Here is a 144,179-nt window from a genome sequence, read left to right as displayed (position 1 = left end):
TTCTGCTTAGCGGCATCTCAGAGATGCGCTGCACAATTTTATCCTTGTTTTGGAAATCATGGAAGAGTGAATTACTCCCAGCCAAAATTGCCTTTTTGATAAAATTTCCATCAGAGAGGGGCTTACCATGTTTTGCCATGCACAGTGAAATTTGAAAGCTGGCAACTGTAAGATGATTAGTTTTTGAAAGATAGTTGCTAAAACTAAGAGACTGGGAGTGATATTTCTTTAATTTTCCTACAAGGAACTCTTTTCTTTGAGCTAAACCAAGTTCAGCAACACTGTTATGGTTGGTCTCAAAGTGACGTTTGACACTTGATGTGCAAAATTTGTATAATAAAAAAAATCTAATGAAGTGCTGTACACAAATCCGTCCCCATAAAAAAATATGTGATTGGGGAATTTTACTAATTGTAGACATCCGTTTTGGTCAAAAAATATACTGTCCGGGTGAAAACCGGACTTGTGCAACCCTAACCTGGACACCTAGACAAATAGCCAGAAAATTGAATAGGTTTTTAAAAAGGAGCCCAGGTAAGTTTATAATTAACATTAGTATTATTGGTCCAATTAAACTTAGGCAGCACAGGTAGGGCAAAGTAGAAGTTTACCTAATAATAAATGATGTAGAATGCAGATTGCGTCTCCTGTTCTCCTCAAGTCTCCCACCAGGGTGGGAGGGCGTGACAGAAGAACGCTTGGTGCTATAGGCGAGTACCTGGGTGGGTTCAGAGGCGGAGGCGGGGAGTGAGACTTTGCTTCTCACAGCCCCGCGGTGGTTCAGGCAGCCGTGAGGAACACATTGCCAGGCAGGGCCGGACTGGGACAAAAAATAGGCCCGGGCATTTTAGGTTGAGCAGCCCAATCACATGACCTCACGCAGGCCCCGCCCATTGAAGTCCAGGGGCAGGGCTAAAATGCAGAAGCACACTTGAGAGGCACGGCCAGCCACTAATAAGTAAGGAGTGCAACAGCCAACACACAAGAAGATGTGACATGGGGGAGGGGAGAGAGAGAAGATGGGACATGGAGGGGGGGGGAGAGAAGATCCATAAAGACTACGACTAAAACATCTCTTCTTAATCCTCTGCTGTCACACAAAACTCCCAAAGGAATGCTGAACACCCAAAGATCCTCCAGAAAACAATGTAATTTAAAGGAAGATGTCACATGTGGAGTCACACTACAGCCTCACTGAGTTCCTGTGACAGACTCAGTGTGAAGCTTCTCTTCCTCCCCCCACTTCCCCCTCACACACTGCCTGGCTCATAGGATACTAAGGGGAAGACAGGCAGGCTAAACATCCACTCACAGGACTGCAGCCAGCACAGGAGGATGGGCCGCGGCCCACCGGGACAATGCCCGGTCCTCCCAATGGCCAGTCCGGCCCTGTTGCCAGGTGAGCTGCAAAGCAGACACCGGCACACTCGCCTCCCGCAGCGCCGCATATCTTAATTGCGGACCTTCCCGCGTGCCAGCTGCAAGGCCTTCGCGTGCCACAGCTGGCACGCGTGCCATAGGTTCGCCATCGCTGATCTAGACTATAAGACCGTAGGATCCCTTTTACTAAAATGAAGTGCTTGTAGTGCTGGAGGGGCTTGGGTGTTTCAATGACTTGAGGGGCCACCCACACCAGACAGGCCTTTGAGAAACCAGATGAAGCGTGTCCCAAACCTGCAGGAATCCAGATGGTGTTTGAAGCAGACTTGTTGCGAGTCAGCTCCTGTGCTGGCGTCTATTTTAATGGATCAAAAAGCGGAGATAGTACAGTTACTTACCTTAACAGGTGTTATCTAGGGACGATAGACAGATATTCTCATATGTAGGTGGCATCATCCACGGAGCCCGGTATGGATAGTGGTAAAAGTGTATTGCCACTTTGTTTTTAGAAACTTTGCGACTGCCCGCACCATGCACGAGCGAGTGTCTTCCTGTCCAACGCCAGCTTGTTTTATTTGAGTTCCGTAAGCAAGCTAAGAAGCCAACCAGGGGAGATGGGAGTGATGTGAGAATATCTGCCTGCTGTCCCCAGATAACACTTGCTATGGTAACTGTGTTTTATTCTAAGACAAGCAGGTAGCATATTCTCATATCCGGGACTCCCTAGTTTACTGTAATGGGTTGGAGGGAGAGTTGGCCATTAACAAGAAAACAAATTCTGTAATACTGCTTGGCCGAAATGACCATCTTGCCTGGAATAGGATTCTAAACAGTAGCAAGATGTGAATGTGTAAATTGAGAACCAAATGGCTGTTTTGCAAATTTACCATCAATGGGAGTGTCTTCCCGCCCAACGCCAGTTCGTTTTACTTCAGTTCTGTAAACAAGCTTGGGGAGACTAGACTCATCCAGGGTAAGCAGAGGATTCCCCCATGTCTTAATAATAGACAATGGACTTTTCTTCCAGGAATTTGTCCAAACCTTTCTTAAAACCAGCTACGCTAACCGCTTTTACCACAATCTCTGGCAACGCGTTCCAGAGCTTAACTATTCTCCGAGTGAAAAAATATTTCCTCTTTTTAGTTTTAAAAGTATTTCCCTACAATTTCATAGTGTACCCTAATCTGTGTAATTTTAGTCAGAGTGATACCCATTCTACTCCACTCAGGATTTTGTAGACTTCAATCATATCTCCCCTCGGTCTTCTCTTTTCCAAGCTGACGAGCCCTAAAATTTTTAATCTTTCCTCATACAAGAGGAGTTCCATCCCCTTTATCATCTTGGTCGCTCTTCTTTGAGCCTTTTCTAGCGCCGCTATATCTTTCTTGAGGTAAGGAGACCAGAATTGAGGTCCAGCATGGAGTGATACAGAGGCATTATAATATCCTTAGTCTTAACCATCCCTTTTCTTTTTTGCCACCACCACACATGGGGCAGGTTTCATCATATTGTCTACGACACCCCGATCCTTTTCTTGGGCGCTAACCCCCAAGGTGGACCCTAGTATCCTTTAACTGTGATTCAGGTTATTCTTCCTAATATGCATCACTTTGCATTTGTCCACATTAAATTTCATCTGCCACTTGGATGCCCAGTCTTCCAATTTCCTAAGGTCTGCCTGCAATGTTTCACAATCCGCATGCATTTTAACATCTTTGAACAGTTTAGTGTCATCTGCAAATTTAATCACCTCACTCATCGTTCCAATTTCCAGATCATTTATAAATAAGTTAAATAGCACTGGTCCCAGTACAGATCCCTATGGCACTCCACTGTTTACTCTCCTCCATTGAGAAAAATGACCATTTATCCCTACCCTGTTTTCTATCCGACAATCAATTCCTAATTCACAACTGAACTTTCCCTCCTATCCCATGACTTTAATTTTCTCAGGAACGTCTCATGAGGAACTTTGTCAAAAGCTTTCTGAAAATCTACATACACTATATCAACCGGCTCATCTTTATCCATATGTGTATTCACAACGTCAAAGAAGTCAAGCAAATTAGTGAGGCAAGATCTCCCTCGGCTGAACCCATCCTGACTCTGTCTCATCAAATCATGTTTGTCTACATGTTCTACAATTTTATTTTTTATAATTGTTTCCACCATTTTGCCCAGTACTGAAGTCAGGCTTACCGTTACTGGTCTGCAATTTCACAGATCTCCCCTGGAACCCTTTAAAAAAAATTAGCGTAACATTGGCCACCCTCCAATCTTCAGGTACTACAAGTTAGATCACTAACAGCAGGTCAGCAATTTTATGTTTGAGTTCCGTTAGTACCCTGGGATGTATACCATCCCGTCCAGGTGATTTATAACTTTTTATCTTGTCAATTTGGCTAAGTACATCTTCCAGATTCACAGATATTTCTTTCAGTTCCTCTGCATCATCACCCTTGAATACCATTTCCAGTTCTGGTAGATCTCATACATTTTCTTACGTAATACAAAATAAGTACCTGTATATAATATGTAAACTGCTTTGATTATAACCATAGAAAGGTAGTATATCCAGTCTCATTCCCTTTAATAGCATGCACTAAGTATCATGTGCCAATTTCAATGATCCACTCGTTTCTTACTCCATAAGAGGTCATGCAGCTTGCATGTGAGTTAGCATGCACACTGTTATGTCAGAGTAGTAATAGTTATCATGCTCTATGTAGAAACTTCACATGCTAATTCACACTTTAAGGGGGATATTCTATAAATAGCACCGAAAGATCAATGCTCAACCAGTGTTCTATAGAATGCACCCAACCTTTATAGAAGAGTGGTATAGAGCACAGATCATGCCTAAATTTGGGTGCAGATATAAGGCCAGCGCCAGTAGTTAGGCGCAGATTAGACACTCTATAACTTATTAACTTTTTTTGTTTCAATAAATTTCTTATTATATTTGGTTAAACAGTAATACAGTCAGAAAGTCAAATTGTGGAAAAGCATAACCCCCCATAACATTGCAAGCCCAGTAACTCTAGTCTAATACACATGGTCTCCTCAATAAATTCCCACCTCTCAAATAAAGTAACAACCAGAACCCAACACACCACCACTCGTACTGTAAGACCATACTCCAAGATCCCCCTCAACAGATATCCCTTTTAGGCAAACCCTCTGTTGTTCCTTCAGAGCCCAATATTACCCCCACTCCACCCCCCTCTCCATCCCCAACCTATAAAAACAATTAAATGAACTGAAAGACTATCAGGTCCGTTCTTGTTCATAACCAAAATGTTTAGCAGCCATACATTCCATCTGGGCCGACTGCACTTGGTCAACCACTCCTCTTTGGTAGGAGCTGTAGCCCGTTTCCAATACTGTGCTATAAGACAGGGGTCCCTAACCCCCGGGCTGTGAGAATATCCATCCCTCCTTCCCATCCCACCTCCGTTCCAAAAAGTGCAGTGGCAGCAGAACTGAACAGGCTGCTTCACTGCCTTCCCCGAGAACTTCCCTCTGCCACCGTGTCACTTATGACATCATTAGTGACACAGTGGCAGAGGGAAGGCCCTGGCAGGGAAGGCAGCGAAGCAGCCTGTTCAGTACTGTCACCACTACGCTTTTCAGAAGAGAGATATGTCGGGGCCTCATGGTTAGAGGGTCATTGGGGTTCTGCTGCATGTGGGGGATGGGAGAGATGGAAAGGTGTGCAGGGGGATGGGTTGTTAGGGTCATCGGGGTTCTGCTGCACATGGGGAATGGGAGAGATGGAAAGGTGCTGTGCAGGGAGATGGGTTGGCAAGGTCATTGGGGTTCTTCTGCATGGGTGGATGAGAGAAAGGGAATGGAAATATAGCCTGACCAGTGGAGGGGGGGGGGGGGGTTTCTGAAAGTGGTGAGCCATGTGGATGTCAAAAGGGAGATGACTAGTGAGAGAACAGTGAATACAGTGGTAGGACTGTGGTAATGGGGAGTAGACAGAAGGAAATAGGAGGCTGGGAAAGGAGCGAGATGGGAAATGGGAGAGCTAGGGACTGAGAGATGGAAAATTGAGAGGTAGCTGAAAATTTAAAAAGAAGGGTGAGAGAGGGCAAGATTTGAGTGGACAGAGGCAAAAAATTAAAGAAAAAAAGTTAAGAAATCTGAAAGGGAAAAATCAATACGTTGGAGACAGGCATAAGGAAGGAATGGAACAGTAGAGGTGAAAAAATGGACAGCAGACACTGGAAAGAGAATTGGCAAAATAGACAAAAAGTAGAAAGAGAAACCAGGATCAAGATGATGGAAAAACAAAATGACCAGACAACAAAAGATAGAAAAAATAATTTTATTTTCTATTTTGTGATTACAATATGTCAGATTTGACATGTGTATCCTGCCAGAGCTGGTGTTAGACAGCAAGCATGAAATAGGACCTAAAAGAGAGAAGAAAAGCCTTTTATTTCGTTAATGTATATTGTGTATAAAACTGCCCTACGAACTTACTCCAAATCCTCCCTCCCCCCCTTTACCAGTCCCTGGAAAAATTTGCTTCAATAAAAGCGGTCCTTAGTTTCAAAAAGGTTGGGGACCACTGCTATAAGACAGTTAGCAGCAGCCAAGCCCATTCAAACCAATTTAGTCTGCCAAGGAAAGCTCCACAAATTATGTGTGCCCAATAAGCAGGCTTGCAACAAGATTTGATCTGGGTCTTGGATCCACTGACTCATAGTTGTAGTCACAGTTAACCAAAAAATCCTTGATAACATGACAGTCTCACCAGATATGAAGGAAAGAGCCCGGACCCCTGCTACATCTCCAGCACACATTGATGACCCAAGGATACATACTATGTAAATGCTCTGGCATCAGGTGCCAGCGCATCAAAATCTTATAAACATTTTCTTGGACCAGAATACGAGATGCTTTCTGTACCGCAGCAAAAATCTGGGACCAAACTTTCGATGTGAACCTGACCTGCATGTCATGTTCCCACCTCTGCCTAAAAGGGAATTGAATTAAGTCTACTCCTCTCAAATACTTATAGAGGATAAAATTGGCCGAGGCACCCTGCCCATTAGACTCCATAAGTTTTCGAAGTGTTCTGCAGCCTGTGGCAGTCCCCCCCAGCTTGCCGAAAGCATGAAATGCACTCTAGCCACCAACTCATCAAAAGTGGGCATTTCCCCCCCCCACAGGAGCACATTTCATAAAGAAAGAATACCCCATTCCTCCCACCCCTCTCCTGCCCTGCTTAGAACTGCGATTCCCCTCGAATAAGAGACAGAGTAGAAAGCCCCCTACATCTCTGATCTCTATGATGTAATTTCCCTCAAAATTTGCACTAAATGACTGAAAAAGAGATTATCCACCCCCTGCAGTCTCTCCGGCTCTGAATAAGAGGCCAGAGCCAATATTTCAATTTGGGGCATAACTTTGTAAAAACAAAAAACACTGTGGAGATAGTGATGTTCAAGATTCAGGCTTTATTATAAATACAATTTAATAATCCACATAAAATATATCTAGGACCCAAAATATGGGAGCTAAGGACAAAATACGGTCCGTGTTTCGACGATGATGTCTTTCTCAGGGGTCCCTAAAGATCCAGATATCAAAGCTCATGGATTAATAACTAAAAACTTTTGTCATCTCTGGTTTTTGCTTTCCTCATCTTCTCTTTCCTCTCGTTTCCATCCAGCTGCCATAAACGTTGCAGCATGGTTGAATCTCAGGTCTCAGCTCTACAGGCTGTTTCAGCCTCAGTAGTATAATGGGTACACCTCATGTCAAACTGATTGACAGGTGAGATAAGATAAGGATCGACCAATCAGCGTTCACTTCCGGGTTAAGCCCCGCCCATTGTCCCGCCTTAGTCTCCGCCCATGGCCCCACCCCCACCCATGGCCCCGCCCTAGTCTCCGCCCATGGCCCCGCCCCTCCCATAGGAATGAATGGTGGTAGCCCCGCCCATGGCCACACACCCCGCCCATGGCCACACCCCACCCTTCACCTAAGCCCCGCCCCTCCCATAGGAATGAATGGTGGTAGCCCCGCCCATGGCCACGCCCCTGCCCATGGCCCCACCCCTCAAGCCACGCCCCCACCCATGACCCCGCCCCTCATGCCCCGCCCCCGGAAATGCACTTTTGATGACATCACCGGAAATGGGGGCGTGTTTAACCCCGAAAATACGCTTTCTGATGACATCACCGGAAATGGGAGTGCCTGCCCCCTACCGGAAATGCGCTTTTCTGATGACATAGGCGGAAATTGGGTAAATGACGCGGCGGAAATGCGCTTTTCTGAACACGTAGGCGGAAGTAGGGTAAATGACGCGGCGGAAATGCGCTTTTCTGAACACGTAGGCGGAAACAGACTCAGTCAAAACCCCCACCCAGAAAAGAAGCGTCTTTATTTTAACAGTTTTTAGTTAAAAGACAGGGTTTAAGAGCTCACAGATAGAGCAGATCACAAAACAAAAGGCATTCACAAAATCTTTCCTGTTTTAAAACAGAGTAGGGGCAGAAACAAACGAGAAAAAAAAAAAAAAAGTTGCATTTGCTTTTAACACCCTTTTCAGTAGGAATTCTGAGCTAATGGTTAATGGGTCAGCTCCCCTATTGTCATGGTAACAGCTGATAAGACCCTTGCAACACCCCTCCCCCTGATAAAACCAAGGGGAGAGATATGGAAGTGTGTTTAAACATGTCTGAACTTGTCCCGGCCCCTACTGTTGTCTTAACAATCTGAAAAAAAAAACAAAAACACAAAAGCAGATGTCACCTAACAGGGCTCTGTTAAAAAGGCAAAAGTCTTTATTGAAGCAAATTTATTATGATCCACACGCGGCAGGAAGCTATGGAGGCATTAACCCTCTACTTCAAGCGGCTAAAAAGAGTGATATAACAGCCCGGAGAAAAGATGTGGTGGATTGGGTCACCGGTCAAAACGCATACAATTTACACAGACCGGGTAGTATCCATTTAAAAAGAAATAAAACAACAGACAGTGGCAAAGTGACTTAGTCAACATGTCAGCCTTTGCACCCCCCTTATAACAACGGTTACAAATACATCTTAACGGTAATAGATAACCTGTCAAAATATGCACGGGTCGTTTCTTTAAAAACAAAAACCGGTCGTGAAGTTACCGAAGCCTTTGAAACAATATTTAATTTTGGGCGTACATCTGAAAAACTTCAAACAGACAAGGGTAAAGAATTTTGTGACCCATAATGATGTTAAAGCAGCTGTAGTGGAAAGATTTAACAGGACTTTAAAATCCATAATACCTTTACTTACCAAGACGTCCTACAGGCTATGGTGTACATCCGTATGGGCACGCGTTTCCGGTTGCCGCGCAGCGGCACACGTACGGCACAAAGGAAACATAAGTTTAACCCCCACCCTGACAGGTAACACCCCCGGAAATACGCTTTCTGGTGACATCACAGGAAAAGGGAGTGCCTGCCCCGACAGGAAATGCGCTTTTCTGATGACATAGGCGGAAATTGGGTAAAGGAAGCGACGGATATGCGCTTTTCTGAACACGTAGGCGGAAACAGGGAAACAGACTCAGTCAAAACCCCCACCCAGAAAAGAAGCGTCTTTATTTTAACAGTTTTTAGTTAAAAGACAGGGTTTAAGAGCTCACAGATAGAGCAGATCACAAAACAAAAGCAGATGTCACCTAACAGGGCTCTGTTAAAAAGGCAAAAGTCTTTATTGAAGCAAATTTATTATGATCCACACGCGGCAGGAAGCTATGGAGGCATTAACCCTCTACTTCAAGCGGCTAAAAAGAGTGATATAACAGTCCGGAGAAAAGATGTGGTGGATTGGGTCACCGGTCAAAACGCATACAATTTACACAGACCGGCTAGAATCCATTTTAAAAGAAATAAAACAATTGTGTCAGAAGTTGACAGACAGTGGCAAAGTGACTTAGTCGACATGTCAGCCTTTGCCCCTTATAACAACGGTTACAAATACATCTTAACGGTAATAGATATCCTGTCAAAATATGCATGGGTCGTTTCTTTAAAAACAAAAACCGGTCGTGAAGTTACCGAAGCCTTTGAAACAATATTTAATTTAGGGCGTACACCTGAAAAACTTCAAACAGACAAGGGTAAAGAATTTTTAAATAAGTCTCTGAAGAATTTATTAAAACAAAAAGGTGTTAGCCATTTTGTGACCCATAATGATGTTAAAGCAGCTGTGGTGGAAAGATTTAACAGGACTTTAAAATCCAAAATGTGGAGATATTTTACAGCCCATAATACCTTTACTTACCAAGACGTCCTACAGGCTATAGTGCACAGCTATAATTATAGTTTTCACAGAACGATACAGGCGAGGCCTGTAGATGTGACACCCTCAAACTCTTTGCAGATTTGGAAAACAGTCTACGGCAGTAACATCAAATGCGATCCCACCAAGGATCTCTTAAAGAAAGGAGACCATGTAAGGCTATCAAAACTTAAAGGAAGATTTCAGAAAGGTTACGAACAAACATGGACGGATGAAATATTTATAATAAAAGATGTTTTAAACAGGGGTCAGAGAACAATATACAAGATACAGGATTACGATAGCGAAGCTATACAAGGTACTTTTTATCCTGAAGAATTACTAAAAGTCAAGCCTCTAGAGGACAGAATATACCATATCGAAAAGGTTCTAAAGGTAAAAGGAGGGGGTAAGAACAAAATTTGTCTCGTGAAATGGAAGGGGTGGCCTGATAAATTTAACAGTTGGGTGAAGGCCTCAGAGATTCAAGACATCTGATTTTGTCTTTTGAAACAGCACAGAGAGAGAAAAAAACAAAATGAATGACGGTGGCTTTTATATCACATTGCCTAGCAATGCTTCGGCAGCTATGTTTCCCCATAATACCAGCTCTAATTTCACCATACAAATAGCTAGGCCTTTGGACTTACAGGGGCCGTGGGAAGCGGGGCTGGTGGAAATACAATACCCACATACTTGGGAAAATATTAAGGAAGACATAAAGTACGTTGTCACCTCTGCAGAAGGAAATGTACGCCAATTTATAATCAAGAGTGGATATTATGCGACCATGGGGAAGTTATTGGAAACCATGAATCATGATATTAGAAGCGCCTATGAGTCTGAGAAACCGCCGAGAATCATATATGACCCCAATACGCGAAGAATTCATGTAAAATCAGAGGATAAGTCTGTTATTTCTACAAGGGGTGATTTGGCAACCATTTTGGGGGTAAAGGCTAATGTTAATACAAGGCTTTCTCATTTCCCAGCAAATATAGAGGCCGGCTTTAATACCCTCTACGTGTACACCGATATTGTAGAGCACCAGTTAGTAGGTGACCATTTTGTACAACTGTTGCGCTGTGTTCCAGTTCTAGGGCCAGTGGATAAGTTTATCACCCTCACGTACGATAAACCGCACTATGTACCTGTGAACAAGCAGCACATCGATACCATCACATTTGAAATAAAGACGGATCAGAACAGGAACGTCTCATTTCGTTACGGGAAGGTGATCCTTAAGCTTCACCTGCGACCCAGGAAGACTGTAGTGTTTTAAAATGTTGGTGTCTAAAGATTACGGAGACCCCAAAGCATACAAAAATTATTACACAGCACAAGCCGGTTATGGACTTTCAGGATATCACGGAACCCCTGTCATGTACGGTGCCGGTGTAGGTGGCGTATTTCGTAGTCTCTTTAGAAAAGCAATACCTCTTTTGAGAAGGGGTTTTGAAATTATTAAACCACATGTGAAAGGAGCCGCAAAAAACATAGCTAAAGATGTCATGGGCCATGTCGCAACAACCGTTCTAAATAAAATAAACCATTCCGCAGAGCAGGCGGGGTCGGGTCTGGCTGTGGTTAGACGGGCTGTTAAAAGAAAGAGGACCCACCCTCAAGAGGTTCTGCAAGGACCTCCAAAACCTTTTAAAAGAAAGAAACCTCAAGGTAACAAATCACAGAAGCTATCCAGCGGATCCAAGAAGAGGAGGACCCGTTCTACGAAACGTGATATATTCTAAAAAACCATGGCTTTTGTACACAACGGCTCTGAAGAATGCGTTAAATCAGAACTAGATCTGTTTGAGCTATCCCCAACCCAAACCAGTATCGAAAAAAGCATCTATGTGGAAATACCACCATTATCAGCTTTATCGGAAACAGCACCTTTGGACTTCTACATAGCGGGGCACGGTGAAGACTACATTGATTTAAACAACACTCTCCTGCATCTGACCTGTAAAATTGTGAAAGAAGATGGTTCAGACATTGACGCAGCCGCCAAAGTAGCCCTGGTAAACTACCCGATTGCATCTATTTTTAGCCAGTTGGATGTTACCCTGGGAGACCAGCTGATTAGTCAGAGTAATAACTGTTACCCCTACAGAGCCCTCATAGAGCTGATCCTCAATTACGGTGAAGGAGCCCTCAAATCACAGTTCACAAGCGGCCTGTTTTATAAGGATACAGCCGGACATCACGATGTTAGAGATATAGGTGCACGTAATGTGGGTTTTACCGAAAGGGCTCACTTTACAGCATCTAGCCACAAGGTGGAACTGTTGGGACATTTACACAGCGATCTATTTTTTCAAGAAAAGCTACTCATCAACGGCGTAGATCTTAAAATAAAACTGTCACGTAACAAAAACTCTTTCTGTTTAATGAGCGGTGATGCTGACCAAAATTATAAACTCCTTATCTTAAACGCTGCCCTCTTTGTAAAGAGAGTTAAAGTGGCCCCTGGAGTACGCTTAGGACATGCTGAAGCTCTACTGAAAGCTAACGCCAAGTATGCGATAGACCGTGTGGGGTTGAAGGTGTTTAGCATACCGGCCGGCTCCCGAGTGACTAATCAGGAAAATCTCTTTTTGGGGCAGTTACCAAAGCTCATCGTGTTGGGTTTTGTGGATAACGACGCTTTCAGTGGTAATTACGCTAAAAACCCTTTCAATTTTAAACATTACGATATTAATTTTGCAGCTCTGTATGTAGATGGTGAACAAGTACCCGGAAAACCTCTACAACCTGACTTTGAAAATGGAAATTGTGTGAGAGAATTTTTGCAGCTTATTCAAGCGACAGGTAAACACCTGAAAGACAACGCCCTCCTGGTTGACCGTCAGGAGTTTTACAAAGGTTATATGCTGCTAGCCTTTGACCTATCGCCGGACCAGGAGTGCGCTGACCACTACTCGCTGATCAAAACCGGTAACCTGCGGGCTGAAATACGTTTTGCCAGAGCTTTACCACACACTGTGAACATGATTGTGTATGGGGTTTTCGACAACGTGATAGAAGTTAATCATAGAAGGAATGTTCTTTTTGACCATTCTTGAACATGAACACCGTGCAGATCTTCCGTGTTTTAAAGAAGGACCCCTGTGTTGCAGAATCTTTTTTAGATGTACTGCCCAGTGACTGGTTAACAGGATTAGAAATACCAAGGAGGCCTGTGGGAATTGTCGTGAACACACACCCACACAACCTACCAGGTGAACACTGGTTGGCCCTCTATGTGACCGGGGACGGTACAGGAGAATTTTTTGATTCTTACGGACAACCACCGGATAGTTTATTCTTTCCTAACAGCATTATGAACTTTTTCAATAAACACTGTAAAGCTGTATTATATCATAATAGACAGTTACAGCACCCGCTGTCTGAGGCCTGTGGCTATCACTGTGTGTTTTTTTTACATCATCGCTGTAAAGGGCAACCTTTTGAAAATATTTTAGAAATGTATTCTGAAGATTTAATGCAAAATGATGAAATGGTACTGAAATTTGTAAAAAATAAAAAACAAGTCATGTGTAGACCTTTTCAAAACCCATTTCATACACCCCAGGGTTGTGTTTCCTACCATGAATGTCATGCTGTTTCTAAATAAAAAAAAGTAAACCTTAAAATCAAAATGTCTGCAGTCTTTTATTTTCATTTTTAAAAAACATTATTTTATTGAAGACATGTTTTTATACACTCAGCCACCGGTAACTGGGTAATAATTTACGTCTTTTATGAGGAAGGAGTTCTTTGGTCTTGGCAGGTTTTGTATATAGTTCAGGAACCTTCATAGCTGGGCTCTCCTTGAGACGTAACAGTACCTCTCTGTTGGCTGCGTTACCTACAACCGAGGAAGGCATATTTAATTGAGCTAAGGTTTGCATGAATTCCCCCCAGCCTAGGGGCTTTCTTTGCCCTGAAAGAGCATGGGTCTGCGTAACACTGCGAACGAGGTCGAGCAGGTTAGAACCACTGATAGGTGTTCCTTGGTATACAAATGTACCATCTCCCACCCAGGATGCAACACTTTTGTTTTTTGACAGTTTGTTAAGCAGGACTTCGGCATTTTTCCTATAGCGCGTATTGATGCTGTTTAACACTTCTTGAACCACAGAGTCGGGTGGTATACTATTTTCTGGAGCGGGGGTTGTTGAAGTATCAACCGGTCCCTGTAGATACACATTTAGCTTTTCTTTTTCCATATCCCTTTGTCTGTTCAACACGAGATAACGTTGTAACACTTCTGAATAACGTTTAACTTTTTCATGGTCGGACATACCAGGGCTCTGCAGTATGTTTTTCATTTCCTCGTCTAACCTAAGTATGGTTGAGGTTCTAATATTTTCTTCCCGGTCTACGGGGTTTCTCAAGCGCTCGAGTTGTTGACTAGGGACCAGGTACATTTTTTCAGCGTGATGCATCAGCGGCTTGTCAGAAGACCCGTTATCAACGGTATAGCAAAACTTAACAAGGGCCCTATAAATCCGCCCGATTGTTTCACCAATTGCTTCTTTTTTTTCTTAAGGGTTAATCTTTTATCACACAGTCTTTTTATGGCGTGACGCTTCCCTTTTAAAACCTTTATCTGGTTTTGTGAAAGCGGTATGTTACCTTTTAGGGTGTTGAGAGCGATTTCAGCTATAGCAGCCACCAAATCATCAGAGGCTGTATTCAGGATGGCTTTTCTGTGCTGCGACGAGGCTTGGACTAAAAGTTTTAAAAGGGGCAGGTTTCTCTTTACACGGCTAGACATGTTACCTGAGACACGCCCCAACGTATATGAAGGGGTCTGGTTATGTATTCATAGCCTTTTACGGGTTGATTGTGGTTTTACACAATACAGTGGTGCCTCGCATAACGGACGCCTCGCACAGCGAACGCTGCGCACAACGAACTTTATGTCTTGATTCGTACAACGAACTTCGTTTCACAGAACGAAGTCGCCCGAGCTGCATCCTTCCGCGCAGGCACTGCGCTTAACTGCCCTCTCTCCGCCTGGCTCCCTCTTGCCCCCCGACTCCCCGACACGATCGGGGCAAGAGGGAGCTCAAGCCCTCTTGCCCCCCCGACTCCCCGACACGATCGGGGCAAGAGGGAGCCCAAGCCCTCTTGCCCCCCCGACTCCCCGACACGATCGGGGCAAGAGGGAGCCCAAGCCCTCTTGCCCCCCCGACTCCCCGACACGATCGGGGCAAGAGGGAGCCCAAGCCCTCTTGCCCCCCCGACTCCCCGACACGATCGGGCCAGGAGGGAGCCCAAGTCCTCCTGGCCACGGCGACCCCCTAACCCCACCCTGCACTACATTACGGGCAGGAGGGATCCCAGGCCCTCCTGCCCTCGACGCAAACCCCCCCTCCCCCCAACGACCGCCCCCCCAAGAACCTCCGACCGCCCCCCAGCCGACCCGCGACCCCCCTGGCCGACCCCCACGACACCCCCAACCCCCTTCCCCGTACCTTTCTGTAGTTGGCCGGACAGACGGGAGCCAAACCCGCCTGTCCGGCAGGCAGCCAACGACGGAATGAGGCCGGATTGGCCCATCCGTCCCAAAGCTCCGCCTACTGGTGGGGCCTAAGGCGCCTGGGCCAATCAGAATAGGCCCGGGAGCCTTAGGTCCCTCCTGGGGGCGGGGCCTGAGGCACATGGGCCCAACCCGACCATGTGCCTCAGGCCCTGCCCCCAGGAGGGACCTAAGGCTCCCGGGCCTATTCTGATTGGCCCAGGCGCCTTAGGCCCCACCAGTAGGCGGAGCTTTGGGACGGATGGGCCAATCCGGCCTCATTCCGTCGTTGGCTGCCTGCCGGACAGGCGGGTTTGGCTCCCGTCTGTCCGGCCAACTACAGAAAGGTACGGGGAAGGGGGTTGGGGGTGTCGTGGGGGTCGGCCAGGGTGGTCGCGGGTCGGCTGGGGGGGCGGTCGGAGGTTCTTGGGGGGGGCGGTCGTTGGGGGGAGGGGGGGGTTTGCGTCGAGGGCAGGAGGGCCTGGGATCCCTCCTGCCCGTAATGTAGTGCAGGGTGGGGTTAGGGGGTCGCCGTGGCCAGGAGGACTTGGGCTCCCTCCTGGCCCGATCGTGTCGGGGAGTCGGGGGGGCAAGAGGGCTTGGGCTCCCTCTTGCCCCGATCGTGTCGGGGAGTCGGGGGGGGGGGCAGGGGGGCTTGGGCTCCCTCTTGCCCCGATCGTGTCGGGGAGTCGGGGGGGCAAGAGGGCTTGGGCTCCCTCTTGCCCCGATCGTGTCGGGGAGTCGGGGGGCAAGAGGGCTTGGGCTCCCTCTTGCCCCGATCGTGTCGGGGAGTCGGGGGGGCAAGAGGGCTTGAGCTCCCTCTTGCCCCGATCGTGTCGGGGGTGCCAGGGACCACACGGAGTCACCCACCGTACCACCCGATTCGGGTAAGCGCAGGTATCGGTGGGTGGCTTATTTGCGGGGGGGTGCCTTATTTTACATTTTTTTCTAAAAAGGGGGGGCTGTCTTATTTGATGGCCCTGCCTTATCATCGGGGAAACACGGTAGAAAAAAAAAAAAAATGAACAGTTAAGTCCCAGTTTTTGCCGCTGAGACTCTGCCCTCTCTCACTGTAAAATTAGACTCTACTTAGTCTGTCTTTAAATTTAAAAAATGTGTGTTGTTTTAAAAAACAATTATGTTTTTAGATGTATCTAAATAAAAATAATAACCAAAAATTTATCTTTTTTTATGTCATCTTAGCATATTTTATGCTGCAGAACGAATTATTTTTTTTTACATGTATTCTTATGGGAAAACGCGTTTCACATAACGAACGTTTCGCATAACAAACTTGCTCCTGGAACCAATTAAGTTCGTTGTGTGAGGCACCACTGTATACCGTTGTCCAGTCTGGCGGGAAAATATCCGTTCTCAATCTGTAAGCCTCAGGCGTTGTGGTATTTAAGTCCACACAGAGATAGCCGTACGGTTTTCTGGTGGCATCCTCGAAGGCTTCTAAAAAGAATTGTGATTTTCCAGGGTACATCTGCCTAGCTAGAATGGTTACCTGTAACTTATCTCTAGGATTCTTAAAGAGAACCATGTATTTAGTGTTTAAAGTTATAGTCCGGCTTGTTTTACCCTGGCAGAAAACATTCTGAACTATATATATGATGCTCAGGTTTCTGTGATGTACGTACTTAGTAAAGGCATTCTCTATTTCGCCGCTTTTACAGGCAGAATCCATTAGATCATCTATAATAACCAAGTTTACTTTATGGGTTGGAAACATTCGGTCATCGTTAAAAGTATCAGGCAAAATGTCCGTAAAAGTAATAAAAGGATATTTATTTAACATTTCTTTATACAAAGGTTGCCAACAACTATAACACCAAACAATATTGTCAGGCATGACAGACAATACACGGCCAGCGTGTTCTAACAGTTTTTTAACAAAGAAGCTCTTGCCTGAATTGGACGGTCCTGCTAATATACAAGAGAAAGGGTGCGACCAGCGGACATCCACCGTTCTAGTATCCGTAGGGTAGTGTGTTGAACCCATCCTCCTCCTTCACTCTTTTGTCATACACAACTTGCTGTGTTTTTTTAATCACGCCGGTCTCTATAGCCCACCTCTTTTTGTTTCTTATAATACCGGTTTGTTGCACCCCTATCTTTTTCTGGGGTAAACCCTCTGCACCCGGTTTGTAGTCAAAAACTAGATCTTTTAAACTAGTAAATTTGATTTTCAGGCTGTTTTCTACATTTAACGTTATCCCTTTCACATTCATACAGGTCTTTCCACTTGTCAGTTTGTAACCGTATGTTTTAGGACCATCTGATACATACTCTGTTATATGATTCTCGGCGGTTTCTCAGACTCATAGGCGCTTCTAATATCATGATTCATGGTTTCCAATAACTTCCCCATGGTCGCATAATATCCACTCTTGATTATAAATTGGCGTACATTTCCTTCTGCAGAGGTGACAACGTACTTTATGTCTTCCTTAATATTTTCCCAAGTATGTGGGTATTGTATTTCCACCAGCCCCGCTTCCCACGGCCCCTGTAAGTCCAAAGGCCTAGCTATTTGTATGGTGAAATTAGAGCTGGTATTACGGGGAAACATAGCTGCCGAAGCATTGCTAGGCAATGTGATATAAAAGCCACCGTCATTCATTTTGTTTTTTTCTCTCTCTGTGCTGTTTCAAAAGACAAAATCAGATGTCTTGAATCTCTGAGGCCTTCACCCAACTGTTAAATTTATCAGGCCACCCCTTCCATTTCACGAGACAAATTTTGTTCTTACCCCCTCCTTTTACCTTTAGAACCTTTTCGATATGGTATATTCTGTCCTCTAGAGGCTTGACTTTTAGTAATTCTTCAGGATAAAAAGAACCTTGTATAGCTTCGCTATCGTAATCCTGTATCTTGTATATTGTTCTCTGACCCCTGTTTAAAACATCTTTTATTATAAATATTTCATCCGTCCATGTTTGTTCGTAACCTTTCTGAAATCTTCCTTTAAGTTTTGATAGCCTTACATGGTCTCCTTTCATTAAGAGATCCTTGGTGGGATCGCATTTGATGTTACTGCCGTAGACTGTTTTCCAAATCTGCAAAGAGTTTGAGGGTGTCACATCTACAGGCCTCGCCTGTATCGTTCTGTGAAAACTATAATTATAGCTGTGCACTATAGCCTGTAGGACGTCTTGGTAAGTAAAGGTATTATGGGCTGTAAAATATCTCCACATTTTGGATTTTAAAGTCCTGTTAAATCTTTCCACCACCGCTGCTTTAACATCATTATGGGTCACAAAATGGCTAACACCTTTTTGTTTTAATAAATTCTTCAGAGACTTATTTAAAAATTCTTTACCCTTGTCTGTTTGAAGTTTTTCAGGTGTACGCCCTAAATTAAATATTGTTTCAAAGGCTTCGGTAACTTCACGACCGGTTTTTGTTTTTAAAGAAACGACCCATGCATATTTTGACAGGATATCTATTACCGTTAAGATGTATTTGTAACCGTTGTTATAAGGGGCAAAGGCTGACATGTCGACTAAGTCACTTTGCCACTGTCTGTCAACTTCTGACACAATTGTTTTATTTCTTTTAAAATGGATTCTAGCCGGTCTGTGTAAATTGTATGCGTTTTGACCGGTGACCCAATCCACCACATCTTTTCTCCGGACTGTTATATCACTCTTTTTAGCCGCTTGAAGTAGAGGGTTAATGCCTCCATAGCTTCCTGCCGCGTGTGGATCATAATAAATTTGCTTCAATAAAGACTTTTGCCTTTTTAACAGAGCCCTGTTAGGTGACATCTGCTTTTGTTTTGTGATCTGCTCTATCTGTGAGCTCTTAAACCCTGTCTTTTAACTAAAAACTGTTAAAATAAAGACGCTTCTTTTCTGGGTGGGGGGTTTTGACTAAGTCTGTTTCCGCCTACGTGTTCAGAAAAGCGCATATCCGTCGCGTCATTTACCCAATTTCCGCCTATGTCATCAGAAAAGCGCATTTCCTGTCGGGGGCAGGCACTCCCTTTTCCTGTGATGTCACCAGAAAGCGTATTTCCGGGGGTGTTACCTGTCAGGGTTGGGGTTAAACTTATGTTTCCTTTGTGCCGTACGTGTGCCGCTGCGCGGCAACCGGAAACGCGTGCCCATACGGATGTACACCATAGCCTGTAGGACGTCTTGGTAAGTAAAGGTATTATGGATTTTAAAGTCCTGTTAAATCTTTCCACTACAGCTGCTTTAACATCATTATGGGTCACAAAATTCTTTACCCTTGTCTGTTTGAAGTTTTTCAGATGTACGCCCAAAATTAAATATTGTTTCAAAGGCTTCGGTAACTTCACGACCGGTTTTTGTTTTTAAAGAAACGACCCGTGCATATTTTGACAGGTTATCTATTACCGTTAAGATGTATTTGTAACCGTTGTTATAAGGGGGGGGCAAAGGCTGACATGTTGACTAAGTCACTTTGCCACTGTCTGTTGTTTTATTTCTTTTTAAATGGATACTACCCGGTCTGTGTAAATTGTATGCGTTTTGACCGGTGACCCAATCCACCATATCTTTTCTCCGGGCTGTTATATCACTCTTTTTAGCCGCTTGAAGTAGAGGGTTAATGCCTCCATAGCTTCCTGCCGCGTGTGGATCATAATAAATTTGCTTCAATAAAGACTTTTGCCTTTTTTAACAGAGCCCTGTTAGGTGACATCTGCTTTTGTGTTTTTTTTTTTTTTTTCAGATTAAGACAACAGTAGGGGGGCCGGGACAAGTTCAGACATGTTTAAACACACTTCCACATCTCTCCCTTGGTTTTATCAGGGGGAGGGGTGTTGCAAGGGTCTTATCAGCTGTTACCATGACAATAGGGGAGCTGACCCATTAACCATTAGCTCAGAATTCCTACTGAAAAGGGTGTTAAAAGCAAATGCAACTTTTTTTTTTTTTTTTCTCGTTTGTTTCTGCCCCTACTCTGCTTTAAAAACAGGAAAGATTTTGTGAATGCCTTTTGTTTTGTACTCTGCTCTATCTGTGAGCTCTTAAACCCTGTCTTTTAACTAAAAACTGTTAAAATAAAGACGCTTCTTTTCTGGGTGGGGGTTTTGACTGAGTCTGTTTCCCTATTTCAGCCTACGTGTTCAGAAAAGCGCATTTCCGCCGCATCATTTACCCTACTTCCGCCTACGTGTTCAGAAAAGTGCATTTCCGCCGCGTCATTTACCCAATTTCCGCCTATGTCATCAGAAAAGCGCATTTCCGGTAGGGGGCAGGCACTCCCATTTCCGGTGATGTCATCAGAAAGCGTATTTTCGGGGTTAAACACGCCCCCATTTCCGGTGATGTCATCAAAAGTGCATTTCCGGGGGCGGGGCATGAGGGGGCGGGGTCATGGGTGGGGGTGTGGTTTGAGGGGTGGGGACAGGGGTGGGGGCGGGGCTTGAGGGGTGGGGCCATGGGTGGGGGTGTGGCCATGGGCGGGGCTACCACCATTCATTCCTATGGGAGGGGCGGGGCTTAGGTGAAGGGTGGGGTGGGGCCATGGGCGGGGTGTGTGGCCATGGGTGGGGCTACCACCATTCATTCCTATGGGAGGGGCGGGGCCATGGGTGGAGACTAGGGCGGGGCCATGGGTGGGGGTGGGGCCATGGGCGGAGACTAAGGCGGGACAATGGGCGGGGCTTAACCCGGAAGTGAACGCTGATTGGTCGATCCTTATCTTATCTCACCTGTCAATCAGTTTGACATGAGGTGTACCCATTATACTACTAGCCTCTTCAAACTTGTCTTTTGATAATAGTAGCAGAAATTCCCATCAATTGCCTGCACCAGCCCCGAAGCTCTCTCTCCACTGTTTTTTTTATTTTTGCTGGACTTGCATTTTCTGTGGCGTTTCAAGGGTCAATTTTTTGCTTGGTCATAACTTTTTTCAATTTGAACCCCCAGTTTAAATTCCACTGTAGCCCAATCTAACACAAGGCGAAGCTGCGCTGCCATATATTACCAATACAGATTTGGTACCAATCTATCCCCCTCCTCCCTCACTGCCCAAAGAACCTGTTGTCCAATCCAGGGATGTTTACCCTGCCAAATAAAAATCCTAAATTCTCTATGTAATGCCTTTAGTATCCCCCTAGGCACCGCTATAGGGAGAGTCTGAAATTGAAATAACAGATGTGGCAAAACATTCATTTTAATCAACGCAATGTGGCCCCACCCAGACAGCCCCTGCCGTTTCTGTAAACCTGTAGAAAAAACACAAAAAGGGCAACTAGTCACATCAAGGTTTGTGTGGGGGACGCTCAAGACGCCAAAATTGGCTCGCAACTAGCAAACCAAAATGGGGTGAATATAATATAGGGTGCTCTCAGTGTGAACCCTCAGTGATAGGAGCGCAGCTCCGACACTTCACTTCTGGGTCGAGGCGGTACCGCTGTAGTCGAGGCGACCCAGAAGTGAAGTGTCGGAGCTGCGCTCCTATCACTGAGGGTTCACACTGAGAGCACCCTATATTATATTCACCCCATTTTGGTTTGCTAGTTGCGAGCCAATTTTGGCGTCTTGAGCGTCCCCCACACAAACCTTGATGTGACTAGGTTGCCTTTTTGTGTTTTTTCTACAGTAGGAATTTTGGCAAATTTGGAGTGTATTGTTGTTGTTGTGGTTTCTGTAAACCTGCCAGCACTGTGCGCACAATCTTAAGAGTAATTACGCTCATACAGTTTAGAAAGATCGCTCGGGAGTTGGATACTCAAGTACCTAATGTGTCCTCTGCCTCTCCTAAAGGGAAAATGATCAATTAACCGCTGCTCCTCACTATCCTCAATGGAAACTACCAAAAATTCAGATTTATCCATATTAATAGTAAACCCAGACAGCTAAAATCCCGAAACACCTCCAATAGAACCGAGATAGTAAGGCTGGGATCGTGAACATAGAGGATGTCGCCAGCAAATATCGCCAGCTAATTTGCTCCCTCCCACCCATGTGAATACCCCTAATATCTTCCCTGTCCCAGATATAACATGCAAGAGGCGCCAAGTAAAGAGCAAAGAGCAGCGGGGACAGAGGAAACCCCTGCCGAGTGCCCCTTTCTGTAGGGAAGAAATTCGTATAAAACCCATTAATTTTAAGACAAGCCCTGGGCCCCCTATAAAAACTCCAGATCTACTGTTTCAATTGAGACTTTTTAAATTCCAAGTTCTCTAAGTGCAACTGATGAAGCTCTATCCTGGCTTTCTTTAACAATTCAAACTGCAAAGACGGAGCATTCTTATGTTGGAGCTCTAAATTCAATAGCCTTTCCCTTAAACCTAAGGAACGTTGTGCCCTTTCCCGTTTTTTTGCACGCCCCCCCCTCCCATTTAACACCCCCGCCCATATAACTGCTTTCAAAGCATCCCAAAGTATCCCATCTCCACATCCCCAGTATTGTTTTCCTGAATATACACAGTGATAGCATCCCAGACCTCTTGCAAAATTTTGGGATCCCCTAGGAGCGATTCATTCAATTGCCAAAACTGTCTTCCGGTCTCCGCCCGGAGCCCAGTACATCCACACTGGGGCATGGTCTGAAATCTGAAGCAGTCCAATATCCACCCGAACAATGCCGCTCCATAAATTCCTATGAGCCCACACTCCATCTATTCTAGTGTACGTTTGAGTGGCATGAGAATAATGCGTATAGTTGTTTTGTGTGCCATAAAGCAGTGATTCCCAACCCTGTCCTGGAGGAACACCAGGCCAATCGGGTTTTCAGGCTAGCCCTAATGAATATGCATGAGAGAGATTTGCATATGATGGAAGTGATAGGCATGCAAATTTGCTTCATGCATATTCATTAGGGCTAGCCTGAAAACCCAATTGGTCTGGTGTTCCTCCAGGACAGGGTTGGGAACCACTGCCATAAAGGAGCCTCCAACAATCAACTAAACCCAAGTGCATGAGCTTCAAAAAGGCTTTACTTTGCCTCCCCACAGTAATCCTCCCACCTCTTGAATGGTCCAGGCCCCAAGTCTGGGCAAACATTAAAGTCTCCCTCCCAAGAATTTAGCTCCTTTAGCAAATTGCTCCAACCCATCATATAACCTAGAGTAATATGCCGCTTGAGAAGAATTAGGCCCATAGACATTAATAACTGAAATCAGGTGCCAATGAATCCCTGAATTGCTAAACACTTCCCCTTCTACATCCCTAAAAACTTGATCCCCCCCAGCCCTTTGCATATTAAGAAAGCTAACCCCCCTATCCTCTGGTGCCCCTGAGCCTGATGAACCCAAAGTTGATCATACTGGGACGAGTGTAATAACCGCTCATCTCTCAGTCGCAGATGGACCTCCTGCAAAAAACAAATATCCTATTTCAACCTGTGCAATTCCTTACATACAATGCTCCTCTTCCCCGGATTATTCAATCCATGAACATTCCATGAGCCATGCAATAAAGAGCCATCCCTCTTCCAACCTCTGATCCCTACTTTGTACCCCCTTGTCCCACCCTCCCCTTCCCACCTGCAGACCCTGACTGTCCCTCCCTCCAATCACTCAGAATGATGAAGTGAAATCCGCCCCAGAAGGCAGCCCAGACCACATTTTACCTTCCCTCTCCCTTTCCCCTCACCTACCCCCATACAATAGCCCCATAGAACCGCACAAGTCAAACATAACTGAGGCAACCAAAACAGTCAGTAACATCCCCCTCCTGTTATAATTCCCAGCAAGGGCATTCAGGTCTGTGAAATACAAATAAGAACATAAGAATTGCCGTTGCTGGGTCAGACCAGTGGTCCATCATGCCCAGCAGTCCGCTCCTGCGGTGGCCCCCAGGTCAAAGACCAGTGCCCTAACCGAGACCAGACCTACCTGCGTACGTTCTAGTTCCACAGGAACTTGTCTAACTTTATCTTGAATCCCTGGAGGGTGTTATCCCCTATGACAGCCTCCGGAAGAGCATTCCAGTTTTCCACAACTCTCTGGGTGAAAAAGAACTTCCTTATGTTTGTACGGAATCTATCCCCTTTTAACTTTAGAGAATGCCCTCTTGTTCTCTCCACCTTGGAGAGGGTGAACAACCTGTCTTTATCTACTAAGTCTATTCCCTTCATTATCTTGAAGGTTTCAATCTCAGTCTCCTCTTTTCAAGGGAGAAGAGGCCCAGTTTCTCTAATCTCTCACTGTATGACAATCCCTCCAGCCCCTTAACCATTTTAGTCACTCTTCTCTGGACCCTTTCGAGTAGTACTGTGTTCTTCTTCAAGTATGGTGACCAGTGCTGGACGCAATATTCCAGCTTTGGAGAAACTCCACAACCTCACTTACTAAAGGACTAACGTCCTAAATGGCCAGAAAAGTCACCAGCAACTGAACTCCAATTGTCCACATGCAGTCCCAGTCAGGTGTTGACCCGCATCTGCTTTTTACCGGACCTTGTCACCATGGTCTAAAGTCTAGTGGGTCTTTTCTCTGCCATCCTAGACACTGGTGCTGTAAACTCTGGCACATTCTTACAGCCCATCTCTTTCATTGCAGACTGGGCTTCCTCAACTTCTTGCACTTTTTTCGATTTACCATTAACCGTAATCCATACTGTGGCGGAGCCGGTACCTGTGTCCTCAGAATCCCGGACTCTGGTCACTTCAACGAGGCCCTCACGTGCTTCCTGTAAGTAGGAAGTCCTGCTGGAACAGCCTTGACAACACTGGAACTGCCACTTAACTCCAGTCCATGCCGCAATCTTCAGGCAGTCCTTCTGTCTGTGTCCAGTCCATGGGTTCAAGTACTGGCTGCTGGCTGGTTCCAAGGTCAGTATCAGCCTCAGTCATTTCAATATCCTGGGGCTGCAGTGCTCCATCAGGTGGGTCCTCTCCTGTAGCTGGCCCAGGAAAGACTGATCTTTTCCTCCTGAGGACAGCCTCTAAATTGCACAACTTCCCACGCCCTGTCCTCAGAGGGGGAGGAGTTAGTTGCACTGCCTTCTTAGGTTTAGCTGCATTCTTGCTTATTACCCTCAGCTGGGGACTAGCAGAGGGAGAGGTGTGTCTCAGAGGCTGTTCCAAGCTGTTCCTCTTAACAACCTCTACTCCCTGCAACTGGATTTTTTTAGACTTAAAGGGGCAGTCAGTATTTTCCTTCTTACTGCTCACTACCCTATCTCTTTCATTAGTGCTCTGTATGTTAGGGGTGACCTTAGTCCTATCACGGCCAGGCACGAGTCCAGCTTTAGGGCTAGGATCGTGACATACTCCTACCCTAAAATTTTGACTGTCCTTTGGTCTATTTCCCCTTCTGAGTTGTCCCGCATTCTGGACAGACTATCTACATTTGTATTCAGCTGACCTGGCCGGTGCAGTACCTTAAACCTAAAGGTCTGAAGTGCTAAATACCATCGAGTAAGACGGGTGTTATTGTTCCTCATGGTATTAAGCCATTTTAGGGCGGCGTGGTCAGTGACTAACGTAAACTCCCGCCCCTGTAGGTAATGCTCCAAGGCCTGCATCGCCCACTTGGCCGCCAAACACTCCAATTCTACAGTCGCATAGCTCCTCTCATTAGGGTACAGTTTGCGACTAAGGTATAGAATGGGATGTTCTACCCCCTGTACTTCCTGACTAAGTATTGCCCCTAACCCTGTACCCGAAGCATCAGTTTGTAAGATAAGGGGCTTAGTCATATCAATCGAACTCAACACAGGATTTGTGCAGAGGGCCTCCTTAAGGTCCTCCACCGCGCGTCTCTCTTTTCCCTCCCACCAAAGAATATCTGAGCGATCTTTCTTTAGCATGTCCGTGAGGGGGGCTGCCCTAGTGGCAAATGCTGGTATGAATCTTCTATAGTAGCCAATCAACCCTAGGAACCCTCGAAGTTGTTTTTTTGTTTTGGGTAAGGGGTACTCCTTCACACACTGTACTTTGTCAATCAATGGTTTGACTTGGCCTTTCCCCACCACATAACCCAGGTATTTCACTTCGCTTTGACCTAAATAACACTTTTTTGGATTAACAGTGAATCCTGCTTTCCTAAGCGCCTTTAGAATCGTGGTGACATGTTCCAGATGCTGGGTCCAACTTGTGGAAAATATGACAATGTCGTCTAAGTAGGCCTCAGCATACTGGTGGTGTCCCCTCAATACCTCCATGACTCCGCGTTGACATGTCGCGGCGGCGCCATGGAGTCCGAATGGCATCCGTTTAAACTGGTATAGACCATACGGTGTACTAAAGGCCGTTTTAGGCCTGGCACTAGCGGACAGGGGAATCTGCCAATATCCCTTAGTGAGGTCTAGAGTGGAGAGATATTGCGCTTGACCTAATCTATCCCATAGGTCATCCACCCTAGGCATGGGGAAGGCATCGAACTCCGAGACTTCGTTTAATTGACGAAAGTCTATGCAAAATCTGGGCGTCCCATCGGCTTTAGGCACAATAACCACGGGACTACACCACGGACTTTGGGATGGTTCAATCACCTCCAAAGTTAACATTTCATTCACCAACTCTTGTACTAATTTCTTCCTCTCCTCAGACAATCTATAGGGCTTTACTCTCACTACCTTCCCAGGTGTGGTGACTATATCATGTACTACCACCTCTGTACGTCCGGGTATTGGGGAGAACACATCTCCGAATCTTTTAACAAGAGCTTCTACTTGCTCTACCTGCCTTTCCGACAGTTCTGTCCCTATATTGACTTTTTCCTCATGGCCTAAATCAGTGACTTGGGGTCCTAGGTCCTCATCCTGCCTCTGCTCCGCCATCAGAGCTAATGTCTCTCTTTCTCTCCATGGCTTTAAGAGATTGATGTGATACGTCTGTACTTTATTTTTCCCATCTTTGACCCTATAGTCAACTTGATTCAATTTCTCCACGATGGTGGCCGGCCCTTTCCATTCCGCAAGGAATTTATGGGGGTCAGAGGGTACTAAGATCACTACCTTATCCCCCACTTTTAGGTGACGGACTTTGGTCTTCCTATCATAATACGCTTTCTGCCTTTTCTGCCCCCATTCCATGTTGTCCTTGCCTATTTTGGCCACCCGAGCCAACCTATCTTTCAACAGGGTTAAGTAGGAAACCACATTCTTCTCTTCTCCCTCATGTGTACCCCAATGTTCCTTTACAATATCTAATATACCCCTGGGAGCCCGGCCATACATCATTTCATACGGACTAACGCCCAGGGAGTCTTGAATTTTCTCCCTTGCTGCAAACAGCACCAGGGGCAACATAAGGTCCCAATCCTTCTTATCCTGTTCAAGGACCTTTTTTAGCATTTGTTTCAGGGTCTGATTGAAACGTTCAACCATCCCATTGGCTTGGGGATGGTAGGCCGAGGTTTTTATGTGCCGAACACCAAACCCTTGCCAAAATCCTTCCATTTCCTTCGAGAGAAAATTAGTTCCTCTATCTGTCAGGACCTCCCTCGGAAAGCCTACGGCGCAGAACAACCCAATTAATTCCCTCATAAGGGCCGCAGAAGAAGTTTTCCGTAATGGAAAGGCCCAAGGATACCTTGTGGCTACATCCATTACTACCAGGATAAAATTATGCCCCCGGGGAGTCCTCTCCAACGGACCCACAATGTCCATGGCTAATCTAGTCAGAGGTTCCTCCACCTTGGGTAAGGGTATGAGCGGCGCACGAGCTGGTTTACTTAGCGTCAACTTCTGACAAACAGGGCAGGACTTACAAAAATTATCTACATCCGTTGAAACCCCTGGCCAAAAGAATCTTTCCAATACCTGGATTGCTGTGGCCCTTGCACCTTTATGCCCAGCCAGGGGATGATCATGCGCGGTTTGTAGAATAATTTTTCTAAATCCTTGTGGAACCATTAGCTGTTCCCGCCTCACCCGTGGCCTCTCCCCTGGGATTTGCCTATACAGTAACCCCTGTTTTATCCTAAACCTCACTAAGCCCTTAGACCCTTCTTGAGCTTGCTGCCAAGCTTCCCGTAGCGAGGCATCCGCCTTCTGTTCGGACGGGAAAGTGGGCAACACCTCTCTTACTTCCCGAGGGACCCAAGGTACTTCTTTATAATTGGTCAACTGTTTAAGGGTTTGACTCCTTCGCTGTTTCTGTTTTTTATTTTGGGACTGAGATTGTCTGTCCGGCCTCTGGGGATATCTATGCAGAACGTCCCCCGTAAAGGGAAAAATTTTTCCTAGCTCTTCCTCCTTTTCTCCCGAGACCGGCCCCTTGGAGCGCGTGCCTACCAAGCCCTGACGGGTCATCAAATATTCTTTCAGTCCTACCCAGTCCCGACCTAATATCAGTGCATAAGGTGCCCTAGGGACTATTGCAAACCTGACCCTAAAGACCTTGTCCCCATACAACATCGTGGTCGGTCTGAGGGGGTATCTTAACTTATCCCCATGGACACACCTAATGGTGACCATATTGCTTTCTTCTCTCCCTGTTTCCCTTGGGAATGTCCGCTTCCAAAATCCTGTGGACATCATTGATTGATCTGCCCCCGTATCCACCAGAGCCCATACTTCCTTCCCTGCTATGGATACTAAAGCTCGATATTCACTGGCTGGGCCCTGTGTTGGTCTTTGCATCCTCCCCAGACCTCTTACCCCTTTATCAAGCAGGTGGACCTGGTCCTCCTTTTCCTCATAAGAAGGGGGTCTCCTCTTGCTTGGTGAGGTTTCTCTGGGATCATCTTCTATGGGTGGTTTGAAGGTCTGTTTAGGAATACTCCTATCATTTACCTCCCAAACCCGTTCCTGTGGCCCTCCTATGTGTGCCCGTACCCCTTCAACTGGGCTTGACCTTGCATTAGGGCCCCCCATCAAGAATGTTCCCTCATCGAGCCACCCCCTAATAGGATTAGCTTCCGTCCTTGTCTGGTCTAACCCCTCTTGGCAGGCCTGACTTGTCATATCCGGGCTCACTGCTGGTAACAGCTGATTTAACAGTCTCGTGTGCTCACCCCTTGCTCTGGTTAGTTCGTCATACTGCTGTCGAGCTTGCTTCTGGCTGTCTTCCCATAAGTCCTGGGTGGCCTTGAGCACAGTTTGTAAGTCCCTGCTTTGTTTTTGCCTCTCGGCGGTCAGGAAAGCGATCAGCTGCTGTTGATCCATGACACCGGACAGCCTAAAAACAAACACAGAGAGACCAACCCAAGTGCGGTAACACAACGGTAGGGTAGCCAATCTCCCTCACCCCCCCTGGTCAAGTCCCTTACCAGAGAGAAAGGTGAGTCTACGCCTTTGGGTTTTGGGCCTCCTTGACCCCCAGTCGTTACTGCGTTTTTGTCCTCTTATATAGGTTCGCAGCCTCCTGGATCTTTCTCCGACTCCTGGCCCACCGCAAGTGTCAGCCGGATCCCTGTGGTCCTGTGCTTCCTCCGCACATCCGGTCGCAGCCGCCTGGAACTCAGCTCCTCACCGACAGGAACCAACACAACAAACTAACAAAATAAGCTAACACAACAAATTAGCTGCAGTCCACGGAAAAAAAAATTTTCCCACTCCATTTTAATTTTTTTTTTTTTCCCAAAAGTTCCACCAGTGTCCAGCAGGAGGCGCTATATCCCACTTCTGACACCAATTGTGGCGGAGCCGGTACCTGTGTCCTCAGAATCCCGGACTCTGCTCACTTCAACGAGGCCCTCACGTGCTTCCTGTAAGTAGGAAGTCCTGCTGGAACAGCCTTGACAACACTGGAACTGCCACTTAACTCCAGTCCATGCCGCAATCTTCAGGCAGTCCTTCTGTCTGTGTCCAGTCCATGGGTTCAAGTACTGGCTGCTGGCTGGTTCCAAGGTCAGTATCAGCCTCAGTCATTTCAATATCCTGGGGCTGCAGTGCTCCATCAGGTGGGTCCTCTCCTGTAGCTGGCCCAGGAAAGACTGATCTTTTCCTCCTGAGGACAGCCTCTAAATTGCACAACTTCCCACGCCCTGTCCTCAGAGGGGGAGGAGTTAGTTGCACTGCCTTCTTAGGTTTAGCTGCATTCTTGCTTATTACCCTCAGCTGGGGACTAGCAGAGGGAGAGGTGTGTCTCAGAGGCTGTTCCAAGCTGTTCCTCTTAACAACCTCTACTCCCTGCAACTGGATTTTTTTAGACTTAAAGGGGCAGTCAGTATTTTCCTTCTTACTGCTCACTACCCTATCTCTTTCATTAGTGCTCTGTATGTTAGGGGTGACCTTAGTCCTATCACGGCCAGGCACGAGTCCAGCTTTAGGGCTAGGATCGTGACAATACCCAAAGGGGAAGAGCCATCCGTATCTGTGTCCTTCCATATGGAGCAATTAGGTCACTTCTTTAAAGTTGCGCTTTTTCTGCAATGTAGCCCATGGCGATGTTTTGCCACCAATATTCATGCTTGCGGCATGCATCCTGCAGCACTTTCTCTTTGATGCTGAAATCGGCAAAGCATGCAGTAACATCTTTGTGCCCTAGACTGCGATGTGCTCGCACTATAGCAATCTGCTCCGGCAGGGAACCTTCCACCGCCAATAACAAGTCTGTACATATTTTGCTCGCACTATAGCAATGTGCTCTAACAAGTCTGTAGATATTTTGCATAGCACAATCTTTGTATCCCTCCACTTCAGGCACTCCTTTAAACCTTAAGTTGTAATGGCGTGAGCGGTTTTCTAAGTCCTCCACCTGGTTTTGTAAAGCCTATAATGTGGAAACAGTTTGGTCCGCAACTGCTCATGCTGCAGCTAGATCTTCCGTGAGCCCAGACACATACTCCTTCCATGGCCGCCACACGGCCACCCAGCTCAACCACCTCCGAACGGAGCTCAGCCATCGTTGTTTTTAAATACTGGCGAACCCTGACCATTTCATCTTTCAAGTCTCGAAACCATGACTGCAGAATCATCCTCAGACTCCAAATGTACTGGCACCATCTTTTTCTTTCCCACTGACGGGCCACTGCTCACTCCCTTCGATTTGTCCCCCGCCGCTGTAGAAAATCAAAATTTTTCTAATTTCTTCTTCGTCGCCATCACTAAAGGATCGAACTGCACAGTTTGCTCAAAAATCCTCTTGTTGGAACGCTGTTTTTCATAATTAACTCTTCAGCCCCAATGTAGCTGTCAGCCTAAGCAGCCATTCCATGGTGTGATGTCACTTCTTCTTCAACTTACTAACTTTTGGGAGTACCTTTGCCCCTTCCATGGCCACACCCCTTTTGACTGTGTGTGAGAAAAGTTGTTATCAAGTTAAAGAATAGCGCACAGGGAAAATCTGCATGCAGCTTCAATTAGGCGCCAATTAAGTGGCTGATTAGTGCCCATTACTTCCTTTAAGTTGTATGCCAGATCCAAGATCCACCCACACAAATTCTGACACCTAACACTCGACGCTATACTTGTGTGTGTATATATTACTGCTTAACACATTTTAGCAAATAAGCCGTTTGGGAATTATTTACAGGTTTACCTGGCTAGCTGCCTTCTATTTCTTTTGGGAGTAAGCAAAACGGAATGGTGTCAGCGGGCTCAGTCTCTGGCAGTGTTCAAGGCCCAGTTAAGCCCAAACTCTTCGAGAGTGCTTTTGACTCCTAACTCCCCTCACCTTGGGTTCTGCATCCCAACCCCCATACTGTCTGTCTGTCCAAGTTAGATTGTAAATTCTTCCGAGAAGGGACAATCTATAAATGTGAAAATGTACAGTGCTGCACATGCCATTCAGTGCTATTTAAGTGATAAGTAGTATAAGTAGTAGTAGCACTTCCATGTGACCTGGACTGATGATGGCTAAACATAAAATGCTGAGCTTGGTGGATTATTCATCAGATCCAGTCTTGGACTTCTCATATCCTCCCCCTTCCCCCACCTCCCCCAAAAAATGCACAACCAAGTTAAAGTTTTTGTTGCTGGAAACGAAGGTAGGAGTTTTCTATCTCCTTTAGCTTCATTATAAAATTAAATACATGTAATAAGTGACTTTACTATTCATGCACCGTCATCACAATCGAATTCTTAGGTGAAAATACATCAACAGACTTGTTCAGCCGCTGTTAATTATTATCTACAACGGAAGTCAGTATTTGCCTAAAAAAATAAAAAGGCTACTTGGATAAAATAAAGGGGTCGAGAAATAGCATTTTTTTGAATTTATTTATTCAGAACTCTGTTCGTTTTATTTGTAATTATTTTGCTTTAATTTGCATGGCAATTCAGGAGGAGAAATTGTCCTTTCGTGCATAACCATATGCATTGTTGCATGGCAACCTTGATGAAGGCTTATTTTATATTAACAGACATTAAGAAAAAAAAGTATACACTTAATTCCTTTGAGGGGAGGAAGGGCAGGAGTTTTTCATTCCTCTACTATGTCCTTTCTGCCAGTCTCCTGTCCTTCAAAAACTGGATACTGGCTCTCCACATCTGCCCATGTTATGTAGCCATTCGTCAGGTCTTGGATTATGGCAGGAAGTACAGAGATCTAAAGTGAAGATTAAAACATGCATATTTAAGAGAAGTTCATAACTTTGTTGCTGCATTAAATCTTTGGCAAAATTAAAATTTTATAGGCTTGAAAAATGAAGTATAGCTAACAGTAGAGACTAAGAACCTGACAGATGCAAAAGGCAAAAAAAACATACATGTGCACAACTTGTCTCATCTGGAAACCCACAATACTATTAATTATATTGAGACAGTATCAATTCAATTTAGAAATCACTTAAAATACTAAAATGTCTATCCAACTCAGGGGATTATCAAAAAACCAAATTATCCAAAGAGGAAGAAGAGAGGTATCAGAACTTTAATGGACTAGTAATCACACTATAACACAGTTATTCCAGGTCCCGATCAAAAAAGTTCCATTCATGTGACTCTCAACCTTCATAAAAGTTGACTATAAAAAACCCCAAATCATTAAATCCCATTGTCTGGACTGTTCATCCTATTTGGCTGGACTTGGATTTATAAGACTGTTTGAAATAAGAAGTTATTTGGATCCGATTTGAAGGTTTTTTGAACTCAATATATATTCAGGATATTAAGTTAAGTGTTCCTATGCCTGAGAGTGACATTTTGTTGAACGGCTGGTGTTTTGCATAGGAGGGGGGGGGTTCCAATTTGGAATTATCATATACACTTGAAAATAAACCAAGATTTATGGGCTCTCAGTTTATATTCGGGTCAATGCTGACCAGACCCCCCTCCCGAATTTGTTGTGGGGCCTGATGGTTTAGCAGTAGACAGAATAGGAGGGATCCCTCCTGCTTTTTGTCCCAGCAGATTCTAAGAATTTATACCTTCCTCCCGTCTCCCCTGCGTGCCATTAGCATCCCCTGGTGATCCAGTGATGAACTGCGGCAGGAGTGACCTTCCTTTGCTCCTGCACCAAGCAGAACCATTAGCCGACTGGCTGCCGCAAGTTCATGGCAGCCAATCAGCTAGCAGCTCTGCGCGGGCAGAAGCAAAGGAAGGTCGCTTCTACCGTGATTCACCGTTGGACCCACCAGGGATACTAAAGGTAAGCGGGGGAGGTGGGAGGGAGGAAAAATTCTTAGAATCGGCTGGGACAGGAGGTGGGAGGGATCCCTCCTGTCCACTGCTGGACCACCAGGTCGAACAGAAGGCCCGGTGAAGGCCTTCAAGTCATCGGGAGGGAGGAGGGACAGGGTAAAGAACGTGGCAGAGAGGAAGTAGGGCTGGGTGCAGAGACTGGCAGGACAGGGGAGGGAATGAGTGAGGGGGCTGGCTGCAGAGCAGCGAGGAAGAGGTAACAGGGTACAGACCCTGGAAGGGCAGGGCAATTTGAATATTAACCCCTCATCCCCCCTCTTTGGTTTATATTCAAGTCAACCTTTTTTCCTCCTTTTTTTTTGGGGGGGGGAAGTTACCTTGGTTTATACTCGGGTCAGTTTATGTTTGAGTACATACGGTAGGAAGTTGGGTTGTTGCAGAACAGTCTTTTCCTACTACAATAGTGTAGAGGGGTGTTTTTTTTACTGTTCTTTTTTTCCTGACTGTTAAAAGCAAGCCAGTGATACAAGCTGGGCTTCCGATTCTAACAGTGGTTTATTTTGAAGCCCGTTTCTTGGTTAACTTGTAATTATTTAGTGCAATTTTGCTGTACGTATTAAGTTTGCTCCCTTATATATTACTAAGTCAAATATGAGCCTACCAAGCCCACAGGCCTGAGGGATAACAACATATTTGCCAACCAATAACTTCATTTGTAGTTTCTTAATTTCTTAAGTAAGCTAAAGAGCTGATCAGGATATATAAAGACCACATATAATGCAACATAAAAATACAGAGAGAAACAAAACACTGATGGGAAGAACTTGTTAGCAAAAAAAACAACCCTACTTGTAGCTGCTCCAAGGGAATTCGGCATAAATGAATGATGCAATTCTACAAATTCCCTTCACCCCTGCTGGAACTTTGAACTGATGGGAGGAAGAGATGCCAGTGCTGCTGTTTGCTAAATGAAGAATGGTGCACCAAAAGCCCGCATGAGATGGGGCTGCTGCTGTCTTCCAGGGTCACACGGCTCTGGGAAAGTTTGCACAGCGCCCAAGTCAACAGTGCTGGACTTTGGGAACTGCCCGGCTTACAAGCCAAGAGCCATATGGTGCAGAAGATGACGGCTGTTTTCAGCTGGTGAGCCAACGGCAGACTGAACGAGAACCAGCTGGTGGAGATCATTAAGAGAAGCAAGCCTCGTTTTGAATACTATTTCATAGGTGGTCTGCTGGTTATTGAGCTCTAGTTCGGGACCAGACAGTTTTTTTTTTTCTCCTCCCCCTTCCCGTGAGCCACCTTTTTGGTCGCTCAGGGGCCACAAGAGTTTGGGCTTCTGGCGTTTTTGTCACCTACAAGGTAGCCATCACTTCTGCTCTCATGGGGGGGTTGTTTTGTTTTGATGGGGCGGGGTGTCGGGAGGGGGGGGGTCTGGGAGGGCTGTAATATGCTGGACCTGTTCTGCCTTGTTGCTTGTTTTGTCTCTGTTTGTTCTAACCTATGTTGTTTGTATTATATCTTTTATTCATAATAAAAACAGATTTGAACATAAGAGGAGCAACGATGACAGAATGTGGTAGTTTGCTGTTGTTGCTGCTGATCACAGCATCACACACTCCTGCTTCTTGTTCGGACCATTTAGGATGAAATCATAACTAGAGTATGAGGGGGAGAAGGATAGTGTCCAGGTGTGTGTGCTGGAGGATTAGCCAGGGAAGAGGAGCAGATTTTGGGGAACAGAGGGGGGACTACTGCAGCAGGGGACAAATTGAGAGAGAGGAGAGAATGTGGGAGCAACAAGGATGAGTGAAAAAAATGTGTTGGAGACAAGCTCAAGAAATGGGGGGGAGTATGTTTAGGAGATGAGTTGCAGGAGGGGGAAAGTAGCGTTATCATTTGTATTTGATATACTGCCAATCAAATATTTAACTCAAGGGTTTTACATGGGACCGCCATGTGCTTTTTTTTCCTGACTCTTGGAAGCTTTGTAATTCATGTGGTGTTAATAGCAAGGTTTATAGGAGTCAACTTCTGAAAATGATTGGGGGGGGCTGAACTCAAAGCTCACAACAAATTCCCCCCTCACCCAGCAAAGAAAACCAAAATGCATTTAATGACCAGCCTTTATCTAAATGTCAAGAGCCAGGGCAAGTAATGTGGACAAATGAAAAGTTAGGGTCCTACCACTCTCTCTTCCCCCTCGCAACTTGTCGGCATCATACTCACTCTCTCCCCTCCATTCAGGCCATCTACAGCACTTTTCTCCAACCAATCCTTCAGCCCATCATCTATACCACACGTTTTTTTCCTATAATTGTTTTTACTTTCCCCCTAATTTCTTTTTCTTCCTTGCTCCTCCCTCCCTACTCCCTCTGCACTTTTTTAATTTTTTTCTCTTTTTGCACAGGTATAATTTGATGTCTTATATTTGGGAGCAGAAAGTATAATAGCTCTCTTTCTGCTCCACTCCCTAAATCTTTTTTAGCCTGTTCTGCTTCTCATTTCCCTTTGACCCATTCTTCTATTTTCTTACACTCCCCAGCAATGCATTCTTCCCTTAACCAGCAGCTGTTTGATACAGGTTTAGCTCACCCATCCCTTCCCTGCTTGCCTTGTTTTGGTAGCATGGAATGTTGCTACTCCTTGGGTTTTGACCAGGTACTAGGACCTGGATTGGCCACTGTGAGAACAGGCTACTGGGCTTGATGGACCATTGGTCTGACTCACTAAGGTGTTTCTCCCTTCTCAAGCTCCTCTACAGGAGAGGCTTCCTTTCCTTAGTAGGTTTAACCCATTTTCCATGTGTGATTCCCTATTGACCACAGACATGGAACATTTAACCTAATCTGCTCTTCCTGTTTTCTGGGATTGCTTCTCCATACCCTTTTGCACTGAAGCACTTCACCTGGTACTCAGATTCCAGGCCGATGATCACTCCCTGTAGGGTCTACATGAGATTCTTTGCCACGTGCTCACCCTGAGCTAAGGAACCCCAACAAGGATCACAGTTTGAAACCTCAGAGATCACATATAGAGTAGGAAAACATATTCCAGCAGCATAGAAGTACTTACTCATACTAAAGCCACTAAGCTTGGCTGCCTACATGAGATTGCTCCAATAGCCAAGGAATAATCATCCAGCTCAGGGAGCAGAGTTGAGATCTGTGAGATGGCTGCAGAGTTTTATTAAGAGCCAAGAACAAGGATTTAGAAATTAAACGTGAGGAATGCCAGGGAGCCAAACCAAGAAACACAGTTTGTGAGACAATATGTCCTTTCTCCTCCTCCTCCAACTTTGCCAATTATCTCCTGCCACCTCTTCCTACTTCCTCTTGCTGCTGCTACTGTTATAGGCTCACATAGCCCTGGGCCTATGTCTACCTCCTTTGGGATATAATGGGGAATAATATTTTTAATATTTGTGAGGAACTGGAACGGTGCTACTCTCCATTCCTCTTCAGATCAATCCCTGACCAGAGCCCCTTCCAATACCAGAGCTGCCAAGAAAGAATAAGTTTTAAAAGGGAGATTTCCGGTTCATGGAGTTCCATGCTTCCACAAACTTGTTCCCTTTCCCCATCCTTCTAATGAAATACCTTATTTATCTTTGTGTCTGCAAGATTGGAAGAAAAGAGCAGATACCCAAAACTGACCCAGCTCAATTAGCAATATAATAGATTCCCACCCAGTGACTCTTGGGCTCGCTCAGTTGTGGGAAGCAGCGGATGGATTTGAACTGCGCCTCCAAAAATCTGATAATTATTTTTTTTCTTTGCTTGTTTTTTTTCACAAGTTTAACCTCTCCTGCCACTTCCATCCCTCCAACCTGATCCTCTCTCTTCTCAGAACCCTTTTCTCAGCCCCCTACTCTTAGAACCCCACAGTTCCTCTCCCTATCTTTATCTGGTTTTCTTTCTTCAGCCCATCCTCACCCATTTATCTTTGTATCATAGTCCATGCCCCCCACCTTGCATTCACTTCAGGTCTGTTCTCCTTTCCATAGTCCATGTGCCTTCCCTCAGCCTCTCTTCCCCTCACAACCCATCTCTTCTAGCTCTCAATGCCTTTGCATCCTGGAGGCGGTGTTAATGTGCCCTCACCCAGGGGACCATGTCTATAGTTGCTACCATTGACCCCATTACCTGCAAGTAATGCCAAGCTGTTGGTGCTGTCTTGTCCCCAAACTCCCTGATCTGATAAAACTCCCTGATCTGATGAATGAGCTTCGCTCTACAGACTTCCAGGAGAAAACCTTTTTCCTTCATGTTGAAATAGATTCCCAGATACTCTAGGAACTGTGTTGGCTCCAGGTGGCTTTTTCAGAAGTTTATAACCTGGCCCAGGCTCTGCAGAAGATGGATCACACGCTCCACTGTTGGATTTGGACTGAGCTCATACCAGCCAATCGTCCAGGTATGGTTGCACTTGTTATCTCCTCTTTACGGAGGTGTGCTTCCACTACAACCATCACCTTGGTGAAGATTCATGGCGCCGTGGCTAGCCCAAACAGAAGGGCTGAGAACTGGAAGTGCTGCTCCGGAATGTGGAACCTCAAGAACTTCCTGAAAAATGGGGATATGCAGATAGACCTCTGTCAAATCCAGGGAGGTGAGAAATTCCCCTGGTGCCACCAAGGCAATGACCAATCTTATCGTTTCCATGCGGAAGTGCGGTATCTTGAGGGCAGCATTGACCGACTTCAGATCCAGAATTGTCCTCCAGTCTTCTGAATCACTTTTTGGGCACAATAAAGTATATGAAATATCTGCTTAATCCCGATTCTTTGTCCAGGACGGTTTCTATGGCGTCTAGATCTAGTAGTCTCTACAGTCGCTTAGACTCAGACTGTTTTTCTGGTTTTCTCGCTGGAGAATCCACAAAGAGATCTAAAAGGAAATGAAAGAACTCGAGCTTGTACCCCTCCTGAATAATTTCCAATACCCAGCAGTCTGAGATGATCCTTGTCCACGCCTCCCAATAAGCCGACAACCTCCCTTCTATCCTTGGAGGTACGGCTTCTGACCTGGCATCATAACTTCTTCTTGGAGGCCGCTGCAGGGCGGGATCCTGATGACTAGGGGTGCTTGGCACTTCCAAATCTCTGTCTTGAGCCCTGAAATGATCTCTGCACTAAAGGTCCTCCTGAGTACTAGCGACACATAGAACCATGAAAATTATCTCAATCTGACCCCCTGGGGCCCTTGGCCTGCTGTCTGGTAAAGATTTTGGTTACAATCCTGCACACTGGCCATTACATTGTCCAGACCCTTACTAAAGAGAAAATTGACCTTTAGAAAGCAATTTGTTCAGAGGATGAATCTCCTGCCTACTGTCTGAGCCAATGGGCGGAAACAGCACATGCACAGACCTTACAGATCATATAGAGCATCTGCCACATAATCCATTCCCGACAAAAGAAGCCGGGGATCTGTGTCAGCATCCACTCCCGGGGCATGACGTAGCCTCAAGTGGAAAGAACATGCAACGTATGACGCTGCTGCTGCTGCCTTAAATTGCAAAATCCAGCCTGCGGTCCTGTGTATCTTTCAACACCACTCTCCCTTCACTGGGGAGGGAGGCATATTTAGTAACCTGCACCACCAGGAAATCTACCTTCTATGGAATAAACAGCCGATTAAAATCAACAGGCATTGGGTAAAGTTTTGTCATGGCCTTAACCACCCAAAGGGGCCCCTCTGGAACCTCCCAGTGGTCAGTAATTATCTTCCAAAGCACTGTGGGTTCAAAACAGCCTGCGCACAGTTGGGTCTTCTTCAAGATCCAGGGCTGCCACTTGGTCAGGACCTGGCCCTCCTCAGCGCGATGCTGAATCTCCTACTATGAGAGGACCCAGACTGGGGAAGTAGAGGCATAGGTACAGAATCCATTTCATCCCAGTCCTCTTCTGACTGAACCCTTGTGTCTTGTCAGAGCTCTGCTGTGGAAAAACTGCAGTCTTATGGGGGGGTGTAGGTAGAGAACCCCTGGCTCTACCATTGCCGTGACCCCCGAAGAGTCAATGAGGCCACTGTAATTCAAGTATACTTTGTAGAACATACTAATACATTTTGGAGCAAAAGCCAGACTAGAACGTCCATAAGGCCCTTGCAGGCATTCCTGTTTTCCAATCTGGGGTTTAACGGCAAATGCACAACTGTACTTCACCGGAGACGTACTTTCACTGTATCCCATCACCACCCAGGATTTTTGACATGAAGCTCAAAGCATCTGGGAACCTATACTCCCAGAAGAATTAGAGGAGGCTAAGCCAGTAGCTACCACCCCTAAAACTGAGGGATTACAGGACAGCCCAGAAGGATGGGAGGCGGAGCAGAAAAATGTAAATGAGGCTCTCTACACAGATCTCTTGATCAGAGGTACACAACCCACAGATTCAAAACTGATGTTCTAAGTCAAATAGATGCTGGCACTGTCATCTCAATATAGGAACAATGGACCATCTGCTCTTCTTTTGTCCCTTGATACTTAACTTTTGGCGATCTATTTGGGGTCAAATTAATAAAATACTGGAAGTTCCATTGGCATTAACATATGATATTGTGCTGTTTGGTACATTATTGAGGGCCAAGAGTCCAATAACTCCATATAACAATAGACTACTTTTTATCATGATAGGAGTTGCCATACAGCTTATTTTGAAAAATTGGGACAGGTTAAACTATAGTTTTTGATGGGAATCCTTGTGCCAAACTTATAAATTTGAATATGTGAATGCAATACAATAGGGACATTATAAGAAATTCAAGGAGGTTTGGGACCCATTGACAAAATTTTGTAAAGATTGATTACTAGTTTTCCCCGTTGATTATACACATCCAGGAAGGGTGGGGTGGGGGGGGGGAATATGTACTTAATTTATATTTCAATTGTAATGAGCTTATCTTGGTCATTTGTATTACTCTTGATTGTCTTTATACTGTATGAAAAGGTGGGTAGGGGGGATGGGATATATACTTATTATATCAATTGATGGAATTAAGTGCTGCTTTATTTTGTAAATTGTTTGATAATATGTTGCACTCGATGTTGGTTTTTAAAATGAATAAAGATTTGGAAAAAAAAAGACTGATGTTCCTATTACAATAGCGTGTGAGTTTCAATTCAGCTATATAGCATAAGAAAGGAGAGGTGCAATTTTCAGACAGTCATATAGTTGCATTGTTATTGTACATGCTTCTGAGTAATTTCCAAAGAGAACATACTAGGATATGGAGTGCGCATTTGTTAACTTGTGGTCAGTTTGTCTGGTATCCTAAAAGTTTTTTTTGTGCACAAGTATACACCTATGAAATTAAGAGAAACCAAAAAAAACTTGTGGAGAATCGATGTCCAAGTTAAGTTAAACTAAACTAAACTAAACCTTAAATTTATATACCGCATCCTCTCCACAGAAGTGGAGCTCGGCACGGTTTACAAGAACTTAAAATATAAGAAGAGAAAGGAAAAGGTTTACATGAGCTTATATAAAGAATGGAAGAGTAAGGGGGAAAATAGAATTACAAGTTGATGGCTTTATTAAGGCAAACAATTAATCCACATAAATACATCTAGGGCTGGAACCTCTAGAAACATATGGACCCTACAAGGTCCGTGTTTCGACAAAATTGTCTTCTTCAGGGGTCCCTACTGGTCCTAAAATTGAACTTGTGGATTAAAACAAAAGGTCTCTGGAAGCTTGGAGCACGACACTGTCATTTTGAGTGCATCAGTTTTACGTAGAGACCTTTTTGTTTTAATCCACATGTTCAATTTTAGGACCAGGAGGGAACCCTAAAGAAGACAATTGTGTCAAAACACGGACCTTGTAGGGTCCATATGTTTCTAGAAGTTCGAGCCCTAGACGTATTTATGTGGATTAATTGTTTGCCCTAATAAAGCCATCAACTTGGACATCGATTCTCCACAAGTTTTTTGGGTTCTCTGTGTGTGTTTTTTTGTGGCGAGAGTAGGGTCAATTTCTTTTGTTGTTACACCTATGAAATTAACATACATACAATTATTTGTGTGCTTAAAGTTTTACGGCCTCTTTTACAAAGCTGTGTGGCAAAAGCCCCGAAGCCCTTTAAATCTCTATGGGCTTTGAGGCCGCTAGCGCACCTTTGTAAAAGAGGCCGTTAATGTACGTGCAATATGCACAATTGAATTTACTATATAAGAAAACAGAAAAATGAGAAAATACAAAAATAAGCTGAATTTTTTTGGGGGGCCTTTAAAATCCCTATCAAGATAGTTTCAATTTGAAAATTAGCTAACACACTGAAATCTGCACTTAAGTCCCAAATATGCATGCTACCTTCATCCCTTAACCTGACACCTCCCAAGGACACCCAAGCGTATGTTTAGCAGTTTTTAGACTAGCCATTTTTAACTAAGGGAAACAGCTTTGAAAAACTGCCCTGTAAGACTGCAGAACTTTTTAACGCCCCTCCCCCCCCACACACAAAAAAATGCCAATTTACCTCAGCTCGTATTTGTCGCATGGAATCACGTTCTCTCAGCGTAGCAGTGTGAGGTGACTTGTTAACCGTATCAAAGTCAATTGTGATCCCAAAGGCTACACCGATCTCATCAGTTCTAGCATATCGTCGACCGATGGACCCAGAAGAATCATCCACTTTGTGAGAGATGCCATTCTTTGTTAAAGCTTCAGCTGTGGAACCCAACAATTCAAAGGTTAACATTCATCGTTGAACAAAGGCCTTAAAAAGGGCCAGTTTCATATGAGGACAAATAGATTTTAAACACAATGCAACATCAATTTCATCAGAACAGTAACAATATATATTTTTTATTTTTAGCCTGTGTCTAATTGACGGCTAAAGTGGCTTGGAATTCCCTCTTCCTTAAAGAGTTTGCAATGGAAAATAAAAGGGGCGATTCTGCAACTTAGGGCACTGGTCTCCAACATGACCCCTGCGCAACGTGTGAAGTCCTCCATTGTGGCCCTCAAACATTTACTGAAATGCTCTTCAAATTCTGTAAATGCATTCATTTTAATCTCACCTACTTGATACAGTCACGACAAACATCTCTTAAGTATTATGGAATTTGCTGCTGTTGACAATCCAAAATAAAGTGAGTTTTTAAAAGATATCCTTGAAGTGTTGCAGAATCAATATTAGCATTAATTTGTAATGTTTAATACACAGTCTGAAGAAGGTCAACGCGGTTTACAAAATTGGTAATGTGTAAGCTTGAAATCTTTTGGTGGCCCTCAGAGCTTTCTCGTATTCAAACTGCGGCCCTTTCCATGAAAAAGGCTGGAGACCACTGACTTAAGGACAATTCTACAAACAACATCTTTGCACTAAGATGCCATTATAGAATATTAGCATAAACCTGGACAGGCATGCCTTGAAAAGCTGGACTTTAACCTGCCGTTGTTTAAAAAGGTTTAATGGGTTCCTGCTCCTGAAGAAGATAGCGAAACGGAGCTCTCTCGGGCAGTGACTAATTTCCTTTGGATTCAGATAAGTTGGATTTTTCACTTGCACGTTTTTTTGACAATTTATTTTTTGTGTGTCTTTTGACTCGAGCAGCGAAAGAAAACTGAAGATAGTAGTTTTTAAGAAACTTATATTCGCCAAATAAGGAGAGACTATTTGTAAAGTTTTCCACATTATTATTTTCACTTTTACTAAGGTGTGCTATGCTTTTTAGCGCTCGGTAAATATTAGCACACACTAAACGCTAATGCGTGCATGTTATCCTATGGACGTATTAGCAGTTAGCGCATGCGTTGATTTAGCTTAGCGCACCTTAGTAAAATAGGGCCTTCGCATCACATTTATTTTTCCACGATAGAGGAGACATGATGTACAAGGCAACCTCATTTAGGTTATAGCCTCCAAGATAATTAAATATGAGTTGTCTGCCCGGGGTCATACTGCTAGTGGTTTGATCTATTGCAGTTCCCCAGGACTGAGGTCTCTCTCTTTGTTCATAGTTTACTGCATTTTATATTCCCAGTATTCTCCCCATTTTGGCTACTATACTGAGGGTCTACGGCCCTTTCTATATTTATTGTCAAATTTTTGGCAATTCTGTTGAACCGATTTTGGCAATCTTAGGCTTACTTTTTCATGTCTACGTTTAGGCAAAACCAATCAGGCCAGGTCAATGGCAGGCTTGAATGGCTGTGCAAACCTATAGTATAAGTTTGCATTCACAAGTTGAAGACATGCCTATGCCCCTCTCATTCTACACACGTGTGTTTAATTCCCTTGCAATACAATGTTAAGGCATTTGCGTGCTCCCGTGAAGAATAGCACGTACTGCGATTATGCACTTAAATGCCAATTATCTTGGCTCTTATGTGTGCAACATGAATGTAACTGCTAAACCCAGTTATCGAATTCCCCAACTGCGACTTGCTTAAAGTCATAACGAGTGCCATTGAGAAGTGTCAAATTCTGAAGCCTGGTTCCCCTGGCTCATGGCCCATTGCTCTGATCACTAGGCCACTCCTCTTCATGCTGCACTTTTAAGGAGTAATTTTATAAATCACTTTCTGCATGTAAATTATGTTTTACACATGCAAAATGGCTCTTCTATAAATGCACAGCCAAATGAACGTGCCAAAATTCTTACCATTTCTTTTAAGGTCATGCGAATGGGTTTACCTGTACCTCTCTTCAGCCTTCTTATCCCCAAGGTTTCATCTCAATCCATCCACTCACTGATAAACTGCTTGTAATCCCAGCACCCTTTCAGGCTAGGCTGGAATTCTCTAGGCAAGTGTCTGGATCTTAAGATCTCCTTTCCTAGTTTCAAGGCAGCGCTTATGGCCTATTTGAGCATGAATCCACTGAACCAGCTGCTGGATCCAATTAAGTCAATGCTTCTTTTCAATCTCTTCCCTTTCCAATTTACATTCCAATTCTCCTCCTTTCTTTTTTCTGTCTCTTTACATTTTAATTGTACACTGTGTTAATTTGATAAGTTGCAGTTATTATTGGAAGTGGCAATAAACAAAACAAGATCACATGTACCACATATATGCATTCAGGACGGGCAGAGCTATAACATCCTGCATAGTTAATAAAATAGAGGTATGCAGTCAGAAAACTTAGTTTTGTGGCATTTCCCATTTGTTTTTGGGAATGTTCGTTTTTGTTCAGGTTTCTATTTTCCTATGTCGTCAAAGAAGCAATGTTGCTAAGAGTGCATGCACACAACTATCAGTAAAGAGGGTAAACTATTCTGAAAGAGCACGTTTTGCAAACAGTGTGCTCTTTTCAAAGATTGTACACTGCTAACAGCGTGTTTAAAAAAAACAAACCCCAAAAAACATCCATGATATTTCATGTTTTCTGCTCCTTTTCATTTGCCATTTGCCATTTTCTCATGTCGTTTCAAATGAATGCTCACAGAAAAAAAAACAAAAAAACACGGGATGCAGGAAGTCAAAAATTCACAATCATACTATGCATTTTCCCTTAGTATTCTGTCACTTATATTAACAAAGCACTTTAGCAAAGGAAGGAATAAGCCTAATTGAGGAAATAAACAACTTAAAATAAAAAATAAAAAGATACCCCTCCTAATGTTTTTTTCCCTTTATTGTTTCCCTCTTTTCAAAATTATTAATATTGTAACTTTATCCCTTCATTCCTCTCACATTCAGTTTTGTCTGTTGGTCTGTCGAACCCCTTTTCTGAGTAGTTATTTTTTTAATTTATATGTTGTATGCATATCTTGTATTTTAATGTATGCATATTTTGGATTTTAATGTAATTCGCTTAGTAATTTATGTATAAGCGATTCATCAAATTTCTAATAAACTTGAAACTTGAAATGGCTCAGTTTTGCTCTATGTTCACACCACTGGCATAAAAACTTTCCTTCAAAATTCAATGAGCCCATCTTTACACCTTAAATATAAGTAAAAGCTCATAGATGAAGCATTTGTTTGCAGGAGTGCACCAACCTCTAAAAACATTGTTTCCAACACATTTCACGGTACAGACCTGCTGCTTCAGAAAAATGTTGCAGTGCTCTCAAATCTTACCACATTTTCCTTGGCCGGTATCTAAATGGAGGAATTTTGGTTTCTGAAGTCTAGCCCTTGTTCCCAATTAGCCAATCAGATAAACAGCGCTTAATATCTATTGCAATTTAAAATTAAGTGCACTTTTCACACTCACATAAAATCTTAAGTGACCACACACCAGGGACGACAGAGTGGATAAGTCTTTTCAGTCCAACTCGGGTTTTGGTCTCTTTTGCATATAGGGAAATGACAAACTGCAGAACAAGTGCTAATGTGAGGACGATTTGCCGCACGGTCTATCAACCAAATGACGAGGAAGAACAATCGTATCTTGCAAAGTGTTTACTTACAGAGATCTCTTACAAAAGGCATGAATTCCTGATTCTGGCTCAGAGGCAGCACAGAGCATTTATATGGTGCGACAATGGCTGGGAAACTGAAATACTGCAAAATAAAAATTGTAAAAAAAATGTAGTTAATTACAAAGGGACCCTTTTACTAAGCTGCGATAAGCACTAACTGCAGGTTAAAATCTACCACCGAGGAGTGCGTTTAAGCATCCCGTAGTAGTTTTGGCATTTGCGCATACTTTCCATGTGCTAAAAAAATGCTCTCTGTTTTTTTAGCGCTGGGGGACAGAGAGTAGGCGTGCCTAGCATTAATTGGTTAGCGTAGCTACATCGCCACATGCTAACCGATTAGCGTGCGAATCCTTACCACTGACAAAATACACTTCTCCCTCGTCATTCGCGGGAGATACGGGCAGAGCCGGACTGCGAATGCCGAAAAACCGCGATTATCCGGCTCTGACCCACTCCCCACCTCCCTGCCGCCTTCCCGGCCTTACCTGGTGGTCTAGAGCAGTGGTTCCCAACCCTGTCCTGGAGGAACACCAGGCCAATCGGGTTTTCAGACTAGCCCTAATGAATATGCATGAAGCAAATTTGCATGCCTATCACTTCCATCATAGGCAAATCTCTCTCATGCATATTCATTAGGGCTAGCCTGAAAACCCGATTGGCCTGGTGTTCCTCCAGGACAGGGTTGGGAATCACTGGTCTAGAGGGCTTTCGGGGCAGGAGCGATCTTCCTACGCTCCTGCCCCGTGCAGATCGCCACCAGGAAATGGCTGTTGGGAGTTCCCGACGTAGTCTCGAGAGACTATGGGAACTCCCAGCAGCCCTTTCCTCATGGCGATCTGCACGGGGCAGGAGCGTAGGAAGATCACTCCTGCCCCGAAAGCCCTCTAGACCAACAGGTAAGGCCGGGAAGGCGACAGGGAGGAAAAAAAGATGGATTTTCTTTACATTAAGACTGTTTTTAAAAAAAAATTTTCCCCCTCCCCAGAAAAAAAATTGCGATTATATGAAACCGCGAGTGCAGGAATCGCGAATGGGGAGGAGGAAGTGTAGGTCTAGTTAAGGGCTTATGTGCTAATGGAAACATTAGCACATGGCTATTAGTGGAATAAATAGAAAATGCAGCCATTTTACAGCTACGTTAAAAGTGTCCTTAGGGTTTGGAAAATCCACACACTAATCGTAGCGCAGGCCTCTTTTTTTGAGCAGGTTAATAATAACCCTATAGTGACTAAGAGCTAAATGCATTTAAATAAATTTTCCAATTATGTTTAGGGGGGCACTCGGAAAAATTAAAAGGAGACAGGTTTAAAACAAATGCCAGAAAGTTCTTTTTCACCCAGAGGGTGGTGGACACATGGAACGCGCTCCCGGAGGCTGTGATAGGCCGGAGCACGTTACAAGGCTTCAAAGAAGGTTTGGATAGGTTCCTAGAGGATAAAGGAATTGAAGGGTACAGATAAGAGTAGCGGTAGGTTATAGGGATAGTCTGGGACCATTGCTCAGGCAATGGGCCTGATGGGCCGCCGCGGGAGCGGACCGCTGGGCGAGATGGACCTCTGGTCTGCCTCAGCGGAGGCAACTTCTTATGTTCTTAGTACAACTAAGTAGCCCTAAGGGTATGAAAATCTATCCTAGTTGGTGAACAGGCCACTTACCATAAATATTCAAATATAAACCCATCTGAATATAAATGAAGAAACCATTTTTGCCTCCTTTTAGGGGAAAATGCAACTCAAATATAAACCAAGGATTTATATTCTACCATTCCTCTCCTTACCTTCCCTGTGGCGCCCTATGGCACTCCCTCCCTCACTTCTGGTAGTCTTCCTTCTCCCCCCGGCCTGCAACCCCACCCCTACCAGAATGTCATTTAGAGCTCCCTCCGTTCTTTCCTCACAAGCAAGACGAACCCCTCCCCCCCAGGCCTACCATGATTTCCTAGTAGTCTAGTGGTGCATTGGGGTAGGAAGTCTTGGCAGTCATTTTTACCACAGAGAAAGAATGAGCAAGAGCACTCGCCCCAACATGCCACCAGACTACCTGGAAATCGCAGTAGGCCTGGTGTGTATGCTAGTCTCGCTTGGGAGGGAGCACTAGCTATGTTCTGGTGGGGGTGGGGTCATGGGCACGCGCTGACTGCGGCACAAAAGTCTGCAGATTCGGGGTGAGGGTGGGTTTTCAGCAGCAGTGAAGGGGAAAGACTCAAATATAAACAGAGACACCCCCCCCCCATTTTAGGATCATTTTTTGGCCACAAAATCTGTTTATATTCAAATAAAAATGGTATTTATATGCCAGTTCAGAATGAGACTTCCTCATGCATCAAACTTTCCTAAGGGGATATCAGAAAATGAGGGGAAAGTACAGAAATTCACAGACAGACCGCATACCATCCTAAGAGATTCATAATAGAGAATGACACGGGGATAAATTTTTCCCCCATCTCTGTGGGAACTCATTTTCCCATCCTGGCGAGTTCTTTTCCTGTCCCAGTCCCATTCCCATAAGCTCCGTCCTCATCTGCACAAGCTTCAAACACTTTAAAATCATAAGTGTCCGAGGTTCATATGGTTAAGGCAGAGTTTACAGAACAGGAACAGTGACAGGGACAAAACTCACGGGGATGGGAAAATTGAGTTCCTGCGGGAACGAGGAAAAAAAATTAGTCCCCGATTCATTTTCTAATTCATAAATGAATCCATAAAATCATATCTGCAAGACTAACGTCAGTCAGCCCTGAAGCCCAACACTCTGCCAAGCACAGCTACAGGTCAGAGCAATCATTGCAGGGCCAAAGAGAAACCTAGGGACACTTAAAAAAAAAAAAAGAGAGCTGAGGCCTCTCAGACCCTTCCAAAAGCAGGACTCAACCTGAGGGCCAAAAACAAACTTGCTCACCCAGACTGAAATGGAGTGCTTCTCTGATTTTGTGATAAAAAAATAAGGGTTAATACACACTTCAGACAAAGTCGATGAGTAACAGCGACTGTTCCAAAATATTAAAGCACAGTACAAAATTGAAATTCCTATCGTCGTTATTTTTATTTTACTTTTTTCACTTCAACGTTTGTTTATCATTCTTTTTTTTTTTTTTTTTACCATACTTAAAATAGTTGCTTAAAATAAATACACTTACAGACTGACAAAAGAAATCCCAGAGTCTTGCCTGACTACAACACTAATAACCAGAGAAGTAAGGGGAAAGTTGTGCTTACCGTCCTCTGCTCATCACCTTCCCGCACATGGAATGTGTGTTCCAAAACAGTGTACATGATTCTGCCCAGACCAAACGAGGGCTCAATCACATTAGGGACAATCTCCTCCACTAAAAATGAGAACAAAAACAAACTATTAAGAACCAAAATCAAACTGTCACAAAATTATTTACAAGGTAAGGCACCAAACGGTTCATAGACAACGGCGCGAAAGACAAAGGCGCGCGCCGACAACTGAGCGCAAGACGGAGGCACGCGCCGAAGAAAATTACAGTTTTTAGGGGCTCCGACGGGGGGTTTTGTTGGGCAACCCCCCCACTTTACTTAATAGACATCGCGCCGGCGTTATGGTGGGTTGTAACCTTCCACATTTTACTGTAAACTTAACTTTTTCGCTAAAAACAGGGAAAAAGTGAAGTTTTCATTAAAATGTGGGGGGTTACAACCCCCCAAACCTCCCACAACGCCCCCACAATGCGGCGCGATGTCTATTAAGTAAAGTGGGGGGTTTCGCCCCCATGCCTCCCCGTCGCAGCCCTAAAAACTGTAATTTTGAGCGGCGTGCACCTCCGCGCTGCGCTGAATTGTCTGGGCGCGCCTTTGTCCCGGTGCACTTTTGACCTAACACCCCAAACTAAACCCGACTTGTTTATATACTCATAAAGCACAGCCAACACAACAAAGCACAAAACAAGCCCTCACAGAATGACTGCAAGTTCACCGTTTTCTTATTCACAGCACGAAGCTTGCTGAGCAATAGCTATCCATCAAGACTAGGGATCACTCAAAGTTACAGGGAAATACTTTTAAAACCAATAGGAGGAAATAATTTTTAATTCGGAGAATGGTTAAGCTCTGGAACATGTCGCCGGAGGTTGTGGTAAGAGCGTACAGCATAGCTGGTTTTAAGAAGGGTTTGGACAAGTTCCTGGAGGAAAAGTCCATAGTCTGTTATTGAGAAATACATGGGGGAAGCCACTGCCTGCCCTGGATCAGTAGCATGGAATGTTGCTACTTTTGGGATTCTAGAATCTTGGTACTCTTTGGGGGATTCTGCATGGAATGTTGCTACTGTTTGGGGTTCCGGAATCTTTTGTTACTCTTTGGGATTCCAGAATCTTGCTATTACATTTGAACCTTGGTTTACGAGCATAATTAGTTCCAGAAGCATGCTCGTAAACCAAATTGCTCGTATATCAAAGCAAATTTCCCCATAGGAAGTAAGGGAAACTGCTTTGATTGGTTCCACCTCCTCTCCCTCCCCCCCACGAGGCTACCAGCGCTGCTCCATTCTCCCCCCCCCTTGAGGAATCCGACGCTGTTCCATACCCCTACCCGCGATCCAGCTTCCCCCCCCTGCGAACCGGCATCCCCCTCCCCACTCACGTTGCCCCCTCTCCACCGCGATCCTACTTTCCCCCCTCCCGAGCAGTCAATGACACCCTTTACCCGACTTGGCACCAGTGCCGGTGCCCGAAGATCCTCCCTCTTCTGGCGCGGCTGGGCGGTGCGTCGGAGACCCTCCTTCTTCTGGTCTGAGCTGGGCTGGACTGGCTTTGAGCATTTGCGCATGCTCAAAGCCTTCTGGTCTCGCTCTCTCCAAGATTGAGAGTGAGACCAGAAGGCTTTGAGCATGCGCAAATGCTCAAAGCCAGTCCAGCCCAGCTCAGACCAGAAGAAGGAGGATCTCCGACGCACCGCCCAGACCAGGCCGCGCCAGAAGAGGGGTGATCTTTGGGCACCGGCACTGGTGCCAAGTCGGGTAAAGGGTGTCATTGACTGCTCGGGGGGGGGGGGGGAAGTAGGATCACGGTGGAGGGGGGGCAACACGAGGGGGGGGGATGCCGGATCGCTGGGGGGATGCCGATCGCGGGGGGGATGCCGATCGCGGGGGGGGGGGGGGAGCTCATACAGCGAGGCAAGCTCAGTTTACGAGGCACCAAATTTGCAAATATTTTGCTCGTCTTGCAAAACACTCACAAACTGGTGCACTCGTAAACCGAGGTACCACTGTATTTAGGATTCTGAATGGAATGTTGCTACTCCTTGGGTTTTGGCCAGGTACTAGGGACCTGGATTGGCCACCGTGAGAACGGGCTACTGGGCTTGATGGAACATTGGTCTGACCCAGTAAGGCTAATGCTCTTAATATTAGTTCCATTAATGAGAACTAAACTGATTATTCCTGTTTTGAAGCACAACAGTGGTAGTTTTAATTATGCCTGCATATCTATAATAATAAAATGCTAAGCGCGCATGTGCACTGGCGCCGCGTGTTCCCTGATCCCTTTTCTGTCGGGAAGTGGCCACAAGAGTGCGCATGCGCGCTTTTTACGTCACACATGGCAACTCAGCTCACTCAGGAAAAGCGAAGGGCCCGACACGGTGGAAGAACAGCAGCAGCCCCCGAAGCTCCTCACCAGTCCAATCCCTCTACAACATCACTGACGATGAAGAAGTTGCAGCTGGGGCAGTCGGGGCCTCCCCCACCGCGCACAACCGCTCCCTCTCCTGCAGCTCAGGCACCACAGAAGCCGTGAAATCTACTGAGTGTGAAAGCGCTCAACCCGGTCCCCGCGCCTGCCTACACCCCCAACACAGCGCATCTAAGCCGCCGTCGCGGCTGCTCTCTCGAACCGCACCAGGCGGGGATCGAGAGAAGAGCCGCGGCGTTGGCTTTGAATTAAAAAAGGGAAGCGCATTACTGAAAGGGAAATGCTAAGGGCTAAGAAGAAACTGACCCCCCCCCCTCGGTATAGCTGGAGTATTTGTGCCTTTTAAAACTTGAAGTTGCCACATCACCGTTCCTATGCCTGCATTGAGTTTGACTTCCAGTAACACGTTTTAATTCAGCACACTGGAAAGCGATCAGGTAAGAGTTAATCTGTTCCAGCCTCCTTGCATCAGGCCTGCTGACGGCAGAAAGACCCGCCTACTGTAGAGCACAGACAAGGTTTGCAACCAGTGCTGGGCCAGCATGCGGCAGGGGGAGCAGGAAGAGGTGCTGATGGACAGGGGTGGAAAAAAAGGAAGGGAGGCCTACTGCTGGACAGGGGGAGCAGGAAGAGGTGCTGATGGACAGAGGTGGAAAAAAAGGAAGGGAGTCCTACTGCTGGACAGGGGGAGCAGGAAGAGGTGCTGATGGACAGGGGTGGAAAAACAGGAAGGGAGGCCTACTGCTGGACAGGGGGAGCAGGAAGAGGTGCTGATGGACAGGGGTGGAAAAAAAGGAAGGGAGTCCTACTGCTGGACAGGGGGAGCAGGAAGAGGTGCTGATGGACAGGGGTGGAAAAAAAGGAAGGGAGGCCTACTGCTGGACAGGGGGAGCAGGAAGAGGTGCTGATGGACAGGGGTGGAAAAAAAGGAAGGGAGGCCTACTGCTGGATAGGGGGAGCAGGAAGAGGTGCTGATGGACAGGGGGGAGGTAAAACAAAGGGAGAAGGGCTGCTGCTGGATAAGGGGAGCAGTGAAGGGGTGGTGGTGGACACAGGGGAGGTAAAAGGAAGGGAGAATGGACAAGGGGAGCACGCAAGGGGTGGTGGTGGACAGCCAAAAGAAAGACAGAAATACAGAAAGCGGCTAAGGAGACAGAGAGAGAAAGAAATAAAGACAGACACACACACAGCACCCGTTAATGTAACGGGCTATAAAGCTAGTACTATATATTTCCTCCCATCATTAGACTCTAACTGCCCTGATTAGGGAAAAGAGCAAAAAAAAGGGATGGGCACGTGGGATCTCTCAGAGAGAGAAAGAGACACTGGTTACTGCAGATGGGCAGACAAGATAGACCATCTGGCCTTTCTCTGCCGTCATGTTTCTAATACAGTAATTAGTAGAGATTCAGACAAGGTAGGGAACACAAGAATCACTAGACCAAAAAGGGCCAAGGTAAGAGGCTTATTCACTTGGAAAATTATCATCTCTATTAATTATTTTCTATTTTGAGAAAGGATATATTAATGTGTAAGATGAATGACTATGTATTTGACTGTTGGAAGTGGGGGAGATGTTACCAGTCAGACTTAATATTTAATTCATTCAATTTTCTATACCGTTCTCTCAAGGGAGCTCAGAATGGTTTACATGAATTTATTCAGGTACTCAAGCATTTTTCCCTGTCTGTCCTGGTGGGCTCACAATCTATCTAATGTACCTGGGGCAATGGGGGGATTAAGTGACTTGCCCAGGGTCACATGGATCAGCACGTTTGTTTGAGCAGAAAAGGGAAATTTGGGGACAGCTAAGGATGCTGCACGAAAAAGGGAGATACACTCTCATATCACTTGTGCACTTTCCAACTTGTTTGACATTAATAAAATTTATTTTTAAGTAAATCCTGGCCACTGCCAACTTTCTTTCAGGCAAATTCTCAAAACCTACTGCTGGCAGTAAGGCCAATTAGTGCTGGAATAGCTCACGTATAAAATCTGTGCAGAACGCTCAGCGAGCTTCAGTGTTTGAAACAAAGTGCACAGCGGAGATGGCCACAAATAGTTAAACGCACGCTAACAATGTCGTTTGCAATGTCTTCCTAACGCTCAATTAGCTGTGGATTTTCCCAAGTCCATCTTAATAGCTTATGGACTTTTCTTTTAAGAAATTATCCAAAAAACCTTTTTTAAACCCTGTCAAGCTAACTGCTTTCACCACATTATCTGACAACATGTTCCAGAATTTAACTACACATTGAATGAAAAAATATTTTCTCTGGTTTGTTTTAAATTTACCACTTAGTAGCTTCATTGCATGCCCCTAGTTCTAGTATTCACATCTACACTATAACAACATGCAGTCTAACATTAAACAATGGATTAGAATTCAAGAACAATCTTTGGATATGAGGTGAGGACTGCCCCAGACAATAACTGTAAATGATTTTGGATAGATTACTTTCTCTCCTTTTATCACAGTGATCCAAGCATAAAACAATGAATTTGTTCTACTCTGCCTTTCCCACCCAGTCAACAAACATCCAGGAATGCAGAATACAACCACCTTACCGTGCAGAGTCTTCTGGAACCGTTTCACATTGACCATGTCCTTCGTCAGTTTAAATGTTTTCCCTTCAGTTTCAATACTGAATTCACTAGAGAATGGGAGAACACTGAATGAGGATCTAATAATGCCTTGTGAAAGACCAGCATAAACTCCTGCTGCATCTTTTTCCCTGCTTCCTCCCCTCCCTGGGCAACTCGTGACCTGAGCTGTCTGTCAGATGCACCACTATCAACATCACATTCCTGCAGGTGTCCACTCCCCCTTTCTGATGGGCTTTCACTCTTCAAAGAAATTTAATTTATTTCCTTTTCCATAACTGCTTGGCATAAAAATCAAAGAACCCAGTTAAAAAAAAACCAACCCTCCCCAAGCCACGCTTTTTTTTTTTTTGGGAGGGGGAGTTTAAACAATTACAGTGGTACCTTGGATTACGAGCATAATACGTTCCAGGAGCATGCTCGTAATTCAAAATGCTCGTTTATCAAAGCGAGTTTCCCCATAGGAAATAATGGAAACTCGCTTTGATACGTTCCCACCCCCCACTCCCCCAAGGCCAGGGCGCTGCTCCCCCCCCCCCCCCCGCTCGCAAAGTCCCCCCCCTCTGCTCGAATCGGCACCCCCCGCGAGAACAGGAACCCCCCGCCCGACCAACTTTAACTCACCCCCCCCTTTGGCACCGGCACGCAGCCCACAAGTGCCGGTGCCGCTTGAAGATCTTCTTCCCAGTCTCTGCCGGCTTTGAGCATGAATCTGCGCATGCTCAAGCCCTTCTAATTCTCCCTCAAAGGGCTTGAGCATGCGCAGATGCATGCTCAAAGCCGGCAGAGACTAGGAAGAAGATCTTCAAGCGGCACCGGCACTTGTGGGCTGCGTGCCAGTGCCAAAGGGAGGGGTGAGTTAAAGTTGGTCGGGCGGGGGGTTCCTGTTCTCGCAGGGGGGTGCCGATTCGAGCGGGAGGGGGCCCTTTGCGAGCGGGGGGGAGCGATGCCGGTTATCGGGGGGTGCTCGCAAATTGAGTCAACACTCGGTTTGCGAGACACGTTTTGCGAGAATGTTTTGCTCGTCTTGCAAAACACTCGCAAACCGGGTTACTCGCAAAACAAGGTTTGACTGTACTTTGTTTTTATTTACCTTCCATAGATAGGTACTTATTAAAATCTTATAATGACAATGATTTTCAGTGACATTTAGAACAGTGTACAGTAGCAAACAGGGCTGTGGAGCCAGTTAGTAAAAATGTATTGACTCCAGCTTCAAAATAAAAATTTATATTACAATATATGGAAAACTTATCAATTTATGTATACTGTATATACACACATCTCCCTCTCTTATATATATATATATATATATATATACCTTATATATGCACGCACACACACACACACATATATATATATATATATATAGATAAATATATATACATAAAGATACCTATTACATAGAAAATCTTTTGAACTGGATCTAAAATTATACAGTATTTACTTATAGATGCAGAACAAAACATTTAAAGCCTAATATTAATAGGACACCCCCCCCGCCGCCAACGGGCACCCCCCCCCCACCGCGACCTGAGGTCCCCCAACCCACCCGAACCCTCACGTGAACTCTCAGGCCTTGAGCATGCGCACATGCTCAAGGCCCAGCACAGGAAGCAGATCTTCGGGCACTGGCAGGACATGCTGGTGCTGGTGTGGAGGCTACACTGAAGTAAGAAGAGGGTTCGGGTGGGTTGGGGGACCTCAGGTCGCGGCGGTGCGGCGGGGGGGGTGCCCGATGGCGGCGGGGGGGTGCTGGATTGCAGAGGGGAGAGGGTGCCGGTTCGCGGGGGGCCTTCGGGAGGAGCAATGCCGGTTCTCGTGGGGGGACGACACTGATGTCATAAAAACAGTCCTGTCATTAACCAGTGCCTTGTGATGTGATCTGATGGATGGGTATTTTTTTTCTCTCTCATGTGGAAAAAAAAACAGTTATTTGTAAAATATTACTGCATTCATTTACTAAAATTTACTAAATATGTACCAAAAGACTTCAGTTGTCATTCCACAAATGTTATTTGACAAAATTGTAACATCTAACGTGTCTTATCTAATTTTCTGCTCTACTCTGCCATACACTACAGTAGGTTAACTTGAAACATAGAAGCATGACGGCAGATATGGTCTATCTCATCTGTCTGACTTTTGTCATCTACTATCCCCTCCTCCCCATTAGAGATCCAACGTGCTTGTCCTGTGCTTTATTGAATTCAGATACAATTTTTCACTTCACCATCTCCACCGAGAGGCCATTCCAAGCATTTACCACCCTTTCCAAGAAAAGCACTGAAATAAGTGTTTTGCAGAAAATGCCTCCTTACCCTACTTCATTAAGCAGCTTCTCCATTTCAGTGATATAGCATTCATCACAGATGGCAAGATATTCCAAGACCAGCTTAGCATCTTTTTTATATGCTTTACCCACTGCACTCTTGCTTGCATCAAACTGAACAACGTTAACTGTTTTGTGCAGAGAAGTTAAGGAAACCCAAGGCATGTGGTCCAGCTCCTGCTGTGTAAGGAGAAATAATGTCTTGCCTCCTAATTTTCTCTCTTTTTGTCCTACCAGATCATAGGGGGCCCCTGACAATTGGTCTAATAACAGTTTCTCTAATGGACAATTGGTCTATAATACAAAACATCTAATGGTTCAAGTATTCTAAACAAGAGAGGAGATAGGATACTGGTGCAAGAATGCGGTACAATTTTGTAAGAAAAGAAAAACCAAAACAACAACTACAGCGAGATACAGAAATTAAAGATTACCAAATTCATGAAAGAAGTTAATTTTATAAACATACATATGAGCAAAGAAACTTACCCCTTCTTCTACAAAGCCGCGCGGTAACGGCCCTGAAGCCCATAGAGATTTTAAAGGGCTTCGGGGCTGTTGCCATGTGGCAGCCGCTAGCGTGGCTTTGTAGAAGACATAGCTAGTATCGGAAAATTAAAAAGCACAAAAGTTTGTCAATGGTGCTCTAAAAGAACAGATTGTAGGCAATGTCACCATCCTGAATTTCACAAGGAGGCTCGCTGTGTAAAAACGGTCAAAATACAATCTTTCATCATTTTTCTGTTGGTTTCCAGGGTTTAAGGCCTAGATTAAAGCATGAAGTGTATTCTCATTATTGACTTTTAAAAAAGTGATCTGTCACATGACGAATGCTTCACATCTTTATCGCGATTATTTAATGTTTTTGGCCAGCTGTTCATTAGACAAATTGACTTTTAGATGAATTGCCTCTTTGGTCAAACTGCATTTTAGACAAATTGTACCCTTAAACCAACCATCATTAGACCAAATGTACCAAACCCCACCAGGAGATGAAGACAAAGTAATTTTGTGTGATTCTTCTTTGGGGAGTGTGTGGCACAGTGGTTAGAGCTGCAGCTTTAACATCATCGTGAGGTTGTGGGTTCAAATCCCATGTTGCTCCTTGTGACCCTGAGCAAGTTACTTAATCCCCCATTGCCCCAGGTACATTATATAGAGTATGAGCCTACTAGGACAGATAGGGAAAAATGATTGAGTACCTGGATATACACCATTTAGGCTATAAGTGCAGAGAAGTTAAGAAAATAAATAAAGAGCAATGTACTAGACCAGGGGTGTCCAATGTCGGTCCTCGAGGGCCGCAATCCAGTCGGGTTTTCAGGATTTCCCCAATGAATATGCATGAGATCTATTTGCATGCACTGCTTTCATTGTATGCTAATAGATCTCATACATATTCATTGGGGAAATCCTGAAAACCCGACTGGATTGCGGCCCTCGAGGACCGACATTGGACACCCCTGTACTAGACTATTTATATTTTGTTCCCCTTCCTTTTGTTTTTGTTCCCTCTTCCCCTCTCTTTCTCTTTATATAAATTGTATTTCTGCCCATTTCTATCCTGTATCGGTAAGTTAATGTTTGTCAGTGCATCTGATGATTTGTAGCATTTTTTATTTGTTTTTAATGTACGTTCTTATTATACCTTGTTCTTATATATTATGTAAAACCGCTTTGAATTTTGATAATGCGGTATATCAAATTTTTAAATAAACCTGAAACCTGAGAATTCTCAGTAGTTTGTAAACACCAAGCTCATAACTCTGAATGGCACCGAAAGATAATGCAATTCCAACTGCCGGTAGGCAATTTGACAACCAGTGCGCGCCCTTAAATTCAATGTATAGTAAACAACTTTGGGTGAATCTCTTCATGAAAAAAAAAAAAAAAGAGGTTAATAAATCCCAACAAATAAATAAACCTGGTCCCCACGGAAAGAAATTGCCCCCCCAATAAAAGCTCTGCTTCCAATGTGAAGGGGTGGGAAGCAGTAAAGTCATCCATTCCCTCCTGTCACCGCTTAACCCTGCATCCGAGAGTTCAGTTTAGAAAGATCGATTCCTCTTTTTTTTTTTTAAGTTGCTGCTCAGTCAAGGGAATAAAAAGAGGCAGAAAACCAAAGAATAAACCAACTCTGCAATTTAAACAGCCACAACCATAAAAGAAGGGAGAAGGAGAGGAGGAACCTTGACTCTCCACTTTTACCCAAAGGAGCTAAACTCTGATGTCCTTTGAATTCCGTCCTGGCAGCTCCATTCAGCTGATCCCATGAGCTATCTTATCAGCCCAGATGTGCAAGGGCTGACCGTCACAATCTACAGCTTTAAGTCACTGTCTCCATCTGCTGGTAGATGGACTGGTCTAGTGCAGTGGTTCCCAACCCTGTCCTGGGGGACCACCAGCCAGTCAGGCTTTGAGGATATCCCTAATGAATATGCATGAGAGAGATTTGCATATAATGGAAGTGACAGGTATGCAAATCTCTCTCATGCATATTCATTAGGGATATCCTCAAAGCCCGAATGGCTGGTGGTCCCCCAGGACAGGGTTGGGAACCACTGGTCTAGTGGAATGAAAAGGAAGAGTACAAATACCACAATGTACTTAAAATATTTAAGTTGACACATAAAAAAATGTTGAGAATTTTCTTCCAGAAACTTAAATCACTTGAAAACTCTTTAAGGCACAAAACAGATATGAATCCTACTCAAGCATTTCCGGGAGCACACCAAACTGCATCAGGAGCCCCCTGTGCTACTTTTGAGGTGACAGATTATACAGAAAAGGATATTGGCTCATTCAGACGCTTCTCAGCCACAAGGGGAACTTTGGTAGCTCTGGCATGACAAGACAGATCATAGCAGGAGCGATCTGCACAGCCCACTATTTCAATCCAGCCCTAGAAGACAGACAAAATTAAAAGATTTGCTCACATTAGTGTTACCTGCTTCTGTGTTATACATGTCAGAAATTTATTAATGTTCTGAAGACCGCGAATGATCCGCAGCTCCTGATTGGTGAGACCTGACTTTAGTACAGGAAGAGGCAGTCAGAGCATACTGCGAGTGATTTCCTTCACTCGCTGGCGCTCCAGCTGCCCTCTCCTGCCTCTACGACTGCCCTCTCCTGTCTCCCCTGCTAAAAACCGTATTTGCGGTTTTTCAACATTCATGGGGGTTCTTGGAGCAGAAACCCTGCAAATATTGGGGGAGTACTGTATTGATTCGTTCAAGTTTGTTAAAATTTTGATTAATCGCCTATCTAGATTTCTATCCAATGTACATATAATAATTTAATGTACATATAATAATTTTTAAAAACCCATAAAAACTAATGAGGATAATAACAGATGCAACAGAAAACAGCAGGAGGAGGTAGAACTACAATAATTCAAGAAAAGCAGACATAAAAACAAAAGGAAGGGGGACATGTTTTGAGCTGATAATCAGAAATGAATAAGAGCTGGAAAGCCAGAAGGCTGAAAGTTATATCTCAAACGCATCTTTAAAAAGGAAACTTTTAGTGCCCCTTTAAATTTGTCTAAGTTTTTTCCCACACTTAGATGGGTGGGTAAAGAATTCCATATAGAAGGAGCCGTTACCAAGAACATGGTTGTGCGACGGGTGTTGATGATCTTTAAGGAGGGAACGAACGGCAAGTTTCGATTGGCAGATCTAAGTGATCTAGATCAGGGATCTCAAAGTCCCTTCTTGGGGCAATCCAGTCGGGTTTTCAGGATTTCCCCAATAAATATGCACTGAAAGCAGTGCATGCACATAGATCTCATGCATATTGAGTGGGGAAATCCTGAAAACCCGACTGGATTGTGGCCCTCAAGGAGGGACTTTGAGACCCCTGATCTAGATGGTAGATATGGGATGAGAATTTTATCAATAAAACCAGGAACTTTTGTAATCTGAGTTTTGAATGTTAACAATGCATTATCTTGGCACAGCTGGATTACTATAATTCCATTTATGTGGGATTAAGCAAAGGAAACAAGAAATGGCTGCAGTTGATTCAAAATGCTGCAGCCAGACTGATTTTTAGAAAGAAAAAAATTTGATCACGGTGTCACCTCTGTTGAGGAAATTACATTAGCTTCCTTTTTCAATTGAGAGTTCAATTTAAATGTGCTTGGATAGTCTTTTATTTGAAATACTTTTTGTCCCGCTGTTTGCTTTTGTTATGGTTGTTGCTTAATAAAAACAGATTTCACTTAAAACTGTACATGGACTGTTTGTTCCTTTGATGTCTTTTTCTCTAAACACCATGAAAACAACTCGTATGTATAAGCTCTCTTTTCCATCATTAAGAGGAATCAAGCCCATTAGTAAAATTGCACACTCCTTTCCATACTTGCTAACTGTGATATGGAATGGACTACCTCCTCAAATTAGATCGTGTTTATCTCTTCAGATCTTTCGCAAAACCTTTAAACTAAACTAAACCTTAAGTTTATATACCGCATCATCTCCACAGAAGTGGAGCTCGACACGGTTTACAGGAATTAATAAAGAAAGGAACTCCAATGGAAAGAAGAAGGGCTTGGTAAAAAGGAAGGAAAGAGGGGACAGTATAATGGAGAGGGAGGGAGTAGTTACATTTTGGAGAAAAGCCAAGTTTTCAAATGTTTTCTGAAGCGTTGGAGGGAGGTCGAACTCCGAAGATGGGCAGTAAAGCTGTTTGCGTTGGAGGGAGGTCAAACTACAAAGATGGGCAGTAAACCACTACGTTTCATTGCTTTTTAGGCTATAGCTCCAATGGATCTTTCTTTGTGATCTAATCATATAAACCAAATTGAGCTCCTGTTTTTAGGAGATGATTTGGTATATAAGACTAAGAATTAGATTAGATCCTACCACAAGGTATGTGGAGGAATCTGGGAAAAGGGGGAATTGCACTAGACCAGTAGGGCCAGTGGTAAAGAGGTTCAGGGTCAAGCTGGTCTCTGCCTAACCGGGGGTCTGCCTGCCCATCAGGCTATTTTTTTGTGACGGGGCTAGGAGTCCACTAGATCATCAGGGCCAGTGGTGACTGTGGGGGGGAGGGGAAGAAGCAGGCCCATTTTTTTTCTTAGAGAAGGGGTTAGGGGTAAAAGGCTCTGGCATGCTGATTGTTTTTTTTTATTTTGGGGGGAGGGGGGTGTTTCAAACTTCAACTTTCCTTTCAGTCTCCGAGTCGATTAGTGCTCAGACACTGACAGGAAAATTAGCACAGAGCAGTGAGCAACTAATTAATGCCACAATTTTAACATGGCATTAATTTGCATGCTGATTATTCCGAGCATGCCATGGTAACTTTGCTGCTCTAGGTTCGCACTAGAATTTGATTCTACCGCAAACCTTTGAGCATCAGCTCATAGGTGTCTTTTTTTTTTACAAATTTATCCTCTTGGATTTGTAACAATGCCGGTGGTTAAGGAAGGCGCTTTCATAATTTTTAACCTTTAATACCGTCTCACGCAAGGAATACAACTAAGAAGAATAAAAGGGAATGAAAATAACGCTCTTTACTCTGACAACTAAATTAGCTAATACCAAAAAAAAAGATTAATGTTAAAGTGATCAGCACAAATTTCAAACATAACAGTTCTTTCTCAAGAGACAACTACAAGTGTATAAGATTACAAGGTCCTCACAATGCCAGGAGGTGGGCAATTCCCCCCCCCCACACACACACACCTGTAGAACAATTATTTATGGCGTATTACTCACATAGGAAGTTTTGGCCTCTGCATCCCAGCAGTCGCAGGCATAGTGCGCCATCTCATTGTCCATGTGCTGCCGGAAACGCAGCTTATCTGGAGAGATGCCCACCTTTACCAAGTAGAGGTAGATTCTGCCAATGAAGTACCCTAGAACTGAATTGTTAATCACACCCTGGAAATAAACAAAGACAAAGACATATTACTAGCATCCAATGCACGGATCCCAGTCAGTCAGCTGCTCAACCAAAAACCCCATATTACACTTTCACATGAAATGCCAAAAGTTCATCTGCGTCTCTTAGGTACACTAAGAAAGACCTACAGCAGAACATACACACCCTTCTCTATTACTTATTTTAAAAGCATGTGTCTAAACAGCTATTTGGCTTTATAAGCAGAATGGCCAAGGAGTCAAAGACAAGCCACTCCTGATTTTACACCCCAAATGGTCACAAACAAATGTAGTCCTGCATTAATTTTTATTTTATTTATTTAAAATTATTTATAACCCACCTATCCACAAATCTAGGCAAGTAACAAAATAACACACACAATACACTGAAAACAAACACAAAACCACACTGCATGCAAAATGCAAGACAGAGGAATTTAAGCATTCTTAAAACTAGAACCCAAAAAACGTTCGTACGGCTAAATCTTCAACCCTTTTCTGAAATGCAAAAGCATCCTGGTTTGGCGCAAAAATAAGGGAAGAGCATTCCAAAGTATTGGGTCCTGGACTTGAAAACATTGACTTGTGATTATAAATGAGTCGCACCACCTCCAGCGAAGGGACTTCCAAACAGCTTCTGGTCAAGAGGACCGTAGCTCACGAGAGGGACGAAACCACTGCAGCAAGGAGCGAACACTCACTGGACATTCAAACAGAAGCACTTTGAAGATCAAAACAGAGAACCTTGAACTCAACCCGCATGTCGATTGGCAGGCAATGACGCTCACGAAGTATCGTAGCGATACGATCATATTTAGATGCCGGAACAATGAGGCGAGCTGCAGCACTTTGTGCTAGCTGAAACGACCGCAAGACACGGGAACTTGGTAGGTAAAACTGAACTGCATCTCCTTTATGCAACAGCAGCTATACTCAGGCCATTTTGTTTTGCTCCCCTGGGCAAGGACCTATGTAATCACCCTTTTTATAAAATTGCTTGCCATGCAAAAGTGTATCCCTGATCTCTCTCATGGCCAAAAGGTACATATTTATAGGGCCGATAACCTAGACACACTTTTCTCACACCTGGTTGCCGTACAAGCTTCAAAGAATGGAAAGGACAACATAATAATTACCCAGCAAAAGTTGGATAAAATGAGGGACACTGAACTTAATCAGTGTCCAAAAGAAAGGCAAAGGCTGGATTTTCTGAGGCAAAGACAATATGAACACCACATCCTCTGTCCCACCTAGGATTCCTCACCACCTAGGACACCCTTGATCCTCGCAGGTTCAGAGCCTCTCCTTTCAGTTCACCTTCTGCCCCATGGTGCTTACTGCAATGCTGTTCTATATTCCCCCACCCCCGGCTACAGAGATAGGCTTCCAAAACATGTGCTCTTTCGCTGGACTGAGAGCAAGCACATTTAGGTCAGCAATGAAAACAGAAAACATGCATGTCTTTCTAAAAAAGCATGCTTTATTTCACTCTCTTCAGCCACTTATACAAAACAGCAGACATAAAGCACACAGGTGTTTTTAAGCACCAAAGCTAAATGACAAAATGTTCAAACTGCAGTTGATAATCAAGTAGTTTGCAACTATGTGGGCTACTGAAAACTTGTTCCCTTTATACTAAAGCTTTGCTTATTGCAAAAGAAGAATTTTGCATCCTGAGATCTTGCCAGGTACTTGTGACCAGAGTTGGTCACTGTTGGAAACAGGATACTGGGCTCGATAGACCTTCAGTTTGTTCCAGTACAGCAACTCTTATGTTCTTAATTCTGAAAGTTAGTTTTTGCACTCTGTGCAAATTCTGCTATGCATCTGGGGGTTCTAATATCACAACTTGCTCCAGATGTCAACATCCCTTCTAGTAAAAGGTATGGAGAACTTGAGCTACAAAGATCGCCTCAGAAAACTGGGACTATTCACCCTTGAGAAGAGAAGACTGAGAGGGGATCTGATAGAGACTTTTAAATTGCTTAAAGGGATCGACATAATGGAGCAAGCTCACTTACCAGCAGGGGGAAAGGATGGTGAGCAAGAAACAGCGTTATTCACATTGGCAAATGTAACCCAGTCTCGGACCAGAGGTCATGGCCTGAAGCTGAGGGGGGACACGGCCAGGACAAACGTCAGAAAGTTCTGCTTCACACAGCGAGTAGTGAACGCCTGGAACTCTCTCCCGAAAGAGCTGGTGGAGGAAACCACCATTCTAGGATTTAAGGGAAAATTGGATGCACATCTTCTTGCAGAAGACATTGAGGGATACGAGTGACTAGTGTATTCGCCAGGGTGTGCCTGGCTGAGCCTCCGCATGTGCGGATCGCCGGACTAGATGGACCCCAGGTCTGATCCGGTGCAGGCATTTCTTATGTTCTTAGTAAAATAGAGGGACTGCAGCAGAGGGCAGAGAAAGGAGAAGCCACTACTAATGTCAGCACACTTGTACTACTGTTTTCATGACCTTGAGAAGGTCACAATCTCCCAGAACTCAACAACAAAACAGAGGGATCTGGAATTTCTACGCATATGACTAGCTCTGTACAGCAACTGTTACTGTGAACATACCATGCAAACACTTGCTTCAAAAAGCAGCTGTAAGTTTGAACACTATGGTCTTCAGGTACAAATGCCTTAAAGTTTAAAATTTCAATTGGTGTGACCTTACCTGCTGGACAGCCTCTCCGAGCTTCATTCGATGCGCAGACTCTCCGCTGACCTGGGCTTTAGAAGAATAAAGGAGGATGGTCAGGTCTGCCACATTCTCGAATTTGGGGTGTTGCTTGTCGTTAGGGTCTACAAAGTGTTCAATCTCTGCCATGGTAAATTCCCTGAAGAACCGGAGTAATTCCATTAGGAATTAAGATGCATAACTTGTCTAATATACACACACATACACTGAAGGAAATTATAAACCTGTTTTCTGATGTTATGAATTGTACAGAGGCCAGCATTCAGTATATCTCACTGAAGGCTAACCTAAAATAGAGTGGTCTATACAGAAGCAGATTTTACTGAATTATTGCAGGTCAATCGGAGTCTTAGGCCCCTCCCAGTGCATCCCAGGATGTACCGGGAAGGGGGCCTAAGGCCCTGATTGGTCTAGGTGCCCAAGGCCAATCAGTCATAGGTCCCTCACAGTGCATCCTAGGATGTACCAGGAAGGGGAAGGCCTGCTATTTTGAAGAGGCAGGCCTGCCAGTAGGATGGAGTAGGCATTCCTCCTGCCAGTCTTCTAAAAAAGGTGGAGGGGGGTGTGTGATTGAGCTGGGGGGGAGGTTCTGAGCTGACTCTTCCCCCCCCCCCAGCCCAACAGGGCCTTCCTTTGGGTACTTGTTGATGTGGTGGTGGGAGAAGGCCTTCATGTCAGGGGAGCGAGAGGGTGGTTCCGGTAGCCCAGATGCACTAGGGTTGTCAAAGCAGGAGGGTAGGGGCATCCCTCCTTCCTTATTTTTTTTGGGGGGACGATGCTGTTGTTGGTGGTGCAGTGGTCATTGGGAGGGGGGGTGGCACAACTTTTTTTCAATGGGGAAAGATGTTGTGCGTGGTTAACACGCACAATACCTGTGCCCACTTAAAAAAAAGGCTTCCTACCCCGAACAGCAGGAGCTGTTCGGGATTCCCCTCCCAGCTCTGCGCATGTGTCAGAGTTGGTTTTTCAACAATTGGTTGGGTGGGATTACAGCAGACATCCGACAAGCTCATCTGCATGGGAAGCCGTTTGAGAATCAATCGCTGTTGGGAAATCGGACAAAAAATTGTCCACAGCGACTCACACTGTCTTAACCGTTTTTAGTGCATCCAGGCCTAATAATTATTTAAGTTTTTGAAAGGAAAGCAAGGGGAGGGGGGAAGGATTGGAGTGTCTGTTCCTCAGGAAGGAGAAAATAAGGCTCCCACGGCAAAAAGAGGGCATCCGTGGAAAATCAGGGGCGGGAAACTGCGAGGTGACACCAGGAAGTTCTTTTTTACTGAAAGGGTGGTTGATCGCTGGAATAGTCTTCCACTTCAGGTGATCGAGGCTAGCAGCGTGCCTGATTTTAAGGCAAAATGGGATCGACACGTGGGATCTATTCACAGGGTAAAGGTAGGGGAGGGTCATTAGGGTGGGTAGACTGGATGGGCCGTGGCCCTTACCTGCCGTCTATTTCTATGTTATGTTTCTATGTTTCTAATTTACCTGACCCGGATAAGTCCTGAACGAGGAGAGATCTCATTCCTAAAAGAATTCCCAATTTGAGCAGCAGCAAATGGTAGTTTTCCTTGGTTGAATTCCAAGAGGCGCTTGAAATTGAGGAAGATTCCCTGTGCTGTCTCTGGCCTCAGGTAACTGAAAATTCAACCAAAAAAAAAGAGAGACTGAACAGCAGCAGCTTCTGTTTTAATGCAGATTTGAGTTCAGCGTTTTATTCTTGCCTCCAACCTCCTTTTTTCAAGCACTGTTCAATGTGCCACAATACAGTTCTGTTAAAAAGACTCAAAACTTTTTCCTCTCCAAGTATCTAATCAAACTTTTGAAAGCAGGATCAGTAAGATTTAACCATTGTTATGAGCACGATTGTTTCATTACTCCAGGTAGTCAAAAGGCAGAGGTGAAGGCTAGCTTCAAAGTGCTACAGAGACAACCATTCACTGGGAGCACAATCTTCAAAAGTCATTTACCCAGGTAAATATCCATCTAACTCTTCACCCGGTTAAAAGGGGCTATAAAAATTCCCCACCCTCAGTCTCTCTAAATGTAAACACAGGGTTCCCTTTTCATTGCATAAGAAGGCAACCCTGGGGGATGCCATTTAATGCACACAGAATGCTTTTTCAAAACCCCCATGCTTTAATAAATAAATAATTTTCCCTTTAAGTGCCCACAGGTGTAGGATGTCCAAAGCATTCTCTGTACCAGTGGCAATTTTCAAAGCAATATGAAAGCTGATGCAGAGATGAGAAGTAAAAAGTACCCATGTACTTCACAGCCAAGTGAGCAATTTGAAAATTGCTCACTGAGTGCGGGCCAGCCACCATTTCTATGGCCCTCCTTGGAGCTAACTTTATATGGACTCAAGCTGCACACTATACTTCTAAAGTGAAGTCTCTATGAGCCAATATTACTCCCCTCTTCCTGCTAATGATACATCCTAAATCAGAAAAGCACAAGATTAAACCTCTTAAGTTGTATGGCTTTGTGCTACGTTGTGTTGCCTGTTCCCTATCTAGCACGGGGCCAGAACCAGCATTACCCATGGAGTGACTGTTTTTCCACATATGGGCTGGAGTGGACTTTCCCACCATTGGCAACCCCAATAGTGGGAAAGTGAAGGCTAAAGCCAGATGGGCTCCTACAGTCTATGGGCTCCTTTTACGAAGGTGCGCTAAGCGTTTTAGCACACGCACCAGACTAGCGCGCGCTAGCTGAAAATCTACCGCCTGCTAAAAAGGAGGCGGTAGCGGCCAGCGCGCGCACCTTTGTAAAAGGAGCCCTATGTCTCATATATGGCAAAACAGATCAGGATGGGTCAGGGCAGTGGTTCCCAACCCTATCCTGGAGGACCCCCCCCCGGCCAATCAGGTTTTCAGGCTAGCTAGAATGAATATGCGGGAGAGAGCTTTGCATAAAATGGAAGTGACAGGCATGCAAATCTTCTCCATGCATATTCATTCTATCCTGAAAACCCAATTGGCCTGGGGGTCTTCCAGGACAGGGTTGGGAACCACTGGGTTAGAGCAAGTTCTGACGATAAATCCAGTAGTTTGGAAGTAGGGCTAAACCCAGGGCAGACTTCTTTAATGGTCTGAACCCTGAAAATAGCATGCATGGATCGGGATCAAAGTATTTTATACCACATTCTTATCATGAATGCGGGTGCTGTATATTCAGTGGGGGAGGGGAAGACATCGTAAAGTGGAACTTGACAAGTAAAATTCTATAATACTACTACTGGACTGTTGGTTCAATAACAATTTGATAATAAATATGACTGCTAGGCAGGCTGGATGAACTACAGGTCTTTATCGGTCATCATTTACTATGTTTCTATATGGCCCGGTTTTTCAGCCCCCACTGACTTATACAAATGAGACCCTGCATGTGACCCTGCACCCCTCCCTCATCCCTCACATGCAATCCCTGAGGTGCTCCCAACTTTAAAGAGCGCACAGAAGTGAGCTTTAACAAGGAAAAGAAGACCTTTACAAAAGCCTTTGTCGCCGTTTCCTTCTAGCAGCTCTGTTTCCATTTCCCAAGAACACAGGTCAACACCCGCAGGTGAATTCATTCCAGAATATTCTGCAGCAGTAACAAAGGGGAGCCGGCAGCACACTGCCTTAGATCTGTTACCTACCCTGGCATGTTCCCTCCAGGGCCGATGGAGGTTTGGAACATCAGGTTGAAAGACATGGGTGGAGAAAGGTCATTTCCAGTGGTGGGAGACTTGACTCCATACTTCACAAATAAATCAGCAAGTTCTTCCTGACCATAGTTGTCCATCTAGCAGCAAGAGGACAAGATTGTCAGCCTGTGCATGTGAAAATAAGAACCTTTGATTTCCCCAGACTTGATTGCAAACTTTGTGTTTGAATAATGTATCACAGGAATACTTCAAGGGATTTTTTTTTTAAGCCAATACATTGAACAGCAAGAATCCCACCATAAATCACACTCCCCTACAAACTCCTATCTCTAAAAGAAAAACAAACAACCTAGGCAGCCTTTAAAAATAGAATTAAAATAACATACATAAATCTCCATACCAGTCTACTCATAAATCAGTACATTAGCAGAGGCTGAAATATGGAAATTAATGCCTGGAGAGTGAGGGTGGGGTAATCATGTCTCTATAAAAAGTTCATTAACGAAACAGAACGCCAAAGGAGTCCCATGTAAAACAACCAAGAAAACAAATTAGAGTGGGGAAACGTTAGGCAGGAGTGGGATAATTACAGCAGAACTCTTTATTGTGGAGTATCGGTCAAGGATTCAGTGTAAGCTTTCCAAACAGTTCCAGAATTAAAGATAATAAAAAAATATGTATATCTTTCTCACAATAAAAAAAAAAAAAAAAATCATGAAACTTTACTTTAAAAATAGGTTAACAAAATTTTGTGGTGACTTAGTTAGGATTTTTCCGGATGTTTCTAGAGCTACTCAATGTAGAAGGAAAGAGTTTTTGAGTTTAAAACTTAGAGTTTTGGCCCTAGAGGCATCTTTTTATTTAAAATTTCCTTGTAAATGTTTAGTTAAGTTACATGATGTTGAATATGTTTTCTGGGATCCCATTCAACTACAACAATTTCTAGTAGCTCGTGAGCAGAAATAGTTTTATTTTTATTCTCTTGTATGTTTCATCGCTAAGATATTGAGGAGAAAGTATCCCTAAACAGTAAGGAATGATTCAAGGTTTGCGTAGGTGAACTGAGAATTATTTCCTTATCTTTTCCTTTATTCTTTTTGTTGAATTTAGTATCCTGATCCCCCTTTTGGTGGGCTTAAAAAGGATTTGTGTATGATGTATTATTTACTATGTTTGTAGATTCTCTTTATTTCCTCTGTATTATTGAATAATGTAATATTCAAATTATAATTAAAAAAAAAAAAATCATATGAATTATAATAAAAATGAAAATAAGGACTAAATGGAGTGCGCCTAAGGATTTTAATGCCTACTGGAGCCTAAGACAACAGCGCCAAATGCTGCCTAGGAGTTAGACACAATTTTCAGAATCAGGGCCTTTAGTTGTAATCAATTGTTTTTATAATATTTTTATTAATCACGTTCAATTTTATGTATCCATATTTATTATAACAAAACAACAAAAAATGGAGGAACTGGAAAAAATATCCACATCCTCTATAATAAAACCCTAAGCGCGCATGCGCACTTAGGACGGCGTGTTCCCTGCATCCGTGATGTGTGCCTCCGTGCCAGATTCCATTTCCGAACACAGATGCAAGGAGAACACGCCAGCGACTCCCCCCTCCCGCCCTCACTCACTCTAAGGCCCGCTGCCGCTGCTGCTGCTTTTCATTGCATCTGCCCTCCTCTTCAAAGCAGCCTGCTGAGGATCGCCGGCCAGCTATAGCGAACCTCGCAGGCCGCTCTCCACCTCGGTAGCACGTCCCCTCTGATGCAAGAATTCGCAGGAGCCAGTAAGGATGCCTTTCAGTACTGAGCAGCAGCACCAAATTGCGCTCCTGCTCGTGTAGCTCAGCGCTGAAGGAACTCGCGTAAGCCAATTAGCAGCAGGGCAGGAACTTGGAAAGTTCGCTCCCGCCTGCTGCACCTCCACCGTGGATCGCTAAGATGAGGTACCGTATGAGGATAGGGCAGGGAGGGAAGCGGGGGCAGAGCCTGGTGGCGGCGGCCTTAAAAAAAAAAATTCTGGAAGGAAGGGGGCTGGGTGCAGTGCCTGACAGGGGAGAAAGGGAAGGGGGCTGGGTACAGTGCCTGGCAGGAAGGGGGCTGGATACAGAGCTTGGCAAGGAGGGGGCTGGGTGCAGCGCCTGACAGGGCAGGGCACTTGAATATTAAGCTTCCTGACTTATATTCGAGTCAACCATTTTTTTCTCCTTTTTGGGGGGAAAAAGGGGGGGTCTCAACTTATATTCGGATCGACTTATATTCCAGTATATACGGTATATCACATTTGTTTAATACAGAAGAAAAATTTTTTTACATTTTTTTTACCTTATTATTTTCTTTCCTGTTTGTATAATTTATGTAACATTGTAATCAAATTCTGGTGTGCGTCTATTGTGAGCCCACCGGGACAGATGGGGAGAAATACCCGAGTACCTGAATGTAAACCACTTAGGCTATAAGTGGTCTGTAAATACTAAACTAAAATAAAAATAAGATATCCAGGTTCACAACTAGCATGTAGTTGTTTCCATCACTCCCCGAGTCTAAGCTGCTTACCTGAGTCAGGACATTTTCCATTTCTGTTTTCTTCTCTACCGAACACTTCTTATCCGACATTAACTTCTGCAAATGTGCTGAAAAGATTGAATGCACAGAGTCAGTTTATGCTGAAGCAACAGCATTGTAAGGATTCCACGCAATCCACCTACCCCCCCCCCCCCCCAAAAAAAAAAAAAATGATTTGGAGGGGTGGAGGGGAATCACGGTTCTAAGAATTCCATGAAGGAGGTGGCATCACACTGTTACAGCTATGCCAATGTCCCTATTGGAGAATGACGCGGGGGACACGTTTTTCCCCCTCCCTGCGGGGAACTCATTTTCCCCCATCCCGTCGAGTTCTTTCCTGTCCCTGCCCCATTCCTCAAGCTCCGTCCTCATCTGCACAAGCCTCAAACACTTTAAAAATCATAAGTGTTCGAGGCTTGTGCAGTTTAAGGCAGAGCTTACAGGAATGGAGCAAAGACACAGTGACAAAACCTCTATGAACCCGCTACACCTCTACAGGCATATCATGGCCATTTTATTTATTGCCAGGCCAGGGTGCGAATTGAATCTCTCAGAAACGGATTTGTCTCACTTTCTGGAAGTATACTCAAAGCAATGAGAAGGAAATTTAAAAATCATGGAAAAAAAAAAAAAAAAGAGGCTTTGAAATATAATAAAAGCAACTGGTTTTATTTCCGTTTCTGCTATAATTTTTCTCTTTTTGGCACTCTTATTTAAAACTTAAGATCTTACCCTTTAAGAGATGGTCAGCTCGAAAGCACTCGCCATTTGTCATATCTTTCACCATGAAGTCCGCAAACTTATCCACATGGCCCGATGTCCTAAGAAAATTTTAAAAAATACAAAAAAAACCCCAAATTGCACTATACCCAAAAACAGTTTGGTATTTTTAGGGTCACACAACAGCTCAATCTTAGTGCACATGTTAAATCACCTTAACCTTTGAAACCAACAATGCTAAGGAAGCATCACCCATACACTATACCTTGTAGAACTCTTAACAGCTTAGCACATATTTTTACATTCTGCAGTCTAAAATATGTGGAAGGGCATAATCAAAAAAAGTCTAAGTCCTCTTTTGGCCTAGGCCCTAAACGCTGAAAGTAGAAGCAGGGAAAATGTCCATTCTCAAAAAAAAAATAAATCCAAAAGGAGGTTTTAAAAAAAATAACAGCCTGCCTCTACATTCAGCTGTTTAAACGCCCAGACCACCACTACATCTACACTAACAACATATAATCAACCCCAAAAAAGCCTAAGTCCCAAACGCCCAACACAAGAGCTGTTAGGTAAAGGAGGGGCCCAGTCCTTCGCCTGAAAAGCTGGATTCTGTAACCGGTGTCTGTCAAAAAGAACACCAGTTACAGAATCCACCCCCCCCCCCAGCAACGATTGCGGCAGGACTCCCAGCAACGATTGTGGCAGGAGAGATAGCCAATCTCTCCTGCCGCGATCCAACCCCCCCACCCCCACCCCGATCGGATCAGGCAGGAAGGAGCCCAAGCCCTCTTGTCCCTGCGAAATCCCCTATCCTCCACCCCCTCCTGCCCTCATTGCACCCCCCCCCCCCGAACCCTCCCATCTGGCACCTTAAGAAAGTTGGACGGACGGGCTCCAAGCCCGGCCAGCCGGCTGGCCCGTCATCCTCAGAATGGTGGGCAATGGGGCCCGATTGGCCCAGGTGCCTCAAGCCCCATGTCCAGCATCCTCTCATCTGATTTCCTACTCACTCTGTCTGTTTTTTTCCTTCATCCTACAACTCCCCCATGTCCAGCATCCTCCCATGTCCCATTTTTCTTACTTATATGATCTAGCAGCTCCTTTTCTCCCCATCCCATTCTTGTAATGCCATCTTTTCCCCATTTTAATCCAGCATCTCCCTTCTATTACCCTACTCCCTCCATGATCCCATCTCCATTCCACCCCCAAGCAGGCATCCACATCTTTTTACCCTTTGTCTTTTCCAGCACTCATCTGCCATCAGCCCTGGTCCCGCTAAATTGAACGACGACGACAAAGACAGAATCCTGCTTTGCTATAGGCTCTGTCAGTCTCAATCCTGCCCCTCAAAAACAGGAAGCAAATCAAGACTTTCAGGTTCTCTTATTCTTCTTACTTTTTTTAATATTCCTATTATTTGCTCTTTCTTGTAACAACAGTACTTTTAGAGAGCAGAATGTGTGCAAAGGCATAAAGGCTCACATGGCACTATATTTGATTGCGACTCAAACCAGGGGCATCAAGTGTGCCCTTCAGGCAGTCTCAAATTATTTAAAAGCCACCTTTTGTGTTCTGCTGTGATTAAAAATTCTACATATATCCATTTTCTTAGTTTACTCACATTCATTAAGTATGTGAATAGTGGCTGAGCAAGAGGAGTTTTCAAAATCTTTTGCAAGTCTATTCTAACTGTTCACTGAAATTTCTGTGCATATTTTTAGCAGTACTGATGCTCTGAAGATGATGTGCTAGCTGGAATCTTCAACATATCATTTTTATAAATGTATAATACATACAGTACTCCCTCGAAATTCACGGAACACCCGCGAATGCGGTTTAGGAGCTGATCGAAGGCAGGAGTGCCGGCGAGTGCTGAAAATTATTCTCAGTATTTTCCGACCGCCTCTTCCTGGTACTAAAGTCAGGCTACACCAATCAGGAGCTGCTTTCACATGCCAGATGTTGTAGACCTTACCTGACTTTAGTACCAGGACGAGGCGGTCGGAAAATACCGCGAATTACTGAGTCCGTAATTCACGAACCACGAAGTCGCGGGGGCTTACTGTATATATTAAAGCCACTTTGACAACATTTCCTGAAAGGCAGCTAAGTAAAACAAACTAAGGGGTCCTTTTACTTAGCATGAACTAATGAACATTAGCGTATGCTAAGCGCCACGTGGCCCACAGGTATAAAATAGGACATGCATAATTTAATGTACGCCAGGCTTTAGTAAAAGGGCCCTAAATTTGCTCTGTTTTCAGCTTTATTGTTTACTTGTCTTCCTCAGTCGGCTTCCTTTCTGCACCTTCACACAGCTTAAGAATGTCCATGGGTGTTTCATGCTAGCAGGCAAGCAGTAAGCAAAGCCAATCTTAACACTAGGATCACAAGGCTCCACACACCTTCCAAGCAGTCACATGTCCATACGGCTGATGCCAATAATCAGTTTTTCATCTCTATCAGCTGCTAAAAGCCCCTCCTGTATAGGGTTACCATATGGCTCCAGGAAAAGGAAGTTGGATTGAGACAGTTTTTTTTACTTCTATTGCTTTCAATGGAAGTAAAACCCGGATATCTCAATCTGTCCTCCTTTATCTGGAGCCACATGGTAACCCTACTCCTGTAAGGTCTACAACATGGGACTGTAATTCTTTATATTTGAGCTTAACATTAAAACTGATCAAAAAAATGCAGTTACTCCAGAATACTGTGGTTAGATTAACTTTTGGTCTTAAAAGATATGAAAGTGTTGCATTAGCATATAAAAAAATCTTCATTGGTTATCAGTTGAGAGGCAAATTAAGTTTAAATCAGCTTGCATAGTTCATTGTATATTACAGAATGACTCTTCAAATAATCTAATATTGCTTTTTTCTTATTTGCATTATTCTTTCACTAGAGATTATGTGCTACTTTATTACTACACTTTCCACAGATTAGAGTATGATATAAACAACAGCTCAACTCCTCCTTTACTTACGCTGCCATTACAATTTGTAATAATCTACCTGTTTACATTAGGATGGATATCAAATATTTAAGGTTTTGTAAAAATTTGTAAAACTTTTTTTATATGACTTGTTGTAATATTCATGTTATTATGATATTTTAATTACTGTTTTTGTATTTTCCTGTAGATTTTACGGCCTCTTTGTATGTAAATCACCTTGAATCTTTTTGGTATAGTATGATTAATAGATTATGGATTAGATTAGATTACTGAATTCTATTTTACTCTACTCTGTATCCAACAGGCATGCCTGGCAAGTTGGGAGGATACTGTAGAAGCGATTCCAAAACCTGTCATCAGTCAGTTAGGTTTTAAGGATATCAACTATGAATATGCATGAGATAAATATGCATATACTTTGTCTCCTGAAAGCTCATTTGTCTTGCGGAAGAAGAATCGGGAATAAGACCTGCATGAAAATATAGGCGAAGACCCCCGAGACCCCAAAAAGTTATACTTCTAAAAGAGACATTGTGCCTATGAATTCAAGCCTCTGGACATTCATATTTCTCCGTCAGGAAGAGGAAATATGCTCTATGAGAGATTCACCTTTGTTCTGGTAACTAGCAAAGATCTGCTGACTGTGACATCATTGGATAAACTCAAGCAACAGTACAGGATAAAATGTCCTACCAAAGAATTATCAGAACTATTGACAGACCTACAATCAAGTTCAGGACAGAGGAGGCCTGTCCTCAGCAATTATTGCCTTAGTATTAAGAATGCAGTGTCTGGGAAATAGAAAGGTCAGTTTTTACACTAGGTGATGTCATGCTTCAATATGACTCCATGATAAGTGTATAGACCATACAGCAAATAGAAATGATGCATGTGACAAACCAATAGAAAGTGAGTATGTTATCTGTAACTAGGTGATACCCTAGGCTACTGAACTAAGGTATATAAGTGACATGCCGACTGGCATAGCCCGGAGAGGAGGAAGGGAGGAGATGGACCCTGAACAGAAGCTAACTACTTTGTATGTATATCCTTTTAGCCCAATGTGCTGTACTTTTGTTGTTTCATGTGAACTGCCTTTTGCTTATTGCTAATAAACCTAAATTATAACAGCAATTGCATTGTTGTGAGGTCAGTTTGTTTATGATAAGATTTGCAGCCAATCTTATCAGTCTGCAAGGTCTCAAGGACAGGTATGGCACGAGCACATAAACCCTGGTGCATGAGAGATACCAATATAAGTTTTCTTGGTAACTAAACTATGCAAACTAACCTGGCTCTCAAATTAAAGGCACACAGAAAACAACCAACAGATATTTAATGTGGATACCTTACAAGTCACACTTATTTGCAGTCCTTGAGCATCAAGGCACTGTAAAATATTACTCCTGGCAGAATTCTGCACCATGTGAGATTGTGGTTCATATAAGACAGTACAGGATGAGGAAGTGACCCTCTATGCAGCAGCTCACTTCCTCCTCTACTGCCTATGTCTGCACTGAATTCTATGCATCCTAAAAGGGGTGAGAAATTCTACACTTTCAAAATTTGGCCAGGATTAAAATATGTACTGTTGATCTTAACTGTTTTTGGTCAAGTGACATTGCTGATCTGTAAAATCTTTTCTCCTATGACAAGTAGGTTGTGTTAATCACATAAAGGTAATGTCATCCAATGGCTCTCCAATAGGCAAGACTTTTTTAAAGATTCTTCTGAACACATGCAATAGATATCCCTGCTGGGCATGCCTGTGCAATCCTGCTCCCCACTGCAATCTATTTTTTCTGTCTTGTTCTCCAGTATTAAAAAAAATGTTATTTTAACTAGGTATTCACTCTCTCTCCCTCCTTTCTCTTTACACAGGCTTAAAAAATCAAGAGATCTGATCACCTCAAAATGAACATTGGGGCTCCAGCAAACTGCCATGTAGATCCGGGAGAGTCTTTTCTATCCCTCTACACTCTCTGAGGAAGGTGGGGATTGACCCAAATCTTCATGGATCTTTCCCCTGTAAAGCCTCTGAACAGGCAACTTCACAGTTGACCTCCTGTGTGGCCCAAAAACCCCAGCAAGATACACCAACACCATGATGTATTTGTGCAACACATCCTCTGCCATGCTGCAATATAACCAGGGTAAAAAGGGGCCGAGTCTGGAGACCCTGTGTCTTTCAAATTCGCCATTCATGTTGCTGCTGATGGAAATCCTACTTGCTGTGAGTCAAGGATCACGTGTTGCTATAATGCTCAAGGAGCAGCACATAGCAGGGATCCTTCTTCCCTCTCAGCTCACACTGTACTAAGAGCCTGTGCAAGGGAAGGGTACGTTGGTACCAAAAGCTCCCACCTTCACAGGTGCATCAGAACCAAGAACTGCCCTGGCCAATAGCACAGCTTGTCCAGCAGGGATACCTAATTCACATGTTCAAAGAGATCTTTAAAAATCAAAATCTCTCCCAGCTACTGGAGAACACTGACATCCAATGGGAGCCACTGAATAATGTCACCTACATGTGGCTGACATATCCTGCTGTCCAGAGAGAACTCCTACTACAGGTAAATAACTCCACAGCTGCCTGTGATGGACCGTGCTTGAACAGAGCAAATAGGTTTCCGGAAGATAGTTACTTTAGAACAGGCTCTGGAGTAAGCATGGTGCAATCTATCTCCAAAATCTGTTCTTCTTGGATGAAGTGCTGCCTCCACGTCTGGATGATGTTATTTTTCAGAGCACAACCCACAGGCCCAAAGTCATACAGACCGCTAACACCTGAAAAAGAAACCCAAATTTTAAAAAAATAAAAATTCTATCATTAAATTGTGGAAAGGATTAATTAGCAGCAAGTTAAATATGCATTAACTCGGGGGAAGAGAGGGGGGAGCTTGTTTTATTTTATTTATAACCCGCCTTTCCCAAGACGGCTCACAATTTAAACACACACAATAAAAAAAAAAGACTTAAAATACTTATAAAACACAAATAAGCGACCAGAGGGTACACAATTGCAAACACCTTAATCCCCCATATTACATGTTATAGAATAGATGTCTCTTGGTAACTTGTAGTCTGTCACTGAATTTTATGTGGCCCATGAGACCATGGGAAATATACATAGAAAACCACCCACAAAAATGCCATTAACCAGAGTTTTGTGGTCAGTGGATACAATAAGACAAGGCTTGTTTGACAGAGCTAACAACTGTTTGGAAAGACAGAAGAATGCTGTGACAAAACCATTCTGGTAATAATTTAGTTCACTCGGTCATCACATTGGCTTTTGTTAATTTTCTGTATGGCCCGCTAAGGATAGTACACTTCTCCCTCGGTAATCGCGAATAACTTCTCGGCCGGCTCTGACCCACCCCAGCCTCCATCCTGCATCTCCGGAGCCTTACCTAGTGGTCTAGTGGTGAAGCGGGGCAGGAGCGATCTTCCTATGCTCCTGCCCCATGCAGAGTTGTCATCAGAATGGCTGCCGTGAGTTCGCCGTTGTAGTCTCGAGACTACAACGGGAACTCATGGCAGCCATTCTGATGACGGCACTGCACGGGGCAGGAACATAGGAAGATCGCTCCTGCCCCGCTTCACCGCTAGACCACCAGGTAAGGTTCCGGGGAGGCTTGGACGACTTAAAAATAGCCAAAAAATGAAAATAGTTTTTTTGCCAAAAAATCGCGAATAACTGAATCCGCGGATACTGAAACCACGGATTAGGAGGGAGAAGTGTACAGACATTCATGTAACCCTCTGTGTATAAAAGGTTGCCCACCCCTGCATTAACATTTTCACATGCCATTTCTTTCTTTAAAATGTTATCAATATCAATTTCATCAAACTGATGTGGAATGGAAGAGCTGCCTAACAGTTAGATCATTGGGCTGAGAACCAGGGAAACAGTATGGGTTCTACATTACACACAGGGGTTGTTGATTTCCCGTTTATTTAAGTAATAATGATTTTGTGCAATATTTAGTTAAGCCCTGGGATGAGTAATAATAATAATAATAATTTTATTTCTTATATACCGCTATACCCTAAGTTCAAAGCGGTTTACAATGAGAGCACTGCTGAGAGAGCAAGCAGTGTTTACAAAAGGAGGCATATGTTTACAATAAGATACATATGTTTGGAGTGGAAATAGGGTACAAGCTTAGGAGTCAGAAGACTTGGATACGTAGTCTTTGGAATAAGATATCTCAGGTACAGAGGCTTGGAACAGTTTACATATGGGTCAAGTTACAGAACGAAGGCATATTCATAAGATACAAGAGATCAGAGCTGTTTACAGGGAGGTATTTACAAAGAGTATTAGATACAGGGAGTTACAATGTGAGTAAGATACAGGAAGATGTTTACAAGATATTTCTAAAGTGAGTAAGAATTATTAAAAGATGTTTATAATGAGAATATGATGCTTACATTGAGAGTAAGATTTACACAGGATCTTTGCAATGACAATAGGATGTTGGGCATTACCATGAGCAAGATATGGGAAGATTTTACAAGATACGGGATTACGATTAGAAGGTACAAGAGATCAACACTGATTACAGGGAGAAATTTACCATGTGGGGTAGCGGAAGGGCTAATGGGGGGAGCAAATGGGAGGAGGGAAACTTAGGTAGCATTGAAGAGACGTGTCTTCAGGGATTTTCTGAAGTCAGCGTATGAGGTGGCCTCGAGTATAGGTTTTGCTAGCCATGTGTTCAGTCTAGCTGCCTGGAATGATAGCATTCTGTCAAAGTACTTCTTGTAGCGGCATGATTTCAGAGGAGGGTAAATGAAGAGATTTGCTCTGCGAGAGGTCTTAATCTGGTAGTTGGTGGGGAGCTGGGAAGCTAGGTAAGTTGGTAGCATCCCGAATATCACAGTCAACAACATATTAATACCCCCCTCTCCCAATTATACTGGTGCACAGATAAGGCAGTCCTGAGAGGGGCAATAGCAAACCGTATCAAAGCAGTTCCTGATTGGTGAGGCCTGACTTTAGTACATGAAGAGGAGGTTGGAGCATACAGCGAGTAATTTCCTTCCATCACTAGTGCTCCGGCTGCCCTCTCCTTCCTCTCCAGCTGACCTCTCCTGTCTCCCCTGCCTAAAAACCGTATTCACGGTTTTTCAAAATTCACGGGGGTTCCGTTCTCGGGGGAGTACTGTAGATGCAAGGTCAGCTGCTTCCCCACCCACTCCAACTGAACACTGCAGAGCTGGAGCCTGCGTGGCTGTTCAAAGGCCTTCAAATACAGATGAGGTGGCGATGGCTGGGTAAAGCGATTGTGGATGAGTTGGGGGAAGGAAGCAAGGATGCTGGACAGAGCTAGGGGGAAGGGGAGATGCTGAATACAAGGTAAGGGGGAGGGCAACTAGGTTCACTTAGGGAATCATATATCCTTAGGCTGACCCTGTACCTATTTTAGTCAGGAAAGGATTTCCTCAGCTTGTAATTACATTTCTCCCTCCGTATTTGCGGTAATAGGGGATTAACAGACCCGTGAATACAGAAAAAACCGTGAATACTTTTCATATGTTATTTGCATTTTCTATTAAAACCATCGTGAATATGGTGAAACCACAAATAACATGGTGGGAGGCCTGACCTGATTCTGAAGGAGAGGCAAAACACGGTGAATAAAGTGCTGGGAATCAGCAATTTTCTCTGTGCATGCTGGGAATCAGTGCCTGGAAAAACACGCCAAAATTTTGTATCTACACTCATGTATGATGTAATTGGGGAGGGGGGGGAGCCAGCAAGCTGAAAACCGCGAATAATAAAAATCATGAGTGCAGAAAACGCGAATACAGAGGGAGAAGTGTACAGAATGTAAAAATCTCTTTACCTCCATATATTGCAAAAGCTTGATCGTAAAAAAACCTCCTCTTCAAGGTGTCTTCCAGTTTCGCTCGGTCCACAATGTCATCCTTAGGCTGCAAGGACAGCTCCTGTGACAAACAGAGAGAAAGTGGCATTAAAAATTTAATAAATAAAATTGGCCCATCATACACAACTCAGCATGGCTCATGGACCGCACATCATTACCACAGGATTTTGCTTTATTTCTGTAATGGTTGACTAGAGTGCAATGTTCAGCAAACTGGTAAGCAGCAAAAATTATTGAAAACATTTTTTTCAGATCCTAGAAAAAAAAAATTTGGGGGGAACGTATGAGTGCAATCTAACTGGGACATTATAAGAAATTCAAGGAGGTTTGGGACCCATTGACAAAATTTTGCAAAGATTAATTATTGGTTTTAGCCCTTTGATTATACACGTCCTGGGTGGGTGGGTGGGAGGGGAGAGGAGATATGCCTTTAATTTATTATTTGATTGCAATTTTGTTTGTTTGATAGAACTGAGGAGAGAGTGCAGATGTTGGGAGGTGGAGTACAGAGAGGAGGAAGATAATAGAACAGGGAAAGTGAAAGAGGAGATGCTGGATGGAAGGTGAGGAGAGAGAGGGGGGGAGGGGAAGACCACACACTCAAACTATCTTTCCCCTAGTTAAAAGGCATCACATATGCAGGTAAATTAGGGAAATTCCTTTTCTTCAAATTCGCTGAGCTTTGGAATAACCTCCCTGTCCCGCTGCTGAACTTAAGCTCATTCCCATTATTCCGAAAGCATCTGAAAGCCTGGCTTTTCTCCAAAACGTAAAGCTATCTATTTAAAATGTAAAGCTAGCTATTCCTCTTCAAAACCTCTAATTTCTTATTATGTCCTTCCCTCATTTATTGAATTACCCGTAAACCGTGCCGAGCTCTATCTTTAAGGAGATGATGCGGTATACAAACTTAAGGTTTAATTTAGTTTAAAAAGAGAAAAAGAAAGAGAGAGAGAAAGAAAGAAAGAAAGAGGAACAGAAAGAAAGAGGAAGAGAAAGAAAGAGAAGAAAGAGAAAGAGAAAAAGAAAAAGCTTTGGAATAACCTCCCTGTCCCGCTGCTGAACTTAAGCTCGTTCCAATTATTCCGAAAGCATCTGAATACCTGGCTTTTCTCCAAAACGTAAAGCTATCTATTTAAAATGTAAAGCTAGCTATTCCTCTTCATAACCTCTAATTTCTTATTATGTCCTTCCCTCATTTATTGAATTACCCGTAAACTGTGCCGAGCTCTATCTTTATGGAGATGATGCGGTATACAAACTTAAGGTTTAGTTTAGTTTAAAAAGAGAAAGAGAGAGAGCAAGAAAGAGGAAGAGAAAGAAAGAGAAGAAAGAGAAAAAGAAAAAGCTTTGGAATAAACTCCCTGTCCCGCTGCTGAACTTAAGCTCATTCCAATTATTCCGAAAGCATCTGAATACCTGGCTTTTCTCCAAAACGTAAAGCTATCTATTTAAAATGTAAAGCTAGCTATTCCTCTTCAAAACCTCTAATTTCTTATTATGTCCTTCCCTCATTTATTGAATTACCCGTAAACCGTGCCGAGCTCTATCTTTATGGAGATGATGCGGTATACAAACTTAAGGTTTAATTTAGTTTAAAAAGAGAAAAAGAAAGAGAGAGAGAAAGAAAGAGGAAGAGAAAGAAAGAGAAGAAAGAGAAAGAGAAAAAGAAAAGCTTTGGAATAACCTCCCTGTCCCGCTGCTGAACTTAAGCTCGTTCCAATTATTCCGAAAGCATCTGAATACCTGGCTTTTCTCCAAAACGTAAAGCTATCTATTTAAAATGTAAAGCTAGCTATTCCTCTTCATAACCTCTAATTTCTTATTATGTCCTTCCCTCATTTATCGAATTACCCGTAAACCGTGCCGAGCTCTATCTTTATGGAGATGATGCGGTATACAAACTTAAGGTTTTAGTTTAGTTTAAAAAGAGAAAGAGAGAGAGCAAGAAAGAGGAAGAGAAAGAAAGAAAAGAAAGAGAAAAAGAGAAAAAGCTTTGGAATAAACTCCCTGTCCCGCTGCTGAACTTAAGCTCATTCCAATTATTCCGAAAGCATCTGAATACCTGGCTTTTCTCCAAAACGTAAAGCTATCTATTTAAAATGTAAAGCTAGCTATTCCTCTATCAAAACCTCTAATTTCTTATTATGTCCTTCCCTCATTTATTGAATTACCCGTAACCGTGCCGAGCTCTATCTTTATGGGAGATGATGCTGTATACAAACTTAAGATTTAGTATTAGTTTTAAAAAGAGAAAAAGAAAGAGAGAGAGAAAGAAAGAGGAGGAGAAAGAAAGAGAAGAAAGAGAAAGAGAAAAAAGCTTTGGAATAAACTCCCTGTCCCGCTGCTGAAACTTAAGCTCGTTCCAATTATTCCGAAAGCATCTGAATACCTGGCTTTTCTCCAAAAACGTAAAGCTATCTATTTAAAATGTAAAGCTAGCCATTCCTCTTCAAAACCTCTAATTTCTTATTATGTCCTTCCCTCATTTATTGAAATTAGCCCGTAAACCGTGCCGAGCTCTATCTTTATAGGAGAATGATGCGGTATACAAACTTAAGGTTTAATTTAGTTTAAAAAGAGAAAAAGAAAGAGAGAGAGAAAGGAAAGAGGAACAGAAAGAAAGAGAAAGAGAAAAAGAAAAAGCTTTGGAATAACCTCCCTGTCCCGCTGCTGAACTTAAGCTCGTTCCAATTATTCCGAAAGCATCTGAATACCCTGGCTTTTCTCCAAAACGTAAAGCTATCTATTTAAAATGTAAAGCTAGCTATTCCTATTCATAACCTCTAATTTCTTATTATGTCCTTCCCTCATTTATTGAATTACCCGTAAACCGTGCCGAGCTCTATCTTTATGGAGATGATGCTGTATACAAACTTAAGATTTAGTTTAGTTTAAAAGAGAAAAAGAAAGAGAGAGAGAAAGAAAGAGGAAGAGAAAGAAAGAGAAGGAAAGAGAAAGAGAAAGAGAAAAAGCTTTGAATAAACTCCCTGTCCCGCTGCTGAACTTAAGCTCGTTCCAATTATTCCGAAGCATCTGAATTACCTGGCTTTTCTCCAAAACGTAAAGCTATCTATTTAAAATGTAAAGCTAAGCTATTCCTCTTCATAACCTCTAATTTCTTATTATGTCCTTCCCTCATTTATTGAATTACCCGTAAACCGTGCCGAGCTCTATCTTTATGGAGATGATGCGGTATACAAACTTAAGGTTTAATTTAGTTTAAAAAGAGAAAAAGAAAGAGAGAGAGGAAAGAAAGAGGAAGAGAAAGAAAGAGGAACAGAAAGAAAGAGAAAAAAGAGAAAGAGAAAAAGAAAAAGCTTTGGAATAACCTCCCTGTCCCGCTGCTGAACTTAAGCTCGTTCCAATTATTCCGAAAGCATCTGAATACCTGGCTTTTTTCCAAAACGTAAAGCTATCTATTTAAAATGTAAAGCTAGCTATTCCTCTTCATAACCTCTAATTTCTTATTATGTCCTTCCCTCATTTATTGAATTACCCGTAAACCGTGCGAGCTCTATCTTTATGGAGATGATGCGGTATACAAACTTAAGGTTTAGTTTAAAAAGAGAAAGAGAGAGAGCAAGAAAGAGGAAGAGAAAGAAAGAGAAGAAAGAGAAAAATAAAATGCTTTGGAATAACCTCCTGTCCCGCTGCTGAACTTAAGCTCATTCCAATTATTCCGAAAGCATCTGAATACCTGGCTTTTCTCCAAAACGTAAAGCTATCTAATTTAAAAATGTAAAGCTAGCTATTCCTCTTCAAAACTCTAATTTCTTATTAATGTCCTTCCCTCATTTATTGAATTACCCGTAAACCCGTGCCGAGCTCTATCTTTATGGAGATGATGCGGTATACAAACTTAAGGTTTAATTTAGTTAAAAAGAGAAAAAGAAAGAGAGAGAGAAAGAAAGAGGAAGAGAAAGAAAGAGAAGAAAGAGAAAGAGAAAATAGAAAAAAGCTTGGAATAACCTCCCTGTCCCGCTGCTGAACTTAAAGCTCATTCCAATTATTCCGAAAGCATCTGAATACCTGGCTTTTTCTCCAAAACGTAAAGCTATCTATTTAAAATGTAAAGCTAGCTATTCCTCTTCATAACCTCTAATTTCTTATTATGTCCTTCCCTCATTTATTGAATTACCCGTAAACCGTGCCGAGCTCTATCTTTATGGAGATGATGCGGTATACAAACTTAAGGTTTAGTTTAGTTTAAAAAGAGAAAGAGAGAGAGCAAGAAAGAGGAAGAGAAAGAAAAGAAAGAGAAAGAGAAAAAGAAAAAGCTTTGGAATAAACTCCCTGTCCCGCTGCTGAACTTAAGCTCATTCCAATTATTCCGAAAGCATCTGAATACCTGGCTTTTCTCCAAAACGTAAAGCTATCTATTTAAAATGTAAAGCTAGCTATTCCTCTTCAAAACCTCTAATTTCTTATTATGTCCTTCCCTCATTTATTGAATTACCCGTAAACCGTGCCGAGCTCTATCTTTATGGAGATGATGCGGTATACAAACTTAAGGTTTAATTTAGTTTAAAAAGAGAAAAAGAAAGAGAGAGAGAAAGAAAGAGGGAGAGAAAGAAAGAGAAGAAAGAGAAATGAGAAAAAGAAAAAGCTTTGGAATAACCTCCCTGTCCCGCTGCTGAACTTAAGCTCGTTCCAATTATTCCGAAAGCATCTGAATACCTGGCTTTTCTCCAAAACGTAAAGCTATCTATTTAAAATGTAAAGCTAGCTATTCCTCTTCAAAACCTCTAATTTCTTATTATGTCCTTCCCTCATTTATTGAATTACCCGTAAACCGTGCCGAGCTCTATCTTTAAGGAGATGATGCGGTATACAAACTTAAGGTTTAATTTAGTTTAAAAAGAGAAAAAGAAAGAGAGAGAGAAAGAAAGAGAGAAGAGAAGAAAGAGAAGAAAGAGAAAGAGAAGAAAAAGCTTTGGAATAACCTCCCTGTCCCGCTGCTGAACTTAAGCTCGTTCCAATTATTCCGAAAGCATCTGAATACCTGGCTTTTCTCCAAAACGTAAAGCTATCTATTTAAAATGTAAAGCTAGCTATTCCTCTTCATAACCTCTAATTTCTTATTATGTCCTTCCCTCATTTATTGAATTACCCGTAAACTGTGCCGAGCTCTATCTTTATGGAGATGATGCGGTATACAAACTTAAGGTTTAGTTTAGTTTAAAAAGAGAAAGAGAGAGAGCAAGAAAGAGGAAGAGAAAGAAAGAGAAGAAAGAGAAAGAGAAAAGAAAAAAGCTTTGGAATAAACTCCCTGTCCCGCTGCTGAACTTAAGCTCATTCCAATTATTCCGAAAGCATCTGAAACCTGGCTTTTCTCCAAAACGTAACGCTATCTATTTAAAATGTAAAGCTAGCTATCCTCTTCATAACCTCTAATTTCTTATTATGTCCTTCCCTCATTTATTGAATTACCCGTAAACCGTGCCGAGCTCTATCTTTATGGAGATGATGCGGTATACAAACTTAAGGTTTAATTTAGTTTAAAAAGAGAAAAAGAAAGAGAGAGAGAAAGAAAGAGGAAGAGAAAGAAAGAGAAGAAAGAGAAAGAGAAAAAGAAAAAGCTTTGGAATAACCTCCCTGTCCCGCTGCTGAACTTAAGCTCATTCCAATTATTCCGAAAGCATCTGAATACCTGGCTTTTCTCCAAAACGTAAAGCTATCTATTTAAAATGTAAAGCTAGCTATTCCTCTTCATAACCTCTAATTTCTTATTATGTCCTTCCCTCATTTATTGAATTACCCGTAAACCGTGCCGAGCTCTATCTTTATGGAGATGATGCGGTATACAAACTTAAGGTTTAGTTTAGTTTAAAAAGAGAAAGAGAGAGAGAAAGAAAGAGGAAGAGAAAGAAAGAAAAGAAAGAGAAAGAGAAAAAGAAAAAGCTTTGGAATAAACTCCCTGTCCCGCTGCTGAACTTAAGCTCATTCCAATTATTCCGAAAGCATCTGAATACCTGCTTTTCTCCAAAACGTAAAGCTATCTATTTAAAATGTAAAGCTAGCTATTCCTCTTCAAAACCTCTAATTTCTTATTATGTCCTTCCCTCATTTATTGAATTACCCGTAAACCGTGCCGAGCTCTATCTTTATGGAGATGATGCGGTATACAAACTTAAGGTTTAATTTAGTTTAAAAAGAGAAAAAGAAAGAGAGAGAGAAAGAAAGAGGGAGAGAAAGAAAGAGAAGAAAGAGAAAGAGAAAAAGAAAAAGCTTTGGAATAACCTCCCTGTCCCGCTGCTGAACTTAAGCTCGTTCCAATTATTCCGAAAGCATCTGAATACCTGGCTTTTCTCCAAAACGTAAAGCTATCTATTTAAAATGTAAAGCTAGCTATTCCTCTTCAAAACCTCTAATTTCTTATTATGTCCTTCCCTCATTTATTGAATTACCGTTAAACCGTGCCGAGCTCTATCTTTAAGGAGATGATGCGGTATACAAACTTAAGGTTTAATTTAGTTTAAAAAGAGAAAAAGAAAGAGAGAGAGAAAGAAAGAGGAAGAGAAAGAAAGAGAAGAAAGAGAAAGAGAAAAGAAAAAGCTTTGGAATAACCTCCCTGTCCGCTGCTGAACTTAAGCTCGTTCCAATTATTCCGAAAGCATCTGAATACCTGGCTTTTCTCCAAAACGTAAAGCTATCTATTTAAAATGTAAAGCTAGCTATTCCTCTTCATAACCTCTAATTTCTTATTATGTCCTTCCCTCATTTATTGAATTACCCGTAAACTGTGCCGAGCTCTATCTTTATGGAGATGATGCGGTATACAAACTTAAGGTTTAGTTTAGTTTAAAAAGAGAAAGAGAGAGAGCAAGAAAGAGGAAGAGAAAGAAAGAGAAGAAAGAGAAAGAGAAAAAGAAAAAGCTTTGGAATAAACTCCCTGTCCCGCTGCTGAACTTAAGCTCATTCCAATTATTCCGAAAGCATCTGAAAACCTGGCTTTTCTCCAAAACGTAACGCTATCTATTTAAAATGTAAAGCTAGCTATCCTCTTCATAACCTCTAATTTCTTATTATGTCCTTCCCTCATTTATTGAATTACCCGTAAACCGTGCCGAGCTCTATCTTTATGGAGATGATGCGGTATACAAACTTAAGGTTTAATTTAGTTTAAAAAGAGAAAAAGAAAGAGAGAGAGAAGAAAGAAGAGAGAAGAGAAAGAAAGAGAAGAAAGAGAAAGAAAAAAGAAAAAGCTTTGGAATAACCTCCCTGTCCCGCTGCTGAACTTAAGCTCATTCCAATTATTCCGAAAGCATCTGAATACCTGGCTTTTCTCCAAAACGTAAAGCTATCTATTTAAAATGTAAAGCTAGCTATTCCTCTTCATAACCTCTAATTTCTTATTATGTCCTTCCCTCATTTATTGAATTACCCGTAAACCGTGCCGAGCTCTATCTTTATGGAGATGATGCGGTATACAAACTTAAGGTTTAGTTTAGTTTAAAAAGAGAAAGAGAGAGAGCAAGAAAGAGGAAGAGAAAGAAAGAAAAGAAAGAGAAAGAGAAAAGAAAAAGCTTTGGAATAAACTCCCTGTCCCGCTGCTGAACTTAAGCTCATTCCAATTATTCCGAAAGCATCTGAATACCTGGCTTTTCTCCAAAACGTAAAGCTATCTATTTAAAATGTAAAGCTAGCTATTCCTCTTCAAACCTCTAATTTCTTATTATGTCCTTCCCTCATTTATTGAATTACCCGTAAACCGTGCCGAGCTCTATCTTTATGGAGATGATGCGGTATACAAACTTAAGGTTTAATTTAGTTTAAAAAGAGAAAAAGAAAGAGAGAGAGAAAGAAAGAGGGAGAGAAAGAAAGAGAAGAAAGAGAAAGAGAAAAAGAAAAAGCTTTGGAATAACCTCCCTGTCCCGCTGCTGAACTTAAGCTCGTTCCAATTATTCCGAAAGCATCTGAATACCTGGCTTTTCTCCAAAACGTAAAGCTATCTATTTAAAATGTAAAGCTAGCTATTCCTCTTCAAAACCTCTAATTTCTTATTATGTCCTTCCCTCATTTATTGAATTACCCGTAAACCGTGCCGAGCTCTATCTTTAAGGAGATGATGCGGTATACAAACTTAAGGTTTAATTTAGTTTAAAAAGAGAAAAAGAAAGAGAGAGAGAAAGAAAGAGGAAGAGAAAGAAAGAGAAGAAAGAGAAAGAGAAAAAGAAAAGCTTTGGAATAACCTCCCTGTCCCGCTGCTGAACTTAAGCTCGTTCCAATTATTCCGAAAGCATCTGAATACCTGGCTTTTCTCCAAAACGTAAAGCTATCTATTTAAAATGTAAAGCTAGCTATTCCTCTTCATGCAGAGGACATAGACATCATTGGAATCTCTGAAACGTGGTGGAATGAGGAAAACAAATGGGATACAGCACTGCCGGGGTACAAGCTCTATCGCCGGGATAGGTCAGGTCAGAAAGGAGGAGGAATAGCCCTATACGTAAAAGAAAGCATACAATCGACAAGAATGGACACAGCGGAGATGATCAACAAACTGGAATCGCTATGGGTTAAAATACCGGGTAGGAAAGGGCATGAAATAAAGATGGGCCTATACTATCGTCACCCGGGCAAACCGGAGATAGCGATAAAGAAATGGATGCCGAGATGAAGCGAGAATGCAAAAGTGGTTACACAGTTGTTATGGGAGACTTCAACTATCCTGGGATAGACTGGAGTCTTGGAAGCTCAAGATGCGCTAGGGAGACAGAATTCCTGGAGGCTATACAAGATTGCTTCATGGAGCAGCTTGTTAGAGAACCGACGAGAGGAAATGCCACTCTGGATTTAATCCTAAATGGACTAAGGGGACCTGCAAAGGAAGAACACCCCCCCCCCCCCCCCCCAAAACCCCCCCCCCCCCCCCCAACTGGAAGTAGTGGGGACCGTGGGAAACAGTGATCATAATATGATCAAGTTCAAGGTTGAAGTAGGCATACCGAACGGAAAGAGAACCATAGCGACATCTTTCAACTTCAGGAAAGGAAACTATGAAGCAATGAGGGAAATGGTAAGGAAGAAACTTAGGAACACTTCCAAAAAATGGCAAACAGTAGAACATGCTGGTCTTTTTTCAAAGACACAGTGAGCGAGGCACAAAATCTGCACATCCCCAGATTCAGAAAGGGGTGCAAAAGGGTCGAACAAAAGACCCAGTATGGATGACTAAAATAGTGAAGGAAGCGATAGGCAATAAGAAAAATTCATTCAGGGAATGGAAAAAGGACAAAACTGAAGGGAACCAGAAGGAGCACAGGAAGTATCAAAAAGAATGTCACCGTGTGGTTCGAAAAGCCAAAAGAGAGTATGAAGAGAGGCTAGCCAGGGAGGCACGAAATTTCAAACCGTTCTTCAGATATGTTAAAGGGAAACAGCCAGCTAGGGAGGAGGTAGGACCGCTGGACGAAGGAGACAGGAAGGGAGCGGTGAAGGAGGAGAAAGAAGTCGCAGAAAGACTCAACATGTTCTTCTCGTCTGTATTTACAAACGAAGACACAACCAACATACCGGAACCTGAACAAATATTCAATGGAAATCAAGCAGAAAAATTAACATCCATGGAAGTGAGCCTTGATGATGTACACAGGCAGATAGAAAAACTTAAAACTGACAAATCCCCGGGTCCGGACGGAATCCATCCCAGGGTCCTGAAGGAATTAAAGGAGGAGATAGCGGAACTACTGCAGCAAATTTGCAACCTATCCTTGAAAACAGGCATGATCCCGGAGGATTGGAAGATAGCCAATGTCACGCCCATCTTTAAAAAGGGATCAAGAGGTGACCCGGGAAACTACAGACCAGTGAGTTTGACTTCGGTTCCGGGGAAACTGACGGAAGCACTGATTAAAGAACACATCGATGAACATCTGGAAAGAACGAACTTTTGAAACAACCCAACATGGTTTCTGCAGGGGGAGATCGTGCCTAACGAACTTATTGCACTTCTTCGAAGGAATTAACAAACGGATGGACAGAGGAGACCCCATAGACATCATATACCTTGATTTCCAAAAAGCCTTTGACAAGGTGCCTCACGAACGTCTACTCCGGAAACTGAAGAACCATGGAGTGGACGGAGACGTACATAGATGGATCAGAAACTGGTTGGCGGGTAGGAAACAGAGGGTAGGGGTGAAGGGCCACTACTCGGACTGGATGGGGGTCACGAGTGGTGTTCCGCAGGGCTCAGTGCTCGGGCCGCTGCTATTTAATATATTCATAAATGATCTAGAAACAGGCACGAAGTGTGAGATAATAAAATTTGCGGACGATACAAAACTATTTAGTGGAGGGGACTAAAGAGGAATGCGAAGAATTGCAAAGGGACTTGAACAAATTGGGGGAATGGGCGGCGAGATGGCAGATGAAGTTCAACGTTGAAATGTAAAGTATTGCATGTTGGAAACAGAAACCCGAGGTACAACTATACGATGGGAGGGATATTATTGAATGAGAGCAACCAAGAAAGGGACTTGGGGGTAATGGTGGACATGACAATGAAGCCGACGGCACAGTGCGCAACAGCCGCTAAGAAAGCAAATAGAATGCTAGGCATAATCAAGAAGGGTATTACAACAAGGACAAAAGAAGTTATCCTGCCATTGTATCGGGCGATGGTGCGCCCGCATCTGGAATACTGCGTCCAATATTGGTCTCCGTACCTTAGGAAGGATATGGCGTTACTCGAGAGGGTTCAGAGGAGAGCGACACGCTTGATAAAAGGGATGGAAAACCTCTCATACGCTGAGATTGGAGAAACTGGGTCTCTTTTCCCTGGAGAAGAGGAGACTTAGAGGGGATATGATAGAGACTTATAAGATCATGAAGGGCATAGAGAGAGTAGAGAAGGACAGATTCTTCAAACTTTCGAAAAATAAAAGAACAAGAGGACACTTGGAAAAGTTGAAAGGGGACAGATTTAAAACGAATGCTAGGAAGTTCTTCTTTACCCAACGAGTGGTGGACACCTGGAATGCGCTTCCAGAGGGAGTAATAGGGCAGAGTACAGTACAGGGGTTTAAGAAAGGATTGGACAATTTCCTGCTGGAAAAGGGGATAGAGGGGTATAAATAGAGGATTACTGCACAGGTCCTGGACCTGTTGGGCCGCCGCGTGAGCGGACTGCTGGGCATGATGGACCTCAGGTCTGACCCAGCAGAGGCATTGCTTATGTTCTTATGTTCTTATGAACCTCTAATTTCTTATTATGTTCTTCCCTCATTTATTGAATTACCTGTAAACCGTGCCGAGCTCTATCTTTATGGAGATGATGCGGTATACAAACTTAAGGTTTAGTTTAGTTTAAAAAGAGAAAAAGAAAGAGAGAGAGAAAGAAAGAGGAAGAGAAAGAAAGAGAAGAAAGAGAAAGAGAAAAAGAAAAAGCTTTGGAATAAACTCCCTGTCCCGCTGCTGAACTTAAGCTCATTCCAATTATTCCGAAAGCATCTGAACACCTGGCTTTTCTCCAAAACGTAAAGTTATCTATTTAAAATGTAAAGCTAGCTATTCCTCTTCAAAACCTCTAATTTCTTATTATGTCCTTCCCTCATTTATTGAATTACCCGTAAACCGTGCCGAGCTCTATCTTTATGGAGATGATGCGGTATACAAACTTAAGGTTTAGTTTAGTTTGTATTATTCTTGATTGTCTTTTTGCTATATGAAAGGGTGGGTGAGTGGGGAGGGATATGTTTTTATTATTTCATTATATCAGTTGATGGAATTAAGGGTTCCTTTTACAAAGCTGCGCTAGCGGGTTTAACGTGTGCGACTTTTCATCACGCGCTAAACCCCCGCGCTGGCCGAAAAACTACCACCTGCTCAAGAGGAGGCGGTAGCGGCTAGCGCGGCCGGCAGTTTAGCACGCGCCCTATTACGTGCGTTAAGCTGCTAGCGCAGCTTCGTAAAAGGAAGCCTAAGTGTTGTTTATTTGTACATCGTTTGATAATATGTTGCACTTGATGTTGGCTTTTAAAATGAATAAAGATACGGGGAAAAAAAAAAGAAAACATTTTTTTTTCAAAAAGGCTTTTGGTATTGAGTCTTTACCAAATGAACATATTCATTAATTCAAGGGATTCAGAGGCAATTGACATATTTTTTTGTGTGCGAGATTGGATTATGAGTATATCTTAGTTATGAATGAATTTATAATAATAATAATAATAATAACTTTATTCTTATATACCGCCAACAATCTTGCGACTTCTAGGCGGTTTACAATAAAGAGAAACTGTACATACAGCGAATTAAAGGGTCTAGCATTGTACATCTGGTAATTCCAACATTAATAATATTAACAGCAGTTTGTGTGCCATGCTGCTTACACAAGATTAGAAATGTTCCTTAAATTGAATGGAGTGTTCATGGTTAGTGATTGGGTTGGGGTTTACAATTTACAGATTTGGGTATGTGGTGGTATTATGAGGGGGGCTGATGCTCTGGTTCGTTATCTAGGTATTTCAAGAACAGGTAGGTTTTTAGGTGTTTCCTAAATTCGCCATAGTTGTTTGTATGTGCAATTAGTTTTTCTAAGTCTTTGCCCCATGTGGCTGCTTGGTACGATGGCAGATAAAGGCCAAATGGCCTGTTTAGTCTGCCCATGTTTCTAAGTGTCCAAGTTTATTTAAGATTTGATGAATTGCTTAATCAAATTTCAAAGCGATGTACATAGCTAAAATTCATACAACTTTTGGGGGGGACAAATATGTCTCTTCCTCTTCCTAAGACAGGGGTGACAAATGAGGGCCATAATCCATTCAGGTTTTCAGGATTTCCCCAATGAACATGCACCGCCTCCAATATATGCACATAGATCTCATGAATTTAGGTCTTTTCTTTATATTATGGGAGTTCTTTTCTATTTTATTTTATATGTAATTTGCTTTTTAGATGGAAACACACTTAGTTAATTTTTTTTTATTTGATTTGATATACCGCCATTTTTAACAAAAAAAGGTCAAATCATAGTGGTGTACAATAAATAAAAAGAATGGGCAATATTTAAAATAAAAAACAAGACAAGGGAAATGTACACAGACCCCAAATAACCAAACTAGACACAAGAGGACAAAAGGGCAGGAAAGGTTTGCAATATCTTAAGGGGAAAACAAGCAGGGTAGGAACAAGAGGGAAGGATGCGGAAAGAACAGGAAGTGAGAAAAGTAAAGATAAGCATAATCTTTATCCAGTTAACTATTCAGAAACTTAGGGCTCCTTTTACAAAGGTGCGTTAGGGCCTTAATGCACGGAATAGCATGCGCTAAATTGTCACGCGCGCTAGCTGCTACCGCCTCCTTTAAGCAGGCGGTAATTTTTCACCTTGCGCGCGCTATAGCCTGCGCTAATCCGGTGCGTGTGCTAAAAACGCTAGCGTTCCTTTTACTAAGGTGCGCTAGTGCGAGTCCCATGAGAACTAACAGCAGCCATTTAGGGAGTGGCGCGGGCCCAGGCTGGAGTGTGAAAAGCTCGCTCCTGTCGATACACCACTGGACCACCAGAATTTAAAGGTACCGGAGGAGGGGGGGGCTGGAACTGCCTACCACTTAGACCCGCCCTGTACCCTTGTCCTGGCCTACCACTAGACCACCAGAGAGAGGACAGGGTAGGATGGAGGGACAGGGTGCAGAGTGACTGGCTGCGCAGCCTGGCAAGGAGTGTGGGGTTGGGTGCAAAGCCTGGCAGTGAGTGAGGGGAGCTGGGTTCAGAGCCTGGTATATATTAGTACACAATTTGGTTCAGAATGGTTTTTTCTTGTTTTCTGTCTCTAAGTACCTCTTTTACAAAGGCACGATAAGCGTTTTAGCGCACTTTTAGCGCACACTAAATCAACACGTGCGTTAACCGCTAACGTGTCCATAGGATAACATGCATGCGTTAGCATTTAGCGCATGCTAAAAAGCTTAGCGCACCTTTGTAAAAGAGGGGATAGATCTAGGGTGCATCTTATGGTCAGGTCAGGTGCATCTTATACTGCAAAAAATACCGTACATACAAGCATCTAAAACAAAATATTTAAAAAATTCACAATAAACATTTTGTAAGTGGGTAATTTTACAAGAGACCTTTTACATGTGTGAACAGGGTTTATGTGCGAAAAATCCTTTATAAAATTTCCACCTGAAACCAAGATGACCATGACATAGGAGACAAAGTAGAGGAGCAAAGAGGGAAAAATGCTGAGAAAATAAAAACAGGGAGGTACATTAGGTTCTACCCGAGGTAGAAAATCTCCATCAGAATTTACAAAACATGTTACAGCAGCATGAATTCCACTGGTGTACGATTTCAAGCAAAATCCCAGAACACTATAACAGTTTCTTATTTCATCTTAGTATTTCTCATCTAAAAAAATCGAAAAGAATCTTCAGCTATAATATCCAACTACAGACCAGTAGCATCCATTCCGTTTATTGTAAAAATTATGGAGGGATTGGTACACACCCAACTGATAAGAACATAAGAAGTTGCCTCCACCGGGATCAGACCAGAGGTCCATCGCACCCAGCGGTCCGCACCCGCGGCGGCCCATCAGGTCCATGACCTGTCAAGTGTTCCCTGCCCTAAAAAACCTATCCTTACTTCTATCTGTATCCCTCAATCCCCTTTTCCTTCAGGAATTTATCCAAACCTTCTTTGAATCCCTGATGGATTATCTGGATCAGTTCTCTCTCCTACATGAAACTCTATCCAGTTTTAGACCGTTATTCAGTACTGAGACAGTAATTGCGCCTACTGTTTAGTAAGGGCCTTAATGCCCTGGTTATGCAATTCGATACGAGTTCTGCCTTTGATCTAGTAGACCACGGGAAACTGCTGCAATGCCTAGACGCCATTGGTATCAGGGACGAGGTGCTGAATTGGTTCCGTGGCTTCCTTACGTCCCGCACTTATCAAGTACGTTTTAATTATGATCTTTCAGATACCTGGAGCAATCCATCCGGTGTGGCACAAGGGTCTCCGCTATCTCCATTGCTCTTCAACGTCTACATGTCCTCACTAGGCACGCAGCTAACCCAGTTAGGGATAAAACTATTTAGTTATGCAGATGATTTTTACGATCATCATCCCATTCGTTAATTCTATCTCTGAAATTATTCCTAAAGCTTCAGAAGCCATAAACGTGATGGAGCACTGGATGACAATCTTTAGGCTCAAACTTAATTCAGAAAAGACAACTTTCTTCATTGCTTCGCCACATCCGCTTGACACCAAATCACCACTATGTATCAATAATCTTAATTACCCTATCCAACCTACCATAAAGATACTAGGTGTAACTTTGGATCAGTGTCTAACCATGAGAGACCAGGTGGACTCCTTGATCAGAAAGGGATTTGTCACTCTCTGGAAACTCAGATCCATTAAAGCTTATTTCGATACAGCGGCATTCAGAACTCTAGTCCAATCCCTCGTACTGAGTCTACTTGACTACTGTAACATCGCCTATTTAGCAATTTCCCAAAAGAACATGCAGCGTTTACAATTGATGCAAAATGCAGCGGTCAAACTGATCTTTGGGCTGAGGAAGTTTGACCATGTGACACCCTACTACCGGCAGCTGCATTGGCTGCCGCAGCTGCATTGGCTGCCAATGGAGGCGCGCGTAAAGTTTAAATTTGCCTGCTTCTGCTTCTAAGCACTACACGGACTTGCCCCTAGATATATAACTGACCTTTTTGTCTTCTCAGCCAACAGACACAAGAGAAGCTCACATTCCAACTTTGTTTCCCCTCCAGTGAGAGGTTGTAAACTGAAAAAACACCATAAACATCTATCTTCTCTCGCACCAAGAAGCATCATGGGGTAAAGACCTAGAACAATTGCTTTCGCCCACTACTTATGAGGAATTTAGGAAACGTCTGAAAACACACCTGTTCCTAAAGTATCTAGACAACTGATCCTCTCTTCTCTCTCCCCTCTATAGCGATTAACTTGTTCTATTGATCACTCTCTCCTCAAAAATGGACCCTCTTTCTTCCTCCCCTCTTAAAGTCAATCAATTTGTACCTTTGCTTAATCTTTGTAAACCGCATAGAACTTCACGATATTGCGGTATATAAGCTGTTATTATTATTATTATTTATTTTAAAAATGTATATACCGTCTGCAACTAGGTAGTTTACCTTGGCTTCTAAGATCCTCTTCCGAGCCTTGAGTTCTGCCACTGCTTTGTCCACGTCCACCTGTGGGGCTTTTTCATCTTTCAGCCTTCGCACCAGATTCCCCTAGGGAAAGAACAGAGACAGGGTGTAAGACATCCAAATCCTATTCCACATGAATAGAGAAGTTTGCAAGAACAGGCGACACTTGACAACCACCCCAGGTTTCACAGAGAAAGGATAAGGTAATATTTATTTTAAAGAAGCAGAGCAAGAATTGGGACGCAGACACCAGGAAAAAAAGAAAAAAAGTAAAATAGCACCCTTTTACTTTATATTCCCACCTTTTGGGTACCAGCAGGTCACCCAGCAAAATACTAACATGTATTTCTCTATCATTTATCATTATTAATTACCGATGTATAGGCATTTCCCAGATTAGAAATGAGTTACATTTTTAAAACTGTTCTTAAATCAGATTTGTATGCAGCTCAGAACTTGTAGATTTTAAGGTTCTTGCTGCTTACCTCTGCTCCTAGCTGATGAAAGGGCCAACTGTCCCTACCAGTGTTCCCTCTAAAATACAGCATGCACAACCACACACTGTTCTTAACGTGGCCATGCCTCATTCCTAAATCTGCTTCAGGAGAAGTGTAGGAGTCAATGCCACTGGAAATCAGTGAAATCAAATGAAGCCGCAACCACATTCTTAAGCACGTGTCGTACTTAAGTCGGGCGTCTGTGACTCGGGGGCTGCCTGTACTGTACCAACACAGCACAGCGACTCTACCATCACCAACAGGTGCCATGGTTCAAGAGGAGAAACTGCGGTAGGAGTTTTAAGGCGGTGCTTCTGTTCCGTCTTCTGGAGCACACCTTGCCAAGTCAAGGTTTTTAGAACCACCAAAATGGAAAAATGTTATCTTGGCTACATGCAAACATCTCTCATGCATATTTGCTGTGGTGATTTTGAAAACCCAACTGGCTAGGTGTGCCTCCCTAAGGTTTGCCTCTGCCACACCCGACTCTGCTTACAAGGGTCCAACAGAAGAACAAGTCATTTTGTTAATGTCTTCACAGAAACCATTGTGCTGAATTTTTTTTGGCAGCCTATATCTGGTTTATACTTGCTGTGCAATACCTCGGGTGAATTTCTTCTAAAAGGTTTCAGTTCATGCAGGTTTGATATATACCACCCATCAAGAATGTCTGAGCGGTTAATGTATAAACTTAGGGGGAAAAAAAAAAGAAGGTTTTAAAATCCTAATCAATAAAATTATGTCATGTAAGGTTAGTTAATGGGAGAGTTTCATTTTCATTTTCTGCACAGCTGGAGGCCATAAACAAGGCAGAAATGCAGGTGTGTAGAGGAGTTACAGGAAACCTGACAGGAAAGAGCAAACAGTAATACCACATCTTAACAGTATTGCTTAAGCAAAGAGAGAACATACTCGAGGGGGAAAGGGGGATACATTAGGAGCTTGCTAGTCCTCTACTGCAATTCCTAGTACAGTTTCATAGACCTAACATGGCAGCAGGATAAGTAGGTCACACCCCCCCCCCCCAAAAAAAAAAAAAAAAAAAGCACTGCTATGTCCTGCTATGTTGGGGGGGGGGGGGGGTTGCTCAGCGTTTCAGGCAAGCTAAATAATATAAGGCCTCCAACACAAAAACTACAAAGAGGTTTAAACACACAAAAAGTACTTACTAGAGCAGAGGTTCTCAAACCACTCCTTGAGACACAACCTGGCCAGTCAGGTATTCATACCCACAATGAATATGAATGAGATAGATTTGCATATGCTAACTATATGCAAATAAGAACATAAAAATAGCCTTACTAGGTCAGACCGAAGGTCCATCAAGCCCAGTAGCCCATTCTCACAGTGGCCAATCCAAGTCCCTTGTACCTGGCCAAAACCCAAAGAGTAGCAACATTCCATGCTACCGATCCAGGGCAAGCAGTGGCTTCCCTCATGTTTTTCTCAATAACAGACTATGGACTTTACCTCCAGGAAATTGTCCAAACCTTTCTTAAAACCAGCGACGCTATCTGCTCTTACCACATCTGGCAATGCGTTCCAGAGCTTAACTATTTTCCGAGTGAAAAATATTTCCTCCTATTGGTTTTAAAAGTATTTCCCTGTAACTTTGAGTGGTCCCTAGTCTCTATCTCATGCATATTCATTGTGGGTATCCTGAAAACCTGACTGGCTAAGGTGTATCCCAAGGACTGGATTGAGAACAAACGTAACAGGAAATTCAAGAATAAGTGATCACGATGTGAAGTTGCCGGTAAATAAAAAAAGGGAAAATGAGGAAATACTGAGAGGGCGGCAGAATCTTGAAATAATGATAAGCAAAAGTGTGACAATATGTAAACATGCCTGAGACGAGGTACTGTGCTAAGAACAGGTGTGTGTGTGTGTGTGTGGGGGGGGGGGGGGGGGCTTAAAAGTAGAAGCAATGAAGGTGGAAGTCCGAGTGTCTGCCCTGTCATACGGGAACATCAAAGCACCAAAGGAGAACACCACGAGTCAATGAGCATTAAGCGGGGGTACAACTGAATTACACTGACCAGAAGGACGTGATAAGATGCAAAGAGGGCTGCGTTCGTAACTCAAAACAAGCAGAACTGGGGAAGATTTAAAGGCAATGGTAGGGACGCAGTTGAGAAGCAGGATAAAGCAATGCAGTTGGGTGCTGATAATGTTTTAAATATAGGAATAATATAAATCTGGTATATATTCAAATAATCCCTATGATAAAAAATAAAATAAATTAACTAATCATGCAATCACCAGGTTATTTCTATAAATTTCATATTCATTTTAATTGCGATAAAAGTGCACTTTTATCACAATTAAAATGAATATGAAATTTATAGAAACCTGGTAATCACGTCTTTTGTTAAATTAGTTGTCATGTACCTTTTTTTTTTAGTTAATTTCCTTACACATCCAGGGTGAGAGGGAGGGAAGTGGGATGGCATCATTATTTCTTGTATTTAGTTTATTGAAATTCTATATGTGGTTATACTTTTATGGATGAATGGGAGGAAAGGGAGGAGAAAATGATTGTTTTCAGAATGTTTGTATATTTAAAGTGCTTTTCCTGATTTGTTTACATTTAAAATTTTTTGCAATGCACTGTTGATATTTGAAAATTAATAAAGATTAAAAAAAAAAAAAAAGAAGAACTAACCTGGTGATTGGATGATTAGTTAAATACAGGAATGCGTATGTTCATCTATGAAAAAAGTGATAGAAAGTCAGAGAGGAAGACAACCGATTAGACTGGGTGGGTGCAGGAGTAGCTTAATGGGCCGAGAACCAGGGAAGGTAGGGCTGAAACCCCACTGCGGGACTCTGTGATTTCAGGCAAGTCACTTAACCCTGCACAGCCTTGAGGCACAAGCAAAAGGGCTAATGCAGAAAGCTACAGCGAGCTCAGCCACAAGGTCATCGCAGGGTATACGCGCATGTTACTGGACACCAAATGGGGTTGAATGCGTCAAGTTAACTCCTGCAGAAGACACGGACATATTCCGGGCAATGCAGAGGAGGAAACGGTGGCTCCCGACAAATGCATAATCCGAGACCCTTTTCGCCTAGTATGGGGCAGCAGAGAAGGGTTAGCTGAAAGGATTTCATGCCAGTTTTGTCTTCACCTGCAAGTTTCAAAGGCAAACAGGAAGTAACAGCCCATGTGCTTAAGTTCAAACAAAAACAGGATGGCAGGAAAAGGCCAAATGGCCCTTCCAGTCTGCCCATCCGCAGCATCCACTATCTCTTCCTCTCGCTAAGGGATCCCACGTGCCTGTCCCACGCTTTCTTGAATTCAGACACAGTCTTTATCTCCACCACCAGGAGACTATTCCACACCATCTATCGCCCTTTCTTTAAAAAGTATTTCCTTAGATTACTCCTGAGCCTATCACTTCTTAAGTCAGTGTATAGCAAACTGTGTGCCGCAGCAGATACCAGGTGTGCCACGGGACACCGGCAAGGAGGGGAGGCGCCGAAGCCGACTTACAGGACATGCCTCTCATGGCAAGAGGCACATCCTGTAGGCAGTCAGCCGACGACTCTCCTCCTTGCCAGCGTCTCCCCTCCTCCAGGATCCCCCACCGGCGAAGTGACAGGCTCAAGGTCGTGGCCAGAGGTCCTCCGTGCATGCAGAGACGTGGGCGTGATGTCATCACCTTGATGCAGGGGACTTCTGGATGCCTTCTGGTTGCGGCGCCGAAAAGTTTGAGGGACACTGTCTCAACTTCATCCTATGCCCTCTCATTCTGGAGATTCCATTCAACTGAAAGAGACTCATCTCATGCGCATTTATGCCACACAGGTATTTAACCTTTTATCCCATCTGCCCTCGCCTGCCTTTCCTCCAAAGTATACATATTGAGATCTTTAAGTTTGTCCCCATCTACCTTATGACAGAGACCACAACCATTTTAGTAGCCTTCTTCTGGACCAACTTCATCCTGTTTATATCTTTTTGAGGGTGTGGTCTCCAGAATTGTACACAATATTCTAAATGAGGTTATGCCTGGCAACCCTATAGAAATGTTTAGTAGTACTAGGTCTCACCCGAGTCTTATACAGGGGCATTAATATCTCTTATTCTACTGGTCATACCTCTCCGTATGCACCCTTCTAGCTTTTGCAGTCACCTTTTTACCCTGTTTGGCCACCTTAAGATCATCACACACTATCACAGGTCCCAGTCCTCTTTCGTGCACAAAAGTTCTTCATCCCTAAACGGGACCGTTCCCTTGGGGTTCTGCAGCCCAAATGCGTGACCTTGCATTTTCTTCGCATTAAATTTTAGATGCCAAATTTCAGACCATTCTTCAAGCTTCACCAGGTCTTTCTTCATGTTATTCACACCATCTGGCGTGTCTACCGTATTTTCACGCATATAACGCGCGCGTTATACGCGTTTTTACCTACTGCGCATACCCCTCGCGCGTTATATGCGTGAGCGCGGTATACAAAAGTTTTAAAACATAGTTCCCACCCCCGCCCGACGCCCGATTCACCCCCCCAGCAGGACCGCTCGCACCCCCATCCCGAACGACCGCTCGCACGCGCTCCCACCCGCACCCGCATCCACGATCGGAGCAAGAGGGAGCCCAAGCCCTCTTGCCCGGCCGACTCCCCGACGTACGATACATCCCCCCCCCCCCGGCAGGACCACTCGCACCCCCACCCCGAAGGACCGCCGACTTCCCGACAATATCGGGCCAGAAGGGAGCCCAAACCCTCCTGGCCACGGCGACCCCCTAACCCCACCCCGCACTACATTACGGGCAGGAGGGATCCCAGGCCCTCCTGCCCTCGACGCAAACCCCCCTCCCTCCAACGATCGCCCCCCCCCAAGAACCTCCGACCACCCCCCCCAGCCGACCCGCGACCCCCCTGGCGACCCCCACGACCCCCCACCCCCCTTCCCCGTACCTTTGGTAGTTGGGCCAGAAGGGAGCCCAAACCCTCCTGGCCACGGCGACCCCCTAACCCCACCCCGCACTACATTACGGGCAGGAGGGATCCCAGGCCCTCCTGCCCCCGACGCAAACCCCCCTCCCCCCAACGACCGCCCCCCCCCCAAGAACCTCCGACCGCCCCCCAGCCGACCCGCGATCCCCCTGGCGACCCCCACGACCCCCCCACCCCCCTTCCCCGTACCTTTGGTAGTTGGCCGGACAGACGGGAGCCAAACCCGCCTGTCCGGCAGGCAGCCAACGAAGGAATGAGGCCGGATTGGCCCATCCATCCTAAAGCTCCGCCTACTGGTGGGACCTAAGGCGCGTGGGCCAATCAGAATAGGCCCTGGAGCCTTAGGTCCCACCTGGGGGCGCGGCCTGAGGCACATGGGCCCAACCCGACCATGTGCCTCAGGCCGCGCCCCCAGGTGGGACCTAAGGCTCCAGGGCCTATTCTGATTGGCCCACGCGCCTTAGGTCCCACCAGTAGGCGGAGCTTTAGGATGGATGGGCCAATCCGGCCTCATTCCTTCGTTGGCTGCCTGCCGGACAGGCGGGTTTGGCTCCCGTCTGTCCGGCCAACTACCAAAGGTACGGGGAAGGGGGGTGGGGGGGTCGTGGGGGTCGCCAGGGGGGTCGCGGGTCGGCTGGGGGGGGCGGTCGGAGGTTCTTGGGGGGGGGCGGTCGTTGGGGGGGAGGGGGGTTTGCGTCGAGGGCAGGGGGGCCTGGGATCCCTCCTGCCCGTAATGTAGTGCGGGGTGGGGTTAGGGGGTCGCCGTGGCCAGGAGGGTTTGGGCTCCCTTCTGGCCCAACTACCAAAGGTACGGGGAAGGGGGGTGGGGGGGGTCGTGGGGGTCGTCAGGGGGATCGCGGGTCGGCTGGGGGGCGGTCGGAGGTTCTTGGGGGGGGGCGGTCGTTGGGGGGAGGGGGGTTTGCGTCGAGGGCAGGAGGGCCTGGGATCCCTCCTGCCCGTAATGTAGTGCGGGGTGGGGTTAGGGGGTCGCCGTGGCCAGGAGGATTTGGGCTCCCTCCTGGCCCGATATTGTTGGGGAGTCGGCGGTCCTTCGGGGGGAGGGATGTATCGGACGTCGGGGGGGGGGGCATCAGGCTTTCAGGATGGGGACAGACCTTCAAGGGGGGCAGTGCACGGAAGTCAGGGGGGGTGAACGGAGAGTCGGGACAGCGCACGGAAAGTCGGGGCAGTGCACGGAAGTCAGGGGGGGGTGAACGGAGAGTCGGGACAGCGCACGGAGAGGCGGGGCAGTGCACGGAAGTCAGGGGGGGTGAACGGAGAGTCGGGCAGCATGCGCGGTATAATCGTGAGCGCGTTATACCAAAGTTTTTGTGCTTATCATCGTGATTTCTGCGCGCTATACACGTGTGCGCGTTTTATACGGGTGCGTGTTATTTGCGTGAAAATACGGTACTCTACTGCAGATTTTGGTATCATAAGCAAAGAGGCAAATCTTACCAGACAACCCTTCAGCAATATCATTTGTAAAAATGTTAAAAAAACCAGGCCCAAGAACAGAAGCTTGAGGCACAGCACTGGTAACATCCCTTTCCTCAGAGCGATCTCCATTGATCACGACCCTCTGTCGCCTTCCACTCAACCAGTTCTTGACCCCAGCCAGTCACTTTGGGACCCATCCCCAGGGCACTCAGTTTATTTACGCCTGTGCGACATTGTAAAAGGCTTTGCTAAAATCTAAATACACCACATCTAGTGCACTCCCTTTATCCAATTTTCTGGTCACCCAGGCAAAGAAATTGATTACATTTCTCTGGCAAGACTTGCCTCAGGTCCTGTAATCCACTGGATTCCAGAAACTTCACTGTTCTCTGTTTTAAACGTGTTTCCATTAATTTACTTACCATAGAAGTCAGATTTAAGAACATAAGAATTGCTGCTGCTGGGCCAGACCAGTGGTCCATCGTGCCCAGCAGTCCATTCCCGCGGCAGCCCTTAGGTCAAAGGCCAGTTCCCTGAATCTAGCCTTACCTGCGTACATTCTGGTTCAGCAGGAACTTGTCTAACTTTGTCTTGAATCCCTGAAGGGTGTTTTCCCCTATAACAGCCTCCGGCTTGTAGTTCCCTACTTCTTTCTTACTTCCGCTTTTGTGAAGAGGGATCACATCCACCCTTCTCCAGTCCTCCAGTACCACTCCTGACTCTACAGAAGCATTAAAAAGGCCAGTCAGCGGAGGGTATTGAAGTTCCTTCAAAACCCTCAAATGTATACCATCCGGCCCCACCCTTTTGTCCACCTTTAGTTTAACTAGCTCCTCATGAATACAATTCTCTGTAAAATCGATCAGGGTCTACCACACTTCCAGCCCTATTTCGGTTTGTCTTCTGCTGTCCCAGTCCTGGCGCTTCAGCTGTGAACACAGAATCGAGAGATTTTACACGCAATTCAGCTTTATCTTTATCAGCTTCTACATATTTCTCCCCTTCACCGCCGAATCTCTCAATGCCACTTTTGCACTTCTTCCTATCACTAATATCTAAAAAATGTCTTTTCCCCCATTTTACTGTGCTGCCTATTTTTTCTTCCATTTGCATCTTTGCTTTCCTGACTATGTGACCAGCATCTCTTAACTTTTCCAGATATTTTTGGCTATAGCTAACCTCTTTTTTCTTTACTTGCTCATCTACTACTTTTGAGAACAAAAGCGGCCTTCTTTTCCATACTTTCCTTACAAAAAGTGAAGCACAAGTGAGAGCACACATTTGCACCTCATACTTTCATATCTAAAATAAGAGCCTTGCAAATATTTCTTGTCTATATGTACTGTATATTTTTGCAAGGCTCGTATTTATATGCACAAAAAAGATGCCAAACGGTTGCTTGCATGTACAACTTTTGTTCACACATGTTCAAGAAAAGCTGTGCTTACTGAAAAACCTCTGTGTGCATGTGTCTGGCACATTCCCCCACCCCACCTCATTAACTGCAAAGTTTTCTATGCATAAAATCTGCATATATTTTGCTTTCTGCATGGCATATGTTTACGGTGCAAGCCACATATTCAAGACACCGCACACAGCTATACCAAAAGCCTTTCTGCATTGAGCCCTCAGACAATGAGCCCTTCAGGGACAAGAAAATATCTACTACACCCAAAGATAGCTTATGTTTTTTTTTGTTTTTAATCAGTAGCAGCTCAATGCAAGCTCCCTTCACAAATGGCCTTTAAATGCTATTGCTTGTTATGAATATGATTTTGTTGTTCTCCACCTTGAATAGTCTGGAGTTAACAGAGTTTATAATGCTATATAAATAAAGAAACCTTATTATGTTTAGAAGTGATCATGAGACTTGCCTTTACTGCAGAACAAACCTTGTTCAAATGCTTGGCATAGGAGGAACAGAATAATTAATTAAAAGTCTGTGCTAGACAGAATTATAATCGAGAAACTATCCTCCAATTCACTGTAAAATTCCTATACAGTACTCCCTCGAAATTCACGGGGGTTACATTCTTGAAATGCCCGCGAATTTGGAAGAACCACAAATATCAGATGCGGTTTAAAGCCATGAGCAGCCAGTTGTCCAGCAGGAAGCGCTCGCAGTCGCATCCCCTCGTCGCAGCCAGTGACATAAACCTTGCACTCTCAGCACGCCCCTTCCTCCTCTTCTCTGGCTCCGGCCCACCCTCTCACCTCGCACGGGGCTCAGCTGTCATTCGCGGTTCTCCTTCCGTCCGGATTGGTTGTGGCGATGTGAACTTTCCAGCTATTTGGCTGCTCTGTGGGGAAAAACCGCTAATGGCCGAGTCCGCGAATTCTGAACCGCGAATTCGCAGGGGCACACTGTACTACACTTTTGGGTAAAATGTTTTCTTTTCTTAAGTCTTCTAGCTCACAGGAAAGCTCTGCAGTTCAGCAGTTCACCACATCTCGCAATACTAGATCAATTTAAAATATCAGAGTAACTTAGGGCTTCTTTTACAGAGTTGCATTAGTGGCTGCTGCGTGGCAAACACTCCAACATCCATTAACTCCCTACGGACGCGGGAGTGATTACCGCAGCAGTGGCTGCTAGTGCGGCTTTGTAAAAGGGAGGGTTAGATTGTGAGCCTGCTAGGACAGAGTTGGTAGCTGCATATCATGTGTACAGCGCAGTATATCGCAAACTGTGTGCCCCGACGAGGCGCCGGCTGACTGCTTACAGGACGTGCCTCTCACGGCAAGAGGCATGTCCTAGAAGCAGTCAGCTGGCGCCAATGACTCTCCTCCTTGCCGGCGTCTCTCCTACTCTCCCCGCACCTTCTGTCCTCCCACCGGCGAAGTGACAGGTTCAGGGTTGTGGCCGGAGGGTCTCCGCATACATCAACGTACATGCGCGTGACATCACATTGGCGTCCACCCACTTCCAGATGCCTTCTGGCCGGGGCACCAAGTTTAATGTGCCACTGCACCGAAAAACTTGAGGGAGACCGGTACGTACGCCTAGTAGTGCTACAGAAACGCTTAACAGTAGAAGTAACAATTTTGCGATTCGGTTCCAATGACAATTTTAGTGTCCATCTAGGTCCCTCACTCTTTAAATGGTCCTGTAAAAATCACAAGGCCTCATCATCAGAGTACACCAGACCGAGAAACATTTGACAAACTCTTAAAAGCATCGGCATAGAAATTAAATTTGGAAAATAAGTGTTGCCATATTAGGCCAGACCAAATATTCATCAAGCCTAGTGCAGCGATACCTTGGAATCCAAACGCCCCAGTACTCGAACAACTTGGAATCCGAATGAAAATGTCGAACGAAAATTTTGCCCCGGAATCCAAACACCCTGCACGTTGTTCATGTGTGTTTGTGTGTACGTTTCCCCAGCGCTCGGGCCACCCATACGTCATAATAGAAGACCCAAAAAGGAGCAGAAAAACTTCCTGGGACAAAAAGAGATAAGCAGGAGATGAGCAACTGTTACATTACTCAAATTAGTAGGTTTTAGGAGTACATAAGTCTTGATTTATCAAGTAAAACAATTGAGTTGTAAAGACAGTGACATTTACAGACAATGACTCACACAGTTTTTCCCACTTATGTTCATATAATGTTTCAAAATGTTGTGTGATCGTGGCACCAAGGTACCCCCCTCTTCAAACCCAGCATGCACCCAAAAAGAGGGAGAAAAAGCCTCACACTAATGTAGCAGTGTAGAACCAAAAGGTACAAATCAAAACTGCTTTTGATACTTTCACTGGCAAAAAAACTCCCTCACAGAACAGCTCAGGTTTAGAAAAGGGCAAAGTCACCCAGAGGCACGTTCAAGGACTTCGCTGACATAAGACGACTTGAGCTCCAACACTGTCACCTTTTGGGTTCTATACTGCTACATTAATCTGAGGCTTTTTCTCCCTCTTTTTGGGTGCATGCTGGGTTTGAATAGGGGGGGGGGGTACCTCGGTGCCATGATCACACAAAATTTTGAATCATTTTATGAACATGTTATATGTTGTGCGTCCTCACATAATTTGTTACCACTTACAATAATGCCAAACTGGGGCAGTTTTTGGTTTTAAACAGTTTTCCATATTCGGTTGAGGACTTTTACCACTTCTTCACAGATAACAAAGACAACTGCAACATCTAAGCACACTCTGCCCTGTTAAAATTCGAGTTTGTGGGACCCAGGAATGGATTAATCCAGTTTCTATTATTTTGAATGGGAAAAATTGTCTTGGAACTCGAACCGGGTTCTGGAACGGATTAAGTTCTGATTCCAAGGTATCACTGTAAACTGTTTCCAACAGTGGGCAATCTGGGTCACCAGTACCTGGCAACTATAGCAGAAGTGAAAGGTGCTTTATTAAGATTTCTCCATTTTAGTGTAATTAACTCTAGTAAATTTAAACTTCAAGGGTGTTTTTGCCCAATGTACAATAGGTAATTTTACACCTCTCCTTTCACATTATTCCCAGTATGAAGCAGCCTGTTTATCTTCCGTGAATACAGAGGGGGCATTTCAAGAAAAAAAAATTGATCCGAGATAAGATAATTGGAAAAAAAATCAAGAGCGCAACAGTGCAATGTTACCCAATAAAAGCCTCTCCTCCTCCCCTTCCAGTAAACATATACAACACAATGTCCCTGCCATGCCATTCCTTTCCATGTTTCTCTAGTGCCTTCTTGTGAACGGTCTTACCTCTCTGTACACAGACTCTGTAATTCACTCAAATTATGCAAAATGGGAAATCTGGTGGTAAAGTATATCCTTGACTACGGTAAATGTTCTTTCAGTAATTTCACATAACTGCTCAAAACAAGTGCTAACAGCAAAAGATCTCATACAAAAAATAGCAAGAACTTATATTCATAGGTGACAACTCCATATGATTTATTTAAAAAAAATAAGCAGAAGATATTATCCTATAAAATGCCAAGATAATTACTCTAAAGATGCATTGAAGAAACTTGGAATAAAAATTCCAAGATAATTACTCTAAAGATGCATTGAAGAAACTTGGAATAAAAATTCACCCTTCCAACCTTATGTAATGAAAATTTCAGATTGCTTCTTTTTATTGCAATTCCAGGCTAACGTGGCAGGGGGAGGGCTTTCTGAAGCCATTAGAAAAAAAAAAAAGGGAAACCCTCCAGAGCCAGAGCTGTAAGCAAAACCAAAAACATTTAGTGCAAGGGTACCAAAAGCTTTGCCCTGGATATAGTCATAGGAAGATGAATGGACAACCCTGCAACAACAACTAAGGAACTTGGGAGCAAGACTTAGAGAGATCTTTTACCAACCAAGTAGATGCTCTACTGACCCTAAACCCTATCAAAGGGATTTGATAGGATGCACTCCATGAAGTAAAAGCAAAGCCTATTTCCTCCAATGTCACAGAACTTACTTATATGAGCTTCTGATGTCAGGAAAGTTAGGGCATGAGTTGAAAAACGACACACCGAGCCACTGGGGTGGACTTAAGGCGTTTCCACAATACTTAATGAACATTTCATAATTATTGTACAGCTGACTCCTATGCACCACCTAAAAACATTGTAGCCGGATAAGCATCAGCGACACCCATGACAAACCAAAAGGAAGATATAAGATGGCAAACAGCTGATGCAACCTCCCCACTGAGTCAACCAGGAAAACTCCCTGACCTTTAGTCCATCTTCTCCATTATCCCTGCCCATCACTCTTACTTAGGGTACACATCGCCCCTGTTCTGTTCGAGGGAAACGATCCAAACAACCCGATTTCAACAAAACAGCCCGCAAACGCCTTCCATGCCGCCGTCATTAAATGCAGCAAAGCCACGGGCAGTCATCGGAGCCCTGGCTCGGCCAAGCCGTCCCAGCCCGGGGGGGGGGGGGGGTTACCTGTTCCTTGACGGCCTGACGGAGAGGAGCCAGCACTTCTTCCAGCGGACCGTCCATGCCGCGTCTCGCGTCGGCTGCTACTGCTGCTGCTGCTGTTGCAGGACCCGCGCGGCGGGTGGAGAGCGCGAGATCCCTGAAAGCCGGTGGCGCGTGCCTGGGGATTAGGGAACAATAGGCAGCGCGAGACCTGGGGAGCAAGAGGAACTCAAGCGCTTTGCGAGGTGGCAGCACAGAGCGCAGCCACACCAGCAGCATGGACCGGCGAAAGCAGCAGCAGCAGCAGGAAAAGAGGGGGGAAGAGTGCATGATGAAATCTCACCCTGCAACGTAAAAGCACGCCCCGTGCTCGCTTCGGCACTTTCGACGCAAAGCAGCCAGAGGCGGAGACAGCCGGCTGTTGGGAGATGCACAGATTCAGCGAATGGATAGTTTTTTCCCGTGCGCAAGCGCGTTGCAGCGGAAGAGTCCGAAGCGCGAGGCGGCTCGTGGGCTCGTCCAGTTATCTGCTTGTTTGAGTAAGGCAACAGGTAGCAAGCAGCAAAGGTAGCGAGCTCTTATTTTAATCGCTGGAAAGAGGGAGGTTAAATTATTGCATGGGGACTACGGAAAGAAGAAAACATTTCTGCACAGGAAAAGACTGAAAGAAAGGCTGATGCAGCTAGAAAAATAAATCATCTACAAACAGTAATAAAATTAAAAAAAAAGATTTTATCTTCAGTTTTTAGTAATGAAAAATTGGTTTTTGAAAGTGCATTTTTTTTACATATTTGAATTTTCTCATGTGTTCTACTGCTCACAGGCAGATGCTCAAAATTTCCGCCAGCGTTAACATATTTGCACATATGTTATTGCATGCCGAATGCTTAAATGGTTTCAACGCAGGTTTTTAACTCATGCTGAAAAACCTTTGCTGCAGACTGCTTTAAATGCAGGCATTATACACTCTGCACTGCAGCCTTGCACAAAAAAAGTTTATTTCATGCGTTTAGCGTGGGAAACCCATTGATTGAGAGGAGCGAATATCTAGCAGCACCTTTCCAACCTGACCACTGCCCCAGACTGCATTCTGTTCCCTAAGCTGAATCCAGAATTCGGCAAGTTACACTGCAAAGAAAAAGTACTATATTACAGTTACTACTTACTTCTTCAATAGAAGTACAGTAATTGGTACTTTTAGTTATTTTTTTAATACTTGGATATAAACAGTTACTTTGACATAAATTTTAGCATTTGGAAATATATCCACTATTAAAGAAAACATTTAAACCCTGGAGGGCAACAAAATAGAGCAGCTTTTAGTTCTGCAGTCCTACCGCAGGCAAGTTATAAAGTTAGAGGGGCATAATCAAAAGATAGGTCTAAGTCTGTTTTGGGCCTAACTTGCTAGTCGCCCAAAGTCGGACATGGGAAAAGGTCCATTTTCAAAAAATTTGTCCAACATATCTTTTTTTTATTTTTCCGAAAATCGTCTTAACTGTACGTCCAGCTATCTGATCGTCAAGACCGTTAAGTCGCCCATCTTTATACCCCATTTTCGTCCAAAAATTAGTCCAAGTCAAAAATGCCTAAAAAAGACCTTTAGGACATGGGTGGGGTCAGCAAAGTGATGGACTGGACATGCAAACATTGCACCAGATTAGTGGGGTACCTTACAGGGCACTGCTGTGAACTTCACAAAAAGGGTGCCACATACACATCTCACCACAACCTTATAGGTCATGGTGAGCTCCCCCAAAACACCCCCTCAGAACCGACTAGACCTACCTGTCTACCACCCCAATAGTCCTTATGGCTGCAGGTGCCACTTATATGGCAGTACATAAGGGTTTGGGAGATGCCCATATTTCACCATGCATGCAGTGATTAGAGTGGCTTATGGGCCTGTGCCCTCCTCTCCATGGTTCACTAGCCCACCCCCCAGACCACTTGAGCCACCTTTGTGCAGCTCTACTAGGGCTTTCCTATGCCAGGCTGCCAGGTGCTGATGTTCTGGGGGCAGATATGTAAAGTTGTTAGTACGATTTTTATGGGGGGGGGTTACAGTGATCGCTGGGGGAGTGTGTAGGTGTCAGTACTTTGTCCCTTAAGTGGTTATCTGGTCACTTTAGATACCTTCTTGTGTCTTAGACCTGGTTTTAGATGGCCTAAGTCACAACGTCCAACTTTCGATTATACATGCAGTACGACTATGTCTAGGATGGCCCATGCCCTGCCCAAATCCCACCCTCACCACTCCTCCTAAAACGCCCCTTTTAGCTCTGGGTGTACTGCAGCACTGTGAAGGCCTAAGTCATTTTTAGATACATCTAAAATCTGTTTCGATTATTAGCACTTGGACAACTTGTCTCACTGATCGTCTAAGTGCCGATTTAGGCCGGTTTTAGACGTATTTCCGTTTCGATTATGAGCCCCTTAGCTCATAGTCACACGCTAAGAGGTCAGCTGGGGAAGGAGAAAAACCAAGAACAAATAGCCCAGTTTTTCTGGCCAGGCATGTACAAAACAAATAGAATTATTTTGTCAATCCTGCCCAACCTGCCAGTTGAGCAGTCCCTCTTGTGCCTATTACTCTGGTTGACACTCCTTTTGATAGACTGTGGACTTTGTGGGACATTTGGAACATACCATGCAGGGCAATAAGTATTATTTTAGTCATTCTGGACTACACCACTCGATATCCAGAGGCTATTGCTCTGTGCAACATGAAAGCCATTATGGTGGTCACTGCCTTGTAGGAAGTCTCCTAGATAAGAATCCTGTGAAAATATTGACAGACCAAGGGACCACCTTTATTTCCAGGGTTATGAATCAGGTGTGTGCCCTGCTAAAGGTGAAGGCTTACAGACGCCTGTTTACCATCCACAGACAGATAGCCTGGTGGAGTGTTTCAATAAAACTCTTAAGTAAATGCTAAGAAAATTTGTGGTCGAAAATAGGAAAAATTGGGATTCTCTCCTTCCATAAGTGCTACAGTAGAGTTCGATTGGGTTTGCTCTATTTGAGCTTTTATATAAGCAGCGGCCAAAAGGAACCCTGGATGTGCTTCAAGAAGCTTGAGAGGAAGAACCTGGCTGAGTATATAATCACCATGCAGGAGAGAATGAAGAAGGCTGGGGAGACAGCCAAGCTCTGTTTGAAGAAAGCTTATGTGGAACAAGCCCAAACCTACAACCAGAAAGTTGTGCAGAGAGTCTTCCAGCTGGAAGATAGTCTTGGTCCTCCTTGCATCCTCCAAAAGCAAGCTGTTGTGTAAGTGGCAGGGACTGTATGAAATAATGGAGATGACTGGCCTGTTAACTACAAGGTAGCCCTACCCAACAATAAATAAATGGATCCTGATGACTGCAGCATTAGTCTAAAGCAGTGTATCGCAAACTTTGTGCCTCCTGAGATTCCAAGTGTGCCGTGGCACACTGAGGAGGAGGAGAGGCACCGGTCAGCTGACTTGCGTACAGGACATGCCTCTCACTGCAAGAGGCACGTCCTGTAGGGCCAGAGGTTCTCAACACGCGGTATGGCAGCAGCGCTGCATGTCTAGCGACTTCCTGCTGCTGTTGCGTATCTCCTGAGACTCCTGCCTTCCTCGTCTTGTCTCCCCACCCCTGGACCAGCAGCGGCAGCTCACTGTGCATTTAACTTTGCCACACAGCTGCTGCTAGCATTAGTTTAGATGTGGTTCCATCGAGCAGCCTCGGGGCCTTTGCTAGGCCAGTCCACTTCGATGATGCAACTTCCTCTTTCGTCAGAGGCGGGCTGGCCCCAAGGCTGCCTAATAGAACCACATCTAAACTAATGTTAGCAGCAGCTGTGTGGGAAAGTTAAAAGCATAGTGAACTGCTGCTAGAGACAGGAGAGGTACTGTTGGACAGGGGAGGAGGGGAAGGGAAGAGAGGTACTGCTGGACATGGAGAGAGGAAGAGGTGTTGCCAGATAGGGGGAGGGAAAGGGAAGGAAGAAGAGGTGCTGCTGGACCTGGCAGAAGGGGAGGGAAAGGAAAGGTGCTGCACTCTGGAGGGGAGGGTGAGATGGTGCATGGGGAGCGATCATATTAGTTGTGAGTGGGGTTGGGGGAGGGAAGAAAACAAAATTGTTGCAGGAGGAGTGAGAGTGATGGGAGAGGGAGAAATGGACATGGGGTAGAGGAGAGAGAGAAATAATGCATGGGGAGAGAGCATGATGGGTTGTGGGATGGGAAGGAGGGATGTCACTCGAGGGAAGAGGCAAGGGGAGAGAGGCAGCATGCAGGAGGCAGAAAGTGTTGGACTCATGGAGAGGGTGAGATGGATGGGAAGGATAGAAGGGGAAAGAGAAATGTCACACTTGGGGAAAGGGAGAGAGGGCAGAGAGTGAAAAGTTGGACTCACGGAGAGAAGTTGGTTGGGGGAGGGAAGGAGGACCGGAGGAGAAGCAGCATGCAGGAGGAAGAAAGAAAGAAATGTTGGACTAGTGGAAAGGAGGGAGAAATGTTGGACCATGGGAGGAGGGAGGGAAGGAGAAAGAAGGACTGCTGGGAGGAAAGGAGAGAGATGTTGGACTACTGGGGGGGAAGGAGAGAAGATAGGAAGGGAAGGTAAGACATGGAAAAAGTAAACTAAAACTTAGATTTGTAGACCAGGTCATCACCAATAGGAGTTCGATTCGGTTAAAGCAGCTCCTGATTGGTGAGGCCCGACTTTAGTGCAGGAAGAGGCGGTCGGAGCATACCGTGAGTGATTTCTTTCACTCGCCGGCGCTCTGGCTGCCCTCTCCTGCCTGGTCATTTGTGGTCAGAAAATACCGCGAATCGTGGACCGCAAATTCGCAGGGGAGCACTTTATTATGTTTTGAGGAGAGCAATCTGTATGAGCAGCATTGGCATCTGATATAAACTGTGCTAATTAAGAACTGTGCTTTTTACCACCTGAAAACCATCAGCCTACCCTGTGTAGAGGAACTTTTCAGTTTTATTTTTGTGACACCTTTTTGTGAATGGAGGAGAGGAGAAAGTAAAGGATATCCTGCTTCTTTCATCAACTGAGATAAAGTAAAGAACAAGTTTGGAGTTTAATATCTGGTGTGGTTAGGGTTACCATATGGCTCCAGAAAAAGGATGGATTGAGATATTCAGGTTTTACTTCCTTTGAAAGCAATGGAAGTAACACCCAGATGTCTCAATCTGCCCTCCTTACTTCCATTGCTTTCAATACAAGTAAAACCTGGATGTCTCAAATCTGACTTCATTTTCTGGAGCCATATGGTAACCCTAGGTGTGGTCTATCTTATTGGAGTGAGTGAACAATCTGATGCTAGCTTGTGTGCTTCCCCCCCCCCCCCCCCCCGCGCTAGAGGTGGTCACGATCCTGGTTCTGCCAAATAAAATACTTTATGTGTACCTCTTGCCACCATCTGAGCAGGATCTAGGCAACTGCCTAGCACCCCACATGGGGTATACACATATAAAATAGTAAATCATCTTTATAAATCATATAAGGAAAGAATTGGGATGTTGTCAAGGTAGGACTACTACAGTAGTCTCAAACTCAAACCCTTTGCGGGGCCACATTTTGGATTTGTAGGTACTTGGAGGGCCGCAGAAAAAAATAGTTAATGTCTTATTAAAGAAATGACAATTTTGCATAAGGTTAAACTCTTTATAGTTTATAAAACTTTCCTTTAACAGTTTTACCTTATGCAAAATTGTCATTTCTTTAATAAGACATTAACTATTTTTTCTGCGGCCCTCCAAGTACTCTATTTTTTCTGCAGCACTCACATTTAAAGTTTAATATCTTTTCTTTCTCAAAACTGGCACGTTTCTATTACTAAATTGAAAATAAAATAATTTTCCTACCTTTGTTTGGTAATTTCATCAGTCTCTGGTTGCACTTTATTTTTCTGACTGTGCATCCAATGTTTCTTCTCTTCTTTCAGCCTCCTGTATGCTTCCTCTCCTCCAGACCTCATTCCCTCCCCCAACTTTTTCTTTCTTTTTCTATGTCTGTCTTTCTCTGATTCCTTGTCCCATTTTTTGCTTTGTTTCTGGCTCCTTGTCCCCCCCCCCCTTCTTTATTTTTTCCTTCTGGCTCCCTGCCCCCCCCCTTCTTTCTTTCTTCCTTCTGGCTCCCTGCCCCCCCTTCTTTCTTTCTTCCTTCCTGCCCTCCCCCATGCCACCGCCGCCGGGGAATAGGCTGCTGCTGCTGCTGGCGCCATCGGGAACAGGCCGAGATCTCCACCGGGCCGACCAACGTCAATTCTAATGTCGGAAAGGACGTTCCGGGCAGCCAGGCAGCGATTGGCTAGCCAGAACGTCCTCTCGACGTCAGAATTGAGGTCGGGCTGCGAGAGAAGCAGGGAGCTTAAAGAGCATGGTGCCGGCGGTGACAAGGGAAGGGAAGCAGTTGGGCACCCCTGCTCTAGACGAGCTGCGAGCCGCACTAGGAAGAACAGTGGAGGGTGACCGGCTGTGCGGACCGCCCCCCCCCCTTGGTACGCCACTGGAGCAGCAGCGTGTCTGGCCGGCTCATTCCATTCAAAGCCGCGGGTGGCGGCTCCTTGCGAGATCCGCGCCTGCGTCTGAAGCCTCTCTGATGTTGTGATGTCAGAAAGGCTTCCGATGCAGGAGCAAATAGCGCAAGGAGCCGCCAACCTGCGGCTTTGAACGGAACGAACCGGCCAAACCCCTGCTGCTCCAAAAGGAAGGGAATGATCCAGTCCAGACCGCGGGCCGCAAAAAAACTTGGAGAGCCACATGTGGCCCGCGGGCCGCGTGTTTGAGACCGCTGGACTACTACTACACCCATTTGACTAACTCTCTCGGCTCCCACCTCTTTGCCATACTGAACTCTCTACTCAAAATGCCCTCACTTCCAACTCCTCCATCACTTTCCCCCAGACGATGGCTGAGTACTACTATGACAAGGTTCACAAGATCAACCTTGAGTTCTCAACCAAGCCACCAACCAAGCTCTCCTTCCCCAGCCCACCCTGTCAACCCTCTTTTGGTCCCTGTCACCTTTTCTTCCTTTCCTGAAATCACTGAAGAGGAAACCACACATTTTTATTCCTCCTACAAACTTACCATCTGCTCATCTGATCTGAGTCCCACCCATCTACTCAGTACTATATCTCCTACTGTCTTCCCTTCTGACAATATTCTCGATCTTTCACTTTCCACTGCAACTGTTCCTGATACTCCTGTGATCCGATTCCTACCTGTCTACTCAGCACTATCTCTCCTACTGTCACCCCTTCCATCTGTCACATCCTCAGGTCTATCACTTTCCACAGCAACTGTCCCTCATGTCTTCAGACATGTGTAGTTAACACCACACCTCAAGAAACCTTCATTGGACCCTATCTACCCTTCTAATGTAGGAATGGAACACAGTAAATACACACACGCAGTCTAAGAGTTAGGATGGAGGCGCTGCCAGGGGCTAGCTCCGAGTCCCTTTTATTATGCTTCCAAGCCAGTGACATCATAGTAACTCCCTCATTTACACACCTAATGATTGATGGGTACAAAGGTACATGCTTTTACATTGGTGGATACAAAGAAAGGTACATGCTTTTACCTCGTGATCATCCTCCAACTCAGCACTTAGACAAGGAAGGGCCTGATTAACACGTGCACAGAACCTGAGCCTGTGCACAGAACCTGAGTCTTTGCACGTATGCAATGCAATGCAATGCCTGACAGCTGATGTCCTCTCCAAATAAGGACAGCTTAGATAAGATATGGGTTAATGTGTGACAGATAAGGGGGAGAAAGGGAATGAGGAATGATTCATACTTCTTACACAGGGCCTCATAATATCAGTGTGCTAGTATTATCCCTGTTTCAGAGCATTACTACATTCCAACTGTTGCCCCATCTTCCTCCTCCCCTTCTTATTCAAGCTGCTTTAATGTGCTGTTCACTGCCATTGCCTTGACTTTCTGTCATCCCTAGCTATTCTCGACCCACTCCAATCAGCCTTTCACCCCCTGCACTCTAAGGAAACTGCCCTTACTAAAGTCTCCAACAACCTCTTCCTGGCCAGATCCAAATACTTCCATTCTATCCTCAACCTTCTTGATCTATTCACTGCCTTTGACACTATAGACCACATATGTCAAACACAAGGCCTGCGGGCCGAATCAGGTCCACCTGGCCTTTTTATGTGGCCCACGGCAATGCTCCCGAACTTCCCCTTCTCACAGCCCAGGGTGTCCTCCCTCCCACACCAGTCCAATGTCGCCGTCACACCGGAAAGTCTGCCGGCTTCGGCAGCAATTCGGCAGTGTTGTCCGTGGCTCCCTCTCCTGCCTTCCATCTGCCACGGTCCACCCGGGCAGAAACAGAAAGTTGTGCATCATTGGAGACAGACCGCGGCAGGCGATAAGCAGGAGGGGGAGCCACGTACAACACTGCCGAATCACTGAGGCCGGCAGACTCCTAGGCTTGGCTGCGACATCGGACCAGCGCTGGAGGGAAAGACATGCTGGGCTGTGAGGAGAGAGGGACCGGCACTGGAAGTAAAGACAAGCTGGGCTGTGAGGAGAGCGAGATGAAGGGAGAGATTGGACCTGGGGTGGTGTAGAGGAAGAGGAAAAAAGATGCTTGAAGGGAGAACCGTTGGGAAGAGAAATTGTGGTCCTGGGTGGAGGGAGGGAGGGAGGCAGGCAGACAGAGGGAGAGATGGGATGGGGGCAGTTGGGAAAAGAAAGGGAGAGTAGTTGGATCTGGAGGTAGAAGGGAGGGAGAAATGTTAGGCCTGGGGGTGGAAGGGAGAGAGAGATGTAGCATCTCTTTTTTTTTCCTTCCATCTCATTGTTCAGCATCAAGGGGGGAGGGAAGAAGAACAACAGAAAAGAAATGGAGCAAAATGTTGGATCAAGAGGAGAGAGGAGGAGAGATAGAAGGAAATAGGAGGCTGGGAAAGGAGTGAGATGGGAAATGGGAGAGCTACAGAATAAGAGAAGATGGAAAATTGACAGGTAGCTGAAATTTTAAAAAGAAGAAGGATGAGAAAAGGGTGAGATTGAGTGGACAGAGGCAGAAAAGAAAAAAGGGGAAAATCAATATTTGGAGACAGGGACTGGAGCAAGAAGAGAAAAAAAAATAGCCAGTAGACACTGGAAAGAGAATTAGAAGATAGACAAAATCAGAAAGAGAAACTGGGACTAAAAGCAAAATGACCAGACAACAAAAGGTAGAAAAAATAATTTTATTTTCTATTTTCTTTCTATATTATTTTGTGATTACAATATGTCAAATTTGAAATATGTATCCTGCCAGAGCTGGTGTTAGACAGCAAGCTTGAACGAGGATCTAAAAGAGAGGAAAAGTCTTTTTTATTTATTTTGTAGCCAGTGTGGTTTTGGAAAGGTTGTATTCCTATATTTCTACTAAGACTAACCTCCTCCTTTGCTGGCGTGCAGCATGGGTTTTGGTGCTGGCGGCGATTGATCCGATGCTCAGAGAAATCCTGTGAGCATCGGAGCCGCCACCGGCGCTGGGGCCCAAGCTGTGCATCAGCAAAGGAGAGGAGAGGTTAAGTATCTTAGTAAAAAAAATCCGGCTCATGACTTAGCCTATGTGTTAGATTTCAGCCCCTTATGTGATTTGAGTTTGACACCCCTGCTCAGTGGCGTACCAAGGGGGGGGGGGGCGGGAGGGGCGGTCCGCCCCGGGTGCCAGCCCTGAAGGGGTGCTCCCGGCCTTGCCGTTCAGTCCCCCCACACCCCTGAAGGACCGCTCGCCCCACTGACCTTCCTGCACCACCTGTGAAGCAGCAAGCAGCAGGATCGCGAGGTCAGCTATCCCTAAGCTGCTTGGGCGCTGCTTCCTGCGCCGCGGTCTCGCCCCTCCTCTGACGTCAGAGGAGGGGCGGGAACGCGGCGCAGGAAGCAGCGCAGGGATAGCTGACGTCGCGATCCTGCTGCGGCTGCTTCATAGGTGGTGCAGGAAGGTCAGTGGGGCGAGCGGTCCTTCGGGGGTGGTGGTGGTGGTGGTGACTGAACGGCAAGGCCGGGAGCATAGGTAGTGCTGCTTCATAGGTGGTGCGGGGAGGCCAGGGGGGCGAGCGGTCCTTCGGGGTGGGGCGGGTGGGCAGGCAGGCAGGCATTCAAGGGGGAGGGGGGTGACAGGCAGGCAGGCCTTCAAGGGGGGGGACAGGCCTTCGGGGGGGGGTGCAGACCTTTAAGGGGGAGGGACAGGCCTTCAAGGGGGGGCAGGCAGGCCTTCAAGGGGGGACAGGCCTACAAGGGGGGACAGGCCTACAAGGGGGTGGGCAGGCCTACAAGGGGGTGGGACAGGCTTTCAGGGGGGGTGCAGGACTTCGGGGGGGGTGCAGGCCTTCAAGGGGGGGACAGGCCTTCAAGGGGGGGACAGGCAGGCAGGCCTTCAAGGGGGGGACAGGCCTTCAAGGGGGGGACAGGCCTTCAGGGGGGTGCAGGCCTTCGGGGGGGTGCAGACCTTCAAGGGGGGGGACAGGCCTTCAAGGGGGGGACAGGCAGGCAGGTCTTCAAGGTGGGGGGACAGGCCTTCAAGGGGGGGGGACAGGCCTACAAGGGGGTGGGACATGCCTTCAAGGGGGGTGCAGGCCTTCAAGGGGGGACAGGCAGACCTTTAAGGGGGGACAGGCCTTTGGGGGGGACCCTGGTTTAGAAGTACACAGAGGGAAGGGGGTGTTCAAAGAGACGTGCATATGCCAAACTTTGGTGGGGGGGATGAAGAAATAATGGGTCTGAAAATAGAGGAGAGGGAGAGAAATGATGGACCATGGGATTTAGGGAGGGAAGGAACTGAAAGGGAGAGAAATTGGACACAAGGGATGGTGTGGAGGAGGGATAGAGATACTGGATAGGAGGGTAATTGGGAAAAGAAAGGGAGAGATGGTGGACTCTGGGGTGGTGGGGAAGGAGGGAGAGATGCCGGATGAAAGGGTAGTTAAGAATAGGTGGATCTGTGGAGGGAGATGAAAAAAAGGAAAGATACCAGACTTCCTGGGGAGGGAAGGGAAATGGAAAGGGAGGACAGAGTTGGCAGATGGATGGTTAGCACGCAGAAAGAAGAAAGAAGGAGACCCTGGCAAGCAAGTTATCAGAAGAAAACCAGAGCCTTGGACCAACAAGATTTGAAATATAACCAGACAACAAAAGGTAGAAAAATTAATTTTATTTTCTGTTTTGTGATTATAATATGTCAGATTTGAAATGTATATCCTGACAGAGCTGGTGTTGGACTGCAAACGTGAGCTAGGATTTAACAGAGAGAGGAAAAGTCCTTTTTGTTTCTTTATTTTATTTACACCACAGTGCCAGTGTGGTTAGGAGAAGCCAAAGGGGGTGAAAAAGCTATAAAACCCACCAGGAGTTTTGAAAAAAATCACCCAACTGGGCAGGAAAATCGAATTGAAAAACCAATTCAATAGGCTGAATCGAATCAAAATTTTTTTTCCTGAATCTGGCAGCATTAGTTTGCGCTACTGTCTTAGACTTTAGGACCTGGGATTGGGGAGAGATGGCATCCTCAGTACTTTATAATGCAAGTGAAACGAGGATTTGGTCAGACTTTTGAAGGGTCTGCAGAAAAAAAATATTGTATAGGCCGGGGATATGAAACAGCAGGAAATGGGAACTTTTCTTCCTTCTATTTTTGTGAATGGAAAGTTCTGAGGATGTCAGAGAGTTCAGTTAAAATATGTGCTTTATAAGAAAATATAATAATGTGTTTTATAAAGTTTATAGCATAGCTGGCCTACCCAGTGAGGTGTTTCTAGTGGTGGTGGTGGCAGCGTGTCAATGTGTTGAGAGGAAGAGGTGGTCTGGGAAATTCTGCTGAGCAAACTCCGGGCCCATTTCCACCCCCCAGTTAGTCCACTCCACTCAACTGGTTCACACACTGAGTGGGTCATTGGGTGTTGTGTTGGGATCTCTTCCAGTGGTTTATCAGTATCTCCTTCTGGTCCAAGGAAGGAAACTTTGTTATCCTTAGCATTGACCTACAGAATATGTTTGTAACAGCGCTGCTTGTGTGGCATTAGGCTATGTAGTGATCGAAAGAAAAAAACAGACCTTTGCACATTTTTGCACTATATGGTGGGTGTATGAGGAGATTCACATTTCCTGCACAGCTAAGTCCATGTGAAGTTACCTTGTGCTGTATTTGACATCTAGCAAGGTCTCTGTTTGAAAGGAAAGATCTAAACTTAAAAATGAAGTGGCCAGAAGTTATGGTAAAAGCAGATAGTGTAGCTGGTTTTAAGAAAGATTTGGACAAATTCCTGGAGGAAAAGTCCATAATCTGTTATTAAGACATGGGGGAAGTGTCTGCTTGCCCTTGATCGGTAGCATGGAATGTTGCTACTCTTTGGGTTTTGACCAGGTATTAGTATCCTGGATTGGCTACCATGAGAATGGGCTACTGGGCATGATGGACCATTGGTCTGACCCAGTTAGGCTATTCTTATGTTATGTTCTCATCTGTAGGGGCCTTTGTTTTCACTTCTTATTTTAATGTATTTTTTTTCTGGGAACTTATCAGTGTTTTTTATAATGGGAACAAAAATGGAAGAGAATTAATGTGTGTGGGATGAGGGGGTAACTAATTTCTTCAGCTAAATAATTCAATCCACTTTAAACAGACATAGGAGAACTCACGCACCATTCACACACCCTCCAACCAAAAACGTCAAAAGGAAAAAAACTGTACGACAACCTCCTAGCCATTCGAGCTGCAACACTCGACCCCCAACCCTACAACCAATTGACATCGACCACAGACTGCAAAACCTTCAAAAAGAAATAAAAACCCTTCTATTCAAAAAACACATAAAACTGAACTAACACAATCAGAACTGTCCCAAGCATCACCTGCAACTACTCCATATGTACTTCTGATGTCATGACAATTCAGACATAATTTATGTTATGTTATGTTATGTTTGGAATATAAGAAAATTTTCACTGCCTGTTTCTATTCTGACCATTTATTCCGTTTCATGGTCATTACAAAAAATATTTTTTTACATGGGGGGGTGTCAAAAAATGATGGGCCCCGGGTGCCACATACCCTAGGTACGCCACTGCCCCTGCTGTAGACCATCATCTTCTCCTTGATATCATCCTCACTTGAATTTCAAGGCTCTGTTCCTTCTTGGTTTTCTTCTTATCTCTCATATCACAACTTTAGTGTATGCAGTGGTAGATCCTCCTCCACTGTTATCCCACTATCAGTCAGGGGTACCCCAGGGCTCTGTCCTGGGACCTCTTCTTTTCTCCATCTGTACTTAATCCCTTGGTGCTTCGATCTCCTCCCATGGTTTTCAATATAACTTTTACGCTAACGATGCCCAGATCTATCTCTCTACACCAGAAATCTCTACAGGAATCCAAGCCCGAGTCTTAGCCTGCCTAACCAACATTGCTGCCTGGATGTCCCACTGCCATTTAAAACGGAACATGACCAAGACTGAGCAATGTATCCTTCCCCCTAAACCTACCTAACACTCTCATCCTCCCCGTCTCACCAGCTCACAACCTCAGAGTCATGTTTGACTCCTCTCTCTCTCTTTCTCTGCTCAAATCCAACAGACCTCCAAAACCTGTCATTTCTTTCTCTACAACATCTCCAAAATCAGATTCTTCCTCTCTGAGAACACTACCAGAACCTTTATCAACACCCATATCACCTCTTGTGTAGACTACTGCAATGTGCTTCTCACAGGTCTTCAATGTAATCATCTCCCCTTCAATCCATTCAAATTTCTGACGCACTACTTATATTCCACCAGAGTCACTATGCCCACATCACCTCTCTTCGCAAGTCACTTTATTGGCTCCCTATCCAAATCTTTTTTTTTTCTGTTTCCTTCTCCTCTACTGCCAACTCTAGACTATGTTCCTCCTCCCTCGCTACACTATAAGCCCTGGAACAGACTGCTCAAGTCAATTCGTTAAGCTTTGTCTCTGGCATTATTCAAATCCAGCACAACAGAGGAGTCGTGAGGCTAAGATGTCAATAATTCAACCATGGGTGTAAAATTCAAGATACAATTTATTGATTGTAGCACTGCGAAGACTCAAAGACTTGACACTGACGTTTTTTGGTATCTATGCCTTTGTCAAGAGTCTCAAAAGCTTATTACTCTTATCACATGAATAGAGCATTCAACACAGGTCAATGTAAGGAGCTTTGCTTTGGACACTAGTTACTGCTCTGTTTGCTCCTTACATTGACCTGTGTTGAATGTTCTATTCATGTGATAGAGTAATAAGCCTTTGAGACTCTTGACAAAGGCATAGAAGCCGAAACACTGAATCCTGACAAAACAAAATTCATCCTCCTCGAAAACAACAAAACCCCAACCATAACAAACCTAGTAATAAACTCAATCAAATACCCCATTCAACCCACTCTAAAACGTCTAGGAATGCTGATAGACAGAGGCTGTATCATGCAACCACAAATCAACAAAACAATACAGAAATCATTCGCAGTCATGAGAAACCTAAGGCAAGTTCAAAAATTCTTCAACAGAAAACAGTTCCAGCTCGTGGTCCAGTCCCTAGTCCTGGGTCTTCTAAACTACCGTAACATCCTCTATCTCCCCTGCCCCGCAACCATGATAAAACAACTGCAAACAGTACAAAACACAGCTCTGAGATTTATCTACTCATTGAGGAAACACAACCACATAACAGCGGCTTACCTCGATTCACACTGGCTCCCAATACAAGCAAGAATACTATTCAAATTCTACTGTCTACTATTTAAGACCATAAACGGAGACTGCCCAGCCTACTTGAACAACCGACTAATCCAAACAACCACAACTAGACATAGGAGAACCCATACACCATTCATGCACCCTCCAATCAAAAACGTCAAACAAAAAAAAAATGTACGATTGCCTCCTGGCCACTCAAGCAGCAAAACTAGACCACCAATTCTCCAGTTTACTGATCACGACCCCAGACTACAAATCCTTCAGAAAATAAATAAAAACCCTGCTATTCAAGAAATCCTTAAAGACAAACTAACACAGCAAGAATCATCTCAAAAGCAACCTGCTCTACTATGTAATACCACCAAAACTGTCCAGATAACTCCTTATATATTCTTAAATGTCCAGATAACTCCTTTATGTAATCCGCTTTGAACCGCAAGGTAATGGCGGAATAGAAATCACAAATGTAATGTAATGTCTTTGAATCTTCGCAGTGCTACAATCAATAAAGTGTATCTTGAATTTTACATCCGTGGCTGAATTATTGACACCTTATCCTCATGACTCCTTTGTTGTGCTGTGCTTTTCTCGTCGGTGAAGCCACTTTTTTCTTTTTTTTTTTTTTTCTTTATTTATTCATTTATCACAATTTCAACAAAATAAAATTATTGAACAAACAAAAGTTTTTCCAATTTACAATATAGAAAGAAAGAAGTACTCATTCAAATTTTAAATACATAAAAACTTTTGAGTAGTCCACATTAGGGGGAGAAACAATTCACATACCATTGAGAATGGAAAATTAAGAAGATTTAAGAAATTAACAGGAATCAAAATAGTAGCTCGTCTGCATTTTTAAATCAGACCAGTAAATTGGGATCATTTGAAACTGCATTATTACTCCCTTCCCTTCCAAAAAGAACTGCAATTGGGAGGGTTCATTAAAAAGATAGGTATTCTGATCCAAGTAAATCACACATTTACAAGGATAATGCAATTGAAATTTTGCTCCCAATGTTTTAACATTTTATTTCAATTCTAGGAATCTTTTCCTTCTTGTTTGTATCATTCTTGAGACATCTGAAAACACAGAAATCTTGCCGCCCATAAAGGAGACTTCTTGTAACCCAAAATATAGGCGAGGAAGCTCTTCCTTATCTTGTAAAAATGCAAATGTCACTAGAAGTTTTGTTCGAACCACAACTTCTTCTTCTGAAGTCTTCAAAATTCTTGATAGATCCATTGGACTTAACAAATCAACATTAGATTGAACAACTTCTGAAGAGGAAGGTTTTTTAACAGACACAGGTATAAAATATATTTTATGTAGAGGAGGAAGCCCGTCTTCAGGGTATTTAAAGACTTCTTTCAAAAATTTATAAAGCAACTCTTTTGGGGACATTGTGAGTGTTTGGGGGAAATTCAAAATTCAACTGTTTAGTATAATTCTCCATATTTTCCATTTTCCTCAAAAGCACCAATTTGTCTTGAATAATTGAAGTACAAAAAGACTGAACTCCTTCAACAGATTGTTCTAGGGATTTAACTTTCTTCCCTTGGACTTTTAAATCCTTGTCAAACTTTTGCATTTTCACAGTTTGATTTTGCACAAGTGAGATTCCCAGATATACCTTATGGAGGGAATCTAATGCAGTCCAAATTGATTCCAATGTAATTTCAGCAGGTCTCTCGAGGGGTTGAAGAGTTGGCAGTTCTCCTCGCTCTGCTGAAATTCCTGTAGCCTCTTTTGCTGTAGATATCCCGGCTATAGAATCCTGGGGAGCCAGCAAGCCCGACAGCTCTGTAGACAGCATTGCTTCCGCTGTTTGCGTTGCAGCCAGCATTCCCCTCTAGGTTGCGAAGGAGGCACTGGTCCCGCGGGGCTGAGCAAGATTTCGCTCCCTAACGCCGACGCTTCCCTCGCGTCTGGCTCTGCAGGAACGCCCCGAGGTGAAGACGAAAAGAAACTGGTGATGGCTCCCTGTCACGGTAAGGTAGGCTCTGGCGGTCGGGATACCGCTGCTCTATCTCTTCTTTTAGGCATAGTATTAAGCTCCACAGAGCTATTAGGAAAAATTTGAATATTGAGCAGGAGCTGCAGTCACTGCGTCCTAGTATCAAGACGCCATCTTGTTTCACTATTATTCAAATCCAGACTAAATGCACACCTTTTCAAGGCTGCATTTAACTCCTAACCCCGGTAAAGTAACTATGCCTGAGAAATTCTCTAATCCTGTACTTGTCCTGTTTGTTTGTTTAGATTGTAAACTCTAGTGAGCCTGGACTCTCTCTTGAATGTTTTAATGTTTAGCACTTCACACGTTTAGCAGTGCTATAGAAATGCTGAATAGTAATAGTAGTAGGGCTACTATTAAAGACATGTTATTATACTACTAACTGGTATTATTTTAGCTTAGATGCCATTTTATGCAATAAGACCTTGTTATTAATAATTGGGGTTAATAGTAAAATAACACATCTTGATAGTAGCCCACATTGATAATTTTCCTCCTTAAAGAAAAAAAATATCTATAGAAATCACTGCTACATGTAATAAAAGGAGCCAGGCATAAGACAATCAAGCCATTGTGACTTCACTGATATTAGCTTGTGACAGAGTGTATGAAACCCTGCCACTTCCCCTGCGTGACATTGCAGCGCAGACTCAGAATAAACTTCAGGAAAACTCTGCACTCCCCTTCCTGGCTAAATTGTTTCACAACCACAGCAGCGGTGAGAAAGGTTTCCTCAGGAAAGGGGGAGAGGAGAAAAGTAGGAAACCAGGAAATGACTCAGGGGAACTTAAAAGGCCGAGCCAGACCCAAGAGGAGACGGGTGCTAGAGGGAACCTAGGAGCTGGAGAAGCTGCTCGGAAGGGCAGACAAGAGTTTGTAGGAGGTAAGACACTACTGCATTTTTTTAAAACCTGCCTTTGTTCTAGTGCCTGCTAAGACCTGGGGCATAATGCTGCCTAACTGTTCCCTGCACATGGAATAAAGACTGTTTTGGGGCGTGGCATGCCCTATGGCTAAGGGGACTTGTGTTTGAGAAAGACTGGGAAAAAGCCTGTCTGGCTTAGCAACCCTTCTCCTGAGCAAGCTGCCCCACTCTATCACATAGCTCTTAGGCATTGGTGGAATGTGGCATTATGACATCTTCAATTTGTGGAAATGCACTAAGCCTATATAGGTTCAAGGAGATTTATAATACAGAGAAGCCCATGTAGCAGCATGGATTGTTCTCAGTAGTTGGTTTATATGAGGGGCCACTGAAAAGTTCTCTGCCCAACCCCAAAAAAAGAATGATGTGGAGCCATGAAACTTACAAGTTATTCTACATTTTTCTTGATGCTTTTCATTTCAATGACATGAAATAAAATGAAAAGTATCAAGAAAAGTGTGGAATAACTTAATACCGAAAAATCAGATATAAAAACCTAGGAACAGACGATCTTTTGGTAACATAAGATTATGCTTTGTAATGTTATGTAATGTAACATAAGGTTATGCGTTGTAATATAACATAAGGTTATGCCTGGTAATATCATGTAATGTAAGTTATGCAATGTACTGGAATTATAAGGTAAAATAACATAAAATAACTATACGTAAAGTCTTGTAAAGTTATGTAAGATAAATTATGTAAGATAAATTATGTAAACTTAATGCAAGTTATGCAAGCACGGTAAGGATAATGTAAAGTAACACAAAGTAACACCACGTAAAGTTATGTAAAGTTATGTACGAAAAGTTATGTAAAGTTAGGTATGCAAAGTTTGTAAAGTTATACAAATAATTGTATTGTCATCGCCTGGAAATGACCAGCCATCTTCTAATGTAATCCGCTTAGAACCGCAAGGCACAAGCGGAATAGAAATCACTAATGTAATGTAATGTAATTATTCTCTACTTGGTTGGGCTAAGTAAGAACTTTACAGCGGCTGGTCATACCTATTATACATTATTGTAGGCAAAGTACAAAATAACTACAAATTAATATCATAATAGCTCGAGATATCATTTTCATTTCATATGACACTTAGAGCTCCTTTTACGAAGCCGCGTTAGCGGCTTTATTGCACGTACCTTTTTAGTATGCGCCAACCCCCTCGCTAGCTGAAAAACTACCACCTGCTCAAGAGGAGGTGGTAGCGGCTAGCGCGGCCGGCCAATTAGCACATACTATTACGCGCGTTAAACCGCTAACGCGGCTTTGTAAAAGGAGCCCTTAAATATTTCTGGGTTTATAACCTCACCCTTTGGTCTCACTCTTTGGGACGTAAATCTCATTATTTGGGATAGTTGTTATTTATTATTTTTATTATTATTTATTTAGATTTATTAACTGTCTTTTCATGAAGTGATTCACTCAAAGCAGTGTGCAATACACCGAATAGTAATCAGGTAAAGTATTTTCCCTCACCATTAATCTCTCTGTTGTAAGCTAAGGAGACCTTTCTTGTAAAAATAATCTACTATAATAAAACCCTAAGCGCGCATGCGCACTTCAAACTTTGTGATCCCTGCGTCCGTGATCCGTAGATCCGTGCCAGTAGAACGAGCCTGTGGCAGCAGAGTTTGTGACCACGGACGCAAGGAAGTGGAGAACATGCCTGCAACTCCCCTCTCTTGCCCTCACTCACTCTAAGATGGTAGTAAATCTATTCATTCGCGTCTGCCCTCTTCTTCAAAGCATCCTGCTGAGGATCGCCGGCCGGCTGTAGCATGCCTCGCAAGCCGCTCTCCACCTCGGTAGCACGTTCTCTCTGACGTGATCCCGCCCCTCCTCTGACATAAGGGATCGCGTCAGATGGAACATGCTACCGAGGTGGAGAGCGGCCTGCAAGGTTCGCTACAGCCGGCCGCCGATCCGTGCCAGTGGGCCAGAAGAGACCAGGAAGCCGGGATGGAGAGAGGGTAGGAATGGCGGTTTGGGAGCAGGTATTAGGGAGCAGTGAAGGGGTGCTGATGGACAAGTATTGATGGACAGGGGAAGCAGGGAAGAGGTGCTACTGGACAGGGGGGGGGGAGGTAAAAGGAAGGGAGAAGGGCTGATGTTGGATAGGGGGAGAAGGGAAGAGGTGCTGCTGGACAGGGGGGAGGTAAAAGAAAGGTAGAAGGGCTACTGCTGGACAGTGGGAGCAGGAAAGGGGTGGTGGTGGACAGCCGAGGAAAGAGAGAGACAGAAAGAAAGACAGAAAACGGCCAAGGAGAGAGAAAGAAAGAAAGAAAAACAGAGAGAAAGTGGCCAAGGAGAGAGAGAAATAAAGACAGACACACACATCTATTCTAGCACCCGTTAATGTAACGGGTTTAAAGACTAGTTCAATGTATAATCACATAAATCAAAAGTATTTAAAATCAAATACAAAGCACGTCAAATCAGACTGTTTATTTTAGAAAATAAGTCAAATATTTGCAGATTTGACCCCCTATTTTACAAAGCCTCACTAGCAGCTGCCACATGGGCTTCAGGGCAGATACCACAGCGGCTTGTGCTATTAGGCTTTGAAAAGAGGGTGTGAAGCAGGTCAGAGTAGGATGGTCTCTTCTCTACAGGACTTCTAAGGAGCTATTTTACCAAACTGCAGTAAAAAGTGGCCTTAGCGTGTGCTTATGCAGGTCATTCCCCCACACAAAGAGGCCTGTTCTGCCCCCATTTCATGAGGGCATTTACGCAATTTCTTATATGAGAACTAGTTTAAGTGTTTATGCCAAAACGTAAAGTGTGCTCTGTGGACTTCATTCCCCAGAGGACTTTGCTTCTCCCAGGGAGCTTTGCTGCAGCTACAGAGCTTAAGCCCGCCCCCCTTCTTATTCAGTCTCAGAGAGAACAGTTGCCATATATGTAAGACTTCATAGCTGTATGAGAACCTGAGTTAAGCATTGTTCTCCCACCAGATTTTCACCCTTTATTTCTAAATCTAGCACAGCTTAGTTTTATATCTAAGGGCTAGATTCACTAAGGACACCGATTGTGTCCCGACCACTTTGCGACCTGATTTTCCTCCGACCCGATTCACTAACCTCGTGGCCGATCATCCTCCAATCCGATCCGTGCATGCAAATGAGGGGAAACGGCATGCAAAGTAGGAAGGACGCGATTCACTAAACTAAAGAAGGTAAATCTACTGGGCTGGCTGATCCAAAAACAAACAACTGGTGAGGACCAGTCGCTTGAATAAAAACCCTGCTCTCAGCCCTAATTCTCCTGCTCTCTGCTCCGATTCTGCTAATCAAAGCCTTAACTCTACCGGTGAACTTCAGGTGACAGCCCTCGATTGATCCAGCGGCTGTGACTCGCCACCCTGCTCTCTGCACCGACTCTTCTGCCCTTCCCCGCAGTGCAAGACCGTGGTTTTAACCCACAGGTTTAAAGCTGGTTAAAACCACAGGCTCGCAAAGTAAAGTAAAAAAGTAATGTTTCCAGCTCTGCCGGGCATGGAGGGCAAGTGCATGTGCAGACCATCAACAGGCAAAGAAGATAGTCTGTGCATGTGTCAGGATCACTGGAGAGCGATCCGTGCAGTCGGTTGGGGGCGTGATTCTGATCACCTTCATTTGCATGAGGGTGCTTCGTGAATCAGCCCCCCCGGCCACGGATTGGATCGGATCTGTGGCCTTAGTGAATCTAGCCCTAAGTCTGGAGAACAGTGTTATTTCCACAAGGTGTGGACACACTCTCAGCTACCTTTTTGGATAGGGAAAGCTGGTAGAGTGAGAAGATTCTGTGACAGAGTGAAACTACCTTGAAGTCATCAATTGTGAGGGCTTATTCTTCATGGTATTAAAAAAAGCTGTTCAAGAAATACAGAGTCTGGCTGGTAACACTAAGATTACAAAAGTAAGAGTTAGCTGATTAGGAGCCTCTTACAACTGCCAATATAACTTGGAGTGAGTTCAATAGTGTTTAGCCATTCAGAGGAGTCCTGTTTTCAGTAAAAAGCTCGAGGAGTCTTCAGAATAAGGAAAACTACAAAGACTGTACAGTAAAGCTGTAACTGTAGAGTGAGCTATAGTCAGCACAAGGCCATTTTTACCATATAGGTAAAATGGTTGATTTTTCTTTCTATTAATAGCCAGTGCTAATGTTCCCATTAGTGCATGAGCCCCTACCACCTATTTTGTAGGCAGTAAAGGCTCATGCACTAACCACATGCTAATCGATTAGCTTTCAAAGATGTAGCTGTGAACTGATTAGCACAGAACACACCAAATCTCCACCCCCACCCTGCCCCAGCAGCAAAAATAAAATCTACTTTTTGGCACATAAGAAATGGGCGCTGATGCCAAAACTACCATGGCATGCCTGAGCTCTCCCCAGGGTAAGGCATTTTAAGCTGCAGTAAGCATGCATTAGTGTATACCACGGTTTAGTAAAAGAACCCCTAAGGATTTCTGATGTTCTCAGATTTTCTCTCATGTTGTGTCTTGTAGAAAATGCTTTCTAAACAAAAACTGAGGTTCATCTCTCTAGATGTCAGTGCAGCATTTGGCCACATGATGGCAGTCTTTCTTTTTTTTATTGCTGCAACAGATTCTCAGTTCTAGCCCTTGCACTTCATGGCCCCATAACAGGGCCTCCTTGGATTCCAGCATTCCATTCCTTCTCCACACATCATATGCCAAACATTTTAGTCTAAGGTGCCTCATGAAAAGCGGCATTGCAAAGCCAAATACTGCTCATGCAGCTGAAATAGATTATGCATTCCTTCTAGGCTTCCTGCCTACATATTCTTTACCACAGATTACAAAAAACATCTTGAACGATTCCAGTACTGAGATTTCTTACTGGTTATCATGTGCATATATATATATATATATATATATTTATATACATACACACACAAAACAGCTGAAGCGCCAGCAACTTCTTTGGCTAACATTCAAAAGCTGAACATTTTTATTCTTAGCCACATCACGTACCATAGGGTAGCCAGAGAAAAATAGCAAGCCACATTCAAATGCTCACACAACAGCCAGAGGCTGTCATGTTCTTTTTTAATTATTATTGCACCAGTAAAAGGAAATAGCGGTAATCTTTGTGATACACTCAAAAAATACAGCTTTTGTAAACATGAAACCTATTTTGTAGTAAGAGCATAAAGAAACTTTAAGGGTTCCTTTTACTAGGCTACGTTAGACACTAACACAGCAAAACAAGCCTAAAGTGGGGTGTGCTAATGCATTTCTTGTTAATTTGGTAATATGTTTTGAGTAGCTACAGACTTTAACAACCTCTCTACTCTTAAATTTATCAACCACAAGCCTTACTGCCTCTTTTACAAAGCCGCGTTAGCCGTGCGGCAACAGCCCCGAAGCCCTTTAAATCTCTATGGGCTTCGGGGCCGTTAGAGCAGGGTAGCCGCTAGTGTGGTTTTGTGAAAGAGGCCCTTAGTTTAAGGCAGGGGTAGGGAACTCCGGTCCTCGAGAGTTCCAGTCAGGTTTTCAGGATTTCCCCAATGAATATGCATTGAAAGCAGTGCATTCAAATAGATCTCATGCATATTCATTGGGGAAATCCTGAAAACCCGACTGGAATACAGCTCTCAAGAACCGGAGTTCCCTACCCCTGGTTTAAGGGATATATCATTTGGAGTCTCCTGGGTAACCAAGGCTGCCTCCTGAAAGGAGATAGCCTTAGGCATCTCCCTGAATACAAGGAAGATGCCTGTAGGTTAAGTTCTCTCTTAATGTGGGTTTGATGGAGACTCTAGATTTCAATTGATGTGGTCAGTTTTTATGTTTTAAATTTATTTGTTCTCCATTCTTTATGGTTTTGTAAAAGAATTGTAAAAAATTAAAAAAAAAAATTAGGTAATACGTGCGTACCAACTACATGCTAATTATTTTGAGGGGGTCTTGTGAAGGGCAGAAAATGGGCATTCCAATGCTAGATTATGCCCAGTATCCTAACTCCAATCCACTTGTAAAGTACCCATGGTTATTTTGTCACTCCCTCTGTAGTTCCCTAGCCCAATTGTCTTGTTTGTCTGTCTGATTAGATTGTAAACTCTGTCAAGCAGGGATTGCCTCTTACATGGTTAGTGTAACGTACAGCGATGTGAGCATTTGGCAACGCTATAGAAATAATAACTAGTTGTAGTCATAAGAAATGTGTTCACTGTTAATTGTGCCAATTATGGAAGGTTCTAATTACGTCCACACTAAGACTGGCAGAAGTTAGAATAAAAATACTCCACTATGTGGCAATCTGCTGGAGTGATTTATTTAATTCATAAGAACACAAGAATAGTCTTACTGGGTCAGACCAATGGTCTATCCTGCCCAGTATCCCGTCTTCGTGGAGGCCAATCCAAGTCACAAGTGCCTTGTCTCAACAGCAGATTATGGACTTTTCCTCCAGGAATTTGTCCAAACCTTTTTTTTAAACCAGCTACATTAACCGCTCTTACCACATCTTCTGGCAACACGTTCCAGAGCTTAACTATTCTCTGAGTGAAAAAATATTTCCTCTTATTGGTTTTGAAAGTATTACTCTGTGACTTCATCGAGTGTCCCCTAGTCTTTGTAAATCTTGATGCAGTAAACAAATCGACCCACTTGTACCCATTCTACACCACTCAGGATTTTGTAGACTTCCATCATATCTCCCCTTAGCCGTCTCTTTTCCAAGCTGTCCTTGTGGACTAATTTATATTGGTCAGACATCTAGAGCTCTCAGAACAAAGCTTATTGAGCATCGATTTTGTTTACATTTAGGCAAGATGGAAGTCTCGTTAGTGGCCCACTGTAAACAAGAACTTCATGGATTTGATTCTTTGTACTGTTACATTATTGGACAATTACAGTGTTTTGAGCGTAGAGGAGATTTTGGTAGAACAAAGGTGGATATATTTTGGGGGATGAGTTGGAACCACAAGATATGACTATACAAATAGAATGGTTGGCGTTTTTTTGAAAGAGTGAATGCATGACTGATCTCCCAATTAATTGGTTAGAAAGAGGAGGAGTGCCTTATGGGAATGTTTTAAACATTGACATTTTAACTTCTCAGCCGCTACTTTGAAGATTGCTGTGGTCAAGGGCAGGAGGGATTTTCCTTGAAGGAGCAAGAGCAAAACAGATATTCCCTATCAGGTTTTTGGTTGAAAAGCCATGCATCTGATGGGATTTCAGTATATTTGAGATAAGTACAGAATAGAGTTACCATAATGTCTGTTAATTGGATATGAGATTCTGGCACAGTTGATTTAGTTTTGTTCCTGCTTGATGCTGTTGCAGCTTTTTGATATGTTTGAGACATTTATACACTAAGGGCTCTTTTTACAAAAGGTGCGCTAGCGGTTTTAGCGCATGCTAGCCGCTACCGCCTCCTTTTAAGCAGGCGGTAATTTTTCGGCTAACGCACGCTACAGCGCACGCTAATCTTGTGTGTGCGCTAAAAACGCTAGCACACCTTAGTAAAAGGAGCCCTAAGATTAGGGTGGAGGCTTTTCTGACTGGTGATGGCTTGTATTATGCTCTTGCTCTAAGAGTTTTTGAGCTGTGGAGCATTAATTTGGATGGCTGAATTCTTTATTTTCTCACTTCTTTTAAGTATTGATTGGAACTGTCAATATCAATTAGAAGTGATACTGCATGGCATGCTTGCAGGGGGAGGGGGGTTCGCGAGAAATTGCGGCAGGAGGGATTGGGCATCTCTCCTTCCGGGGCACATTGCGGGAAGGTTTGGGGGATCGCGGCAGGAAGGATTGGGCATCCCTCCTGCCGGCGATCATTCGGGGGGGAGGGGTCACTGTGGCTTCAGGCAGGAGGAACTGGGCATCCCTCTTGCTACGATTGTTACAGGGGCGGGGGATGGGTTGCCTGGCCGCTGAGCTGATTGCGGCAGCTGCAATCAGCTCAGCGGCCCGATCCGGAACTTATACCTGTTTTGACCTGGTCTAAGTCAAAACGTGCAAGTTCCATCCAGAAAACCTGTCAAACTTTTCGATTATGGCTGCTGGACGACTTAAGTGTAGGTTGGCCCACATCACGCCCACCTCCCGCCTTACCCACTCCTCCAAAAATGCCCCTTTTCACTCTGGAATAGAGGCAGGGAAAAGGCCTAAGCTGGTTTTAGATACGTCTAAAACCCTGTTCGATTATCGGTACTTGAACGACCTGTCTTTTCGATCGTCCAAGTACCGATTTAGGCGGTGGTTTTTAGATTTTGGTGTTTTAGGTTTAATAAATCAGACATGTTTAAGGATCAAACCATAGTGACTGATTAAAGGAAAAAAGTTCAAAAGGAACCACAAGCATGTAAGTAGGTCAGGGCTGATTTTCCCCCTCTGTCCAGAAGAGGTGCTATGAGAGGACTTCCAGAGACAGAGATTTTCACCAGTAAGAATTTGCTGAGAAATCGATTGCAAACTTGGGGAAAGGTAGAGCTAAAGTTAACTCTTTATTTGGCATTGTTGCTCAGAAGCAATATGTGTCTTCCAAGGCTCTTATGGGAGATCTGCATCTCCAAATGCCTGTTTACTTGGCACTGTTCTCGTTCAACATCAAGTTACATAAAGCAGCCATTTAACTCTTTAATTGGAAGATGGTGAAACAGCTAAACGCAGGGATTTTATTTTATTTTAAGTACTCTGCTCAATTAGCAAGGGAGTTTAAGGGATAGTTTTCACAGCATAAAAAGTCTCTGTTACAGTTCGTAGGTTAGCATTTAAGGGAGCTATTTTTAAACTGCTATAGGATCATTATAGAGCACAGGAAGCCTTAGTTTTAGACTTTAATTCTCTCTCGCCTACCTGTGGCCTCTAATTTATAGGCCCTTGAACCAATTAGAAGGCTACAAAAGTAATTATGGCATCTGTATTAGCAAATAATTATCTCTTAGAAATACAGTCTACTGCAGTGTTCTTCAACCGCCAGTCCGCGGACCGGTGTCGGTCCGCAGAAATTTCCTGCCGGTCCACAGGGCCGGCACGTGCATCAGGCCCGAGACAGTATTCTTCAGCCACCAGTCCGCGGTGCAATCAATGCGGCATTATTTTTAGGCCGGCTCCCTGTTCCTCACTGCCGCATTGCACAAGGCCGCGGGCAGCGGCTCCTACCCGCGTCCTGCGCCTGAACCAGAAACCTTCTCTCTGATGTCGCAATGGAAGAAATGCATTTGTTTCTTTTTCTCTGGGGTTGTACTGCATACAGAGGGTTTGTTTGTATATATTAAGCACTTTTAGTTTTTGGTCCTGTATTTGCATGGGGTTATCTGTTTTCTGTAGGAATGAATGTTGAGAAGCATACAGTGTGCTTTGTGTAGTTTAATTTTGTGTTTAACCATTATGTGTTGTTAATAAGATTATATTGTGTGTGTGTATATAAATGAAAAAATGAATGGAAAAAATGGTATTACAATTAGTACTATTATGGGGGCAGTGTCTGGCCCACGACTTAGTCCAGTGTTCTTCAATCGCCGGTCCACAGACCAGTGCCGGTCCACAAAATAATTCTTTTATTTCCACCAATCCATAGGTGTCAAAAGGTTGAAGAACACTGGTCTACTAGATCCTTAGAAGAGAAGCTACCAATAACATTACAAAATAATAATAATTAAAAGTAAATATTACCGTAGCCTAATATATAACTAGGAATCATAGGGGACCTTAGTGTACATATTCCCACTCACATAGCAACTTAAGAATCGCCAATATTAAGATGCAGGCAGCCGTCCAAGAACAAGATGGGGGCTATCTAGTCTTTTGCACTGAGTATCACATGTTTGATTATCTCTTGGTGAGATGTCATGTGTGTTTACTTGGTGCAAAGAACGCCCAGCACTCAGGGAATGGGTCCCATCTCTGGAGGCTAGAATTTAGAGGAGCTGAGGCAGACCAGAGAGGTATATACAGGAGGCCTGTAGAGACGTAGTAGAGAAGTTCCACTTCCAGTCTGGCAACCTCTGTGCTGCCATGGAGATGATAATCACACTTCGTCATAGCTCCTCAATTGTGGAACACTTTACCAGCACATTTAAGAGAGGAAAAAAACTTAAGCCACTTTAAAAGCAACTTAAGAGTATTTTTTATTGAAGGATGCTTACAATCTTTAGACACTAAAAAGCAATCCCACTTCTCTATACCCTTTCCCCCACCCTATTGTTTTTTCCTTGAATGTGTTCTTAGTCTTTAAAGAGTGTATTTCTACCTCATACATCCTTTCGTCCTAGTTTGTCAGTTTGCCTGTAATTTGTAATATTGTTATTGTATTTTAATTTGTATGGTACCCAATTTTATTTAATTGTACCTCGTTTAGAAAGTAAAATAAGCAAACAAATCAAATTTTACTTGAAACTTGGGAGGCAGGAAGTGATCCTAAAGTCAGGACCTGCCCTCTAGGGGATGCAATATGCTCAAGCACCGAGGGAGTCGATCATTAGGCAGATAGCTGAGTGGCTGGTGCAGTGGGGGTGATGGAATCATATGGTTTTGCCTGGAAAAGAAACCTAGCTGCTGAGTTTTTCAGTGTCTGCCTTCTGTGCAACAATACTGCATGAATGCCACAGTAAACTGAATTGTAGTGGTCAGTTCTTGAGATTATAAAGGCATAGATAAGTGAGTGGACTGAATCAAAATCTAGAGTTTTACTAATCGAACGAATACATCTTAGCCTGTAGTATCCCTTCTTTAAAACCTGGGTCGCCTGGTGTTCGAAAGAAAGGGTGTCGTCGAACAGGATTCCCGAGTAGCACAGTGTTTTTTACGATGACCCGTCAAACGCGCGCCGGACATTGGTGCGCTGGCAATCACGCGCCGACATTTGTGCGGCAGGACGGATGCGCACCGCCTATCAGGCCTTCCCGTTTGCGCTCTGAGGGGGTGAGTGGGGGGAATCCCCCCCACTTCATTTACAACTCCTCGCACTCCCATTGATGGAGGTCTTGGGGGGACCCCCCAGTACACGTAAAACATACATACATTTGGAGAGTGTGAGTTTTAAATGTACTGGGGGGCCCAGGCCCTCCCTCAACGGGAGGGCAAAGAGTTCTAAGTGAAATGGTAGGGTTTAGCCCCCCCCCACACACACACACCTCTTTAGAGCACAAACAGGAAGGCCTGAAAGCGGTCACAGCGGTGGCGTGCATTTATTCTGTGTGCAAATGTCGGGGCGTGATTATCGACGTGCCAATGTCTGGCGTGCTTTTGACAGTGTACTATTTTATTAGGATTAATTACAAGGCCTCGCGATGACAGCCAGCTTGCTATAGCAGATACACATGACTGGAGAGAATTTCAATCAATGTTGTGTGGTGCTACTGGAAAAAACCAAAAGAATATCATCTGCCTATCATTTTTTTTCAAATGGCTCTGCCAAATTGAATAATGGAATGGGGACCGCAATCTGCCTTAATTTGTATTAATTTGTACTGATTTGTGTTGATTTTGATTTATTTATTTCATATAACAGTTTTAGTGGATATGTTTTAGAAATGTTTGCTATCGGACCGTTTCAGAGACTTTTCTTTTTTTGCAAATCATTTTTATTAAAGTCACCCAAGGGAAACACACTGGATACATAAGAAACATTCACACCTTATATGCTTATGTGAAATCCGCGGCTTGGCAGGAGACTCAATTCAAGATTCTCCATAGGGCTTACATTACTAGGGAGAGAGGTGCTCTCATGGGTTTATGGGATTCAGCTCTGTGTACTAAGTGCAAACGGGCCCCAGGGACATTTATACATTCCTTCCTGGAGTGCCCTGAGCTCTCTTTGTGGAACTCTTCCTTTGCGCAGCTTTCTTTGCTTTTGCAGCGTGACCTGGAGTGGGATTATAAAACGCTTCTTCTAGGCGATCAAACTCTACTGGAAGCACAGGGCCTTACTGTACCTCAGAGACTTTTCTATCTCTTAAATTTGTTTTATTTTTACATTTTTATCTTCTTTCATTATTTCTATTTTCTATTTCTTTGATTTTTGATCTTGGAAATATATTATATGTTTTAGTTTATCAGGTACTTTAGTTAGATTGTGAGCCTTCGGGACTGATAGGGTAGTTTTTCTCAAGTACGGTACCTAATTTCATTTGAGTTTGATACTTTGTAAACCACTTGGATCAGTAAAATGCAGGAGTGGTAGATCAAATTTTAAAGAAACATATGCAAATGCCTTAATGTTAAAGTCCTGTATTAGAGTCACTAGGGGACTGAGAAAAGTGTTGAATAAAAGTGGTGACAATACAGAGCCTTGTGGGACTCCAAATGTCAGTTTCAATGAAGAGGAAAAATAAATTGGTGAAGTATAAACCCTTAAGCTTCTGTCTGTCAACTAGCAGTAATCCTGTGATACCCGTTGACTGTAAAGTGTTGACAAGTAGGTCATGGTTGACAAGGTCAAAGGCTGTGGAGAGATCTAACCACACTTGAAGGATTAGGTTCCCTGCATCTAGTGATGTATGAAGTTCACTGTTACGGTAGTCTCTGTACTAGAGTATCCTCTATGAACCTAGATAGTTGTTCAGATACCACATTTTCTACTATTTTTTGAGATGATAGGTAAATTTGAAATGGGTCGATAATATTTGGGTTGAAATGCTGGTAAAGACAAATTTTTAATGATTGGGCACATAGCTGCTGTTTTCCAAAGTGAAAGAACTTGACCAGTAGAAAGACTTAAAGTAATTAGATGTAGCAGTAGTGGTAATAAACCATGTCTTGGAATTTTAAGCCAACTAGAAGGAATTGTATCTAGGTGTGAAGTAGTAAGATGAATTTTGGAAATAATTTTTGTGAGTTGTGTTAGAGACGGAATGGCAAACATTCCCCAGGTTGTGATACCGACACTCCTGCACTTCCCAATGTAATGTAATGTAATGTAATGTAATTTATTTCTTATATACCGCTACATCTGTTAGGTTCTAAGCGGTTTACAGAAAATATACATTAAGATTAGAAATAAGAAAGGTACTTGAAAAATTCCCTTACTGTCCCGAAGGCTCACAATCTAACTAAAGTACCTGGAGGGTAATAGAGAAGTGAAAAGTAGAGTTAGAGGAAAAATAAAAATAAAATAAACATTTTAACAAGACAGCATTGATCTAAATACTTTGGAAGGTAGAAGAGAGGAGAGAAAGGAATAGAAGCAGAAGGGGGAGCCGTTGTGCATCAATTTGCATTTCTCTAGCTTAAATTTCATCTGCCACGTGGATGCCCAGTTTTCCAATTTACTAAGGTCTCCCTGCAATTTTTCACAGTCTGCATGCATTTTAACAACTTTGAACAATTTGTGTCATCTGCAAATTTAATCACCTCACTCGTTGTTCCAATTTCCAGATCATTTATAAATAAGTTAAATAGCACCGGTCCCAGTACAGATCCCTGCGGCACTCCACTGTTTACTCTCCTCCATTCAGAAAAATGACCATTTAACCCTACCCTCTGTTTTCTATCCAATAACCAATTCCTAATCCACAACTGAACTTTGCCATCTATCCCATGACTCTTTAATTTTCTCAGGAGCCTCTCATGAGGAACTCTGTCAAAACTTATCCACATAAACATAAACATGTGGATAAAGGTGAGCCGGTTGAGTATCTAGATGCTCAACTGGTTCACCTTTATCCACATGTTTATTCACACCTTCAAACAAATTAAGCAAATTGGTGGGGCAAGATCTCCCAAAGCTGAACCCATGCTGACTCTGTCTCATTAAATCATGTTTGTGTACGTGTTCCATAAGTTTATTTTTTTTATAATTATTTCCACCATTTTGCCTTGCACTTAAGTCAGGTTTACTACCCTGTAATTTCCCAGATCTCCCCTGAATCCCTTTTTAAAAATTGGTGCAACATTGGCCACTCTCCAATCTTTAGGTACTACAGACAATTTTAGCGACAGATTACAGATCACTAACAGCAAATCAAGCAATTTCAAGTTTGAGTTCTTTTAGTACCCTGGAATGTATACCATCTGGTTCAGGTGATTTATTACTTTTTAACTTGTCGATTTGGCTTAGTACATCTTCCAGATTCACCAAGATTTCTTTCAGTTCCTTCGCATCATCACCCTTGAAAACTATTTCCGGTTCAGGTAGGTCTCTTACATCTTCTTCCATAAAGATTGAAGCAAAGAATTCATTCAGTTTCTCCGCTATGGCCTTATCCTCCTCGAGTGCACCTTTTGCTCCTTGATCATCCAACGATCCACAGATTCCCTCAGAGGTTTTCTGCTTCTGATATACCTAAAAAAAATTATTATGAGTTTTTGCCTTTTTGGCAAGTTTCTCTTCATATTCTTTCTTAACTTTCTTTATCAATGCTTTGCATCTAACTTGCCAGTGTTTGTGTCTTTTCTTATTTTCTTCATTCGGATCCTTTTCCCATTCTTTAAAAGATGTTTTTTTTTGGCTCTAATAGCCTCTTTCACTTCACCTTTTAACCATGCCAGTTTAACCATGTTTCTTCTTCTTTCCACCTGTGTTAATACGTGGAATACATATGAATGGGCTTCCACGATGATATTTTTAAATAACATCCACACCTGGTTTACAGTCCTTACCTTTGCAACTGATCTTTTTAGCTTCTTTTTAACCATCTTCCTCATTTTATCATAGTCACCCTTTTGAAAATTAAATGCTTCTACAGTAGATTTCTTTTGCGACATCACTCCAGGTATCTGCTCAAATTTGATCACGTTTTGGTCACTGTTTCCCAGTGGACCCCAACACAGTTAACTCCTGTACTATGTATTGCATTCTACTAAGGACCAAATCTAAAATAGCTCCCCCTCTTGTTGGTTCTTGGACCTGTTGCTCTAAGAAGAGCCATTTATGAGGTCTAGGAATTTTACCTCCCTAGCACTCCCTGATGTAACATTTAAATCACCCATTATTATACTAAAGCCCAATTTGCCAGCTTTCCTAATCTCTGAAAACATTTCTTCATCTGTCTGCTCGTTCTGTCCTGGGGGACGGTAGTATAACCCTACCTTTATATTCCTTCCCTTCACACATGGAATTTCTGTCCATATGGATTCCATACTGCTATGTCGTGCAGAATGTTTATTTTATTTGATTCAATTCCATCTTTAACATATAACGCACCCCCCCCTCCACTCTTATCTATCCTTACGATATAATTTGTACCCAGTGTCCCATTGATTGTCCTCCTTCCACCAGGTCTCTGAGACGCCTATTATATCCACCTCATCATTCAGTGCTATATACTCTAACTCTCCTATTTTAATTTTAGGCTTCTAGCATTTGTAAACAGACACTTCAAATTGTGTTTTTTCCTTGTATCTATAGGCTGCTGAGAAGATGACAGGGATAACTTGACATCTTTACTCTGCGTTCCTCTTAAGCACTCTTGACTTTCTTTCACCATTTTTGAAACCTCTCTATTGGGACTCCCTAAATGTTCTGATTCAACAGTATCCTTCAAGGATACTCTACACCAGGGATCTCAAAGTCCCTCCTTGAGGGCCGCAATCCAGTCGGGTTTTCAGGATTTCCCCAATGAATATGCATTGAAAGCAGTGCATGCACATAGATCTCATGCATATTCATTGGGGAAATCCTGAAAACCCGACTGAATTGCGGCCCTCCAGGAGGGACTTTGAGACCCCTGCTCTACACCAAACCATCTGCTTCTGGGTGACTGTCGGCTTTCCTCCTCTCCATCTTTGTTTAAAAGCTGCTCTGTCTCCTTTTTAAACTTTAGCGCCAGCAGCCCAGTTCCATACCAGTTAAGGTGGAGTCCATCCTTTCAGAATAGGTTCCCCCTTCCTGAGAAGGTAGCCCAGTTCCTAACAAATTTAAATCCATCCCTGCACCATCGTCTCAACCACGCATTGTGACTTCGGAGCTCTGCCTGCCTCTTGGTTCCTGCCCGTGGAACTGGAAGAATTTCTGAAAATGCTACCCTGGAGCATCTGGATTTCAGATTTCTATCTAAGAGCCTAAATTTAGCTTCCAGAACCTCTCTCCCACATTTTCCTATGTCATTGATACCTATATCTGCCTATATGTTCCTCCCCAGCACTATCTAAAATCCTATCTAAGTGACGTGTGAGGTCTCTCACCTTTGCACCAGGCAGGCAAGTGACCAGGTGATCCTCACACCCACCCAGCTATCTACATGCCTAAATCATCAACTATAACAGATGTCCTAACCCTTCCCTCTTGAGTAGAAGCCACTGGAGATACATCCTTAGTGTGAGAGGATATTGCATCCCCTGGTGGGCAGATCCTGGCTACAGGATTATTTCCTACATCACCAGGGTGATGCTCTCCTTCTAGTAGACCTCTCTCCTCCAAGGAAGCACAGGGGCTACCAGACTGGAGGTGGGACTTCTCTTCAACATCCCTGTAGGTATCCTTTATGTATTTCTTTGTCTCCCTCAGCTCCTAAAAATCTGCTATTCTAGCCTCAAGGGAACATACTCGTTCTCTGAGAACTAGGAGCTCTTTGCAGCAAGCACATACATATAACTTCACAGCAACCGGGAAAAATCATATATGTGCCACGCGATGCAAAAGGCTGGATAGCACCTCTCTTGCTGCTGGACTTATAGTCTGCATCTTATTATTGAGCTGATTAATTAATGAAACCTTATTAAACTACTAGGAATATATTAGACTAGTATAGAGAACTTAGGATTACAGGTACTCATCGACTTACGA

At 43.9% G+C, this 144,179-nt stretch overlaps 1 protein-coding gene across 1 annotated transcript; it reads right to left on the bottom strand.

Moving 5' to 3' along the window:
- Positions 1–32,188: 32,188 nt before the first annotated feature.
- GARS1 (glycyl-tRNA synthetase 1) lies at positions 32,189–110,163 on the bottom strand. Its single transcript, XM_033931748.1, has 17 exons — positions 109,856–110,163; positions 97,049–97,150; positions 80,871–80,973; positions 77,661–77,802; positions 72,075–72,163; positions 71,334–71,410; positions 68,760–68,905; positions 66,605–66,754; positions 65,093–65,255; positions 62,254–62,418; positions 59,328–59,435; positions 56,523–56,668; positions 54,166–54,251; positions 49,163–49,272; positions 45,936–46,029; positions 42,053–42,243; positions 32,189–32,535 (listed from the first exon to the last, which is right to left on the bottom strand). The coding sequence occupies exons 1-17, from the start codon at positions 110,159–110,161 to the stop codon at positions 32,410–32,412; spliced, it is 2,304 nt and encodes a 767-aa protein (XP_033787639.1). The 5' UTR covers positions 110,162–110,163; the 3' UTR covers positions 32,189–32,409.
- Positions 110,164–144,179: the final 34,016 nt, after the last annotated feature.

The sequence above is a fragment of the Geotrypetes seraphini genome, chromosome 2, assembly GCF_902459505.1.
Source record: "Geotrypetes seraphini chromosome 2, aGeoSer1.1, whole genome shotgun sequence".
Taxonomy (NCBI): domain Eukaryota; kingdom Metazoa; phylum Chordata; class Amphibia; order Gymnophiona; family Dermophiidae; genus Geotrypetes; species Geotrypetes seraphini.
The sequence above is the reverse complement of the archived record's forward strand: the minus strand, read 5'-3'. Positions and strand labels throughout refer to the sequence as shown.

Bases quoted from the DNA above. Each gene is read 5' to 3' on its own strand.
- GARS1 (XM_033931748.1), bottom strand. From the start codon at position 110,161: ATGCACTCTTCCCCCCTCTTTTCCTGCTGCTGCTGCTGCTTTCGCCGG. The intron at 80,974-97,048 runs GTAAACTACCTA...TGTTTGTCACAG, and splicing joins AGAGGATCTTAGAAGCCAAG to GAGCTGTCCTTGCAGCCTAA. The intron at 72,164-77,660 runs GTAACTATCTTC...AAATTTTCTTAG, and splicing joins ACTCCAGAGCCTGTTCTAAA to GACATCGGGCCATGTGGATA.